This window comes from Choloepus didactylus, chromosome Y (assembly GCF_015220235.1).
Source record: "Choloepus didactylus isolate mChoDid1 chromosome Y, mChoDid1.pri, whole genome shotgun sequence".
NCBI lineage: Eukaryota > Metazoa > Chordata > Mammalia > Pilosa > Megalonychidae > Choloepus > Choloepus didactylus.
Window position 1 is genome coordinate 44,461,582 of NC_051335.1, and position 144,179 is coordinate 44,605,760.

The 144,179-nt window shown below is 38.8% G+C and overlaps 2 protein-coding genes across 2 annotated transcripts; one reads left to right on the forward strand and one right to left on the reverse strand.

Moving 5' to 3' along the window:
* Nucleotides 1-55,597: 55,597 nt before the first annotated feature.
* Nucleotides 55,598-72,002, forward strand: LOC119524184 (26S proteasome non-ATPase regulatory subunit 10-like). The gene is made up of 5 exons (XM_037822821.1): nt 55,598-55,760; nt 58,046-58,144; nt 69,242-69,388; nt 69,480-69,646; nt 71,849-72,002. Exons 1-5 carry the CDS (start codon nt 55,647-55,649, stop codon nt 72,000-72,002), a joined length of 681 nt encoding a protein of 226 aa, XP_037678749.1. The 5' UTR covers nt 55,598-55,646.
* A 14,086-nt stretch (nt 72,003-86,088) lies between these two features.
* Nucleotides 86,089-111,499, reverse strand: VSIG1 (V-set and immunoglobulin domain containing 1). Its single transcript, XM_037822764.1, is given in 9 exon segments — nt 86,089-86,686; nt 86,689-86,754; nt 86,757-86,827; nt 89,688-89,829; nt 92,762-92,881; nt 93,254-93,437; nt 107,636-107,743; nt 110,771-110,934; nt 111,451-111,499. Coding segments are annotated over 9 exon segments (1,092 nt in total). The 3' UTR covers nt 86,089-86,498.
* Between the last annotated feature and the right edge of the window lie 32,680 nt (nt 111,500-144,179).

Below are 144,179 nucleotides of genomic sequence, written 5' to 3' on the forward strand. Positions count from 1 at the left end.
GATTTAAGTAGCCTTACTGCTCAATACATTTTAATTATTAAAGTTACAGTCTCTGCAGTATTGCAACCCTCAAGAAGTTACAAATGAGACAGCCACTTCATTCCCCAGTGAAAACTCATCACTGCTGAATCTGCTGGGGAGTCTGTGCTGTCTTTGTCTCTTGGCTGCTGGCCTCAGTCCCTGGCCCATGCCCAGGAAATACCAGGCTAAAAATGATCAACCAGGTCAGGCCATCCCCAGGAGGTGGTGGACCCAGGCAGAGTACATCACACTGTGTACCTCCCTACCCTACCCTCTACCCCTCACAGGAGGAAGAAATAAGGTGAAAATGACATCAAGTGAAGAAAAAGTAGCTTGAGAAGAATGCGGAAGAGAGGGAACCTCTCTGGTACTGCCCTGGTGGGGTAAGCAAGGGTGGAATTGGCTGAATGTACATTATGTATGCATATAAGCCTCATGTCTATTTTTAGTACTTGACCAAAAAAACATTTCTCTATTGCCAACCCTGTCTCGGTGAGTCACTGACCAGCTATCAGGTCGAATTAGGACAGCCCCTTAAAGCCTGTGATAGCTGCCCTGCTTCATTTAGAATGGCTCTGACAAAAACAGTAGTCAAAGAATTTTAGTCTTGCTCTTCACCTCCTTGTTAGGACTTGCTAGCTCAGCAAGAAGGTAATTACAGTCTCTATTCTTCCTTATTCTCCTCTTAGGAGGTAAACTCCCAGAATTCAGTGTGCTGGGGCACAGCCAGCCCCGAGTCGAAGCTGCACGTATGAATTAAATGAAAACCAGAATAGAATATGGGATTAACAGAATCAAAGAGCAGCAACATGGAGAGATTATATACAAGAGAGCCTGGGATAAAAGAGGAATAGGTCCTACACAAGGAGAGCTAGAGACGCAAAGAAGCAATCTGGGAAGTGGCTGAGGCACAGAAGAGAAATGTCATTTCCAACACAATCTGTTCTGACTAGCAGCAATCTTTTTTTTCCTTCATTTTTATTTATGTGGCTGAACCCATTGCTCTCATGTTCCCATTAGCAGTATGGGGTGGTCTGCTGTTTGATGTGCTTTTAGTAAGGTGTTTCCAACATCTAGACCCAGCCTCACTCTCTCTGCATTGAGCAAAGCTCTTTCCATGGGTACTCGGATTGTTAAACCAAAGAACAAAAAGAAGGGGGAAGGGGGGGTGGGCAAGCTGAAAAAACGATGAATGGAGAGAGAGGTACAAGACTGGGATGTCAATAGCAATCTTTTTTCTATTTTACATAAACTATCATTTGTCTTTCCTTAATTTGAAACACAGTGGCTGAGAGATTTCAAATGGAGTCAAGAGGTCACTCTGGAGGGCATTCTCATGCACTATATAGATATCCCTTTTTTAGGTTTTAGTGTATTGGAATAGCTACAAGGAAACACCTGAAACTGTCAAACTGCAACCCAGTAGCCTTGATTCTTGAGAACGATTGCATAACTACGTAGCTTACATGGTGTAACAGTGTGATTGTGAAAACCTTGTGGCTCACACTCCCTTTATGCAGTGTATGGATGGGGACAAAAACTAAATGAAAAATAGGGTGGGATGGGGGGGTGGAATGATTTGGGTGTTCTTTTTCACTTTTATTTTTTATTCTTATTTTTATTCTTTTTTGTATAAGGAAAATGTTCAAAAATTGATTGGAGTGATGAAAGCACAACTATATGATGGCATTGTGAACAGCTGATTGTACTCCATGGATGATTGTATGGTATACGAATATATCTCAATAAAACTGAATTAAAAAATTTTTTAAACAGACATCAGCCTAATATGAGCTCCCTGCCCTTTTGCAGCCTGTTCAAAGAGCTATAAATACTGCAGTTTGGTGAACTAAGAATTAGCTCCTACAAGTTCTGATGGACAACAGGCTTCACCCTGTTCCATTTTACTTTAATAATAATTATCACATTGTGCAGTTGTCTTTTAAATGAGATAGGAGGAAAAAAGAGTTACAAACAAACATACATGTATAGTGTATTTTATATTTATGTATGTAGTTACTTTTACCTGCGCTTGTTATTTTTTCATGTGAATTTGAGGTACTGTCTAGTGTTCTTTCATTTCAGCCTGAAGGATTCCCTTTAGTATCTTTTGTAGGACAGGTCTAGTAGCAACGAATTCTCTCAGTTTTTGATTATTTCAGAATGTCTTAATTTCTCCATTTGTGAAGAGTAGTTTTGCTGAATATAGAACTTTTGGTTGGCAGTCTTTTTGTTTCAGCACTTGAAATATACCATCTCATTGTCTTCTGATCTCCATGGCTTCTGATGAAAATAAGCTGATAATCTTATTGAGGATCCCATGCATGTGATAAGTTGCTTCTCTCTTGCTGCTTTCAAGATTCTCTCTTTGTTTTGGCTTTCGACAGTTCAATTATGATGTATCTAAGTGTGGATCTCCTTGGATTTATCCTACCTGGAGTTCACTGAGCTTCCTGGATGTGTAGATGAATGTTTTCCACCATATCTGGGAAATTTCCTGCCATTACTTCTTCAAATATTCTTTCTGCCCATTCTGTCTCTACTCTTCTTCTGGGACTCCCATTATGTGTATGTTGGTACACTTGATGGTGTTCCATCAAGTTTTATCAAGTTCTCCAAGGCTCGGCTCATTTTCCTTCATTTTTTTTTTCTGTTCCTCAGACTAGATTATTTCAATTGGCCTATCTTCAAGTTCAATAATTCTTTGTTGTCCACTCAAATCTGCTGTTGAGCCCCTCTATGAGTTTTTCATTTCCGGTATTGTTCTTTTCACCTCTAGAATTTCTATTTGATTCTTTTTTATGATTTTTTTCTCTTTATTGACATTCTCTATTTGGTGAGACATTATTCTCATACTTTCCTGTAGTTCTTTAGAAATGGTTTCCTTTAGGTCTTTGAATATATTAAAGATTTAAAGTTTTTGTCTAGTATGTACAATGTCTAAGCTACATCATGAAATGTTTCTCTTAATTCCTCTTTTACCTGTGTATGGGCCATACCTTCCTGTTTCTTTGCATGTCTATATTTTTTATTAAAAACTACCCATTTTAAATAATATAATGTGAAAACTCTAGAAATTGGGTTCTTCATTCTCCCCAGGGTTGTTGTTCCTATTTGTTGTAGTTGTTATTGTTTGTTTGCTTAGTGAATTTTCTGTTTGCATAGTGAACTAATTATGTAAAGTCTGTCTTCTTTGTTGTGTGTAGCAACTGAAATCTCTGCTTGTTTGGCTTAGTTGTCAGCTAATAATTGGACAAAGATTTTCCTAAATGCCTGGAATGAAAATGTCTCCCAGTCTTTGTAAAGGGGCTTTGTGTGTATGTCAGAGAAAGCCTTCAACACTCAGCCAGGCACTTGAAAACACTGCCTTAGCTTGCAGTTTCTGCTTGTACAGAGCACAAAGTCAGCCAGAAGTAAGAGCTCAGCTCCTTCCTAAGCATGCTGTATGCATCCTTCTAAATTCTCAGGAATATGCCCAAGCTTTTCAAAGCCCCTATAGACATCTCTTTCCCCGGCTTTTCCTTTTACAATTTTTGGTCAGCAAATTATTAGCCCCAATGGTTATCTACCATCTCAGACAGTGATAAAGTTAATCAATTGTGTCTGACTATTTTCGATAAAAGCCCCTGAAGAAAGGCTTTTTGCACTCAGGAGAGTTCTGAAACAGGTCAGATAAATACAGCCTTGCAAGTAGGATCTTCTGGTGAACCACTAGACAGCTGAGAGCACAACAATTCTCTGGGAATGAGGTGTGAAGGAGCTCCAAGCCTGTTCTGCCTCCTCCAGTGGCTTCCAGGCTGCTGGTTTTCACTCTGATTACAGGCCATTTATTTCCAAAGCTGCTGAGGAGCTGGAGAACAAGAGATGGGAATATGGCAAGATAAAATGTCCCAAAGTTCACTGCTTGTATGGGGATTCAGCTATTTTTCTTGAATGAATGTTTCCTAGATTGCTGCAAGTCTTTGCTTAATTTCTAGTTCTGAAAAAATTTATTCTGACAATTTTTGCCAGTTTTCCTCATTGCTTTTATGGAGTAGAGAATTTTTAGACATTATTACTCAGCCATTTTTGCTGATGCTTTACTTTAATAATATGCTTTGCAGTGACTAACTACATCTCTACACGTTATTACGTAAAAATTCAAGTTAATGAAAAAAATAGCTTTTTAAAAATAAACATTCTGATAGGGATGAACAAAGACACTTATACATCAAGGCTCCTAGATTCAGTGGGACTTGTACTCAAGAAAGAAATGCCACAAACTGTAAAGTTAAAGCAAAAGAATCTTAGGTCATCAGATTCTATAAACATGCCAGAAGACTTCCAGCTCCAAAATGACCTTCTCAGCAATATATATATATATATTTAACCTACTGCACAGATGCAGCTTGAGAAACATAAGAAAACATCAACCATGTTATAGGTATGGTAAAGGCTGAATATTCATTCATATATTCATTCCATAAGCTTTTTTTTAATTTTAAAATTTTTTATTTATTGATACTGTTCACATACCATACAATTATCCAAAGATCCAAAGTGTACAATCAAACAATCATTTGCCCCTGGTCCCACCACACAGCTGTGCATCCATCACCACAATCAATTCTTTTTCAAATTTTGGAACATTTTCATTACTCCAGAAAAGACATACAGAGAAAAAAAGGAAACTCAAAACCTCCCATACCCCTAACTACCCCCCTCCATTGTTGACTCATAGTATTGGTATAGTACATTTGTTACTGTTGATGAAAAAACGTTAAAATACTACTAACTGTAATTAGTTTGCAATAGGTACATTCTTTCCCTATATGCCCCTCTATTATTTTTTTTTAAATTTCAGAATAGTATTTAATTTTCAGATATTTATAATCATCTTATTTGATATCACAAAATAGTGGCCGTATTATAAATTTTACAGATGAGGATACTGTTGCACTATTCTCAACATACCTAGGTTGCAGAATAAATCCGAATACAGATCAATACATCCCCTTCTTCCTCCTTTGTACATTTGCAAACATGCCTACATATAACCCTTGCTATTCAAATTACTTTTTTTTAATCTTCATTTTATTGAGATATATTCATATACCACGCAGTCACACAAAACAAATCGTACTTTCGATTGTTCACAGTACCATTACATAGTTGTACATTCATCACCCAAATCAATCCCTGACACCTTCATTAGCACACACACAAGAATAACAAGAATAATAATTAGAGTGAAAAAGAGCAAATGAAGTAAAAAAGAACACTGGGTACCTTTGTCTGTTTGTTTCCTTCCCCTATTTTTCTACTCATCCATCCATAAACTAGACAAAGTGGAGTGTGGTCCTTATGGCTTTCCCAATCCCATTCTCACCCCTCATAAGCTACATTTTTATAGAACTGTCTTCGAGATTCATGGGTTCTGGGTTGTAGTTTGATAGTTTCAGGTATCCACCACCAGCTACCCCAATTCTTTAGAACCTAAAAAGGGTTGTCTAAAGTGTGTGTAAGAGTGCCCACCAGAGTGACCTCTCGGCTCCTTTTGGATTCTCTCTGCCACTGAAGCTTATTTCATTTCCTTTCACATCCCCCTTTTGGTCAAGAAGATGTTCTCCGTCCCACGATGCCAGGTCTACATTCCTCCCCGGGAGTCATATTCCACGTTGCCAGGGATATTCACTCCCCTGGGTGTCTGATCCCACGTAGGGGGGAGGGCAGTGATTTCACCTTTCAAGTTGGCTTAGCTAGAGAGACAAGGCCACATCTGAGCAACAAAGAGGCATTCGGGAGGAGGCTCTTAGGCACAACCATAGGGAGGCCAAGCCTCTCCTTTGCAGCAACCGTCTTCCCAAGGGTAAAACCTGTGGTAGAGGGCTCAACCCATCAAACCACCAGTCCCCTATGTCTGTGGTCATGTTAGCAACCATGGAGGTGGGGTAGGCGAATACCCCTGCATTCTCCACAGGCTCCTCAAGGGGGCACTGCATCTTTTTTTTCCTTGTTTTTTTTTTTTTTTAACTTTCCCTTCTTTTTTAAATCAACTGTATGAAAAAAAAAAAGTTAAGAAGAAAACAAACATACAATAAAAGAACATTTCAAAGAGACCATAACAAGGGAGTAAGAAAAAGACAACTAACCTAAGATAACTGCTTAACTTCCAACATGTTCCTACTTTACCCCAAGAAAGTTACCTAATATAGCAACATTTCTGTGAACTTGCTCCTACTATATCCATCAGAAATTAACAGACCATAGTCATTTCTGGGCATCCCCAGAACGTTAAATAGCTTATCTGTTCTTCTTGGATTATTGTTCCCCCTTCCCTAATTGCTCTCTATTGCTAGTTCCCCTACATTCTACATTATAAGCCATTTGTTTTACATTTTTCAAAGTTCACATTAGTGGTAGCATATAATATTTCTCTTTTTGTTATTTCGCTTAGCATTATGTCTTCAAGGTTCATCCATGTTGTCATATGTTTCACAAGATCGTTCCTTCTTACTGCCGCGTAGTATTCCATCGTGTGTAGATACCAAATTTTATTTATCCACTCATCTGCTGAAGGACATTTGGGTGGTTTCCATCTTGTGGCAATTGTGAATAATGCTGCTATGAACATTGGCGTGCTGATATCTGTTCGTGTCACTGCTTTCCGATCTTCCGGGTATATACCGAGAAGTGCAATCGCTGGATCGAATGGTAACTCTATATCTAGTTTTCTAAGGAACTGCCAGACTGACTTCCAGAGTGGCTGAACCATTATACAGTCCCACCAACAATGAATAAGAGTTCCAATTTCTCCACATCCCCTCCAGCATTTGTAGTTTCCTGTTTGTTTAATGGCAGCCATTCTAATCGGTGTTAGATGGTATCTCATTGTGGTCTTAATTTGCATCTCTCTAATAGCTAGTGAAGCTGAACATTTTTTCATGTGTTTCTTGGCCATTTGTATATCCTCTTCAGAGAACTGTCTTTGCATATCTTTTGCCCATTTTATAATTGGGCCGACTGTACTATTGTCATTGAGTTGTAGGATTTCTTTATATATGCAAGATATCAGTCTTTTGTCAGATACATGGTTTCCAAAAATTTTTTCCCATTGAGTTGGCTGCCTCTTTACCTTTTTGAGAAATTCCTTTGAGGTGCAGAAACTTCTAAGCTTGAGGAGTTCCCATTTATCTATTTTCTCTTTTGTTGCTTGTGCTTTGGGTGTAAAGTCTAGGAAGTGGCCGCCTAATACAAGGTCTTGAAGATGTTTTCCTACATTATCTTCTAGGAGTTTTATGGTACTTTCTTTTATATTGAGATCTTTGGTCCATTGTGAGTTAATTTTTGTGTAGGGGGTGAGGTAGGGGTCCTCTTTCATTCTTTTGGATATGGATATCCAACTCTCCCAGCCCCATTTGTTGAAAAGACCATTATGACTCAGTTCAGTGACTTTGGGGGCCTTATCAAAGATCAGTCGGCCATAGATCTGAGGGTCTATCTCCGAATTCTCAATTCGATTCCATTGATCTATATGTCTGTCTTTGTGCCAGTACCATGCTGTTTTGGCAACTGTGGCTTTATAATAAGCTTCAAAGTCAGGGAGTGTAAGTCCTCCCACTTCGTTTTTCTTTTTTAGAGTGTCTTTAGCAATTCGAGGCATCTTCCCTTTCCAAATAAATTTGATAACTAGCTTTTCCAAGTCTGCAAAGTAGGTTGTTGGAATTTTGATTGGAAATGCATTGAATCTGTAGATGAGTTTGGGTAGAATTGACATCTTAATGACATTTAGTCTTCCTATCCATGAACATGGAATATTTTTCCATCTTTTAAGGTCCCCTTCTATTTCTTTTAGTAGAGTTATGTAGTTTTCTTTGTATAGGTCTTTTACATCTTTGGTTAAGTTTATTCCTAGGTACTTGATTTTTTTAGTTGCTATTGAAAATGGTATCTTTTTCTTGAGTGTCACTTCTGTTTGTTCATTTCTAGCATATAGAAACATTACTGACTTATGTGCATTAACCTTGTATCCCGCTACTTTGCTAAATTTGTTTATTAGCTCTAGTAGCTGTATCGTCGATTTCTCAGGGTTTTCTAGATATAAGATCATATCATCTGCAAACAATGACAGTTTTACTTCTTCTTTTCCAATTTGGATGCCTTTTATTTCTTTGTCTTGCCAGATTGCCCTGGCTAGCACTTCGAGCACAATGTTGAATAACAGTGGTGATAGCGGGCATCCTTGTCTTGTTCCTGATCTTAGAGGGAAGGCTTTCAGTCTCTCTCCATTGAGTACTATGCTGGCTGTGGGTTTTTCATATATACTCTTTATCATGTTGAGGAAGTTTCCTTCAACTCCTACCTTTGAAGTGTTTTTATCAAAAAGGGATGTTGGATTTTGTCAAATGCTTTTTCAGCATCTATTGAGATGATCAATTGATTTTTCCCTTTTGACTTGTTAATGTGTTGTAATACATTGACTGATTTTCTTATGTTGAACCATCCTTGCATGCCTGGAATAAACCCAACTTGGTCATGGTGTATGATTTTTTTAATGTGTCTTTGGATTCGATTTGCAAGTATTTTGTTGAGGATTTTTGCATCTATATTCATTAGGGAGATTGGCCGGTAGTTTTCCTTTTTTGTAATATCTTTGCCTGGTTTTGGTATTAGATTGATGTTAGCTTCATAAAATGAGTTAGGTAGTGTTCCATTTTCTTCAATGTTTTGAAAGAGTTTGAGTAAGATTGGTGTCAGTTCTTTCTGGAAAGTTTGGTAGAATTCCCCTGTGAAGCCATCTGGCCCTGGGCATTTATTTGTGGGAAGATTTTTGATGACTGATTGGATCTCTTTGCTTGTGATAGGTTGGTTGAGGTCTTCTATTTCTTCTCTGCTCAGTCTAGGTTGTTCATATGTTTCCAGGAAATTGTCCATTTCCTCTACATTATCCAGTTTGTTGCCATACAGTTGTTCATAGTATCCTCTTATAATTTTTTTAATTTCTTCAGGATCTGCAGTTATGTCACCTTTTTCATTCATTATTTTGTTTATATGGGTCTTCTCTTGTTTTGATTTTGTCAGTCTAGCTAGGGGCTTGTCAATCTTGTTGATCTTCTCAAAGAATCAACTTTTGGTGATATTTATCCTCTCTATTGTTTTTTTGTTCTCTATGTCATTTATTTCTGCTTTAATCCTTGTTATTTCTTTTCTTCTACTTGGTTTAGGATTGGTTTGCTGTTCATTTTCTAGCTTCTTCAGTTGATCTATTAGTTCTTTGATTTTGGCTCTTTCTTCCTTTTTAATATATGCGTTTAGTGCTATAAATTTCCCCCTTAGCACTGCTTTTGCTGCATCCCATAGGTTTTGGTATGTTGTGTTCTCATTTTCATTCGTCTCTATATATTTAGCAATTTCTCTTGCTATTTCTTCTTTAACCCACTGATTGTTTAGGAGTGTGTTGTTTAACCTCCAGGTATTTGTGAATTTTCTAAGTCTCTGATGGTTATTGACTTCTAATTGTATTCCATTGTGGTCAGAGAATGTGCTTTGAATAATTTCAATCTTTTTAAATTTATTGAGGCTTGTTTTATGTCCCAGCATATGATCTATTCTGGAGAAAGTTCCATGAGCACTAGAAAAGTATGTGTATCCTGGTGATTTGGGATGTAATGTCCTGTAGATGTCTGTTAAATCTAATTCATTTATCAGATTGTTTAGGTTTTCAATTTCCTTATTGGTCTTCTGTCTGGTTGATCTATCCATAGGAGAGAGTGATGTGTTGAAGTCTCCCACAATTATTGTGGAAACATCAATTGCTTCCTTTAGTTTTGCGAGTGTTTCTCTCATGTATTTTGTGGCACCTTGGTTGGGTGCATAGACATTTACGATTGTTATTTCTTCTTGCTGAATTGCCCCTTTTATTAGTACGTAGTGGCCTTCTTTGTCTCTCAAAACATCCCTGCATTTGAAGTCTATTTTATCTGAGATTAATATTGCTACACCTGCTTTCTTTTGGCTGTGGCTTGCATGAAATATTTTTTTCCATCCTTTCACTTTCAGTTTCTTTGTGTCCCTGTGTCTAAGATGAGTCTCTTGTATGCAACATATTGATGGTTCATTTTTTTTTATCCATTCTGCGAATCTGTATCTTTTAATTGGGGAGTTTAATCCATTTACATTCAACGTTATAACCGTGAAGGCATTTCTTGAATCGGCCATCTTATCCTTTGGTTTATGTTTGTCATATTTTTCCCCTCTGTCTATTAATATCCTTTATTGTACCCATACCGAATCTCTTTAGTACTGAACCTTTCTCCAAGTCTCTCTGTCCTTTCTTTGTTTCTCTGTCTGTAGGGCTCCCTTGAGTATCTCCAGTAGGGCAGGTCTCTTGTTAGCAAATTCTCTCAGCATTTGTTTGTCTGTGAAAAATTTAAGCTCTCCCTCAAATTTGAAGGAGAGCTTTGCTGGATAAAGTATTCTTGGCTGGAAATTTTTCTCACTCAGAATTTTAAATATATCGTGCCACTGCCTTCTTGCCTCCATGGTGGCTGCTGAGTTGTCGCTACTTAGTCTTATGCTGTTTCCTTTGTATGTGGTGAATTGCTTTTCTCTTGCTGCTTTCAGAACTTGCTCCTTCTCTTCTGTGTTTGACAGTGTGATCAGTATATGTCTTGGAGTGGGTTTATTTGGATTTATTCTATTTGGAGTTCGCTGAGCATTTATGATTTGTGTATTTATGTTGTTTAGAAGATTTGGGAAGTTTTCCCCAACAATTTCTTTGAATACTCTTCCTAGACCTTTACCCTTTTCTTCCCCTTCTGCGACACCAATGAGTCTTATGTTTGGACGTTTCATGTTATCTATCATATCCCTGAGGTCCATTTCGATTTTTTCAATTTTTTTCCCCATTCTTTCTTTTATGCTTTCATTTTCCATTCTGTCATCTTCGAGGTCACTGATTCGTTGTTCAACTTCCTCTAGTCTTGTACTATGAGTGTCCAGAATCTTTTTAATTTGGTCAACAGTTTCTTTAATTTCCATAAGATCACCCATTTTTTTATTTAGTCTTGCAATGTCTTCTTTATGCTCTTCTAGGGTCTTCTTGATTTCCTTTATCTCCCGTACTATGGTCTCATTGTTAATCTTTAGTTCTTTGAGTAGCTGCTCTAGGTGCTGTGTCTCTTCTGGTCTTTTGATTTGGGTGCTTGGGCTTGGGTTATCCATATAGTCTGGTTTTTTCATATGCTTTATAATTTTCTGTTGTTTTTGGCCTCGTGGCATTTGCTGAACTTGATAGGGTTCTTTTAGGATTTGTAGACCAATTGAAGTCCTTATCTCTAATTTATCAGATCTACAGCTTCGTGGAGTACACTTTCTCTAACTAACCAGCAGGTGGCGTCCACAAGCCACCTGTTCTCCACAAGCCAGTTCTCCCCTGCTTAGCCTTTTTGGTGAGTGGGGGAGTGAGTCTTGTGGGGTCCAATTGGTGTACCAAGCTTGCGTGTGTAGTTGGTGTTGGTGCCCTGTATATGGGGCGTGTTTCTGGGCAGTCAGGGAGGGGGGGTGGCTCTAACAATCAAATCTCCCTGGTGATCCTAGAGTTTTAAAGCTGCTGCAATAGTCTAATCCTTCAGTTCAGTCCTGCCACAGTTTGTCTCTGCCACTGACCCACAAGTCCTTGGTATTGGCGTATGGCTCCTGAGACTTGCAAGTGGGCCCCTCTTCCAGGCCGTGCACCCCGGTCCTCTGTTGAGGGATGACTGTGCTATGTCACGCGTGAGTGCCGTCCCCCCAGGGCAGTTCTGGGCTGCTGGGCTGTGTAGGGAGGCTCCCAGTCTGCTGAAATGATGGCTGAATGGGGCTTTGTTAATTCACAGTGCTCCACCTTCCCAACTCTGGGACAATCAGCTGAGGTTGCAGGGAAGGCTAATGACCATGCCCAGTTTTGTGGTGTGTGCCTGTTATTTGAAGCACTTCCGTCACACTGGGTTGTTTGGGCCAGTTCTGGGCTATGGGGCTGGCGATGGGCAGGAGTGTTTTCTGTCCACCAGGATGATGGCTGTGAGCGGACTCCCCCCTTTTCTTGGGAAGTTGTGGTGTTTAGTGAATTTTCTCAGCCACTGGATTATTGCGTTTTGTCTCAGAGCTCTCCTAGTTCTGGTCTTGACTTGACCTGCGCAAATAGCAAGTCTTTGAAGCTTTCTGTATTGGGCTTCTTAGAGTAATTGTTTTAGAAAAAGAAAAAAGGATTAAAAACAAAACAAAACAAAACAAAACAAAAAAACAAAAAACAAAAAACAAACAAAAAAAACAAAAAAAAAACGGACCCTCCTGAGAGATCTAATGGGTTATTGAAATGCTAAGAGACAAAGCAACCAGGGCCATTAAGGAAAGGTCCACAGGGCAGAGAGATCAGCTTTTCTTCGTGATTTGCATATGCGCCTCAGGGCCCTTCCCCTTTCTATGTTCACCAGAACTCCAAACATCCTCCGCTTTTATTTTGGAGTTTTTCGTGTTGTTTTTTTTCTATGCCTGTCTCCTCTCTGCTGGGCTGGCTGCTCTCAGATTCTCTGGTGTCTGGTCTCAGTCTATAGATTTCGCTGATCTCAGCAGTTCCACGTTTTCATGAGTGTTGTATGAAGTATGCCCAAAGTCAGATTGCTCTGTGGTGTCCAGTCCACGCAGTTCCTGGCTTTCTACCTACTTTCCTGGAGGAGTAAGTAAAACATACTGCTCACCAGTCTGCCATCTTGCCCCACCTCCTCAAATTACTTTTATCTGAACCAAGGAACTAAATACATTGAGATAATTTTGTATTATTTATAGGAATTCTCACTGTAAACTATACAAGCTTAGGGATTGGAAAGTAAGTCGATTTTTTTTTTTGCCAAACCCTCTATCTGATCTCAGAAGCTAAAATGGTTCAGAATTTTCCATTCGCTATGCAATAATAGCAAATCTTGGGTCCACAATTAGTGTTCTTTTGTTTCAGTGTATGAAATAGAAGTTAATAATTGCCACTTAAATTTAGTGGTTCAATGAGTACAATAGATGTCTCTCCATATATAAATAGACATTTTTCACCAACACTGCTCCCTATATGCCTTTGCTCTATATATCCCATGCCTATCTCCAAACAATGGCATCTAATGTATACCAACCAATAAAATATAATTGAGAATACACATTTTTCAATGGTCTCAAAAAGTATGAGTATTCCTTTGGATTTTCAAAAGAAGTCTATATTTTCAGACTTAAATTTAATAGTTTTTAATTATTCTTAGTCTAATTCCTGTTTTATCTATTAGGAAAGTAAGAGTCATCTTACAAGTTAAGTGAGATGACCACATTTACAATCAGCAAGTCAGAAAATTGAGGCAAGTATCTTCATCTTCTGACTTCTAGTGTTTCAGAAAGAATGCCATACCATAAACCTCAGTTATCCATTTGAAATAGAGTGAAAGAAATGGTAGCATGGAATAGGTGTGATAACAAGTATGTTTTCTCCTTCATAATGTCACCATTGTGCAATATCTGTTTATTCCTCTCTGAAATACAGAATTAAAAATAATTTAATATAGGGTTGTGTCTTAAGATGACTATGATGACAATAAAGCCAAACTTATATTTGGTGGTCACTATACGGCTTAAAAAAATGCAACTTCATCTAATATTATGGAACCTTTCTCCATCTCTCTCTCTCCTTTCTTTGTTTCTCTGTTGATAGGGCTCCCTTTAGTATCTCAAGTAGGGCAGGCCTTTTATTAGCAAAATCTCTCAGCATTTGTTTGTCTGTTAAAAATTTAAGCTCTCCCTCAAATTTGAAGGAGAGCTTTGCTGGATAAAGAATTCTTGGTTGGCAATTTTTCTCTCCAAGAATTTTAAATATGTCATGCCACTGCCTTCTCACTTCCATGGTGGCTGCAGAGTAGTCACTACTTAGTGGTATGTTTTTTCCTGTGTATGTGGTGAATTGCTTTTCTCTTGCTGCTTTCAGAATTTGCCCCTTCTCTTCAATATTTGACAATCTCATCAGAATATGTCTTGGAGTGGGTTTATTTGGATTTATTCTATTTGGAGCTCACTGGGCATTTATGATTTGTGTATTTATGTTGTGTGGAAGGTTTGGGAAATTTTCCCCAACAATTTCTTTGAATACTTTTTCTAGACCTTTACCCATCTCTTCCCCTTCTGGGACACCAATGAGTCTTAAATTTGGACATTTTATTTTATCTATCATATCCTTGAGATCCATTTCAATTTTTTCGATTTTTCCCCCATTCTTTTGTTCTTTCATTTTCCATTCTGTGGTTCTCGAGGTTGCTGAGTCATTGTTCAGCTTCCTCTAGTCTTGTATTATGAGTATCCAGAATCTTTTTAATTTGGTCAACAGTTTATTTTATTTCCATAAGATCATCTGTTTTTTTATTCACTCTTGCAATTTCTTCTGTATGCTCTTCTAGGGTCTTAATATCCTGTGCCATGCTCTTCTTCATGTCCTTTATAGCCTGTGACATGCTCTCGTTGTCTGCCTTTAGTTCTTTGATTAATTGCTCCAAGTACTGCATCTCCTCTGATCTTCTGATTTGGGTGTTTGGGTCTGGGTTATCCATATCATCTATTTTTTTCATATGCTTTAAAATTTTCTGTTGTTTCTGGCCTCTTGGCATTTGCTTAACTTGATAGGGTTCTTCTAGGATATGTAGGCTTATTAGAACAATTATCTCTAATTTGTCAGATCTACAGCTTGGTGGAGTACACTCTCTTTAAATAACCAGCAGGTGGCATCCATGAGCCACCTATTCCCCTCAAGTCAGTTCTCCCCAACTTTGTCTTTGTGGTGTGTGGGGGTCTGATTCTTGTGGGGTCCAATTGGTGCACCCAGTTTCAGTGTGTTGTTGGTGCTGTCTGCCCTGAATGTGGGGCGTGTGTCTGAGCGGTTAGGAAGGGAGGGCAGCTTTAATAATCAAACCTCCCAGGTGTTCATGGAGATTTATGGCTGTTCCAAGAATCTAAACCTTCATTTCAGTCTTGCCACAGATTGTCTCTGCTGCTGACCCACAAGTTCTTGGTATTGGCATATGGTCCCTGGGATTTCCGAGTGAGTACCTCTTCCAAGCCGTGCCCTTTTAGGGCATCTGCTGAGGGAACACTGTGCTACATCACAAGTGTACACCGACCCTTAAGGGAAGTTCTGGGCCACAGGGCTGTGTAGGGGCATTCCCAGCCTGCTGAAAAGATGGCTGAATGAGGTGTGTTAATTTCCCCCGCTCTGCCTTCCTAGCTCCAGGACAATTAGCTGAGGGTGCATGAAAGGCTATTGTCCATGCCAGATATTGTAGCAACACTTCCCGTCACACTGGGTTTTTTTGGCGCAGCTCTGGGCTGTGGCTCCGGCGCTAGGCAGGAGCATTTCCAGCCTGCCGGGAAGATGGCTGCAAGGGGTGTAGTTTTTTTACCCTTTTGGCTAAACTCTGCCTTCCTAGCTCTGAGACAATTAGCAGCAGGTGTGCGAAAGGCTATTGTCCATGCCAGATACTGAGGCATACCCACAGGTTGTGGAGATGCCGTTCCTGCCACGCTTCCCTGTGTGGTTCTTGCTGCCATATCCACAGCCGCTTTTGGGTTTTCAAAAAAGAACTAGTTCAACTCCAAACGCCAACCCCCAGTTTCCCCACACCACAGTGCAGCCGTGGGGCTTTCAGCCAGCTTACTCACTCGTTTCAGAATGCAGACTTCTGGTTTCAGCAAGTGCACGTTCCCTGTGGATTTAGCAGACCTTGTCCAGCTGGTGCATCTCTGGAACTGGTGTTCTGGGTCACTTTCTGGCTTTTATCTAGTATTTTTCACGGAGGTGTTTTTTTGCCCTGTATCTCCTAACTGCCATCTTCCGTAGGTCTAGATCCACAGCTTTTACTTACAGATTTTATGCTGTGATCTCAGGCATTCCTCCCAGTTCAGGGTGGTGTATGATGAGTGGACAGCACGTTTGTTCCCCCGCAGTTATTCTGGCTTATTTACTAGTTGTTTCTGGTTTTTTTAGTTGTTTTAGGGGGACTACTTGGCTTCTACTCCTCTCTATGCCACCATCTTAGATCTCTCATTCCATAAGCTTTAAAGAGTACTTTGTATGTGCTAAGTACAGAGGATAAAGCAGCAATGAGATACAGCCTCCAGCCTCAAAAACATTTTATACTGGTGGGCAAGAAAGGCCTGGAAACAAATGATTGATTCCAATTTTCCAATGCAGGTGGGGGGTGGGAGGAGCAATAGGCCTTCCACAACCTAGAAGAGGTGGCATCAGAGCTTAGCCTTAGTGGAAATAAGACATGCAGTGAGGGGGAAGGGAAGAAAATCCTAGTTGAAGGAACATTAAAAGGACCTGGCAAGCAACTGAGTGTGAAGTGGGGGTGGGAGGAGTGAGACAGGGCAAAAACTAACTTGGAATTTTCAAGTTTGGTTGATGAAATGGTGGCAGAAAAATAGGAGTGGTTGGGACAGGTGGGAGGGTAGGGAAATAATAAGCTTGGTCAAGTTGGACTGATGTATTTGGTTGTTGGAGTAAGAAAAAACAGCAAAGGGGAAGTCAACCTGAAAAGGGATTTTGAAGAGGGGCATGGTAGGTGGTAGGCTGATTAGCAGAACCTAGGAAGGCGGGGGGAAATCCAGAAGACCAAAGCTCTAGTACAACCTAATATGTGCCTTCAACCTCTTCTTCCTGGGTCCAGTTACTGTCCTGTTCTTCCCCAGCCTATGACCACCTATGCACATTTGTTTATATGTTCATTAGTTTTCCTTCCAGTGCCCTGCTAATATGACAACCAAAAACTTAGAAAATAGAAAACCGGACAATTCTTAGCATTTCAAATGGATTTTCACGGTCAAAAATGCAAATTTTCTTGAATTTGAGGAAGTCATACCCAAGTCATTCTAGGTTGTCAAATAATGCAAAAGACACAAATGATTTCTCTTCAACCAGTAGAAACTCTGATACCTTAAGACAATGGTGTGATTTTTAGATTTATATCAGAGAATTTTGACCAAAGGGTTATCAGTCAGCTAGAGTGGAATTTATCAAATTCTCTTTAACTGACTAATGTTAGTAGTGGTGGAGCACAGGAGACTGCATCTGACAAATTTCAGGGCAAGTCAGCAAATTCCAGATGGCAAGGAACAATTGTTAAGTGATAAGAACCTTTGGTTTTTGGCTAGGAAAATAGAGTAGGCCATAGATCATTTGGTCCAACAAATTTACAATAATTCTTAGAGAATTCAGTCAACTCATCCTATTGACATATGGAGATAAGAATCAAAGTTAGTGCAAAATTGAGCTCTTTCACTTTTTCCATTAAATTGCTGCTTTTGAAAAGCTTATTGCATTTTAAGTGTATTTTCTCTTGTTACACAAGAGAACAAAGTGTTGTCTGATGACTGAAATGCATTTGGAAATGTGTGGGGAAATGGGATTCCACAGTCATCAAAAATCTCCCAAGAAAAAAAGTCCAGGAACAGATAACTTCACAGGGGAATTCTACCAATCATTCCAAGAAGAATTAATATCAATTTTGCTCAAACTCCTCCAAAAAATCGAAGAGGAGGGAACTCTACCTAACTCATTCTATGAAGCCAACATTACCCTAAAACCAAAGCCAGATGAAAATTCTAGCATAAAATTAGAGACCAAGTTGTCTAATGAATAGAGGTGCAAAAATCCTCAACAAAACACTTTCAAATTGAATACAACAGCACATTAAAAGAATTATACACCATGATCCAGTGAGTTTTATCCCAGGTATGCAAGGGTAACAAGGCAAGGATGGTCACTGTCACCACTATTATTCAACATTGTGCTAGAAATTCTAGCTAGAGCAATTAGGGAAGAAAAAGAAGTAAAAGGCATCCTAATTGCAAAGGAAGAAGTAAAACTTGCACTATTTTCAGATGATATGATCCTATATACAGAAAGTCCTGAAATATCTGCAACAAAGCTACAAGACCTTAGAAAGAAGTTCAGCAAAGTGGTGGGATACAAGATCAGCATGCAAAAATCAGTAGAGTTTCTATGCACTAGTAATAAGCAACCCGAGGAGGAAATAAAGGAAAAAAATTCCATTTATAATAGCAACTAAAAAATCAAATATCTGGGAGTGGTGAGGTGGGGCAAGATGGTGGCATAGAGAGGTGTGGAATTTAGTTAGTCCTATAGAGCAACTAGTAAATAGCTAGGAACAACTAGCATATAGTCTGGAACAACTGTTGGGGGACATCTGTGACTGGACACACATTGTACACCAGCCTAGAATGGGTGGAACGGCTGAGATCACAGCATAAACTGTTAAGTAAATCTCCCCAAACTGTGGAGCCGGTGTCCCTCCCCCATTGGCACAGCAGGCTGAGCTGAAACACTTCCCTCTGGAAAAAGGAAGCTGGTTACCTGGGCAAGGACAAGTAATTCAACTAAGCTCCAACTGCGGTTTTAATTAACAAATTTGGATTACTGAATACAAGCTACAAGCACAGATAAACACCAAGAAAACAGGAAAGGAGTTTGAGGATCCTCCCAGCAGAGAGGAGGCAGGGCTAATGGGAAAAATACATAAATAAATAACAGCAGAGGCCTTTGGAGATGGTTGAGTTCAGAATACTTGAAAATGGCTGTGTCCCAAGTAAAGGGACACAGAAAACTCCCAGGGGTGTAAATCTCCCTGGCGATTCAAGATATGACTCCCAGGGATGAATCTGGACCCGGCATCGTGGGATTGAGAACATCTTCTTGACCAAAAGGGGGATGCAAAATGAAAAGACATAAAGCTTCAGTGGCTGAGAGATTTCAAATGGAGTCGAGAGGTCACTCTGGTGGACATTCTTATGCACTATATAGATAACACTTTCTAGGTTTTAATGTATTGGAATAGCTAGAAGTAAATACCTGAAACTATGAAACTCCAACCCAGTAGCCTTGACTCTTGAAGATGATTGTATAACAATGTAGATTACAAGGGGTGACAGTGTGATTGTGAAAACCTTGTGCATCGCACTCCCTTTATCCAGTGTATGGATGGATGAGTAGATAAATGGGGACAAAAACTAAATGAAAAATAGGGTGGGTTGGGGAGGATGATTTGGGTGTTCTTTTGTATTTTTATTTTTTATTCTTATTCTTATTCTTTCTGGTATAAGGAAAATGTTCAAAAACAGATTGGGGTGATGAATGCACAACTATATGATGGTACCATGAACAGTTGATTGTACACCATGGATGAGTGTATGGTATGTGAATATATCTCAACAAAAGTGCATTAAAAAAAATATGAGGCAGAGAGAAACAAACTTTAGCTGAGGGAGCTCATCACCACTAGACCTGTCCTACAAGCAATACTAAGGGAGTTCTCCCAACTAAAAGGAAAGGACACTAGGCAGTGGATCAAAGTGGCATAAAGAAATAAAGACTTTCAGTAAAGGTAACTATTTTAGTAATCATGAATGCCAATACTATTGTACTGTATTTTTTTAGTGTGTAATTCCACTTCGTCTTGGAAGTGCTAAGTGCAAATGCATAAAAAAGTAACAGCAAATCTTTGGTTTTGCATATACAATGTACAAAGATATAATTTGTAAGAAGTACAAAAAGTGGGTGATGGAGGGGTATTGGAACAGTATATGTGCATGTTATATAAGTTAAGTTGGTATCAAATAAAAAATAATTGTTATATTAAAAAAAAGACAATGACAATTAAAAGCTATACATGATCCTGGATGGGATATAGCAAGGGAGGAGAAAAGGCTCAAAGGAACATAATTGGGACATATAAAAAACTGAATATAGACTGTAAGCTTTATATCAAAGTTAAAGTTCTTGGACTTCATAACAGCATTTTAAGTAGTTACAAAAGCAAATATCCTTCATTACGCTGAGTGAAATAAGCCAGACACAAAAGGACAAATATTGTATGATCTCACTGATATGAACTAATTATAATAAGCAAACTCATAAAGTTAGAAACTAGAACATAGGCTACCAGGAGACAGAATGCAGGTAGAAAATGGGGGCGCTGATGCTTAATTTGTGCAGAATTTTAATTAGGTTGATTGTAAATGTTTGGAAATGGATAGTGGTAATGGTAGCACATAATTGTGAGTGTAATTAACAGCACTGAGTTATGCATGTGAATGTGGTTGAAAGGGGAAATTTCGGGTCATGGATGTTACTAGAAGACAAGTTAGAAAATGAAACATGGGACTGTATAACTCAGTAAACAATATTGTGAACAATGACTGTGGTTAATAGTACAAATATAAGAATATTATTTCATGAATTATAACAAATGTACGTCAATATTGCAAGATGTTAATAATAAGAGTGGTATATAGGGAAAATAAACTAATGCAAACTATGGATTATAGCTAACAGTAATATCTTAAAATTCTTTCATCAATTGTAATCACAAAGGTACCACATCAGTGCAAAGTGCCAACAATGGTGGGGGGGTGGTATATGGGAATGTTGTATTTCTTACATGACTTTTTTGTAAACCTACAACTTCTATAATTAAAAAAAAACAATAATTAAGAAAACATTATGCTAAGTGAAAGAAACCAGACACAAAATACTACATATTGTATGATTCCATTTGTATACAATGTAAATATAAATAAATCTATAGAGACAGATTTAGTGGTTATGTAGGGCTGCGGAAGGATAGAGGGATTGAAAGGGGACTGCTAAGGGGTATGGGGTTTTTCTTTTTGGAGTAATGAAAATGTTCTAAAATAGACTGTGGTGATGAATGCAGAACTCTGTGATTATACTAAAAGCCACTGATTGTACACTTTGAATAGATCATATGGTATGTGAATATATCTCAGTAAAACTACTTTAAAAAAGTGAATATGCTTTAGGAAATGTGCATGGCAGTATTAAGTGTTCAAGGAACATGATGTATACAACACCCAAGTGTTCAGAAAATGGACTGATATATAGATAGATAGAATGATACAGCAAATGTGGCAAAATGTTAAAATTCATGACTCTGGGTATATGGAAGTATAGGGATATGCCGGATTTCTCTGTATGGGCTTTGTTTTATTTTTGTAACTGTCCTGTAAGTTTGAAACTATTTCAAAATAAAAAGTTAGAAAAAATGAGTAGTATGTCAACTGTTTTTCTCCAACATTACATTTTTTTTTTTTTTTTTGGCATAAGGAGGAAAAGGAAGAGAAAACGGAATCACCGCACCACTACCATCCTTCTTGGAAAAAGCCCTAGGCTAGGAACCTCAAAATTTAGTTCTAGTCTCATGCTCTTACTAACTAGCTAGGTAACCTTGGAAAAACTACTGTATTTCTCTGGGCCTCAGATTCTCCAACTATAAAACAAATAGTGTGTAACAGATCGTAACACATCAGTCAGTAGTGAAATCTCTATAGTGGGTTGCAATCAGTATCAAAAAAATGAAATTGAATAGAACAGAAAATATAGAACTTAAACATAATAAGTTTAAGTACTGTATCCTGTAAATTGCTTGTGTGTGTGTAAAGTGGATACAATATAAAATTTCTCACCTTGTTATGATAAGAAATGTTACAAAGCTGCTGGTGTAAGTCTACACTATTCAGCACAGTACACACTAGCCAAATGCAGTGACAAATCAATTAAAATTCAATATAATAAAAAATCCTTTTCTTCAGTTGTACTAGACACATTTCAAGTACTCAATAGCCACATGTGGCTTGTGGCTGCCAAACTGGACAGCACAGATATAGATCACTTCCATCATCACAGGAAGTTCTATTGGACAGCACCAGGCTAGTTGATTTCTAAGGGCCTTTCTATGGTTCTGTAAGAGGTGAGGGTAAGATGGGTCGTTAGGAAGAGTATTACAAGCTCTAGGAAGAGAAGATGGGTCCATCTGTCTTTATCTTAAGAGAGTCTGTCTCTCTGAAATTTCTAAATAAATGAACAAAGTATTTATTATGTTTAGTACTTGGTTCTATGAGGCATACAGAGGAAACATCTTCATAAACATTCACTATATATTAAATGAACAAGCTAAGGCATCATAAAATCTTAATCTTGTTAAAGAGATAAGCCTTATATAAATGAAAGAACTAATAAAAGGTTATGAACAGTTAAGTGTTGATAATAAGTAAGTGTTATCAAAATTCAGAAAAGGGGGACATCAACAAGCATTAATGTCATCAGGTAATATTTTAAAGAGGAAGTAGAATTTGAACTGGTCCATAAATTATCAGTAGGATTTGGATAAACAGAGATAATAGGGGAGAATATTCCAGATGAGGGGAACACCATAAGTACATATGGTGGATAGGTACAGAGATTGAATATTGAAAAATGAGATTAGAGAAGTGGCATAAGAATATATTTTGGAGGACATAAAGCAAGCCTGTAGAGTACGTTTTGGTAAATTCATTGATAATTTTCAGAGAGCTTTCACATGATTCCTTAGACAGCCCCTTGAGATACGCAGGGCAGGTATCATTACTCCCTTTTGAGTTGAGGGAACTGAGTCACAGAGAGACGACACGACTTGCCTGGAGTCATATAGCTAATAAGCAGTAGAATCAGAATTCAAACTTAGTTATTCTGACACTCCATCCAGTGTTCTCCCCACTATACTTTGCAGATATGATAAAAGTTGGATTCAAGGCACTGGAGATAGGGAGACGAATGAGAAACTTACTGCAATAATCCAGGCATGTAGTATTGAAGGCCTGGCCTAAAGTAGTAAGAAATTGGATGCTCTGGCTATATAACATATCATAAAACAAACTGACCATGCAGTACCCACTGTTTATGGGGTACTGTTTATAGAGTAAAAGTAGATAGTCCAAAGTTAGAACACCATAATCTTTTTTTAATTGGAAGTGATATAAACTACTTGAAAGAAATAAATAGTAACAATGTAATTCATATACTGTTTGGATTTTTCCAGACAGCTGAAGGGAATGTTTTGGACATGGTTTCTAAGAAAACAAGACTTCGTATATCTATGCATTTTTATGAGCCATGTCTGTCTTGACAGTGTTTCTTTCCCCTGTCAATTCTAATTTTCATTTGTCAGAACTAATTGGTCATACGACCTGTTACCTCATGTAAATTTCCAGTGAGAAAAGACTGGTGCAAAAAGGTCAAGGAGCTAAAGGCCTTGGACTTTTTCCACACTACTTAATAAAGGTAATTATCAGCTTTGAAATTAACTGGTTACTACCAATTTTTTTTTTAATCATCATTTTATTGAGATATATTCACATACCACGCAGTCATACAAAACAAACTGTACTTTCGATTGTTTACAGTACCATTACATAGTTGTACATTCATCACCTAAATCAATCCCTGACACCTTCATTAGCACACACACAAAAATAACAAGAATAATAATTAGAGTGAAAAAGAGTAATTGAAGTAAAAAAGAACACTGGGTACCTTTGTCTGTTTGTTTGCTTCCCCTACTTTTCTACACATCCATCCATAAACTAGACAAAGTGGAGTTTGGTCCTTATGGCATTCCCAATCCCACTGTCACCCCTCATAAGCTACATTTTTATACAACTGTCTTCGAGATTCATGGGTTCTGGGTTGTAGTTTAATAGTTTCAGGTATCCACCACCAGCTACCCCAATTCTTTAGAACCTAAAAAAAGGCTGTCTACAGTGTGCGTAAGAGTGCCCACCAGAGTGATCTCTCGGCTCGTTTTGGAATCTCTCTGCCACTGAAGCTTATTTCATTTCCTTTCACATCCCCCTTTTGGTCAAGAAGATGTTCTCCATCCCATGATGCCGGGTCTACATTCCTCCCCGGGAGTCATATTCCACGTTGCCAGGGAGATTCACTTCCCTGGGTGTCTGATCCCACGTAGGGGGGAGGGCAGTGATTTCACCTTTCAAGTTGGCTTAGCCAGAGAGAGAGGGCCACATCTGAGCAACAAAGAGGCATTCAGGAGGAGACTCTTAGGCACAAATACAGGGAGGCCTAGCCTCTCCTTTGCAGCAACCGTCTTCCCAAGGGTAAAACTTATGGTAGAGGGCTCAACCCATCAAACCACCAGTCCCCTATGTCTGTGGTCATGTTAGCAACCATGGAGGTGGGGTAGGCAAATACCCCTGCATTCTCCACAGGCTCCTCAAGGGGGCACTACATCTTTTTTTTTTTTTTTCCTTGTTTGTCTTTTTTCTTTTTTTTTTCTTTTTTTTTTTTTTAACTTTCCCTTCTTTTTTAAATCAACTGTATGAAAAAAAAAGTTAAAAAGAAAACAAACATACAATAAAAGAACATTTCAAAGAGACCATAACAAGGGAGTAAGAAAAAGACAACTAACCTAAGATAACTGCTTAACTTCCAACATGTTCCTACTTTACCCCAAGAAAGTTACATAATATAGCAACATTTCAGTGAACTTGTTCCTACTACATCCATCAGAAATTAACAGACCATAGTCATTTCTGGGCATCCCCAGAACGTTAAATAGCTTATCTGTTCTTCTTGGATTATTGTTCCCCCTTCCTTAATTGCTCTCTACTGCTAGTTCCCCTACATTCTACATTATAAACCATTTGTTTTACATTTTTCAAAGTTCACATTAGTGGTAGCATATAATATTTCTCTTTTTGTGCCTGGCTTATTTCGCTCAGCATTATGTCTTCAAGGTTCATCCATGTTGTCATATGTTTCACGAGATCGTTCCTTCTTACTGCCGTGTAGTATTCCATCGTGTGTATATACCACATTTTATTTATCCACTCATCTATTGAAGGACATTTGGGTTGTTTCCATCTCTTGGCAATTGTGAATAATGCTGCTATGAACATTGGCGTGCAGATATCTGTTCGTGTCACTGCTTTCCGATCTTCCGGGTATATACCGAGAAGTGCAATCGCTGGATCGAATGGTAGCTCTATATCTAGTTTTCTAAGGAACTGCCAGACTGACTTCCAGAGTGGCTGAACCATTATACAGTCCCACCAACAATGAATAAGAGTTCCAATTTCTCCACATCCCCTCCAGCATTTGTAGTTTCCTGTTTGTTAATGGCAGCCATTCTAACCGGTGTTAGATGGTATCTCATTGTGGTCTTAATTTGCATCTCTCTAATAGCTAGTGAAGCTGAACATTTTTTTCATGTGTTTCTTGGCCATTTGTATTTCCTCTTCAGAGAACTGTCTTTTCATATCTTTTGCCCATTTTATAATTGGGCTGTCTGTACTATTGTCATTGAGTTGTAGGATTTCTTTGTATATGCAAGATATCAGTCTTTTGTCAGATACATGGTTTCCAAAAATTTTTTCCCATTGAGTTGGCTGCCTCTTTACCTTTTTGAGAAATTCCTTTGAGGTGCAGAAACTTCTAAGCTTGAGGAGTTCCCATTTATCTATTTTCTCTTTTGTTGCTTGTGCTTTGGGTGTAAAGTCTAGGAAGTGGCCTCCTAATACAAGGTCTTGAAGATGTTTTCCTACATTATCTTCTAGGAGTTTTATGGTACTTTCTTTTATATTGAGATCTTTGGTCCATTTTGAGTTAATTTTTGTGTAGGGGGTGAGGTAGGGGTCCTCTTTCATTCTTTTGGATATGGATATCCAACTCTCCCAGCCCCATTTGTTGAAAAGACCATTATGGCTCAGTTCGGTGACTTTGGGGGCCTTATCAAAGATCAGTCGGCCATAGATCTGAGGGTCTATCTCTGAATTCTCAATTCGATTCCATTGATCTATATGTCTATCTTTGTGCCAGTACCATGCTGTTTTGGCAACTGTGGCTTTATAATAAGCTTCAAAGTCAGGGAGTGTAAGTCCTCCCACTTCGTTTTTTCTTTTTTAGAGTGTCTTTAGCAATTCGAGGCATCTTCCCTTTCCAAATAAATTTGATAACTAGCTTTTCCAAGTCTGCAAAGTAGGTTGTTGGAATTTTGATTGGGATTGCATTGAATCTGTAGATGAGTTTGGGTAGAATTGACATCTTGATGACATTTAGCCTTCCTATCCATGAACATGGAATATTTTTCCATCTTTTAAGGTCCCCTTCTATTTCTTTTAATAGAGTTATGTAGTTTTCTTTGTATAGGTCTTTTACATCTTTGGTTAAGTTTATTCCTAGGTACTTGATTTTTTTAGTTGCTATTGAAAATGGTATCTTTTTCTTGAGTGTCTCTTCAGTTTGTTCATTTCTACCATATAGAAACATTACTGACTTATGTGCATTAATCTTGTATCCCGCTGCTTTGCTGAATTTGTTTATTAGCTCTAGTAGTTGTATCGTCGATTTCTCAGGGTTTTCTAGATATAAGATCATATCATCTGCAAACAATGACAGTTTTACTTCTTCTTTTCCAATTTGGATGCCTTTTATTTCTTTGTCTTGCCGGATTGCCCTGGCTAGCACTTCCAGCACAATGTTGAATAACAGTGGTGACAGCGGGCATCCTTGTCTTGTTCCTGATCTTAGAGGGAAGGCTTTCAGTCTCTCACCATTGAGTACTATGCTGGCTGTGGGTTTTTCATATATGCTCTTTATCATGTTGAGGAAGTTTCCTTCAATTCCTACCTTTTGAAGTGTTTTTATCAAAAAGGGATGTTGGATTTTGTCAAATGCTTTTTCAGCATCTATTGAGATGATCAATTGATTTTTCCCTTTCGAGTTTTTAATGTGTTGTAATACATTGATTGTTTTTTCTTATGTTGAACCATCCTTGCATGCCTGGAATGAACCCCACTTGGTCATGGTGTATGATTTTTTTAATGTGTCTTTGGATTCGATTTGCAAGTATTTTGTTGAGGATTTTTGCATCTATTTCATTAGGGAGATTGGCCGGTAGTTTTCCTTTTTTGTAGCATCTTTGCCTGGTTTTGGTATTAGATTGATGTTAGCTTCATAAAATGAGTTAGGTAGTGTTCCATTTTCTTCAATGTTTTGAAAGAGTTTGAGTAAGATTGGTGTCAGTTCTTTCTGGAAAGTTTGGTAGAATTCCCCTGTGAAGCCATCTGGCCCTGGGCATTTATTTGTGGGAAGATTTTTGATGACTGATTGGATCTCTTTGCTTGTGATGGGTTGGTTGAGGTCTTCTATTTCTTCTCTGGTCAGTCTAGGTTGTTCATATGTTTCCAGGAAATTGTCCATTTCTTCTACATTATCCAGTTTGTTGCCATACAGTTGTTCATAATATCCTCTTATAATTTTTTAAATTTCTTCAGGATCTGCAGTTATGTCACCTTTTTCATTCATTATTTTGTTTATATGGGTCTTCTCTCTTTTTGATTTTGTCAGTCTAGCTAGGGGCTTGTCAATCTTGTTGATCTTCTCAAAGAACCAACTTTTGGTGATATTTATCCTCTCTATTGTTTTCTTGTTCTCTATGTCATTTATTTCTGCTTTAATCCTTGTTATTTCTTTTCTTGTACTTGGTTTAGGATTGGTTTGCTGTTCATTTTCTAGCTTCTTCAGTTGATCCATTAGTTCTTTGATTTTGGCTCTTTCTTCCTTTTTAATATATGCGTTTAGTGCTATAAATTTCCCCCTTAGCACTGCTTTTGCTGCATCCCATAGGTTTTGGTATGTTGTGTTCTCATTTTCATTCGTCTCTAAATATTTAGCAATTTCTCTTGCTATTTCTTCTTTAACCCACTGATTGTTTAGGAGTGTGTTGTTTAACCTCCAGGTATTTGTGAATTTTCTAAGTCTCTGATGGTTATTGACTTCTAATTGTATTCCATTGTGGTCAGAGAATGTGCTTTGAATAATTTCAATCTTTTTAAATTTATTGAGGCTTGTTTTATGTCCCAGCATATGATCTATTCTGGAGAAAGTTCCGTGAGCACTAGAAAAGTATGTGTATCCTGGTGATTTGGGATGTAATGTCCTGTATATGTCTGTTAAATCTAATTCATTTATCAGATTGTTTAGGTTTTCAATTTCCTTATTGGTCTTCTGTCTGGTTGATCTATCTATAGGAGAGAGTGATGTGTTGAAGTCTCCCACAATTATTGTGGAAACATCAATTGCTTCCTTTAGTTTTGCCAATGTTTCTCTCATGTATTTTGTGGCACCTTGATTGGGTGCATAGACATTTACGATTGTTATTTCTTCTTGCTGAATTGCCCCTTTTATTAGTACGTAGTGGCCTTCTTTGTCTCTCAAAACATCCCTGCATTTGAAGTCTATTTTATCTGAGATTAATATTGCTACACCTGCTTTCTTTTGGCTGTAGCTTGCATGAAATATTTTTTTCCATCCTTTCACTTTCAGTTTCTTTGTGTCCCTGTGTCTAAGATGAGTCTCTTGTATGCAACATATTGATGGTTCATTTTTTTTTGATCCATTCTGCGAATCTATATCTTTTAATTGGGGAGTTTAGTCCATTTACATTCAACGTTAAAACCGTGAAGGCATTTCTTGAATCGGCCATCTTATCCTTTGGATTATGTTTGCCATATTTTTCCCTCTCTCTATTAATATCCTTTATTGTACCCATACCGAATCTCTTTAGTACTGAACCTTTCTCCAGGTCTCTCTGTCCTGTCTTTGTTTCTCTGTCTGTAGGGCTCCCTTTAGTATCTCCAGTAGGGCAGGTCTCTTGTTAGCAAATTCTCTCAACATTTCTTTGTCTGTGAAAAATTTAAGCTCTCCCTCAAATTTGAAGGAGAGCTTTGCTGGATAAAGTATTCTTGGCTGGAAATTCCTCTCACTCAGAATTTTAAATATATCGTGCCACTGCCTTCTCGCCTCCATGGTGGCTGCTGAGTAGTCACTACTTAGTCTTATGCTGTTTCCTTTGTATGTGGTGAATTGCTTTTCTCTTGCTGCTTCCAGAACTCGCTCCTTCTCTTCTATGTTTGACAGTGTGATCAGTATATGTCTTGGAGTGGGTTTTTTTGGATTTATTCTATTTGGAGTTCGCTGAGCATTTATGATTTGTGTATTTATGTTGTTTAGAAGATTTGGGAAGTTTTCCCCAACAATTTCTTTGAATACTCTTCCTAGACCTTTACCCTTTTCTTCCCCTTCTGGGACACCAATGAGTCTTATATTCGGACGTTTCATATTATCTATCATATCCCTGAGGTCCATTTCGAGTTTTTCAATTTTTTTCCCCATTCTTTCTTTTATGCTTTCATTTTCCATTCTGTCATCTTCCAGGTCACTGATTCGTTGTTCAACTTCCTCTAGTCTTGTACTATGAGTGTCCAGAATCTTTTTAATTTGGTCAACAGTTTCTTTAATTTCCATAAGATCATCCATTTTTTTATTTAGTCTTGCAATGTCTTCTTTATGCTCTTCTAGGGTCTTCTTGATTTCCTTCATATCCCGTACTAGGGTCTCATTGTTCATCTTTAGTTCTTTGAGTAGCTGCTCTAGGTGTGTCTCTTCTGGTCTTTTGATTTGGGTGCTTGGGCTTGGGTTATCCATATCGTCTGGTTTTTTCATATGCTTTATAATTTTCTGTTGTTTTTGGCCTCGTGGCATTTGCTGACCTTGATAGGGTTCTTTTAGGGTTTGTAGACCAGTTGAAGTCCTTATCTCTAATTTATCAGATCTACAGCTTCGTGGAGTACACTTTCTCTAACTAACCAGCAGGTGGCGTCCACGAGCCACCTGTTCTCCACAAGCCAGTTCTCCCCTGCTTAGCCTTTTTGGTGAGTGGGGGAGTGAGTCTTGTGGGGTCCAATTGGTGTACCAAGCTTGCGTGTGTAGTTGGTGTTGCCTGCCCTGTATGTGGGGCGTGTTTCTGGGCAGTCGGGGAGGGGGGGTGGCCCTAACAATCAAATCTCCCTGATGATCCTAGAGTTTTAACGCTGCTGCAATAGTCTAATCCTTCAGTTCAGTCCTGCCACAGTTTGTCTCTGCCACTGACCCACAAGTCTTTGGTATTGGCGTATGGCTCCTGAGACTTGCAAGTGGGCCCCTCTTCCAGGCTGTGCACCCCGGGTCCTCTGTTGAGGGATGACTGTGCTATGTCACAGGTGAGTGCCGTCCCCCCAGGGCAGTTCTGGGCTGCTGGGCTGTGTTGGGAGGCTCCCAGTCTGCTCAAATGATGGCTGAATGGGGCTCTGTTAATTCACACTGCTCCCCCTTCCCAGCTCTGGGACATTCAGCTGAGGTTGCAGGGAAGGCTAATGTCCATGCCCAGTTTTGTGGTGTGTGCCTGTTATTTGAAGCACTTCCGTCACACTGGGTTGTCTGGGGCAGCTCTGGGCTATGGGGCTGGCGATGGGCAGGAGTGTTTCCTGTCCACCAGGATGGTGGCTGTGAGCGGACACCCCCCTTTTCTTGGGAAGTTGTGTTGTTTAGTGAATTTTCTCAGCCACTGGATTATTGCCTTTTGTCTCAGAGCTCTCTTAGTTCTGCTCTTGACTTGACGTGCCCAAATTTCAATTCTTTGAAGCTTTCTGTATTGAACTTCTTAGAGTAATTGTTTTAGAAAAAGCAAAAAGGATTTAAAAAGAAAAAAAAAAAAAAACGGCCCTCCTCAGAGATCTAATGGGTTATTGAAATGCTAATAGACAAAGCAACCAGGGCCATTAAGGAAAGGTGCACAGGGCAGAGAGATCAGCCTTGCTTCGGGATTTGCATATGCGCCTCAAGGCCTGATCTCCGCCCTTCCCCTTTCTGTGTTCACCAGAACTCCAAAAATCCTCTGCTTTTATTTTGGAGTTTTTCGTGTTGTTTTTTTTCTATGCCTGTCTCCTCTCTGCTGGGCTGGCTGCTCTCAGAGTCTCTGGTGTCTGGTCTCAGTCTGTCTATGGTTGGAGTTTGAATCAGTAGAATGAGTTTCCGATAAGAGCAGCCACTGCAATTCTCCCTTCTCCTTCCCGGAGCTGACAGCCCCTCCTCCCCCGGGACTGAGCCTGGCAGGGAGGGGCGCGGGTCCCCTGGCCGCAAAAACTTACAGATTTCGCTGATCTCAGCAGTTCCACGTTTTCATAAGTGTTGTATGAAGTATGCCCAAAGACAGATTGCTCTGTGGTGTCCAGTCCAAGCAGTTCCTGGCTTTTTACCTGCTTTCCTGGAGGAGTAACTAAAACATACAGCTCACCAGTCTGCCATCTTGCCCCGCCTCCTCGTTGATTCTTTGGGAGAGAGTGATACCTCTAAGTATCAGGGCTTATCTCACTACCAATTTTAATAAGAAACTAAGATACGCTATTGCCAGACTAATCTTAAAAGACCTCTCTTCCCTTGTCACTAAACTGTTCAAAAACTTCCATGGGCTTCCAACCAATAGGGATTAAATGCAAACGCATCAGCCTGGCATTTAAGGCCTTCTTCAATACGCCTAATTCCTACATTTCTAATTGTTTTCCTCTGCTCATTACTATCTTCATGAGCTCTATTCTTTTCAGCCAAAATAAACCTGGTGATACACTGGAGGCTCTTATCTTTGCTTATTCATGTTCAATTTGCCCTTAAGCCCCAGTTCAAGTGCTCAAGTTCTCTATGAACACTTCTTCAGTCTTCCAACCTTGCTCCTTCTAAAACTCTATAGTTCTTTATTTATATCCCTTTTAAGGCACAAAGCATTTTATACTTTAGATTATAGCTATTTGTGGACATGTCATCTCTCTGCTATTGGACAGAATTCCTTGAAGTCTGTCTGTGTGGCATTCATCTCTGCATCCCCTAGACCTCCAATCACAGAGCCTTGGAATAAGTCGCCCTTTATGGCCCATCAAATGTTTATTAAATGAATGAGTGCACAGAAAAAAGTCTAAAGGTCTTTAGAAATTCCTGGCAGAGAAGAAACTTGTTTGTACCCAAACACTGAGGCTCAAAGAGTGTGGAATAGTGATACAGCCTAGGGACTGGCAACGGTTGAGGGTGGAGAGGTGGGTGGGACCAGGAGATGCTGGCCTTGGAAGCTTTGGTAAGGATCCTGGACTTAACCCCAGCTTGGGCATGGAGCCCCTCAAGTGTTTCAAATACATCCCAGAACTAAGTCTAGGTGTTCCACAATTTATAGAACACAAACAGTGTATCAAATAATTGTCCATAAAGCAAATGCTAGTTTTTTCTGACTTTCATAATCAAGTTAAATTTTGTTAAAAAAAAAAAAAACTTCGAAGACCTGAAACAACCTTCTTTGTTCAAAAGGAGTTAAAATTGAGCTGCTGCCTTGCAGAATGCTAAGTATTATAATGTAACAGAAGCACTGAGTCCTTTCCAGGAATGTACTTGTTTCATTTGAAGCACTTTCCCAGTTTTTGCCTCTGCTTACAGTCATCTCACCCTCTTCCCAAACCACAGGAATTTTCCCCATTCCCTTTCAACATTGCACTTCATTAGTAAGTCTTGCCAGCAGACATATGATGTTTAAAAATTCTTTACCTTCTAAGTAATGTAAAATTATACTGTCAGAGTTAAGTTTCTGGATTAGATAATATTAGACGTGTACATTTACTTGCAAAGCAAAAGATATATTCCAACTTGATCCTAAGGCAAATTTCTGTAAAGTGAACTTGACTTTCCAATCTCATTTTTATGATCATTTGAGCCACACTGCCCCATCCAAAAAAGTTACAGCTTGCAATAAAATGATTCTTCATCCCTGAAATGCACCCTATTTACCAGGCACCAGAAAAATAAAGATCTACCCACAAGCAGGAAAGGCCCAGCCTAATAACACAGCAAACTATACTCTCTAATGTCTGACAGGCAGGGAATCTTGACTTGCTAAACAAAACACAGACCCATTTTCATCTCCAAGAATGGCTCTTCATAAAGGGATTTTCTTAAAAAATGCTCGGCTGTCAGTTCTTTAATACTTTTCTAAGTTAAAAAAAGTCATTTCGATTGTATAAAAATGCAGCTTATGAGGGGTGACAATGGGATTGGGAAAGCCATAAGGACCACACTCCCCTTTGTCTAGTTTATGGATGGATGAGTAGAAAAACGGGAGAAGGAAAACAAACAAACAAAGAAACAAGCAAAGGCACCCAGTGTTCTTTTTTACTTTATTTGCTCTTTTTCACTTTAATTATTATTCTTGTTATTTGTGTGTGTGTGGTAATGAAGGTGTCAGGGATTGATTTTCGTGATGAATGCACAACTATGTAATGGTACTGTGAACAATTGAATGTACGATTTGTTTTGTATGACTGCATGGTATGTGAATATATCTCAATAAAATGAATATTTAAAAAAAGTCATTTTACTGCAACTACCTCTACGAGTTCCACTCCTATGTATATATACCCAAGAAAAATGAGTGCTTATGTCCACCAAAAGATATATGCAAAAACAGTTGCATGTTTCAAAAAAAAGCCAAAACCTAGAAACAACTCAAATGTCCATCAACAGGGATGTATCATATGTGGGAATGCCACACAGCAATGAAAAAGAAAAAACCACTGCTATACACAAAACATGGAGGAATTTCACAAATAATTAGGTCAAACAAAAGAAACCAGACACAAAATTGTACATATAGTATGATTCTATTTATATGAATTTTTAAATTATGCAGAACTAATCTATGATGGTAAAGGCCAGAATACTTATTACACTAGGGAGAGGGTATTAACTGGGAAGAGGCAAGAGGGAACCTTCTGGGGTTCCATATGTTGATCTGAGTGGAAATTATACATAGGCAAAATTGCATTCAGTTATATACTTAAGATTTATGTACTTCACTGTCCGTAAGGTACAGCTCAATTTAAAAAAGAAAAAGAAAACAGAAACTCTGTATACTGAACTTGTATACAGATCAAAATTACACTAACAAAATTTTCTGCTGTTATCAGGAGTAGAGACATAGTTCTCAATTCATCCTACCCCCTTGTACCCAAACATCTCAAGTGCAAATATAGATAGTTTGGGGCTTCAAATATTATCTGCAACTCTAATTTATTAGATTCTTCAATTCATATAGATTCTTCAAAATGCTATCTAAAATTTACAGACTCACTTGGATTACAAATTCACGAATTTATTAATTGTTCTTTTCTACTACAGCAAATCTGCTGGTCTTCATCAGAGAAATACATTGAATTTGTTCCCCAAATTTTATTGAAAGAAAGCATAGTAGACTGAATAGAACACTGGCCTATGAATTAGAAGAACTAGGTTCTATTTCTGCTGTCTTTTATGAGTCAAGCCACCTAGAGGATGAAGATTCCCTCTCTTCGTCTATAAAATGGAGATTATACCTACCCCAAAGGGCTGTTGTGAGGATCAAATGAGGGAATGGATGTGAAAGTGTTTTGTAAATTTAAAAGAGGCATTATTATCCCCAAAGCTAAGTGGTTAATGAGAGCTTGTGCCTGGGTGTGGCCAACAGAAAAAAATGTACTTTAATTTCAAAGTCTTGGACTTCAATTTCACGTATCTTATATTTCACCAAGGAGTTAGGATCAGTACACATACTCAAATTCTAACATCTCTGAGAAGTTGAAACAATTTCCATTAAAATAAGCACTGAAAATAGATGTGTAAAGGGAAGTACTGTTAATGACTTCTTTACGTGCTTTTCCCAATTATGACTTTTAGATGCATCTCTAGCCACATAATATCCATTACATTCAGTTCACACTTACAGAACTTTGAACTGTTTCTGCAACACCCATGCAACATACCTAGTGCCATAGTTCCCCTTTCCATTCTCTACTTTCTGCCATCCATCATGAGCCCCATTGCAAACTTTTAAAAATATTCCTCACTCTGAACCCTTGTTAGGGTCTGTACTGGTTTGGATGTATTTTGTCCCCCAAAACGCCATTATCTTTAATGCAGTCTTGTGTGGGCAGGAAACTTATTGGTGTTGATCAGGTTGGAGACTTTTGATTGGATGTTTCCATGGAGTTGTGATCACTCAATTGAGGGCAAGATCTTTCATTGGATAATTTCCACAGAGGTGTGGCCCCACCATTCAGCATGGGCCTTGATTAGCTTACTGGAGCACTATATAAGCTCAGACAAAAGGAGCGAGCTTGCTACAGCCAAGAGGGACACTGAAGAATGCACAGGAGCTAAGAGAGGAATTGCAGTTTACAGAGACATTTTGGAGATGGCCTTTGAAAGCAGACTTGCTCTGGAGAAGCTAAGACAGGACAAATGCCCCAAGAGCAACTGAGAGTGACATTTTGGAGAGAAGCTGAAGCCTAGAAAGGAACATCCTGGGAGAAAGCCATTTTGAAACCAGAACTCTAGAGCAGATGCCAGCCATGTGCCTTCCCAGCTAACAGAGGTATTCCGGACACCATTGGCCATCCTCCAGTGAAGGTACCTGATTGCTGATGTGTTACCTTGGACACTTTATGGCCTTACGTAACTGTGTAACCAAATAAACCCCCTTTATAAAAGCCAATCCATTTCTGGTGTTTTGCAAGAAGGCAGCATTAGCAAACTAGAACAGGGCCCTAATGGAAGGTACCTTATCTTTTGTTACCTTTTGAAGTTTTGTTCTCAGATGAGAGGAAGTGATACAGACCAAAATGCTTCCTGTCACTAACTATTCCTCCCAGTTAGGAAACTCCAGAAGGAAACCCCCAATTAGAGAGCAATGTAGTGTGAGAGAAGCCTGAAAGAAGGAAAAAATAGGGTGGTCTGGTTTCAAAGACCATAATAGTTCCTGTTCCTGGAGATTTAGTTTCATAGTCCGGCTCTCCAAACTAGAGCAAGCTTGCAGATAAATAAGCAAAACAGACTAGAGAAAGTAAATGCTGAACCTCTCAGATCCTTAGGAAGCATTTCCTTTAGATATCAAGTCCCAATCAAAAGCTGTTGTTGAGCCTCCCTAACATCTATAACTGAGCTGGCAGATGGTGGTCAATTTTATAAAAGTAGATTGACAACAGCAAGAAGGGCTAACTGACAAGAAGAGAGACAGAAAATCATAAAAACCTAACATGGATTCATACATACATGCATACACAAACACATGCATATACACACAGATTAAATGGTCTACGCAGGGGCAAACATCTGAACACATTATCAATAGGCCTTAAAATATCACTGTATTACGGCATAATACAACAACTGACAGTCATAATTATAACCCTTAATAAAAAGATTAAATTATGTTCCACATACTCTGTTTAAGAAGTTGGGAGGGCACTCAGGAATTCCACTGAGGATGGTTAAAATGTTAAAAACTCATGGTGCTTTAATTTGGCAAATCATGAGCCATTTGGAAAACCGGGTTATTAAAATGCCTTTTTCCAAGTAGACAGGAAAGTTTTTGAACAGGCAAGATGAGTGTTGAGTTGTGCAGTAAAGACAACTATTGGAGGAAACCAGGAAAAGGAGATAAGCATGGGTTAGCATAGGCAGAGAAGGCTCCAGGAATAAGACAGGTCTCAGAGCTGGGTTTAACTTGAAGTGTCTCTCCATCAAAACCTCGATGCTGCCTTTCTTGATTGTCATCCTTATGCAGTTCTGCCAGGACCTGAAGTTCAGAGTCATAAAAGAGGCTAATTTTTAGGGAAATTTCATGTGACTGGATAAAAAGAAAGGTGGGATACAGATTCTGGTCCCATTCTATTGTATCATGAAGAAACCAGCTAAGGCTTCAATGCCTGAATAAGCAGATTCTCTGGCATGGGAAACAATTGTGCCAAGCAGCAAAGAATTTGTGGGCCCTGTGAATGATACCACCTTTACAGCCTATACCCTGAAATTACCAGAAAAACAAGTTTCGGGCAACGAATTTTTACTTGAGTCAACTTTTATTTAATATACAGAACTATAACAATTGGGGTGGAGGGCCAGTGATTTCACCTTTTTTAAACTAGATTTTTACTGGGAGAAAGGCTATAACTAACACATCATCCATGTTTTTTTATAAGTAACCATGTGTACAACTTCTGGTTCCAAGAAAATATGGGGTAGATGCACTTTTCTCTACTACTTCAACTGAAGTACGGCTAGAAAACACTGGACATGATATATATAAGACAAACATAAGACTCGGAAGAGTAAAGAGAAGAAGGCAGATTGGCTAGGGGCCTCAGGACCCAAGTAATGACATGGCAGTGAGTTCCCTGGGTTTTATTTCTGTATAATTCTGTATAATACATCCTGAACTGGTGATGGAGAAGTAAGCAGCCAAGAAATGCCAATGAGTGCAGTCTAAGAGAGCCCCCCAAAAGCTGGCTATCTCCAATCAGACAGGAAAGACACCTAGCATGACCAAAAAGTTTTAGACAGTAACTCCTGTACTCCAAACACCACAGAAAAACTGTGGCCTCACCCCCAACCTCATCAGCAAAGGCCTAGTAGGACTCTAGACTTCTACCTTCATTGGGTCACCATCCCCCGCTCCCCACCCCACCACTGAGGTGGTTTCAGAAAAGCTGAGTGGGGATCCAAGACTTTCATCACTGCCAAGCAATAATGAAGGCTCCAGTACTCAATGACAGTGTAGGCCATGAGAAGTAATGAGGTGTCCTTGTCCCTCCAAGCCAGGGTGGTGGTATCAGGCCAGGGAGCCTGAAATTCCACCTCAGTCCAGTAATAATGAGGCACCCCTTCCCCCAGAGCAGCATCAGAGGAAGCCTGCTAAAACAGAAGATTGAAATAAGATCCAGAGTCTCATAACATAATAGCAAAAACGTCCAAGATACAATAGAAAATCAGCAATCATGCAAAGAACTAGTAACATCTCAACTTGAATGAGAAGAAACAATCAACAAACACCAACATCGAGATGACACAGAGATTGGCACTATCTGACAAGGATTTTAAAGTGGCTATCATAAAAATGCTTCAATGAACAATTTCAAACATTCTTGAAATAAATTTTAAAAATACAAAGTTCTGGGAAAGAAATAGAAGATACGAAGGAGAAACAAATGGAAGCTTTAGAATTTAAAAATATAAGAGACAAAATGAAAAACCCACTAGTTGGGCTCAATGGCAAAATGAAGACAGTGAACCTGATGACAGAACAATAGAAACTACCTAATCCTGAACAACAAAGAGAAAATAAACTGGAAAAAAGTAAAAAGAGCTTTAGGGACAGTGGGAGTATAACAATAGATTAAATCTTAGTGTCATCCGAGTCCCAGAAAAAGAGGAGAAACATTGTAGGGCTGAAAAAAGGATTTCAAAAAATAATGACTGAAAATTTCCCACATTTAGCAAAAGACATAACCCTACAAAATCAAGAATCTGAGCAAACCCCAAACAGGATAAAGCCAAAGAAGTCCATACCCAGACAGATCATGGTCAATCCGTTTCTTGAAAACTAAAGAAAAATTTTAAAAATCTTGAAAGTAGTGAGAGAGAAATGATAACTTACCTATAGGGGAAAAACAATTTGAATGAGAGTAGATTTTTCATCAGAAACCATGGAGGCCATGGAGGCCAAAAGGAAGTGGCACAACGTTTTTCAAAAGTGCTGAGAGAAAATACCTGTCAACCCAGAATTCTGTATCTAGCAAAAATATCCTTCAGGAATCCAAGGGGAAACCAAGACATCCTCAGATGAAGAAAACCTAAGAGAATTTTAGCTAGCAGATATACCCTAAAGGAATAGCTAAAGGAAGTTCTTGGAAAAGAAAGACAAAAGAAGGAATCTTTGAACACTAGGAAAGAAGAAAGAACAACAGGAAGAGTAAAAATATAGGTAAATACAATATGCTTTCCTTCTTTTCTTGAGTTTTCTAAATTATGTTTGATGGTTGAAGTAAAAATCATAACATCATCTGAGAGGTTTCTAAAAATATGTAGAAGAAATTATAATATAATTAAGAAAATGATATTATTAACAGGGAGGTTAAAGAAACTTAAAAGGAGGTAAGGTTTGCATACTTCAATTGAACTGGTGATTTGCAACACAGGAAACTCTGATAAGTTATTTATGCATAATATAATACCTAGAGCAACCACTAAAATATGTATAAAAAGAGATGCACTCAAAAACACTACAGATAAGTCAAAATGCAATTTTTTAAAAAGTATAAGCTAATTGTGCCTAAGAGTCTCCCCCTGAGTACCTCTTTGTTGCTCAGATGTGGCCCTCTTTCTCTCTAGCTAAGCCAAGTCTGTGGGTGAACTCACTGCATTCCCCTCTACGTGTGATCTGACTCCCAGGGGCGTAAATCTCCCTGGAAACGTGGGATATGACTCCCAGGGATGAATCTGGACCCAACATTGTGGGATTGAGAACATCTTCTTGACCAAAAGGGGGATGCAAAATGAAACGAAAAAAAGTTTCAGTGGCTGAGAGATTCCAAATGGAGCCAAGAGGCCACTCTGGTGGGCATTCTTAAGCACTATATAGGTAACCCTTTTTAGGGTTTAATGTATTGGAATAGCTAGAAGCAAATACCTGAAACTATCGAACTCCAACCCAGTAGCCGTGACTCTTAAAGATGATTGCACAGCAATGTAGCTTACAAGGGGTGACAGTGTGATTGTGAGAGCCTTGTGGATCACACTCCCTTTATCCAGTGTATGGATGGATGAGTAGATACATGGGGACAAAAACAATGAAGAATAGGGTGGTGGGGGATGATTTGGCTGTTCTTTTTTACTTTTATTTTTTTATTCTTATTTTCACTTTTTCTGGTACAAGGAAAATGTTCAAAAAATAGATTGGGGTGATGAATGCAAAACTATATGATGGTACTGTGAACAGCTGATTGTACACCACAGATGACTGTATGATATGTGAATATATCTCAATAAAACTGAATTTAAAAAAAAAGCATAAGCAATGCACAGGAAGTCAAGTAAACGAAAAAAAAGGGAAACAAAGAACAGAAGCAACAAACAGAAAACAAAAAGTAAATGCAGACTTAAGCTCTAATACATTAATAATTACATTAACTGTAAATGGTCTAAATATATCAAAATAAAATATAGACATTAGCAGAGTACATAAAAACATGACCCAACTATATACTGTCAACAAGAAATTCACTTCAAATATAACAATATAGGTAGATTGAAAGTATAAGGATAGAAAGAGATATACCATGTGTGGTGGTTTGGAGCTGTTACATACCCCAGAAAAGGCCATGTTCTTTTAATCTATTCCTGTGGGTGCAGACCTATCGTAGGTGGGACCTTTTGGTTAGTTTATTTCAACTGAGGTGTGACCCAGCCCATTCAAGGTGGGACTTAATCCTGTTACTGGAGTCCTTTATGAGAGGTCAAAAGACAGAAAAAGCCCAGAGAGAGCTTAGACAGAAGCCCAGAGAAGCTGAGAGCCACCACTTAGGTAAAGTACATCTGCAAAAAATAAAAACTCAGTTGCCAAGGGTCTTCAGGACAATTGTTCAGACCTTATCTCGTAAGTGAAAGGAATGGAGAAATTTAGCCCTGGAAAACCCAGAACCTATTCCTGTGACTGTCATGTCATTAAGTGACATGCATGCACCTTGTGTTCCTCAAGTTGTGTTTCACTATACCATATACTCATTTCCGGCTGTAACATGGTAAGAATATTTGAATTGGGAAAATATTTACTGATAATTAGAAAGGAGCAGGTAGAGGGTAAATTACCTCTTGCTGCACTGTCCAAAACGGTAATCACTAGCCACATAAAGCTATTTAAATTTAAAATAATTAAAATTAAATTAAAAATTCAGTTCCCCAGTCATACTAGGCACATTTCAAGTGCTCAATAGCTACATGTGGCTAGTAGCTACCATACTAGACAGTGAAGATACAGAACATTTCCATCATCACAAAAAGTCCTATTGGACAGCACTGCTCTAGAGCATGAAAAATACATTTCCCATTATCATAGGTAGAGTTATAGCTCAAAATATTCTAACAGGAATTCGTATTGTATTATCTGGGGTTTTCATTTACACCTAATTCCACCTTCAGCAATATTTAGCAGTATGTTGCACTGGTTCAATGATGGGGCTTTAGGAGTAGACTAGCCCTGGATTTCAATTTTAGCTCCCAAATTTACTAAATTGTGCAACCTTAGGAATGTTATTTCATTTCTTTGTTCTTTTTTTCTCATTTTTTAAAAAAAGCAGGTGGGGGAATAACCTATTTCATAGGGTGTGGTAAGGATTCAATGAGATAAACTCATGTAAAGCCCCTAGCCCAACATCTGACACATGCTATATATAAATGCTAGTTATTGTTAGCATTATTCTTTTTAGTTTAGGAGATTAACTTGGCTTGTTGCAGGACCTAGAATCTAGGTGACAAGTAGAAAAGGCAACAGGAAACAGGCAGTCATATGAGCAGCAATGCAGTCAGACTCTAACAAGGCCCTCCTTTTGACTCTCCATGGACATAAACAGCAGCCACCTAGCTCCTCCACTACTTGGGGACAGCAATAAAGGAGGAGAGACTCTCCCCCTACTCCACCCCATGCCAAGATCTATTTGTTTTGCAGCTTTTAAAAAATCAAGGGGTACCTTACCCTGGCTTTAAGGGACTGAGAATTGAAAGTTAACCACCATGTCATATCAAATAAAATAAAAGAGGCAATAGCATAACACACTGTATAAAAGATTATCCAAACAAATTCAGTCAGTAGGAAAAGCAATTGCAGTTGTTTTTTCCAGTTGTTTCTAGCAATCAGATCATATTCCTTGATGTATTATTATGGAGAGAATTATTATATCCAATCCTTTGTGAACACCACACAACAGGCCAATTGTACCGCTGTTATCAACTAGATAAATATTTATTGAACACCTACTACATACAGGGCACTTTGGTTCTACACCAGGGGTCAGCAAACTACAGATGGTCAGCCCCTCCAAAATCCTGTTTTTGTAGAGTAAATGAGGTTAAGAATGGTTTTTACATTTTTAAATGGTTGGAAGAAGTGCCATCAACCATTATTATCAAACACTGAATGGTTTTGAAAACCAGCTTTTGCTGCAGACTTGACAATATTTCCTGATTCAACCTAAAAGTACAAGGCAAAAGAGTGCTTATATATGAAACCTATACTGTGGTAAAGTCATTTCTACCACCAACACTGTTTGAATCACAAGTAATGTCAAGATGGTTTATATACTTCCCATGCTGTCACAGTTCAAAAGAACAAAATCACAATGAGAGTCCACTTTACACCCACTAGAATAGCTATAATAAAAAAGATAGACATTAACAAGTGTTAGTATAAATGTGGAGAAATTTGAACCCTTTATACATTGATAATGGGAAGGCAAAATTTTGCAGCCACTGTGGAAAACCATATGTTACTTCTTCAAAAAGTTAAACATAGAATTACTATTTGACCCAGCAATTCGAATCTTAGATATGTACCCAAAATAAAGGAAAACACATGTCCACACAAACACTTGTGCTAAAATGCTCATAGCAATATTATTCATAATAGCCAAAAAGTGGAACCAACCCAAATGCTTTTCAATTGATGAGTAGATAAACAAACTGCAGTGTATATATATAGTGGGATATTATTTGACAGTAAAAAGCAATGAAGTACTGCTACATGCTACAACATGGATGGATCTTAAAAGAATTATGCAAAGTGAAAGAAGTCAGTCACAAAAGACCAAATAGTCCATGATTCCATATATTCGAACTGTTCAGAACAGACAAATCTATAGATTAGTAGTTGCCAGTGATTGGCGGTAGGGAAAGAATGGGTAGTGACTGCTAATGGGTACAAGATTTCTTGTTGGAGTGATGAAAATATTCTAAAATTAGATGGTCACACAACTCTATAAATATACTAATAATCATTAAATTGCACACCCAAAAAAAAGGGCAAAACTACCCGCACAGAAATCAGTTCAGTAGTTGACAAGAGATGGGAATGTGAGGAGGAAAGTGACCATAAACAGGACAGGGAACTTTTGGGAGTGCTGGAAATATTCTGTATCTTGATTGTGGCGATGGTTACACAACAGAACATATTTATCCCAGAGTATTGAACTCTACACCTTAAAAGGGTGAGATTTACTGTGTGGAAATTGTAACACAATGTATCTGACTTAAGGAAAGGAAAAACAAGAAGCACCATCTCTAGTCCCACAAAATCTGCAGTGTATATATTTCCCAAGTACAAATTATAGTTCCAGCAGTGTTTCTGGACCTTGAGGCAAGTGCAAAGGAAATTTACATCTTTCAACATCCATTTAACTGAAACTGAGGAGCTTTCACCTAACCTTCAATTGGAAGTCATTAATCTGCAATGTAATGACATGCTAAAAGGCAAATATTAAGAGAAGACTCTAAAAGAATTCCATTATAAGCAATGAAAATGTTCAGTTAAAGTCACATTTGAGTATCTTTGATATTATATAAGAACTTCTCCCCCCTCCCCCAAATAAACCCAATCTAATTAGGGGAAAAAAAAAAAAACAGACAAATCCAAATTCAGGAATTTTCTACAACATTTCTGACCAGTACTTCTCAAAACTACCGAGCTCATTAATAACAAGGAAAGTTGAGAAACTGTCACAGAACAGAAGAAGCTAAAGAGATGTAACAACTAAATGTATGTGGTATCTTGAATGGGACACCACCAAGAGATAAACTAGTGAAACTGGAATAAAATGTGGAGTTACAGTAATGTATCAAGGTTGGTTCATTAGTTGTGACAAACATGGCATTGTAATGTAAGATATTAACAATAGGGGATTCAATAAATGGGGCTAGGACAATTTGATATCTACATGCAAAAAGATGAACTTAGACCTTAATCTCACACCACACAGAAAAATTAAATCACAATAGATCACAGACTTAAATGTAAGAACTAAAGCAATAAAACTTTTAGAAAAAAACATAGAAGAAAAGCATTGAAACGTTGGGAAGGCCAAGATTCCTTGGGTACAACACCAAAAGCATGGTCTATAAAAGAAAAAAAAAGATAAACTGGACCTCATCAAAATTCAAAACTTTTGCACTTCAAATGACACTATAAAGAAAACAAAAAGCCAAGAAACATACTGGGAGAAAATATTTGCTTATCATATATCTGACAAGGCACTTGTACCAGGAATACATGAACAATTCTTACAAGACAACAATAAAAAGACAAATAATCCCATTAGAAAATGGACAAAAGATGTGAACAGACACTTCATTGAAGAAGATACATGAATGGCTAATAAGCACATGAAAAGATGCTTATCATCATTAGGTTTTAAGGAAATGCAAATTAAAACCACAATGAGATATCATTTCAAAACCACTTAGAATGGCTATAGTAAAAAAAATAATAATAAAAGACAGGCAGCAAAGGAGAGGCTAGGCCTCCCTATGGTTGTACCTAAGAGCCTCCTCCCGAATGCCTCTTTGTTGCTCAGATGTGGCCCTGCCTCTCTAGCTAAGCCAACTTGAAAGGTGAAATCACTGCCCTCCCCCCTACGTGGGATCAGACACCCAGGGGAGTGAATCTCCCTGGCAACGTGGAATATGACTCCCGGGGAGGAATGTAGACCTCGCATCATGGGACGGAGAACATCTTCTTGACCAAAAGGGGGATGTGAAAGGAAATGAAATAAGCTTCAGTGGCAGAGAGAATCCAAAAGGAGCCGAGAGGTCACTCTGGTGGGCACTCTTACGCACACTTTAGACAACCCTTTTTAGGTTATAAGAATTGGGGTAGCTGGTGGTGGATACCTGAAACTATCAAACTACAACCCAGAACCCATGAATCTCGAAGACAGTTCTATAAAAATGTAGCTTAATGAGGGGTGACAAGGGGATTGGGAAAGCCATAAGGACCACACTCCACTTTGTATAGTTTATGGATGGATGAGTAGAAAAACAGGGGAAGGAAACAAACAGACAAAGGTACCCAGTGTTCTTTTTTACTTCAATTGCTCTTTTTCACTCTAATTATTATTCTTGTTATTCTTGTGTGTGTGTATAAAATGGTGCAGCTGCTTTGGGAAACAGTTTGGCAGTTTCTTAAAAAAGTAAAGATAATTTTGCTATATGAGTCAGTAATCCACATTTAGGTATCTAACCAAGAGAAATGAAAACTTACGTCCATACAAAGACTTGCACATGAAGGTTATTAGCAACACTATTCATAATAGCCCCAAATTGGAAACAACCCAAGATGTTTATTAATTCGAGAAGAGACAAAATGTGTTACATCCTTACACTGGAATACTATTTGGCAAACAAAAAGTATCAAAGTACCAATACATGCCACAGTGGGGATAAAACTCAAAAACATCATGCTGGAGGCGGGGCAAGATGGCAGACTGGTGAGCTGTATGTTTTAGTTACTCCTCCAGGAAAGTAGGTAGAAAGCCAGGAACTGCGTGGACTGGACACCACAGAGCAATCTGACTTTGGGCATACTTCATACAACACTCATGAAAACGTGGAACTGCTGAGATCAGCGAAATCTGTAAGTTTTTGCGGCCAGGGGAACCGCGCCCCTCCCTGCCAGGCTCAGTCCCAGGGGAGGAGGGGCTGTCAGCTCCGGGAAGGAGAAGGGAGAACTGCAGTGGCTGCCTTTATCGGAAACTCATTCTACTGATTCAAACTCCAACCACAGATAGACTGAGACCAGACACCAGAGAATCTGAGAGCAGCCAGCCCAGCAGAGAGGAGACAGGAATAGAAAAAAAACAACACGAAAAACTCCAAAATAAAAGCGGAGGATTTTTGGAGTTCTGGTGAACATAGAAAGGGGAAGGGCCCTGAGGTGCATATGCAAATCACGAAGAAAAGCTGATCTCTCTGCCCTGTGGACCTTTCCTTAATGGCCCTGGTTGCTTTGTCTCTTAGCATTTCAATAACCCATTAGATCTCTGAGGAGGGCCCGTTTTTTTTTTTTTTTAATTCCTTTTTTCTTTTTCTAAAACAATTACTCTAAGAAGCCCAATACAGAAAGCTTCAAAGAATTGCTATTTGGGCAGGTCAAGTCAAGAGCAGAACTAGGAGAGCTCTGAGACAAAACGCAATAATCCAGTGGCTGAGAAAATTCACTAAACACCACAACTTCCCAAGAAAAGCGGGGTGTCCGCTCACAGCCATCATCCTGGTGGACAGGAAACACTCCTGCCCATCGCCAGCCCCATAGCCCAGAATTGCCCCAGACAACCCAGTGTGACGGAAGTGCTTCAAATAACAGGCACACACCACAAAACTGGGCGTGGACATTAGCCTTCCCTGCAACCTCAGCTGATTGTCCCAGAGATGGGAAGGTAGAGCAGTGTGAATTAACAAAGCCCCATTCAGCCATCATTTCAGCAGACTGGGAGCCTCCCTACACAGCCCGGGGTGCACGGCCTGGAAGAGGGGCCCACTTGCAAGTCTCAGGAGCCATACGCCAATACCAAGGACTTTTGGGTCAGTGGCAGAGACAAACTGTGGCAGGACTGAACTGAAGGATTAGACTATTGTAGCAGCTTTAAAACTCTAGGATCACCAGGGAGATTTGATTGTTAGAGCCACCCCCCCTCCCTGACTGCCCAGAAACACGCCCCATACACAGGGCAGGCAACACCAACTACACACGCAAGCTTGGTACACCAATTGGACCCCACAAGACTCACTCCCCCACTCACCAAAAAGATTAAGCAGGGGAGAACTGGCTTGTGGAGAACAGGTGGTTCGTGGACGCCACCTGCTGGTTAGTTAGAGAAAGTGTACTCCACGAAGCTGTAGATCTGATAAATTAGAGATAAGGACTTCAATTGGTCTACAAATCCTAAAAGAACCCTATCAAGTTCAGCAAATGCCAAGAGGCCAAAAACCACAGAAAATTATAAAGCATATGAAAAAACCAGACGATATGGATTACCCAAGCCCAAGCACGCAAATCAAAAGACCAGAAGAGACACAGCACCTAGAGCAGCTACTCAAAGAACTAAAGATGAACAATGAGACCATAGTACCGGAGATAAAGGAAATCAAGAAGACCCTAGAAGAGCATAAAGAAGACATTGCAAGACTAAATAAAAAAATGGATGATCTTATGGAAATTAAAGAAACTGTTGACCAAATTAAAAAGATTCTGGACACTCATAGTACAAGACTAGAGGAAGTTGAACAACGAATCAGTGACCTCGAAGATGACAGAATGGAAAATGAAAGCATAAAAGAAACAATGGGGAAAAAAATTGAAAAAATCGAAATGGACCCCAGGGATATGATAGATAATATGAAACGTCCAAATATAAGACTCATTGGTGTCCCAGAAGGGGAAGAAAAGGGTAAAGGTCTAGGAAGAGTATTCAAAGAAATTGTTGGGGAAAACTTCCCAAATCTTCTAAACAACATAAATACACAAATCATAAATGCTCGGCCAACTCCAAATAGAATAAATCCAAATAAACCCACTCGAAGACATATACTGATCACACTATCAAACACAGAAGAGAAGGAGCAAGTTCTGAAAGCAGCAAGAGAAAAGCAATTCACCACATACAAAGGAAACAGCATAAGACTAAGTACTGACTACTCAGCAGCCAGCATGGAGGCAAGAAGGCAGTGGCACGATATATTCAAAATTCTGAGTGAGAAAAATTTCCAGCCAAGAATACTTTATCCAGCAAAGCTATCCTTCAAATTCGAGGGAGAGCTTAAAATTTTCACAGACAAACAAAAGCTGAGAGAATTTTCTAACAAGAGACCTGCCCTACTGGAGATACTCAAGGGAGCCCTACAGACAGAGAAACAAAGAAAGGACAGAGAGACTTGGAGAAAGGTTCAGTACTAAAGAGATTCGGTATGGGTACAATAAAGGATATTAATAGACAGAGGGGAAAAATATGACAAACATAAACCAAAGGATAAGATGGCCGATTCAAGAAATGCCTTCACGGTTATAACGTTGAATGTAAATGGATTAAACTCCCCAATTAAAAGACATAGATTCGCAGAATGGATCAAAAAAAATGAACCATCAATATGTTGCATACAAGAGACTCATCTTAGACACAGGGACACAAAGAAACTGAAAGTGAAAGGATGGAAAAAAATATTTCATGCAAGCTACAGCCAAAAGAAAGCAGGTGTAGCAATATTAATCTCAGATAAAATAGACTTCAAATGCAGGGATATTTTGAGAGACAAAGAAGGCCACTACGTACTAATAAAAGGGGCAATTCAGCAAGAAGAAATAACAATCGTAAATGTCTATGCACCCAACCAAGGTGCCACAAAATACATGAGAGAAACACTGGCAAAAACTAAAGGAAGCAATTGATGTTTCCACAATAATTGTGGGAGACTTCAACACATCACTCTCTCCTACAGATAGATCAACCAGACAGAAGACCAATAAGGAAATTGAAAACCTAAACAATCTGATAAATGAATTAGATTTAACAGACATCTACAGGACATTACATCCCAAATCACCAGGATACACATACTTTTCTAGTGCTCATGGAACTTTCTCCAGAATAGATCATATGCTGGGACATAAAACAAGCCTCAATAAATTTAAAAAGATTGAAATTATTCAAAGCACATTCTCTGACCAAAATGGAATACAATTAGACGTCAATAACCATCAGAGACTTAGAAAATTCACAAATATCTGGAGGTTAAACAACACACTCCTAAACAATCAAGGGGTTAAAGAAGAAATAGCAAGAGAAATTGCTAAATATATAGACACGAATGAAAATGAGAACACAACATACCAAAACCTATGGGATGCAGCAAAAGCAGTGCTAAGGGGGAAATTTATAGCACTAAACGCATATATTAAAAAGGAAGAAAGAGCCAAAATCAAAGAACTAATGGATCAACTGAAGAAGCTAGAAAATGAACAGTAAACCAATCCTAAACCAAGTAGAAGAAAAGAAATAACAAGGATTAAAGCAGAAATAAATGACATAGAGAACAAAAAAACAATAGAGAGGATAAATATCACCAAAAGTTGGTTCTTTGAGAAGATCAACAAGATTGACAAGCCCCTAGCTAGACTGACAAAATCAAAAAGAGAGAAGACCCATATAAACAAAATGATGAATGAAAAAGGTGACATAACTGCAGATCCTGAAGAAATTAAAAAAATTATAAGAGGATACTATGAACAACTATATGGCAACAAACTGGATAATGTAGAGGAAATGGACAATTTCCTGGAAACATATGAACAACCTAGACTGAGCAGAGAAGAAATAGAAGACCTCAACCAACCCATCACAAGCAAAGAGATCCAATCAGTCATCAAAAATCTTCCCACAAATAAATGCCCAGGGCCAGATGGCTTCACAGGGGAATTCTACCAAACTTTCCAGAAAGAACTGACACCAATCTTACTCAAACTCTTTCAAAACACTGAAGAAAATGGAACACTACCTAACTCATTTTAGGAAGCTAACATCAATCTAATACCAAAACCAGGCAAAGATGCTACAAAAAAGGAAAACTACCGGCCAATCTCCCTAATGAATATAGATGCAAAAATCCTCAACAAAATACTTGCAAATCGAATCCAAAGACACATTAAAAAAATCATACACCATGACCAAGTGGGGTTTATTCCAGGCATGCAAGGATGGTTCAACATAAGAAAATCAATCAATGTATTACAACACATTAACAAGTCAAAAGGGAAAAATCAATTGATCATCTCAATAGATGCTGAAAAAGCATTTGACAAAATCCAACATCCCTTTTTGATAAAAACACTTCAAAAGGTAGGAATTGAAGGAAACTTCCTCAACATGATAAAGAGCATATATGAAAAACCCACAGCCAGCATAGTACTCAATGGAGAGAGACTGAAAGCCTTCCCTCTAAGATCAGGAACAAGACAAGGATGCCCGCTATCACCACTGTTATTCAACATTGTGCTGGAAGTGCTAGCCAGGGCAATCCGGCAAGACAAAGAAATAAAAGGCATCCAAATTGGAAAAGAAGAAGTAAAACTGTCATTGTTTGCAGATGATATGATCTTATATCTAGAAAACCCTGAGAAATCGACGATACAGCTACTAGAGCTAATAAACAAATTTAGCAAAGTAGCAGGATAGAAGGTTAATGTACATAAGTCAGTAATGTTTCTATATGCTAGAAATGAACAAACTGAAGAGACACTCAAGAAAAAGATACCATTTTCAATAGCAACTAAAAAAATCAATTACCTAGGAATAAACTTAACCAAAGATGTAAAAGACCTATACAAAGAAAACTACATAACTCTACTAAAAGAAATAGAAGGGGACCTTAAAAGATGGAAAAATATTCAATGTTCATGGATAGGAAGACTAAATGTCATTAAGATGTCAATTCTACCCAAACTCATCTACAGATTCAATGCAATCCCAATCAAAATTCCAACAACCTACTTTGCAGACTTGGAAAAGCTAGTTATCAAATTTATTTGGAAAGGGAAGATGCCTCGAATTGCTAAAGGCACTGTAAAAAAGAAAAACGAAGCGGGAGGACTTACACTCCCTGACTCTGAAGCTTATTATAAAGCCACAGTTACCAAAACAGCATGGTACTGGCACAAAGATAGACATATAGATCAATGGAAAAGATTTGAGAATTCGGAGATAGACCCTCAGATCAATGGCCGACTGATCTTTGATAAGGCCCCCAAAGTCACTGAACTGAGTCATAATGGTCTTTTCAACAAATGGGGCTGGGAGAGTAGGATATCCATATCTAAAAGAATGAAAGAGGACCCCTACCTCACCCCCTACACAAAAATTAACTCACAATGGACCAAAGATCTCAATATAAAAGGAAGTACCATAAAACTCCTAGAAGATAATGTAGGAAAACATCTTCAAGACCTTGTATTAAGAGGCCACTTCCTAGACTTTACACCCAAAGCACAAGCAACAAAAGAGAAAATAGATAAATGGGAACTCCTCAAGCTTAGAAGTTTCTGCACCTCAAAGGAATTTCTCAAAAAGGTAAAGAGGCAGCCAACTCAATGGGAAAAAATTTTTGGAAACCATGTATCTGACAAAAGACTGATATCTTGCATCTATAAAGAAATCCTACAACTCAATGACAGTAGTACAGTTGGCCCAATTATAAAATGGGCAAAAGATATGAAAAGACAGTTCTCTGAAGGGGAAATACAAATGGCCAAGAAACACATGAAAAAATGTTCAGCTTCACTAGCTATTGGAGAGATGCAAATTAAGACCACAATGAGATACCATCTAACACCGGTTAGAATGGCTGCCATTAAACAAACAGGAAATTACAAATGCTGGAGGGGATGTGGAGAAATTGGAACTCTTATTCACTGTTGGTGCGGCTGTATAATGGTTCAGCCACTCTGGAAGTCAGTCTGGCAGTTCCTTAGAAAACTAGATACAGAGTTACCATTCAACCCAGCGATTGCACTTCTCGGTATATACCCGGAAGATTGGAAAGCAGTGACACGAACAGATATCTGCACGCCAATGTTCATAGCAGCATTATTCACAATTGCCAAAAGATGGAAACAACCCAAATGTCCTTCAACAGATGAGTGGATAAATAAAATGTGGTATATACACACGATGGAATACTACGCGGCAGTAATTAGGAACGATCTCGTCAAACATATGACAACATGGATGAACCTTGAAGACATAATGCTAAGCGAAATAAGCCAGGCACAAAAAGAGAAATATTATATGCTACCACTAATGTGAACTTTGAAAAATATAAAATAAATGGCTTATAATGTAGAATATAGGGGAACTAGCAATAGAGAGCAATTAAGGAAGGGGTAACAATAATCTAAGAAGAACAGATAAGCTATTTAACGTTCTGGGGATGCCCAGAAATGACTATGGTCTGTTAATTTCTGATGCATATAGTAGGAGCAAGGTTACAGAAATGTTGCTATATTAGGTAACTTTCTTGGGGTAAAGTAGGAACATGTTGGAAGTTAAGCAGTTATCTTAGGTTAGTTGCCTTTTTCTTACTCCCTTGTTATGGTCTCTTTAAAATGTTCTTTTATTGTATGTTTGTTTTCTTTTTAACTTTTTTTTCATACAATTGATTTAAAAAAGAAGGGAAAGTTAAAAAAAAAAACAAGGAAAAAAAATGATGCAGTGCCCCCTTGAGGAGCCTGTGGAGAATGCAGGGGTATTCGCCTACCCCACCTCCATGGCTGCTAACATGACCACAGACATAGGGGACTGGTGGTTTGATGGGTTGAGCCCTCTACCATAGGTTTTACCCTTGGGAAGACGGTTGCTGCAAAGGAGAGGCTAGGCCTCCCTATGGTTGTGCCTAAGGGCCTCCTCCCGAATGCCTCTTTGTTGCTCAGATGTGGCCCTGTCTCTCTAGCTAAGCCAACTTGAAAGGTGAAATCACTGCCCTCCCCCCTACGTGGGATCAGACACCGAGGGGAGTGAATCTCCCTGGCAACGTGGAATATGACTTCCGGGGAGGAATGTAGACCCGGCATCGTGGGACGGAGAACATCTTCTTGACCAAAAGGTGGATGTGAAATGAAATGAAATAAGCTTCATTGGCAGAGAGAATCCAAAAGGAGCCGAGAGGTCACTCTGGTGGGCACTCTTACGCACACTTTAGACAACCCTTTTTAGGTTCTAAAGAATTGGGGTAGCTGGTGGTGGATACCTGAAACTATCAAACTACAACCCAGAACCCATGAATCTCGAAGACAGTTGTATAAAAATGTAGCTTATGAGGGGTGACAAGGGGATTGGGAAAGCCATAAGGACCACACTCCACTTTGTCTAGTTTATGGATGGATGAGTAGAAAAATAGGGGAAGGAAACAAACAGACAAAGGTACCCAGTGTTCTTTTTTACTTCAATTGCTGTTTTTCACTCTAATTATTATTCTTGTTATTCTTGTGTGTGTGCTAATGAAGGTGTCAGGGATTGATTTGGGTGATGAATGTACAACTATGTAATGGTACTGTGAACAATCGAAAGTACGATTTGTTTTGTATGACTGCGTGGTATATGAATATATCTCAATGAAATGAAGATTAAAAAAAAAAAAAAGACATAATGCTGAGCAAAATAAGCCAGGCACAAAAAGAGACATATTGTATGTTACCACTAATGTGAATTCTGTGGAAAATGTACAATGTTTTATACTGTAGAATGTAGGGGACCTAGAGATACCAATTAGTGGAGGGGGAATGATAATCTAATAAGAACAGATAAACTATGGAGGGTAATCTCAATGTTATGGGAATGCTCAGGAATGATTATGGTTTGTAAACTTTCTTGGATATAGTAAGATCATGTTGGAAGCAATAGAGTTATTTTAGGTTTTTTTTTCTCTTATTCCTTTGTTTTCTTAGGGGTTGTTAATTTTCTTGGGGTATGGTAGGAACATGTTGGAAGCAATGTAGTTATTTTAGATTATTTGTTTTTCTTACTCCTCTGTTTGGACATGGTTTATTAATTTTCTTGGGGTATGGTAGGAACATATTGGAAGCAAAGTAATTATTTTAGGTTATTTGTTTTCCTTAATCCATTGCTTTGTTTGAAATGTTGTGGGGTTTTTTTTGGTTGTTGTTTGCCTGTTTGTTTTTAATTTTTTGATAAACAAAGTTAAAAAATTGAAAAAAAATCAGTAGAAAAATGGGAGTAAAAACTAAATGACAAATAGGGTGGGATGGGGGGATGGTTTGGGTATTCTCTTTTCACTTTTATTTTTTATTCTTATTCTGATTCTTTCTGATGTAAGGAAAATGTTCAGAAATAGATTGTGGTGATGAACGCATAACTATATGATCATACTGTGAACAGTTGATTGTATACCATGGATGACTGTAAGGTTTGTGAATATATTTCAATAAAACTGAATTTAAAAAAAAAAAAACAAAAAACATCATGCTAAGTGAAAGAAGCCAGACACAAAAGACCATATACTGTATGATTTCATTTATATGAAATGTCCAGAATAGGCAAATTTAGAGACAGAATGTAGATTAGTGGTTGCCTGGAGTTGGGAGTGGGAATGGGGATTTAACTGCAAATGGGCATGAGGGGTCTTATTGGGGGATGAATTTGTTCCAAAACTGATTTATGGTGATGACTGCACCACTTGGAAAAGTTACTAAATGTATACTTGAAATGGGTGACTTATTTTACATTTTTTTTATTGTGGTAATATATATATAACATAAAATTTGCCATTTTACCACTTTAAGTGTACAATTCAATGGCATTGATTACATTCACAATGTTGTGTATCCATCAATACTATTCCAAAATTTTCCATTATTTAAAACAGAAACTCTACCTGAAATGGGTGAATTTTAAGATATATAAAATATACCTCAATAAAGCTGTTAAAAAATGGAAAAAAAAAAGATAGTAAAGGAAAGTGGGTGAGGGGTATATAGGAATTCTGTTCTATCTTTGCAACATTTCTATAAAACAATTCTAAAATTAAATATTAAAAAGGTATGTTCATGGGTGGATATCATTATTTGGCAGTACTCATCCATGTGAAAAGGCATTTTCAAAGATGAAATACATAAAATCTCATTACAGATCAGCATTAAAAGATGAACATTTGAAAACGATTTTGATGACAGGGAACACTAACTTGAAGCCTCAATTAAGCAAACTGTTAACCCCTCAAAACAGAATTCCATTCTTCTCATTAGTAGTCCTCAATTGCACTCAATTGTTATTATTATATTTTGAATTTCATCTGTAAAAATTTGTTTGCTATTCTGTTATCTAAGTACCTAATAACATCCTCAATTTCACCTTTTGGTCCACAAAACCTAAAAACAGTATTTACTATTTGGTTCTTTTCAGGAAAAAGTTTGCCAACCCCATTCTATACCATAACAGGAAAAACATAAACATAATTAGTTTCTTTCTCGAGTATAATCTTATCTTTACCAAATTTTTGCCTAATGCCCTTCTGGATATGCCCTATAAAGGGTAAGCCTTGTATCTTCTGTTATGGCACTATTTGGAATTTCCATAAATAGAAACACAATTAGTTTAAAAGTTCTAGAAAAGCCTTGATGTCATAGTTATTATCATGATATTAAAGTGACAACACCATACCATGATATCCATAAGATGACCCTCATCAAGTAGTGATGTCACCATGCCATGGACTCACAGAGGTCTCTTAGATATCAGGTAGCTCCCATGGCATGACACCCTTCCGTTGGCATCACCCTAGCACCTCACCTCACTCTGGTGTCATATGCTATCACTGCTATGACAGAATCCTGCCCTGATGCCACTCTGCCGAGATGCCAGAGGAATCACCCCCTACTCTTTTCTACTCCCTTGGCAGCGGCAGAGAGGGGTAGGGTAGCCACAGACACCGGTACGTGCTCAGGAGGTAGTACCCAGCTCCAACCGTTGTCCCTTCCGCCTCGAACTGCAGGTCAGGGCCCCGGGGAAGCAGGACCTTTAGGCTCCCATAGCTCTCTTGGCCTGACTCTTCACCCGTTCCGTATGGCTGACTCAATGGCCCAACAGCGACCACCCACCCCGGCTCTGTCACACGGTTCTATACCAAGCAGCTCACCATACCTGACTCCATTCTCCAGCTGTCATCCTGGGCCAATTCCACTGGCAACTTGACTACGGCGGCCGCAGGGGACCCTGAAACTTGTAGTTCCTTGCTGCTAGAGGCTGAGTTGGCGGGGAGGCCAAAGCACCTCCCCCTTCCCGGAACTGCCCTCAAACTGCAACTCCCAGAGGCGCCCGGCGAGAGGCAAAGAAGCGAGGGCAAGGGACCGAACGGTGACTGGCGGAGCTCTACCGGCTCTTTTAGACTGGCAGTCGGAGCCAGCAACGTGAGGCGGTCGTTGGTCAGGCTCCACGCAGATCCTAAGGAGAGCGAAATGGAGGGGTGTGTATCTAACCTGATGGTCTGCAATCTGGCCTACACTGGAAAGCTGGAGGAGTTGAAGGAGAAGATCCTGGCCGATAAATCCTTGGCTACCCAAACTGACCAGGTAAAGCAGCGGTAAAGCCCCTTCCCAAACGGCTGCGTCTGCGAAGCCCTACGTAGCTTCCGAGGCCCGGCCCCCGCTGAGGCTTGTTGCGTCAGGTTAGATCCGCGCCCCCGCCCATCCTTCTTCCGGTTAACCTCGGGACTCGCTATCGCGCTGCCGGAGCTGACCCCGCAGCCCTAGATTGTTTTTTTGTTTGTTTGTTTCGTTTTGTTTTGTTTGCTCAGTACTTAACTCGCTAAATTTTGGACCTTGCTAGTAAGTGTAGCGCATTTCGCAGACATACCCCATCTTTGACATATCCGTGAGGAGGAGAGCTTCCTGTATGGGTTTCTTTTTGTACCTTCACTAGCGACTTTACTCAATGAAATACGTGCAACTGAACGCCTCTTCTGTGCCAGGCTAGCTTGCTTGGAGCTGGGGTTGCAGTCCAGTGGAACAGACAGACATTAATAAAATAATCACAAAAACCTGTGTATGTACGAATGCAAATTGTGCGAAGTATTGGGGAGAGAAGTGTACGTGGTGATTTCAGAACATACAATGGAGGACCTGATTTAGCTCCCTTAGAAGATCAGAATGTTGGGGTAATTGGAAAAGGCTTTGCAAAGGAGGGAAGGTTGGTTAGTCCTTGAAGGCGAAAGATTTCCATGTGGGAAGAATGGACATTCTAAGCAGAGGCAGAAAACAATGAATGAACGTTTGGAAAGAATTTCTTTCTGCCTTCCTGCTTTCACCCTGAATTTCTAGAAAGATTCCCGGTGCCCTCAGTAAGCCAACAGATATTTACAGATTGCCTCCTGTTTGACAGACACTGTGTTAAGCCCTGGAGAGACAATATCACATACCTACAAATCTCCATTTTGTGTCTTTGGGAATTGAATGAGAAATCAGGAGACTTTGTTTTCTTTTTTTGGAACTTTCCTTTATCACTCAACCTGAAAATGGCCTTACTTTTACATAGTTTACCTTCATTATGGTCTAGTAATATTTAATAGTTATTTAATATTAAGCTTTAATAACAGTTCATTGAAATTTAGCCATTCTTCATCAAGTCAATGGCACAAAAAGGGAGGGAGCGATTCAAGTTCAATAGACTTAAGAAACATAAACAAATGCATATATGGCCCATATTTGGATTCTGTTTGGAAAAAAAGACTGGGGGGCAATTGGGGAAATCTCTTTATAGATTGGGTATTAGATATTGTAAAGGAATTAGTATCAATAGGTGTCATGACGGTGTCCTAGTTATGAAAGAAAAGTATCCTTTTTTTTTAAGGATGCATACCGAAGTATTCAGGGGTGAAAATACATGATATTTAAGATTTGCTTTTAAAAACTTCAAGTAAAAAAAGTAGATGAAGCAAATAATGGCAAAATATTAATTATGAAGTCTAGGTGATAGGCATATGGGTTTCTGTTATATTTCCTCTATTTTTATGTGATTGAACTTTTTTGGTAATGAAGTTTAAAATACCATTTTGTTTACATGGGATTGACTAAGAAATATAAATTACTGCAAATAGGGATTCTCTTTGAGAAACATGACCAACTCTCTTTGTTTATTATTTTAAAGGGGGGGGGCTCTAATTCTGTTTGTGGTGTGTTTTTTAAAATGGTTATACAGATAATCTCAAGTTGTCTTATGAATATTTCTTCCCCATAAGATTCATATGTTCTTTCTAGAGCATCTGACTCAGACTTGGTATGGCAGTAGAAATTTCAGCATCAGACAGACAAGAATTTGTGGCCCAACTCCCCCATTTACTACCTGTGCAACCTTAGACAAGTTGCTTACTTTGATGAGTCTTGGTTTCCTCATCTGTGAAATGGGGATATTAGCCACTGAATTGGATCATAAGGGTTAAATGAGGCAATGCATGTGCATGACATGTTGAGTTCCCTTCCTCTTTTCTTTTGATAATAATGATAGTAAAATACTTTAGTTTTTTGGGTCACCACCAGCATATCTGTCATTTAAAAGTACATAAATAATGTAATAGAAAACAACCAAAGCGCTGTTTCTTGCTATACTGTTTTCCTTGCTGTATTCTGCCGAGAATTACTAACATTCTTCATTATATTCCCTCCATGTTACTAAAATTTGGGTCTCTCTTATTACTAGTAAGTAATATGGTTCAAGGTTTCCTACCTGAGGAAACAGTGCTCTCCATTTCCTGTTTCCAGACAATAGATTGCTGTCCCCGCTATTAATTTTTTCTGATTTTTCCCTTAGTTCTATTTCTCTTCAAGAAGGTTGATCTTATGCTTCTCTGTTTTCTGTGTAGGACAGCAGAACTGCATTGCATTGGGCATGCTCAGCAGGACATACAGAAATTGTTGAATTCTTGCTGGAGCTTGGAGTGCCAGTGAATGATAAAGATGATGTGAGTACTAGGCAGAGTTGATAAACTCTCAGTTATCTTTAGACTCCAGACTGGTGTTTACTGAAGTCTGCATATTTGTTTAGCTCATAAATAAAATGTAACCTTTATGAGTAGGAAGTTACAACGTGGCTTCGATGACTAGCAGTCACATTATTTTAGTATGTTAATTTTGCCATTCAACTCTGTGATTTAAGGCAAACAATGTAACGCGCTTAGCCTTATTTTCCCTGCCTAGGATATAGAATTGAATTTATAATAAATCTTAAGGCCTATTATAGTGAACCCTGAGAGACTATAAACCCTTTTTTATTATGTTGGTGTTTTTTAAAGTGAATATTGCCTGAATAATGAGCTCCTAAATAACCTTTTGTGTTATATATAGAAGATTTATTATAATGGTATTGGCCATATTAGCATTAGACCTGTGAAGAATAAGGATGGAACATTTTTTTGTAGACAAAAATTCCTTGTACAAGTGATGTTTATAATAGCAAAGAAATGAAAACAATTTAATGGAATTTAATGTGATAAAATAACCAATCAAGTTAGGTTTTCAAAGAATGGCATAGAAAATGCTTACAATATAATGATACATGGAAATTTGGAAACTGCCGCTCACAGAACTTTGTATTATACGATCCCAGTTTTCATTTTTAAAAATATATGTGGGAGGCGGGGCAAGATGGCAGACTGGTGAGCTGTATGTTTTAGTTACTCCTCCAGGAAAGTACGTAGAAAGCCAGGAACTGCATGGACTGGACACCACAGAGCAATCTGACTTTGGGCATACTTCATACAACACTCATGAAAACGTGGAACTGCTGAGATCAGCGAAATCTGTAAGTTTTTGCGGCCAGGGGACCCGCGCCCCTCCCTGCCAGGCTCAGTCCCGTGGGAGGAGGGGCTGTGAGCTCCGGGAAGGAGAAGGGAGAACTGCAGTGGGAGCCCTTATCGGAATCTCATTATACTGATCCAAACTCCAACCATAGATAGACTGAGACCAGACACCAGAGAATCTGAGAGCAGCCAGCCCAGCAGAGAGGAGACAGGCATAGAGAAAAAAAAAACAACACGAAAAACTCCAAAATAAAAGCGGAGGATTTTTGGAGTTCTGGTGAACATAGAAAGGGGAAGGGCCCTGAGGCACATATGCAAATCCTGAAGAAAAGCTGATCTCTCTGCCCTGTGGACCTTTCCTTAATGGCCCTGGTTGCTTTGTCTCTTAGCATTTCAATAACCCATTAGATCTCTGAGGAGGGCCCTTTTGTGTTTTTTTTTTTAATCCTTTTTTCTTTTTCTAAAACAACTACTCTAAGAAACCCAATACAGAAAGCTTCAAAGACTTGCAATTTGGGCAGGTCAAGTCAAGAGCAGAACTAGGAGAGCTCTGAGACAAAACGCAATAATCCAGTGGCTGAGAAAATTCACTAAACACCACAAATTCCCAAGAAAAGGGGGGTGTCCGCTCACAGCCATCATCCTGGTTGACAGGAAACACTCCTGCCCATCGCCAGCCCCATAGCCGAGATCTGCCCCAGACAACCCAGTGTGACGGAAGTCCTTCAAATAACAGACACACACCACAAAACTGGGCGTGGACATTAGCCTTCCCTGCAACCTCAGCTGATTGTCCCAGAGTTGGGAAGGTAGAGCAGTGTGAATTAACAAAGCCCCATTCAGCCATCATTTCAGCAGACTGGGAGACTCCCTACACAACCCAGCAGCCCAGAACTGCCCTGGGAGGACGGCACTCACCTGTGACATAGCACAGTCATCCCTCAACAGAGGACCTGGGGTGCACGGCCTGGAAGAGGGGCTCACTTGCAAGTCTCCGGAGCCATACGCCAATACCAAGGACTTGTGGGTCAGTGGCAGAGACAAACTGTGGCAGGACTGAACTCAAGGATTAGACTACTGCAGCACCTTTAACACTCTAGGATCACCAGAGAGATTTGATTGTTAGAGCCACCCCACCCTCCCTGACTGCCCAGAAACACGCCCCATATACAGGGCAGGCAACACCAACTACACACGCAAGCTTGGTACACCAATTGGACCCCACAAGACTCACTTCCCCACTCACCAAAAAGGCTAAGCAGGGGAGAACTGGCTTCTGGAGAACAGGTGGATCATGGACACCACCTGGTGGTTAGTTAGAGAAAGTGTACTCCACGAAGCTGTAGATCTGATAAATTAGAGATAAGGACTTCAATTGGTTTACAAATCCTACAGGAACGCTATTAAGTTCAGCAAATGCCACGAGGCCAAAAACAACAGAAAATTATACAGCATATGAAAAAACCAGACGATATGGATAACCCAAGCCCAAGCACCCAAATCAAAAGATCAGAAGAGACACAGCACCTAGAGCAGCTACTCAAAGAACTAAAGATGAACAATGAGACCATAGTACGGGAGACAAAGGAGATCAAGAAGACCCTAGAAGAGCATAAAGAAGACATTGCAAGACTAAATAAAAAAATGGATGATCTTATGGAAATTAAAGAAACTGTTGACCAAATTAAAAAGATTCTGGACACTCATAGTACAAGACTAGAGGAAGCTGAACAACGAATCAGTGACCTCGAAGATGACAGAATGGAAAATGAAAGCATAAAAGAAAGAATGGGGAAAAAAATTGAAAAAATCGAAATGGACCCCAGGGATATGATAGATAATATGAAACGTCCAAATATAAGACTCATTGGTGTCCCAGAAGGGGAAGAAAAGGGTAAAGGTCTAGGAAGAGTATTCAAAGAAATTGTTGGGGAAAACTTCCCAAATCTTCTAAACAACATAAATACACAAATCATAAATGCTCAGTGAACCCCAAATAGAACAAATCCAAATAAACCCACTCCAAGACATATACTGATCACACTGTCAAACACAGAAGAGAAGGAGCAAGTTCTGAAAGCAGCAAGAGAAAAGCAATTCACCACATACAAAGGAAACAGCATAAGACTAAGTAGTGACTACTCAGCAGCCACCATGGAGGCAAGAAGGCAGTGGCACGATATATTTAAAATTCTGAGTGAGAAAAATTTCCAGCCAAGAATACTTTATCCAGCAAAGCTCTCCTTCAAATTTGAGGGAGAGCTTAAATTTTTCACAGACAAACAAATGCTGAGAGAATTTGCTAACAAGAGACCTGCTCTACTGGAGATACTCAAGGGAGCCCTACAGACAGAGAAACAAAGAAAGGACAGAGAGACTTGGAGAAAGGTTCAGTACTAAAGAGATTCGGTATGGGTACAATAAAGGATATTAATAGACAGAGGGGAAAAATATGACAAACATAAACCAAAGGATAAGATGGCCGATTCAAGAAATGCCTTCACGGTTATAACGTTGAATGTAAATGGATTAAACTCCCCAATTAAAAGATATAGATTCGCAGAATGGATCAAAAAAAATGAACCATCAATATGTTGCATACAAGAGACTCATCTTAGACACAGGGACACAAAGAAACTGAAAGTGAAAGGATGGAAAAAAATATTTCATGCAAGCTACAGCCAAAAGAAAGCAGGTGTAGCAATATTAATCTCAGATAAAATAGACTTCAAATGCAGGGATGTTTTGAGAGACAAAGAAGGCCACTACATACTAATAAAAGGGGCAATTCAGCAAGAAGAAATAACAATCGTAAATGTCTATGCACCCAATCAAGGTGCCACAAAATACATGAAAGAAACACTGGAAAAACTAAAGGAAGCAATTGATGTTTCCACAATAATTGCGGGAGACTTCAACATATCACTCTCTCCTATAGATAGATCAACCAGACAGAAGACCAATAAGGAAATTGAAAACCTAAACAATCTGATAAATGAATTAGATTTAACAGACATATACAGGACATTACATCCCAAATCACCAGGATACACATACTTTTCTAGTGCTCATGGAACTTTCTCCAGAGTAGATCATAGCCTGGGACATAAAACAAGCCTCAATAAATTTAAAAAGATTGAAATTATTCAAAGCACATTCTCTGACCACAATGGAATACAATTAGATGTCAATAACCATCAGAGACTTAGAAAATTCACAAATACCTGGAGGTTAAACAACACACTCCTAAACAATCAGTGGGTTAAAGAAGAAATAGCAAGAGAAATTGCTAAATATATAGAAACGAATGAAAATGAGAACACAACATACCAAAACCTATGGGATGCAGCAAAAGCAGTGCTAAGGGGGAAATTTATAGCACTAAATGCATATATTAAAAAGGAAGAAAGAGCCAAAATCAAAGAACTAATGGATCAACTGAAGAAGCTAGAAAATGAACAGCAAACCAATCCTAAACCAAGTAGAAGAAAAGAAATAACAAGGATTAAAGCAGAAATAAATGACATAGAGAACAAAAAAACAATAGAGAGGATAAATATCACCAAAAGTTGGTTCTTTGAGAAGATCAACAAGATTGACAAGCCCCTAGCTAGACTGACAAAATCAAAAAGAGAGAAGACCCATATAAACAAAATGATGAATGAAAAAGGTGACATAACTGCAGATCCTGAAGAAATTAAAAAAATTATAAGAGGATATTATGAACAACTGTATGGCAACAAACTGGAGAATGTAGAGGAAATGGACAATTTCCTGGAAACATATGAGCAACCTAGACTGAGCAGAGAAGAAATAGAAGACCTCAACCAACCCATCACAAGCAAAGAGATCCAATCAGTCATCAAAAATCTTCCCACAAATAAATGCCCAGGGCCAGATGGCTTCACAGGGGAATTCTACCAAACTTTCCAGAAAGAACTGACACCAATCTTACTCAAACTCTTTCGAAACATTGAAGAAAATGGAACATTACCTAACTCATTTTATGAAGCTAACATCAATCTAATATCAAAACCAGGCAAAGATGCTACAAAAAAGGAAAACTACCGGCCAATCTCCCTAATGAATATAGATGCAAAAATCCTCAACAAAATACTTGCAAATCGAATCCAATGACACATTAAAAAAATCATACACCATGACCAAGTGGGGTTTATTCCAGGCATGCAAGGATGGTTCAACATAAGAAAATCAATCAATGTATTACAACACATTAACAAGTCAAAAGGGAAAAATCAATTGATCATCTCAATAGATGCTGAAAAAGCATTTGACAAAATCCAACATCCCTTTTTGATAAAAACACTTCAAAAGTTAGGAATTGAAGGAAACTTCCTCAACATGATAAAGACATATATGAAAAACCCACAGCCAGCATAGTACTCAATGGAGAGAGACTGAAAGCCTTCCCTCTAAGATCAGGAACAAGACAAGGATGCCCTCTATCACCACTGTTATTCAACATTGTGCTGGAAGTGCTAGCCAGGGCAATCCGGCAAGACAAAGAAATAAAAGGCATCCAAATTGGAAAAGAGGAGGTAAAACTGTCATTGTTTGCAGATGATATGATCTTATATCTAGAAAACCCTGAGAAATCGACGATACAGCTACTAGAGCTAATAAACAAATTTAGCAAAATAGCGGGATACAAGGTTAATGCACATAAGTCAGTAATGTTTCTATATGCTAGAAATGAACAAACTGAAGAGACACTCAAGAAAAAGATACCATTTTCAATAGCAACTAAAAAAATCAAGTACCTAGGAATACACTTAACCAAAGATGTAAAAGACCTATACAAAGAAAACTACATAACTCTACTAAAAGAAATAGAAGGGGACCTTAAAAGATGGAAAAATATTCAATGTTCATGGATAGGAAGACTAAATGTCATTAAGATGTCAATTCTACCCAAACTCATCTACAGATTCAATGCAATCCCAATCAAAATTCCAACAACCTACTTTGCAGACTTGGAAAAGCTAGTTATCAAATTTATTTGGAAAGGGAAGATGCCTCAAATTGCTAAAGACACTCTAAAAAAAAAAACAAAGTGGGAGGACTTACACTCCCTGACTTTGAAGCTTATTATAAAGCCACAGTTGCCAAAACAGCATGGTACTGGCACAAAGATAGACATATAGATCAATGGAATTGAATTGAGAATTCGGAGATAGACCATCAGATCTATGGCCGACTGATCTTTGATAAGGCCCCCAAACTCACTGAACTGAGTCATAATGGTCTTTTCAACAAATGGGGCTGGGAGAGTTGGATATCCATATCCAAAAGAATGAAAGAGGACCCCTTCCTCACCCCCTACACAAAAATTAACTCACAATGGACCAAAGATCTCAATATAAAAGAAAGTACCATAAAACTCCTAGAAGATAATGTAGGAAAACATCTTCAAGACCTTGTATTAGGCGGCCACTTCCTAGACTTTACACCCAAAGCACAAGCAACAAAAGAGAAAATAGATAAATGGGAACTCCTCAAGCTTAGAAGTTTCTGCACCTCAAAGGAAATTCTCAAAAAGGTAAAGAGGCAGCCAACTCAATGGGAAAAAATTTTTGGAAACCATGTATCTGACAAAAGAGTGACATCTGGCATATATAAAGAAATCCTACAACTCCATGACAATAGTACAGCTGGCCCAATTATAAAATGGGCAAAAGATATGAAAAGACAGTTCTCTGAAGAGGAAATACAAATGGCCAAGAAACACATGAAAAAATGTTCAGCTTCACTAGCTATTAGAGAGATGCAAATTAAGACCACAATGAGATACCATCTAACACCGGTTAGAATGGCTGCCATTAAACAAACAGGAAACTACAAATGCTGGAGGGGATGTGGAGAAATTGGAACTCTTATTCACTGTTGGTGGGACTGTATAATGGTTCAGCCACTCTGGAAGTCAGTCTGGCAGTTCCTTAGAAAACTAGATATAGAGTTACCATTCGACCCAGCGATTGCACTTCTCGGTATATACCCGGAAGATCGGAAAGCAGTGACACGAAGAGATATCTGCACGCCAATGTTCATAGCAGCATTATTCACAATTGCCAAAAGATGGAAACAACCCAAATGTTCTTCAACAGATGAGTGGATAAATAAAATGGTATATACACATGATGGAATACTACGCGGCAGTAAGAAGGAACTATCTCGTCAAACATATGACAACATGGATGAATCTTGAAGACATAATGCTAAGCGAAATAAGCCAGGCACAAAAAGAGAAATATTATATGCTACCACTAATTTGAACTTTGAAAAATATAAAACAAATGGCTTAGAATGTAGAATGTAGGGGAACTAGCAATAGAGAGCAATTAAGGAAGGGGGAACAATAATCCAAGAAGAACAGATAAGCTATTTAACGTTCTGGGGATGCCCAGGAATGAGTATGGTCTGTTAATTTCTGATGGATATAGTAGGAGCAAGTTCAGAGAAATGTTGCTATATTAGGTAACTTTCTTGGGGTAAAGTAGGAACATGTTGGAAGTTAAGCAGTTATCTTAGGTTAGTTGTCTTTTTCTGACTCCCTTGTTATGGTCTCTTTAAAATGTTCTTTTATTGTATGTTTGTTTTCTTTTTAACTTTTTTTTCATACAGTTGATCCAACATCCGTTTTTGATAAAAACACTTCAAAACGTAGGAATTGAAGGAAACTTCCTCAACATGATAAAGAGCATATATGAAAAACCCACAGCCAGCATAGTACTCAATGGTGAGAGACTGAAAGCCTTCCTTCTAAGATCAGGAACAAGACAAGGATGCCCGCTGTCACCACTGTTATTCAACATTGTGCTGGAAGTGCTAGCCAGGGCAATCCGGCAAGACAAAGAAATAAAAGGTATCCAAATTGGAAAAGAAGAAGTAAAAATGGCATTGTTTGCAGATGATATGATCTTATATCTAGAAAACCCTGAGAAATCGACGATACAGCTACTAGAGCTAATAAACAAATTTAGCAAAGTAGCGGGATACAAGGTTAATGCACATAAGTCAGTAATGTTTCTATATGCTAGAAATGAACAAATTGAAGAGACACTCAAGAAAAAGATACCATTTTCAATAGCAACTAAAAAAATCAAGTACCTAGGAATATACTTAACCAAAGATGTAAAAGACCTATACAAAGAAAACTACATAACTCTACTAAAAGAAATAGAACGGGACCTTAAAAGATGGAAAAATATTCCATGTTCATGGATAGGAAGACTAAATGTCATTAAGTTGTCAATTCTACCCAAACTCATCTACAGATTCAATGCAATCCCAATCAAAATTCCAACAACCTACTTTGCAGACTTGGAAAAGCTAGTTATCAAATTTATTAGGAAAGGGAAGATGCCTCGAATTGCTAAAGGCACTGTAAAAAAGAAAAACGAAGCGGGAGGACTTACACTCCCTGACTTTGAAGCTTATTATTAAGCCACAGTTGCCAAAACAGCATGGTACTGGCACAAAGATAGACATATAGATCAATGGAATCGAATTGAGAATTCATAGATAGACCCTCAGATCTATGGCTGACTGATCTTTGATAAGGCCCCCAAAGTCACTGAACTGAGTCATAATGGTCTTTTCAACAAATGGGGCTGGGAGAGTTGGATATCCATATCCAAAAGAATGAAAGAGGACCCCTACCTCACCCCCTACACAAAAATTAACTCACAATGGACCAAAGATCTCAATATAAAAGAAAGTACCATAAAACTCCTAGAAGATAATGTAGGAAAACATCTTCAAGACCTTGTATTAGGCGGCCACTTCCTAGACTTTACACCCAAAGCACAAGCAACAAAAGAGAAAATAGATAAATGGGAACTCCTCAAGCTTAGAAGTTTCTGCACCTCAAAGGAATTTCTCAAAAAGGTAAAGAGGCAGCCAACTCAATGGGAAAAAATTTTTGGAAACCATGTATCTGACAAAAGACTGATATCTTGCATATATAAAGAAATCCTACAACTCAATGACAATAGTACAGCTGGCCCAATTATAAAATGGGCAAAAGATATGAAAAGACAGTTCTCTGAAGAGGAAATACAAATGGCCAAGAAACACATGAAAAAATGTTCAGCTTCACTAGCTATTAGAGAGATGCAAATTAAGACCACAATGAGATACCATCTAACACCGGTTAGAATGGCTGCCATTAAATAAACAGGAAACTACAAATGCTGGAGGGGATGTGGAGAAATTGGAACTCTTATTCATTGTTGGTGGGACTGTATAATGGTTCAGCCACTCTGGAAGTCAGTCTGGCAGTTCCTTAGAAAACTAGATATAGCGTTACCATTCGATCCAGCGATTGCACTTCTCGGTATATACCCGGAAGATCGGAAAGCAGTGACACGAACAGATATCTGCACGCCAATGTTCATAGCAGCATTATTCACAATTGCCAAGAGATGGAAACAACCCAAATGTCCTTCAACAGATGAGTGGATAAATAAAATGTGGTATATACACACGATGGAATACTACGCGGCAGTAAGAAGGAACGATCTGGTGAAACATATGACAACATGGATGAACCTTGAAGACATAATGCTGAGCGAAATAAGCCAGGCACAAAAAGAGAAATATTATATGCTACCACTAATGTGAACTTTGAAAAATGTAAAACAAATGGTTTATAATGTAGAATGTAGGGGAAGTAGTAATAAAGAGCAATTAAGGAAGGGGGAACAATAATCCAAGAAGAACAAATAAGCTATTTAACGTTCTGGGGATGCCCAGGAATGACTATGGTCTGTTAATTTCTGATGGATATAGTAGGAACAAGTTCACAGAAATGTTGCTATATTATGTAGCTTTCTTGGGGTAAAATAGGAACATGTTGGAAGTTAAGCAGTTATCTTAGGTCAGTTGTCTTTTTCTTACTCCCTTGTTATGGTCTCTTTGAAATGTTCTTTTATTGTATGTTTGTTTTCTTTTTAACTTTTTTTTTCATACAGTTGATGTAAAAAAGAAGGGAAAGTTAAAAAAAAAAAAGAAAGAAAAGAAAAACAAGGAAAAAAAAAGATGTAGTGCCCTCTTGAGGAGCCTGTGGAGAATGCAGGGGTATTCGCCTACCCCACCTCCATGGTTGCTAACATGACCACAGACATAGGGGACTGGTGGTTTGATGGGTTGAGCCCTCTACCACAGGTTTTACCCTTTGGAAGACGGTTGCTGCAAAGGAGAGGCTCGGCCTCCCTATGGTTGTGCCTAAGAGCCTCCTGCCAAATGCCTCTTTGTTGCTCAGATGTGGCCCTGTCTCTCTAGCTAAGCCAACTTGAAAGGTGAAATCACTGCCCTCCCCCCTACGTGGGATCAGACACCCAGGGGAGTGAATCTCCCTGGCAACGTGGAATATGACTCCCGGGGAGGCATGTAGACCTGGCATCGTGGGACAGAGAACATCTTGACCAAAAGGGGGATGTGAAAGGAAATGAAATAAGCTTCAGTGGCAGAGAGATTCCAAAAGGAGCCGAGAGGTCACTCTGGTGGCCACTCTTAAGCACACTTTAGACAACCCTTTTTAGGTTCTAAAGAATTGGGATAGCTGGTGGTGGATACCTGAAACTATCAAACTACAACCCAGAACCCATGAATCTCGAAGACAGTTGTATAAAAATGTAGCTTATGAGGGGTGACAATGGGATTGGGAAAGCCATAAGGACCACACTCCACTTTGTCTAGTTTATGGATGGATAAGTAGAAAAATAGGGGAAGGAAACAAACAGACAAAGGTACCCAGTGTTCTTTTTTACTTCAATTGCTCTTTTTCACTCTAATTATTATTCTTGTTATTTTTGTGTGTGTGCTAATGAAGGTGTCAGGGATTGATTTGGGTGATGAATGTATCACTATGTAATGGTACTGTAAACAATCGAAAGTACGATTTGTTTTGTATGACTGCGTGGTATGTGAATACATCTCAATAAAATGAAGATTAAAAAAGAAAAAGAAAAAAAATATATGTGGAAGAATCCATATCAGAATTGGAATTATATTCATCATATCTGTTCTATAGGATTTTGAGTGATTTTTCTTTTCTTTTTCTATATTCTGGTTCCTCAGTTTTCTACAGTGGTTACTGAGGAAAAAAATGTTGTTTCTTTTAAACCACTCACACAAAGCTCTTTGTAAACACTACCTATAATATTAGCATTAATTCCTGTGCACTCCACCCTCTGGCTTTTGTTGCCTGGTTTTTTGTACTACCCTCCCGTTTTATAGGCATGCTGGACTCCTCTTCATATTGCTGCTTCTGCTGGCCAGGATGAGATTGTAAAAGACCTTCTGGGAAAAGGTGCTCAAGTGAATGCTGTCAATCAAAATGGCTGTACTCCTCTGCATTATGCGGCTTCCAAAAACAGGCACGAGGTATGGTTGCATTCTTATGGTACTTTTTTGGGTTCTAAAATATGTACACAGACAAAAAGATAAATGCGTTTTCTTCTTTCTTTCTTTCCAGATCGCTGTTATGTTACTAGAAGGTGGGGCTAATCCAGATGCTAAGGACCATTTTGAGGCTACCGCAATGCACCGGGCAGCAGCCAAGGGTAACTTGAAGATGATTCATATCCTTCTTTGCTACAAAGCATCCACAAACATCCAAGATACTGAGGGTAACACTCCTCTGTAAGTGACAAGTAGCAGTCATTTGTATTCTACTTGACATTAGCCCTCTTTCAATGATCCTTACAGATCGTTTTTTTAATTCTGCTTATAAATGTAGTCAGTGTTTACAGCAAAAAAATTTGTGACATACACAAAAGTAAAAATTGCCTGTCATCTTGCCATCCAGAATTAACCACTGAGAACATTTTTCTGCATTTTCTCCCAATATGCAAATGTGTGTGTTTTACATATTTTTTTAAACAAGATTGAAGTCATACCGTGTATATAGTTTGTTGTGTGTGTGTGTGTGTGTGTGTGTGTGTGTGTGTGTGTGTGTGTGTGTATTTTATATAGTGTATCTTTTCACCTAATAGTATATTGTGAGCATTTTCCAATGGTGTTAAATATTTTTAAGACATTTTTAATGGCCACTCTATGGATGTGCCATAATTTAATTATTCTTCTGTTACTGTGAATTTAAGTTGTTTTGAATTTTCCACTCTTGTAAATAAAGCTACGTTGGCCAACTTTGTACAAAAATCTTCGGCCATATTGCTAATTATTTCCTTAGTATAGACTCCTAGAAGTAGAATTGTTGGGTTGACAAAATACATACATTTTAAGACTACTGGTATCTATTGCCAGATTACTTCCAGAGGAGTTGTATCATTGTCCACTCCCAACAGCAGTTTGAAAATACCTATTACCACTCACCAACACTGAAATTATCCTTTTGTTATATGAAAAATGATATTCATAGTTGTAATTTGCATTTTTAAAATTACAGGTGAAGTGCCTATGGCTAACAATTACATCTCTTCTCTAAATTGTGACTTTTTGTGTTCCTTTCTCTGTTTTCCTTTTGGGGAGTTAATTAGTGTTTACTGATGTTTAAGTGCTCTTGACTTGACATACTAATGTTAATCTTCTGTCACATAAGTTGAAAATACTTTCCCAGTTTGCCTTTTCATTTTGTACATGATTTTAAAAATAACACGAATCTTCAATTTCTATTTAGTCAAGCCTGTTAATTTTCCTTCATAATTAGGAAGTCCTCCCCCACCCTAAAATTAGTTATAAACATTCATCTATATTTTAGTGTAGGATTTTTAAACATTCTGTTGGTTTGGGTGGAGGATGATATTTTTTGCATTTAACTCTTAAATCTATCTGGAATTGATTTATGTATATTTCTTCCATAGTTCTTGGCAACTTTTCTTCGTTAAAGGTGACAATTTTTTTGAACCAGAAATTGTTTAGTCAAAAGTGAGGTTCAGCCTTTTCCAATTTGACCTTAAACAAACTTTTAAAAAATATTTTCTTAATTTTTAGTGTTAAAAATCTTTTCTGTAGTTCTGAGTGACTCTGTTTAGAAAGACCTGTATATTCTAGCACTTTTCTCCATCACAACTAGAAAAGCAAGATGGCCTACAGGAAATATGGGAGTCAGGCAGTATAGTGTCCTGGAAAGAGCCTAAGATTTAGGAATATCTAGATGCTGATTACCCTATCCAAACTGACACTTCCCATCTCTGTGAACTTAATAAAGGTACTTAACCTTTCCGAGTCATAATTTCCTCATCATTATATGAGCATAATAATTGCTTCCTCACTAGATTGTTGTGAGGTTTAAATAAAATAACACAAAAAGTGCCTAATACTCTGCCTGGCAAACTGCTAAGTGCCCAACAAAGGTTAGTTGCCTTCCTTGTTCAGTTACTGCTCAGCCGTGTTGTCATAAGCAAGAACTTTTAACCTCTGTTGCAATTTCAACTGTAAAATGGTGATATACCCTGCTCACTTACAAGGGGGAATATAATGACCAAATGAGATAAAATCTTTTAAACTTTTCCAAAATTTAAAGCACACAAATATAAAGCTATTAACAGATTATGAACTGGGGCTTTTCTAAATTCTAACCCTGAATTATTATATATCTTTGGAGTAAACTACTTCAAATCTCCATAAATAAGGAATTTACTCCTTCTTTAGGCTGGCACATAGATTCCTCTTCTGTTGTAGTAGGACCAGAATTATGATATATGATCTGGTATTATAAGGCATTCCACTGATTTTTAACTTATAGTCTTCCCCATGCAAATTTATTTTCCTTTCCTGTTTAAATAACTTTCCAATATTTCCACTACCTAATAATCAGTTTAGACTATCTAGCAGGAAATATAATCTGTAGTTATTAATGATCTTTGTGATCCCCAATTTCAGACACTTAGCCTGTGATGAGGAGAGAGTGGAAGAAGCAAAACTTCTGGTGTCCAAAGGAGCAAGTATTTACATTGAGAATAAAGAAGAAAAGACACCCTTGCAAGTGGCCAAAAGTGGCCTGGATTTAATACTCAAGAGAATGGTGGAAGGTTAAGCAGCTTCGATTTATTCTTTATTTGTGTTATGGTTGCCCTCAATGTCCTGGAAACTAATGTACTTTGTGCACAAGACTTCATCTATGTATGATGAAGTTTTTCTCACCTGTAAAGTCTTGTAACATGTTGAATATGGTTCCTGCTAAGGTACTTGTTCTAAGCTTACAACTTGCTGTCCAAGCATTGAATAACTGTTGAGAGTGTTCTTGTTGTTGTATATTATTCTATATTGAATTTTAGCTAATTTTGGGTAAGTGAGTCTGTGGTCATTGTGCATCTTTGGCATCCTCCCGTGCACCCTCTCCCCCTCTGAGGCAAAACAGCCCCAGTAGCACCAGGCCACTTGTTTTGCCAAATGTTTCTAGGTGGATTCTAGAATGTTCCTCCATACAGTTGAAACTTACCCTTGTTTTCCAAGCTGATTTGGAGGCCTGTGCCAAAATTTTTGTTTTTGTTTTTCTCAGTCATAAGGTGTAATTCATTTTTGTTACAGGAGGAATCCTTAATGGTTTTTAGTGGACCAAACTTTAAGTTGGAGGGCATTGACAAACACTAAAATAAATTAAATAAAATAATGAAAAATAATAGCCATGTATCTATGTATCTTTTTAATGAGCTGTTTCATTCTAAAATAAAACATATTTTTAAAAGGCAGTTTTTAAAGTACCTATTTAAGTCATCCTATATTGAAACGAATGTCAAGCTTGTTAAAATGATATGTAACAAAAACATATTTTGATTTGTATTTCAGAAATTAAAAATGTTGAGAGAATCTTCCAATTTTTCTCTCAAAAGTACTTAGTAAAGACATTTCTCAGTTTGGGGTAGTTCTAAAGTCAATAAGATTAGTGAAGCGTGAGCTGCAGCTAAAGTCATTAAAATAGTAATCTTCTGAACTGCTAATTAAGTCTGGAGCAAAAGGAAATTAATGAGTGTATACTTGAACTCAATTTAAGGTAACATCTTAAATGACCACTAGTAATAAAATATAATGAACTCCAAGTGACTCTTCAAATTATTTGTTCAATTTGAATTTTATGCTACAGATATTGCTTGAAATAAGTGATCCAAGTGAGCCCACAAGTTTGCATCGATTTTGGCCAAAGACTTAATGACAGTAGCAAAAGTGAATTTTGTAAGCATGTACTGTGGTGTTGATATATAACCTTTTTTTACATAAAATATTTTGAGTGCTTATCTTTACAAATATTAATCAGGGAAGCACCTTAAGGAACTAAACTTTGTTGAATGCTGGTGATAAAGTTGATGGCAGGGGGAATCATTTCCATTTTTTTTTTTAGCATGGTCAAAAAATAAAGTTGTGCCTTATAGGGCCTGTTAGAACTGAAGACATTTTTTCTTCATAAATATTGAGTTTATTGTCTGAGATAATAGGATTTGTGAATGTAAAAGAAAGTTCTTCCTATTTCTTCAATAAGCAGTACAGATGGAACCAAGCCTCAGGTAATTTGTGGGTTATTGACATTTTAAATCAAGTGGCTTGTTAACATTAAATCACTGATTTGAATAGACAAGGGACACTAATGTCTTCAGATATTGATCAAAATTGTTATCTTTTCCGCATAGGAAGCCTGATAGAAATAAAGCTGATTCAAGATCAGCCAGTTTTAGTTACTCCCAAAGTGAGCTCACAAGACAGATGGCAATTATAGATCTTAGCTTAGAATAAAAGATGGAAGAAATAAGTAAATGGCAACAGTAGGCAAAAAATTGCATTCTTAAGTATCTATTATAGAGAATCTGTAATTTCACTGAGGTTCTATGAGATTCAAGGTAAATCTGAATTTTACTACATAATCTCTGACTTAACAAAATTTGTCTGTTATGATCCCAATGTTTTGATTTCCTGTTTTCTCAACTACAACTACAATGATTCATTATATGTCTGCTGCTTTCTGTTTCTATAATTCTGTACTCTGTCAAGCCCCCAAATCAATCTTTCAGGAAGCTTGGTACAGTTAGGGTGGTTATTACTTTAGGAGTCTATGGCTCCAACTTTACAGTTCCATGGACTGCCTAAAATTGAATGCAGAAATTTGGGTGTGTGTTTTTCTGAGAAGAGGGTTCAGTAGCTTTCATCATATTCTCCAAGGGATCTGTGATTCCTAAAGATATTAAGAATCCCTGGTCAAGAGAAAAAAGAACGCCAGATCAGTTGTCAGGAGACATGAGTTCTACATCAGTATAGTTTACAAGCTTTTATATCCACTTTCACCATACCCTTTAAAAAAGGCAGACATTATCTCCATTTTACAGATGAGAATATACCCAGAGCTAGTTAGAGAAATAGCCAATACTAAAATCTAGCTTTCCTGGATCCTAATCCATTTTCTTTTTGCCACTAATCAAAAACAGTGGACCAAATGGAAGGTACTCTGGCATTTTGATAATGATCCATTAGTTAATAACACTCACCCTGGTGCTTTCGTCTTTAAATTGTTTTATCTGGTTTTGTTTTTGGTTTTGGTTTTGGTTTTGGTTTTGGTTTTGGTTTTGGTTTTTGGAAACCTTCATTACTGTCTCTGAATTTCTTGTTTTGTTTTTAAACCAAAGCTTTAAAGACAAGTGAGATTATTGAGTCTTTATTGATTGGTTTGAACATTTTATGATGCTCTCTAACGGGCTTTTCTGCATGTAGACATAGTAAAACAACCTTTTATTACTAAAACTTGGGTTTGTTTCATTGCAGTTAGTAGTTTTGATGCATTTGACAGGGCATTGCAGTGAGAATTAGGAAATGTGGGGTCTAGTTTTGATTTTGTGTAATTTCAGGCAGATTATTTTCTCTCTCTTCACTCAGAAATTCTTTGGGGGCTGGGTAGGAATATATAAGAATGCCCCAATTTTTTAAAAATACATTTACCCCTTCCCATCTCCCATCAAGTATATAATTCTACATCATCTACCTCCACCTTCTTCACTGTCATGACTGAGCCACTGTGTTTTATAACTTCCATGTTACGGCTTGGATTGTGTCCCCCAAAAGTACATATTCAAGTACTAACCCCTAGTCCTGTGAGTGTGACATTATTTGGAAATGGGGTCATTACAGATGGAATTAGACACATTAAAGTGAGGTCATCATGGATTACAGTGGCCTCCTAATCCAATATGACTGGTATTGTTATAAGGGGAGAATTACATATAGACAGAGGGGCAGGATGCCATGTGATGGCAGAGAACACCACGTGAAGAGACACAAGAGAGAAGATGGCCATGTGAGGATGATGGCAGATATATCAACAATCCAAGGAACCCCTGGGACTACCAGAAGCCAGCAGAGAGGCATGGAATAGACTCTACCCCTCAGACTTCAGAGGGAGCATGGCCTGCTGACACCTTGATTCCAGACTTCAAGCCACCAGAAATGAAACAATAAATTGCTATTGTTTCAAGCTGCCCAGTTTGTTATGGCAGCCCTAGGAAACTAGGACACCTTGGATGTGCTGGGGTTGAAAATGGTTGAACACCATTGATCTCAGAGTTTTTTTCTAGCTCCAAAATTCTTACTGAAAGTTCATCAAAGCTGACTTACACATAGGCCAGTGTAAGAGCTGCAATTACTAACTTCTCAGCATACAATAGTGGAAGAAAAGTCCACCTGGTACTCTGAAGGACATAGATCAATATACATGAGGTGAAGAATCACTGTTTTAGTCCCTTTTCATCATAAGATCACTATAATTTGGAGGCCTTGCCCAGTGCAGTAGAAATTCCAGCCTTCCTCCCCATGCAGTCAACACAGTATTGTTGCTAATGTGAAACAATTTGTCATAGTTAGCAAAGCTGTGTGCTCCTTGATGACAAGGGTAACTGGTTTTGCTCACCATTGTATCACTATCACTAGCAACAGTGCCTGGTTCATAGTAACCACTCAAATGTCCAATGGGTGACAAATAATCAAGTGAATTTGGGGAGATGTATGGCCAAAAAGCTGTTCTGCTGACTTTAGCATATTCTAGTTGCTAAATGCATAAACAAAGAGGTAAAGGAAATTCCTGGGCATCTTTCTGGGTGAAGTGAATGCTTAAGAAACACAAAGCCGGCTTGGAATTTAGCTGCACTACCTAATGAAATTTTAACTACCTGGGGCAAAATAAATCAGGTGGTACCTGTTTCCTAGGCTGCTCCAGCAAGTACCATTAAATGGTTTGGCTTAAACAATGGGAATTTATTCACTCATGGTTAGAGTCTGGGGAAAATGTCCAAATCAATGCATCATCAAGTGATGCTTTCTTCCCTGAGACTGGTGGTCCTTGGCTCCTCTGCCACATGGCAAGGCACATAGCATCTGCTGATCTCTCCCTTTTCTTCTGGGTGTTGTTGCTTTCAGATTCTTGCTTCCATGGCTTTCTCTCTCTGTGTTCATTCTGTTTATAAAGGACTCCAGTAAGGATACGACCCATCTTGAATGAGGTGGGTCACAGCTTAACTGAAGTAGCCTCATCACAAGGTCCTTATAATGGGTTTACATCCACAGGAATAGATTAAAGAACACATATTTCTTGGGTACATACAGCTTCAAACCACAACAGTACCCTCTCTGAATGAGAAGGTGCAGTAATTTGGTTGAAGCTTAACTAATAGAATATTTGGGTAATGGCCTGTTCCATTATTTTCTGATCCACTGATGAGTAAGAAGAAAAAAAAACCACTTTATTTTGTTCCCTTACTGGAAAAAATCTTTAACAGATGAGCCCATGTTCCTGCCCAAGTAAGATTTAGTAAAAAAAAAAAAAAAAATTACAGTGTCTCAAGATTGATCTCAAACACAAATACAGTGTCTTATGACTACTGTATAATACAGTGTATTATGTACTAATATAAGATTGAGACTGGAATGAAGTAGGTGGAGCAAATGTTCACCTACATGATTTCAATTTAAGAGGGGTTGAGTAACACAGTCGCAAGATGGCAAACTGGTGAGCTGTAAGTTTTAGTTACTCCTCCAGGAAAGTAGGTAAAAAGCCAGGAACTGCGTGGACTGGACACCACAGAGCAATCTGACTTTGGGCATACTTCATACAACACTCATGAAAATGTCGAACTGCTGAGATCAGCGAAATCTGTAAGATTTTGCGGCCAGGGGACCCGCGCCCCTCCCTGCCAGGCTCAGTCCCGTGGGAGGAGGGGTTGCCAGCTCTGGGAAGGAGAATGGAGAACTGCAGTGGTAGCCCTTCTCAGAAACTCATTCTACTGATTCATCCTCTAACCATAGATAGACTGAGACCAGACACCAGAGAATCTGAGAGCTGCCAGCCCAGCAGAGAGGAGACAGGCATAGAAAAAAAAAATAACGCGAAAAACTCCAAAATAAAAGCACAGGATTTTTGGAGTTCTGGTGAACACAGAAAGGGGAAGGGCGGAGCTCAGGCCTTGAGGCGCATATGCAAATCCCGAAGAAAAGCTGATCTCTCTGCCCTGTGGACCTTTCCTTAATGGCCCTGGCTGCTTTGTCTTTTAGCATTTCAAAACCCATTAGATCTCTGAGGAAGGCCCTTTTTTTTTTTTAATCCTTTTTTCTTTTTCTAAAACAATTACTCTAAGAAGCCCAATACAGAAAGCTTCAAAGAATTGCAATTTGGGCACGTCAAGTCAAGAGCAGCTCTGAGACAAAAGGCAATAATCCAGTGGCTGAGAAAATTCACTAAACACCACAACTTCCCAAGAAAAGGGGGGTGTCCGCTCACAGACACCATCCTGGTGGACAGGAAACACTCCTGCCCATCGCCAGCCCCATAGCCCAGAGCTGCCCCAGACAACCAAGTGTGACGGAAGTGCTTCAAATAACAGGCACACACCACAAAACTGGGCGTGGACAATAGCCTTCCCTGCAACCTCAGCTGATTGTCCCAGAGCTGGGAAGGTGGAGCAGTGTGAATTAACAAACCCCATTCAGCCATCATTTGAGCAGACTGGGAGCCTCCCTACACAGCCCAGCAGCCCAGAACTGCCCTGGGGGGATGGCACTCACCTGTGACATAGCACAGTCATCCCTCAACAGAGGACCCGGGGTGCACAGCCCGGAAGAGGGGCCCACTTGCAAGTCTCAGGAGCCATACGCCAATACCAAAGACTTGTGGGTCAGTGGCAGAGACAAACTGTGGCAGGACTGAACTGAAGGATTAGACTATTGCAGCAGCTTTAAAACTCTAGGATCATCAGGGAGATTGGATTGTTAGGGCCACCCCCCCTCCCCGACTGCCCAGAAACACGCCCCACATACAGGGCAGGCAACACCAACTACACACGCAAGCTTGGTACACCAATTGAGCCCCACAAGACTCACTCCCCCACTCACCAAAAAGGCTAAGCAGGGGAGAACTGGCTTGTGGAGAACAGGTGGCTCGTGGATGCCACCTGCTGGTTAGTTAGAGAAAGTACTCCACGAAGCTGTAGATCTGATAAATTAGAGATAAGGACTTCAATAGGTCTACAAACCCTAAAAGAACCCTATCAAGTTCAGCAAATGCCACGAGGCCAAAAACAACAGAAAATTATAAAGCATATGAAAAAACCAGACGATATGGATAACCCAAGCCCAAGCACCCAAATCAAAAGACCAGAAGAGACACAGCACCTAGAGCAGCTACTCAAAGAACTAAAGATGAACAATGAGACCATAGTACGGGATATGAAGGAAATCAAGAAGACTCTAGAAGAGCATAAAGAAGACATTGCAAGACTAAATAAAAAAATGGATGATCTTATGGAAATTAAAGAAACTGTTGACCAAATTAAAAAGATTCTGGACACTCATAGTACAAGACTAGAGGAAGCTGAACAACGAATCAGTGACCTCGAAGATGACAGAATGGAAAATGAAAGCATAAAAGAAAGAATGGGGAAAAAAATTGAAAAAATCAAAATGGACCGCAGGGATATGATAGATAATATGAAACGTCCAAATATAAGACTCATTGGTGTCCCAGAAGGGGAAGAAAAGGGTAAAGGTCTAGGAAGAGTATTCAAAGAAATTGTTGGGGAAAACTTCCCAAATCTTCTAAACAACATAAATACACAAATCATAAATGCTCAGCGAACTCCAAATAGAATAAATCCAAATAAACCCACTCCAAGACATATACTGATCACACTGTCAAACACAGAAGAGAAGGAGCAAGTTTTGAAAGCAGCAAGAGAAAAGCAATTCACCACATACAAAGGAAACAGCATAAGACTAAGTAGTGACTACTCAGCAGCCACCATGGAGGCGAGAAAGCAGTGGCACGATATATTTAAAATTCTGAGTGAGAAAAATTTCCAGCCAAGAATACTTTATCCAGCAAAGCTCTCCTTCAAATTTGAGGGAGAGCTTAAATTTTTCACAGACAAACAAATGCTGAGAGAATTTGCTAACAAGAGACCTGCCCTACTGGAGATACTCAAGGGAGCCCTACAGACAGAGAAACAAAGACAGGACAGAGAGACTTGGAGAAAAGGTTCAGTACTAAAGAGATTCGGTATGGGTACAATAAAGGATATTAATAGAGAGAGGGGAAAAATATGGCAAACATAAACCAAAGGATAAGATGGCCGATTCAAGAAATGCCTTCACGGTTTTAACGTTGAATGTAAATGGATTAAACTCCCCAATTAAAAGATATAGATTCGCAGAATGGATCAAAAAAAAATGAACCATCAATATGTTGCATACAAGAGACTCATCTTAGACACAGGGACACAAAGAAACTGAAAGTGAAAGGATGGAAAAAAAACTTTCATGCAAGCTACAGCCAAAAGAAAGCAGGTGTAGCAATATTAATCTCAGATAAAATAGACTTCAAATGCAGGGATGTTTTGAGAGACAAAGAAGGCCACTACATACTAAAAAGGGGCAATTCAGCAAGAAGAAATAACAATCGTAAATGTCTATGCACCCAATCAAGGTGCCACAAAATACATGAGAGAAACACTGGAAAAACTAAAGGAAGCAATTGATGTTTCCACAATAATTGTGGGAGACTTCAACACATCACTCTCTCCTATAGATATATCAACCAGACAGAAGACCAATAAGGAAATTGAAAACCTAAACAATCTGATAAATGAATTAGATTTAACAGACATATACAGGACATTACATCCCAAATCACCAGGATACACATACTTTTCTAGTGCTCATGGAACTTTCTCCAGAATAGATCATATGCTGGGACATAAAACAAGCCTCAATAAATTTAAAAAGATTGAAATTATTCAAAACACATTCTCTGACCACAATGGAATACAATTAGAAGTCAATAACCATCAGAGACTTAGAAAATTCACAAATACCTGGAGGTTAAACAACACACTCCTAAACAATCAGTGGGTTAAAGAAGAAATAGCAAGAGAAATTGCTAAATATATAGAGACGAATGAAAATGAGAACACAACATACCAAAACCTATGGGATGCAGCAAAAGCAGTGCTAAGGGGGAAATTTAAAGCACTAAACGCATATATTAAAAAGGAAGAAAGAGCCAAAATCAAAGAACTAATGGATCAACTGAAGAAGCTAGAAAATGAACAGCAAACCAATCCTAAACCAAGTACAAGAATAGAAATAACAAGGATTAAAGCAGAAATAAATGACATAGAGAACAAAAAAACAATAGAGAGGATAAATATCACCAAAAGTTGGTTCTTTGAGATCAACAAGATTGACAAGCCCCTAGCTAGACTGACAAAATCAAAAAGAGAGAAGACCCATATAAACAAAATAATGAATGAAAAAGGTGACATAACTGCAGATCCTGAAGAAATTAACAAAATTATAAGAGGATATTATGAACAACTGTATGGCAACAAACTGGAGAATGTAGAAGAAATGGACAATTTCCTGGAAACATATGAACAACCTAGACTGACCAGAGAAGAAATAGAAGACCTTAACCAACCCATCACAAGCAAAGAGATCCAATCAGTCATCAAAAATCTTCCCACAAATAAATGCCCAGGGCCAGATGGCTTCACAGGGGAATTCTACCAAACTTTCCAGAAAGAACTGACACCAATCTTACTCAAACTCTTTCAAAACACTGAAGAAAATGGAACACTACCTAACTCATTTTATGAAGCTAACATCAATCTAATACCAAAACCAGGCAAAGATGCTACAAAAAAGGAAAACTACCGGCCAATCTCCCTAATGAATATAGATGCAAAAATCCTCAACAAAATACTTGCAAATCAAATCCAAAGACACATTAAAAAAATCATACACCATGACCAAGTGGGGTTCATTCCAGGCATGCAAGGATAGTTCAACATAAGAAAAACAATCAATGTATTACAGCACATTAAAAACTCGAAAGGGAAAAATCAATTGATCATCTCAATAGATGCTGAAAAAGCATTTGACAAAATCCAACATCCCTTTTTGATAAAAACACTTCAAAAGGTAGGAATTGAAGGAAACTTCCTCAACATGATAAAGAGCATATATGAAAAACCCACAGCCAGCATAGTACTCAATGGTGAGAGACTGAAAGCCTTCCCTCTAAGATCAGGAACAAGACAAGGATGCCCGCTGTCACCACTGTTATTCAACATTGTACTGGAAGTGCTAGCCAGCGCAATCCGGCAAGACAAAGAAATAAAAGGCATCCAAATTGGAAAAGAAGAAGTAAAACTGTCATTGTTTGCAGACGATATGATCTTATATCTAGAAAACCCTGAGAAATCGACGATACAGCTACTAGAGCTAATAAACAAATTTAGCAAAATAGCGGGATACAAGGTTAATGCACATAAGTCAGTAATGTTTCTATATGCTAGAAATGAACAAACTGAAGAGACACTCAAGAAAAAGATACCATTTTCAATAGCAACTAAAAAAATCAAGTACCTAGGAATAAACTTAACCAAAGATGTAAAATACCTATACAAAGAAAACTACATAACTCTACTAAAAGAAATAGAAGGGGACTTAAAAGATGGAAAAATATTCCATGTTCATGGATAGGAAGGCTAAATGGCATTAAGATGTCAATTCTACCCAAACTCATCTACAGATTCAATGCAATCCCAATCAAAATTCCAACAACCTACTTTGCAGACTTGCAAAAGCTAGTTATCAAATTTATTTGGAAAGGGAAGATGCCTCGAATTGCTAAAGACACTCTAAAAAAGAAAAACAAAGTGGGAGGACTTACACTCCCTGACTTTGAAGCTTATTATAAAGCCACAGTTGCCAAAACAGCATGGTACTGGCACAAAGATAGACAGATAGATCAATGGAATCGAATTGAGAATTCGGAGATAGACCCTCAGATCTATGGCTGACTGATCTTTGATAAGGCCCCCAAAGTCACTGAACTGAGACATAATGGTCTTTTCAACAAATGGGGCTGGGAGAGTTGGATATCCATATCCAAAAGAATGAAAGAGGACCCCTACCTCACCCCCTACACAAAAATTAACTCAAAATGGACCAAAGATCTCAATATAAAAGAAAGTACCATAAAATAAAACTCCTAGAAGATAATGTAGGAAAACATCTTCAAGACCTTGTATTAGGCAGCCACTTCCTAGACTTTACACCCAAAGCACAAGCAACAAAAGAGAAAATAGATAAATGGGAACTCCTCAAGCTTAGAAGTTTCTGCACCTCAAAGGAATTTCTCAAAAAGGTAAAGAGGCAGCCAACTCAATGGGAAAAAATTTTTGGAAACCACGTATCTGACAAAAGACTGATATCTTGCATATACAAAGAAATCCTACAACTCAATGACAATAGTACAGACAGCCCAATTATAAAATGGGCAAAAGATATGAAAAGACAGTTCTCTGAAGAGGAAATACAAATGGCCAAGAAACACATGAAAAAATGTTCAGCTTCACTAGCTATTAGAGAGATGCAAATTAAGACCACAATGAGATACCATCTAACACCGGTTAGAATGGCTGCCATTAAACAAACAGGAAACTACAAATGCTGGAGGGGATGTGGAGAAATTGGAACTCTTATTCATTGTTGGTGGGACTGTATAATGGTTCAGCCACTCTGGAAGTCAGTCTGGCAGTTCCTTAGAAAACTAGATATAGAGCTACCATTCGATCCAGCGATTGCACTTCTCGGGATATACCCGGAAGATCGGAAAGCAGTGACACGAACAGATATCTGCACGCCAATGTTCATAGCAGCATTATTCACAATTGCCAAGAGATGGAAACAACCCAAATGTCCTTCAACAGATGAGTGGATAAATAAAATGTTGGTATATACACACGATGGAATACTACGCGGCAGTAAGAAGGAACGATCTGGTGAAACATATGACAACATGGATGAACCTTGAAGACATAATGCTGAGCGAAATAAGCCAGGCACAAAAAGAGAAATATTATATGCTACCACTAATGTGAACTTTGAAAAATGTAAAACAAATGGTTTATAATGTAGAATGTAGGGGAACTAGCAGTAGAGAGCAATTAAGGAAGGGGGAACAATAATCCAAGAAGAACAGATAAGCTATTTAACGTTCTGGGGATGCCCAGAAATGACTATGGTCTGTTAATTTCTGATGGATGTAGTAGGAACAAGTTCACTGAAATGTTGCTATATTATGTAACTTTCTTGGGGTAAAGTAGGAACATGTTGGAAGTTAAGCAGTTATCTTAGGTTAGTTGTCTTTTTCTTACTCCCTTGTTATGGTCTCTTTGAAATGTTCTTTTATTGTATGTTTGTTTTCTTTTTAACTTTTTTTTCATATAGTTGATTTAAAAAAGAAGGGAAAGTTAAAAAAAAAAAACACGAAAAAAAAAAAAAAAGATGTAGTGCCCCCTTGAGGTGCCTGTAAAAAAAAAAAAAGGGGGGGTTGAGAAGGTTCCTTTTTCCAGAAATATCTCCCCTCTGGATTGTTTCAGATGTTTGCTGCCCAAGAACAAGTCACGGAATGGATTCCTTTTGAAACGGTGGCAAGGGTAGAGCTAGATCCTCAGTAGTGAATTCTTCATGGGGGATGCAGACCTAACTATGCCACCAAGTTAGCAGCAGCATGAGAACCCTGGGTGTTTGGAAAATAAGATTCCACCAGGTCAGGAAGGGCAGTAAAATGAGCTAATTCAAAGATACTGCTTCAGATTAACCTCACCTGCTTCCCAATCTTGCCCAGCTAGGGTTTCTGCAAGAGGAACATGTACTCTATTTTTAGATCCATACCTTTCCATCTATTGTCAGAATCATTTTGTTGATTTCAGCTCAGCTTTTGTACTTTAAAGATCATTTTGAATCTTGATTCATACAACAGTAGCCATTCCCCCCAGAGGCAAGCCACCTCAAATTGATTAAGTGTGCTTTCTGTCTAAGTCACTGGCTCTTAATCTTGGATTCAGGGGGTCTGTAATTCACCTAACTGAATGTGACACTTTCTGTATGCAAACATTTTTCTATGGAGATGGGTTCAGAGTTTTCAGCAGATTCTTAAGGGGGTCTATGACTCCAAATAAGGTTAAAAACCACTGATCCAATTATTCATCAGTATTTTGAACAGAACAGTGCTTAAAAATACATAGTTCTGTAAGACTTCAATAGTGCCTCCTCCACCCTGGTCAGCACTGATCCAGCAGAAATTTGGGTGAATTTGTTGACTGTTAGATGTTAGTCTCATTTTTTTTGTGTGTGAGATTTGCCTCTGTCATAAAAGTGGAAGGGAAAAATGCATCCCAGCTACTTGGGCATTTTGGTAATTCAGATTTTTACACTACTGGCATTTAGTTTTTAATTTCTAAATCTAAACTCATTCTTAAGACCTTCATCATTTTGTTTCCTGGATTTTCCAGGATCCCACCAGACACCATATATCATAGTATCATGTTTAGTCTGAATTTTAGATGCTTCAAAAAACACCAGAAATTGGCTGAAAATAGAAGCATCAAAGAAAATACCCAAGTAAAAGCTTGCTATCTCCTCTCCATGGCTTTAGAAAAGAGTAATGATTATTTCAATTTCAATCCACCTTAAAATCTACAGACCTCAACCAGAGTATTTTTTAAAGCTTCCCAATTAATCTATATATAAAAGGGGGCTCAATTTAAGAAAATCCTTTATATGAAAATCTGGATGAGATTGAGATTCATTACTTCATTTAAAAAGGAGTCACCTTTGAAGAAACCAGGCACAAGAAAGTATGTACTGATGCAAGAAAAGGCAATGTTAACCTCTACTAATGGAAAGCACATCAGTGGTTGCCTGAGTCCAGGGATGACTGAACAAAAGGGAGCATGAGGGAATGTTTTGAGATTATGGAAATGTTCTGTATCTTGATTGTTGTTGTGGTTTCATAAGTGTATACATCTGCCAAAGGTCATCAAATTGTATATTTGATCTGTGTGCAGTTTGCTGTACATAAATTGTGCCTCAGTAAAGCTGAATGTCAAAGGATTCACCTTAGAAGTCATTAAAATAAGAATTTACTAGGTATTATTTATTGAGCCTTAAAATAGGATTTAAAATATGATTGATTATTAGCAAATTTCTTCCAGGTAGGGTGTGGGAGAAATATGATCAATGAAAAATCTTTTTAATGGATGAAGTAGAGGTGATAATGCATTTTAGGTAATATTTAGTGTTTATACAAGAATGATATCTCTATTAATATGGAGTTTACCAACAGTAATACAGATTATTTAAATAATTAGTTGGGTAATCTAAAATAAAGTGTTCATTTAGAACAGTTTCCTGGTCTGGCCCTTCCAAATCAGATAGCATCAGACATAGTGCTATCATAATCGTTCATTCAAAGCTGAGTTATACATCACCTATGATATCAACATACTGTATTCCCTAAAGGAAAATTTTATTTGGAATCATTTGCCTATACATTATTTTACATTTTAATATTGGATTATTTTTAAAATTTGCTATGCTCAGATATTGGATAGCAGGGTGGCTACTTGGGAAATCTAATATGATAAATGAAGCATTAATTTTATGACCTGGTTTTAAATGCTATTCACAAATTAATATGTACCCTTTACATAGTCTCCTCTGGAGTTTTTGAAGAAACTTTCTTCCAATCTATGAGATAATGCTGGTGAATTCTTTTCTTAGTAGTCAATATGAAAATGAATAGGGAAGCTCTGACAACTAGTCCTAGAAACAATACTGAATCTAATTAATGCCATCTTGTCGTGTGCACATGTGGAACATCACGAGAGAACAGCTAAAAATAGACAAGATTTTCTGAAATATGACACAAGTGCTGTTTTTGCAAAACTCTTAGCTGAGTTAGAAATAGCTTGTTTACTTGGGATTGGTTATTTTTACGTCAATAAAATTGTAAGTATGTTACACTATTAATGTCGCAGGAACCTTTGAATTTACTTAGTTGTTATCTTGACCCACTTACTTAGAATTCAGAGTTGGAGCCTTCTAAGGGCTGGTTAAAAAGGAGGGAGGTGATGGGGTGGTTGGTTATGTCAACTGAATTCCAAATGGAACTTGGTGGTTTCCTTCATGATGACTGCTATTATTTTAGACCACTGGCTTATGGCTTGGTCACCCCCTTCTCCTCATCACAGAGAGGCTCAATTACAATCCCAGGCTTCGGCTCTGATGCCGGCTCCAGCTCTGGCTCCAGCTCTGGCTCTGGCTCCAGCTCAATCTCAGGCTCGGGCACGGGCACTGGCTCAGGCCCTGGAGCAGGCTCCGGGGTAGGCTCCGGGGCAGGCTCTGGGGGTCTGGCTCATGGTCTGGCTCCAGGACACTAGCACGGTTAGTCTCAAGGTTGGAAGGTGGCAGAAGGCTTCAATCTGGACAGCTTCTTCAGGTGGCATTGTTTCGTTTTCTGTACTTTGGTTGGCCTTTGTCATTGGTCTGCAGGAAGAAGGCCCAGGGAAGAGCAGGTTATGAAAACACTGACTTTGAAGGTTCTTCATGTGGAGGCACAGGCTCCGTAACTACAGTGACCACAGTTCCCAGACTGTTCAGGACATCTGTGATTTTGAATAGTGTGACCACATGTCTCCATTTTGGGCTCAGACAGGTTTAGGTCTCATCAATATAACGAGAGTTCAAAAGGGACAGACATACCAGTGTTTAAAAGGTGGGAAAACTGAGGCCAGGATGAAAGGGTCTAGGGATCTAATAAGGTCTTTGAGAGCTAAATACATGACTCTGGTGCATCTCTGTATCTCTCATTCCACCTAGCACAATACTTGGCACATGGTAGGCACCCAATAAACAGTTGTGGAAGCAAGGAAAGGAGGGAGGAATGAATACATGAACAAGTGTGATAAACACTAAAGAAGAAATAGCATTGTGGTAAGAGCTTGGGCTGCAGGCAGTACCACATGCTGACTTCTGTGGTCCCTAGGATTTTTGCCTTCATGGGAGCCTTCTTCCATAAAAAATACTAGAAATTACATCTTATGACTATATCAGTATAAAGACAAGTATATTAATACTATATAGGAAAACAGTTTCTTTGACCTAAAAGTTCATTCTTTTCTTTTGACTTTACAAGAAATTAAAACATTTTCGTGATCCCCTAAAAATATTGCAGGTCCTAGGGACTGCTTCCTCTGCCTAATGGATAAGTCGGTTCTGGCTGTGGGTCAGACAATGTGCATTTTGATTCCCACTTTGTTACTTACTATCCTATGTGACTTTTGGCAAATTGCATCACCTCTTAAGCTTCAGTTTTCTCTTCTGTAGCATGGACATAGAAAGCCTGATTCTAGGGTTGTTATGGGGATTTTAAGAAACAGCACATGCATAGCTCCTAGCATGGTGCCTGTGCACAATAAATGATGGCGGTTATTACCATCATTAATTTAACAACCATCTCAGTTTAAGTTTACAAGTGTTTACTGAGCACCACCGTGTACCAAGTATATATTGCAGCTAAGAAAACAGGGAAGATTAAGACTAGCCTTCAGGAACAACGTAAGTCTTAAGAGTTGTGAGATGCCAGAATTTGTCCCCAAAGGAGTTGAAAGATTTTTTTTTCAGAAAATAGAACACTGTCTTTCCAGAATGGATTAAGTACTGTTTTAAAGAAAACTAATAAAACGATTTCTTATGCATTCAGGATCAAATTGCATATGGTGAAATAAAAATGCGACAGCAATCTTAGGTGCCAGGATCATGTAGAGTGGGTTCGCCCAGGGCCTTTTCTTCTGTCCATGCAGCTGGGAGCTGCTATTCTTACTGCTACAGCTCTTGGAAAGATGGCTGCCATTGAATGTTCACAACGTAACCAAAGGTGGACTAAGAAGCAACCAAAATGTTATGACTTGAAGCGTGTCCCAGAGGTCACCCTACTCTTACATCTCACCCTCACTGGCCTGCTTCCCACCCTTTAAAGACTGCTGGTGCTGTCTTTTTTTTTCTTGGAAGACAGCCTATTAGGATTTTTATTGTTGTTTTATTGACTTAAGAAAGCACAGAACCCCATGGCCTCCACCAATCTCATCCGTTTCCAAAGAGGAAGAACTCTATATGGATTGGATTGGTTCAAAGACATCCTATTGAGCCCAAGAGGTGGAGCTTTCACACTGCTAGGGAAAAGGGCTCAAGATCAGTACTCTTCCCAATCTGAAGAGTCTCTAACTCTACAATGTCCCTTGTGGCAGTAATTAACCCAATGTTTTTACACTGATAATCTACTTTGAGGAAGTGCAAGTGACTTTGAGGAACATAATGAGAAATCACCCCATTTGTCAGTTTAAAAAAAAAAAAAAAAAGGAGACTCAGATGAACCCAAGATCCACAGATAGCCAATAAGGGCCAGAGATAATTGTAGAAACCAGTCAAAAAGACATGCAATACTATGCAAACCCAGCCCCTCCACAATTCCCAAGCACTGGGGGGAGGGAGGGCAGGTATAATAGTGATTAAATATATGACCACTGGAAATAGAGCTGAGTTTGGGTCATACTGAGTGAATTTTAACTCTCTATGCCTCAGTTTCCTCATCTCTAATGATATCCACTTCGTAGGATTAAATGAAATAATACACATAAAGTGCACAGAGTAAAGCACTCAATGAATGTTAGCTCTTATAACTTACATTAATGTCTTAATTGACCTCTTGGAAACTGGCTTCTACTTTGGGAAGCAAAGGATAGAGCTCTGAGTGGATGGGACAACATATGACAGGAGAAAAGAAAAAGTTGTTCTAGGGGCTAAGGACATCCCAAGCCTGGAGCTAGGTGCCATGTAGTAGACAGACATCTGGAAGCTGAGGGCACTGAATGCCTATCATAAAGACAAAGGCCTTCCCCTCTGCATTCTTGTCCAGGGCTCATTCTGCAGGATTTGCCATATTGTTCTACCTGGTTCTGAGGTGCTCAACAAGTAAGGCCTTCCCTAATAGCTGTCCTCTTCTCTCCTCCAATCCCAAATCAAATATCTGCTCTGCAACTTATTCACTGAGTGACCTTGTGCAAGTCACTTAACCTCTCTGAGAAATGAGACTGAAAACAGTACCTTACTTAGCTCACAGGATTGTTGTGAGGGGTAAATGAGTTGATATACATAAAGTGCTAAGAACAGGGTCTGGCACATGCTGCTCAGTAAATGGTAGCCATCCTTATTCTTTTTATAAAATCAGTGAGAGTGAGTAGAAAGATACCTCTGATATGCTAAAAGAAGGGCATAGGGAGGGCTGACTGAAAGAGATATGCCCGAGAAAAGTTTGTATACAAGTGAAAATGACAAAGTAAGGTCTTACACGAGTTCGGTGGTGGTTCTAGAATTTCTCTTCCTTTCCTTTGCCTTTGCCTTGCTCCTTGTGAAGCACACAGCAGAGATGATAATGGCAGCACCTGCTAGGGTACCCACCAAGGCCCCAATAATGATTCCAACTTCTGGATCTGGGAGACACATGCAGTTGATTAATAAAGTGGAACATCATGTCTACCTCATATATGTGCATGTGGAACTACTGGAGCGTATCTGGAGCATTCCTATAGTGGGGAAGTGACCTGTAGTGGCTGGGAGAATAGGAATCCCTAGAACTCTGCCAGTTTAACTCATAGTGGGAGAAGAAAGATGATGGGCTTGACTATGTAGCTTAACCATTGGCATTTACACACCTAAAGAAAAAATACACCATGGGGGTGGGGGTGGGGGAGCCTGGATCTTTTTCAAAATGGAGTTTCGAGAAGTGAGTCTTTAGTTTACATTTGCTGGTCAGGGAGAGAGATACCAAGGAGTGGGCAAGCTGGTCACCAGGGAGATGACCTCTGTTACAGGCAGGAGCATTTCACCAGGCTTTCTCAGAGCATATGTGAAAAAGGTCCTTAAGAACTTTCTTCTCTCCTACAGATTCTATGCTCATGAAGTAGCCTCGTGCATTCTGGCCACTGGAAAGGGTAGACCCATTTTGATAAAACAGGCATCTGTTTATTACATCAGTCTATGGAAAAACTTAATGAGTGTGAGACGATCCAGCTGAGCACCAGACATTCAAGCACTGAGGCAATGTCCCTGAGAGACCATGTCTGGGATACAAGTGGACCCATCTCCATCTGCCTCCCCTCAAATAGGGGTAGCCATCTTATATTTTGAGTTGTCTGATAATTCTTTAATTTTTTTATTAAAGGAATAACATGAATAAGTTTAAACATCAAATTGTACTACTAGGCTTATCACAAAACCAGCAGTCCCCCATCCAACTCCTCCCCATCTCTGAGTCCCATTCGCTAGAGGAGACTGCTTTTAACTCTTTTGGCTGTATTTCCAGAAACTGCCTCCATATTTCTATCTACTATGCTTGTTCTGACCTTTTTTCAATTTTAGACATTTCCTATTGACCTCCTACTCTGGAACTTGAAGATTTAGCTCTCTTATGTCACCTGCTCCCATCCACACTGTGCCCCTTCCACCCCCAATTCTCCGAATATAGTTAGAGCATAAGTTTAGTTAAATCAAAGTTTACAGTATTATGAATAAGTAAATATTGTTTACAGCTGAAAGACATAGCATACTATGATTCTCTCTTATGTGACTTGTTCCCCTGACCCAAGGTTAATAATTGCCTCATTTGGGGATATGTTTAGTTTTCTTTTAATTGTATTATCATTAATCCCAAAAATTTCCAGCAAAACTGTTAAACCTCTTTCAATACAAACATATAAAATAATCTATCAGATTTTTTCCCTGAACACATTACTTTTGGAGTCTTCCATCCTCCTCCCCTAATCTGGACTGGTTATCCTCCTAAGCCTGCTTCTCTGTCATCCTTCGAATTCCCTTCACCATCATGAGAATCCCCACTTTAGAGCTTTGCAAGTTCCTTCAACATCCAGTTCACACAGAACCTCATCAATGAAGCTGCCTCTGGCTCTGCAAGCATAATGAATTGTTCGCTCTTGGGTGTCCCAAAGACCCTTGCAGACATCTATTATAGCTTTTAGCACATTTTAGCATAATTGTTTGTTCATATGTCTGTTCCTCTAGCTAAACTATGAAATCCTTGAAAGTAGGACAAATATCTTATTAATCTCTGTATACCCCCATCACCTAGGACAGTCTCTGGCATTTACTGATATTCAATAAATGTTTAAGGAATTGGGGAAGGAAGCCAAATACTGGACATAATTGGAAAGAGGATTAGAAAGCAAAACTCAAGTACAAATCCTAGGTGTCTCTATATCAGGAATATGATATGTATCTTTGGGAAGGTGAAAAGGGATTGGGGAAGATCTAGAGAAAGGCAAAAGAGATAATCAAGGGATTGTGGGTGGAATGGGACTACAGAAAAGGACAGACCAAAAAGATGAGTTTGATTCACTTTGACATGAAAATTGCTGAAAGGGATATGAGAAGGAAAGGAGCAACCTCTGGAATTGGAAAATGTTTAAATTAGGAGAAATAAAAGGAAGAAAGCTCAGCTTCATAAGAAGAGCAATAATCCAGCAGAACTTGCCACCTCTGGATGTGGTAAATATTAAAACCACAGATTCAGGGTAAGTCAGAAAAATGAATAGATGCCAAGATCCTAGGTGTTATTAAGTGATCCTTGAAAGGTTTGGTGGGACATTCCTTGTGAGGGCTTGCCCCAGGCTGGCCAATTTGACAATTGTAGGGCCCTTAAGTCTTATGCTTAGAGAGTAACTAACCCTCTGAACAGGAAGATTGAGGTTTAGAGTCATCCTGGCTCTGCCAGTTACCAATTAGATGGTCCTGGACAAATGGCTTACCTCCCTAAGCTTCTGTTTCCTTTTCAGTAAAATGAGGCTAGCAATTATTCTACTTCCTAGATAGGGTGGTTGTGGGGATTGAATGAGATAATACTCATACAGCACTTGGCAGAGTGTCTGACACATAGTTTGTGCTCCACGTATGTTAGCTGTGATTGTGGGTATGGGTGTTTTCATTACTATTATTATTAGAGGCAGAGCTTGTCAAATTCGTTATGAACTGGAAATCTGTGAGCTACATGTTTGACATCAATAGCTACAGTTTCACCTGGAGTCTCCAAGAGCATCACAAAGAGGAATCCAGCCTGGTACTACCAATGAAGCTGTTGTTTTATTTATTGAATCATAATACCTACCTTCTAGAGACTGAAATGAATCAATTTTTTGTAAAGAATTTAGGACAGTGTGTGGCACATAGTAAGTATTATAAAAGCATTTGATGTTACTAGAATGATCATTCACCGTATCAACTTATAAATAAAGCACAGAAATCCCCAGAGAGGCAGGAAGGACTAACAAAGGATCCTAATTAATTTATTTGGCTAACAGACTCAGAACACTTGACTTAAGGAGAGATATTAAAATCGTATGATAAACTTACTTGAAGATGTTAGATCAATTTCACAGGAACCATTACCAAGGCTGTTGATAGCAGTGCACAGGTAATAACCTTTTTCAAAATTGGTTAGATTTCCAATAATCAAAATCCCGGTGGCTGGGTCTGTCAAAATCATGAAATAGACTTTTGAAATCTATGATCTATGCCCACCCACTTCCCCACAATGGCCTCCCATTCTTAAGATCCAACTAGCTCCTCAGGACTATGTAGCCCAAATGTAGCCCATCTGGGGCCACGCATATTCCCTCTGCATCTTCCACCTCTGAACCAAAAATGGGCTGCCTTCTAAAACTTGGAAGTGGGGGTGGTAGGGACCAGACCACAATTATCTTGCTGGGAAACAGACATTCTTTTTACACCAACCCAAGAAAAATAGAAGATTTAGATCTAAAGATGAGCAGCCAGCCACAGTCATGCTGCCAATCACAGATCCCCTACCAAACCTTTTAAGGGGCTGGTCAAGGTTATACTTACCAAAGCTTTCTTTCACTGGGACGATGTTTCTTCCCTTGAGTTTATACCAGTAGTACACAAGAGCAGGTGTTCCGATGGCAGAGAGGCAAGAAAGAGCAACAGGGTGGACAGTTTCTGGTATTCCTTGAATGCTACAAAAGGGCTTGGAAGGTTTGACTGCAAGGCAATGACAAAGAGTGAAAACCTACAGGATGAATGGCAGGCTGTGACAACCGCAGTCACTTCCTCACTTTCATTTTGCAGAACATGTGTGTTTATTTTAAAACATCTACAAAACCTTATTCCAACAGTTTTCTGGTTGCACCACCAGATGGGAGTAGAGCACTTCGGGTTGCAGGGACCTCCTAGTCAACGATGTCATTAAGATTCAAATAGCTTCTCCTCCGTCTGCCTCTTTCCTGAATTCATAACCATGAATTTCCACATTGCATCTTAAAATATGCCTCTATTAAGGCAGCCAAATGTAAGCAAACACTAAGCGACTATGAATATGTTTATACTTTTGAAATATAATTTTAAAGAACACAATCCTTAAATGCATTGAGATGACCCATTACTTGTTTTTCTACAAAACTCTTTTATTCATGCTTATTATTACTTTTCTTTATGAGTCATTTTTTTTAATTCAGTTTTATTGAAATATATTCACAAACCATACAGTCATCCATGGTATACAATCAACTGTTCACAGTATGATCATATAGTTATGCGTTCACCACCACAATCTATTTCTGAACATTTTCCTTACATCAGAAAGAATCAGAATAAGAATAAAAAATAAAACTGAAAAGAGAATACCCAAACCATCCCCCCATCCCACCCTATTTGTCATTTAGTTTTTACTCCATTTTTCTACTGATTTTTTTTTCAATTTTTTAACTTTGTTTATCAAAAAATTAAAAACAAACAGGCAAACAACAACCAAAAAAAAACCCACAACATTTCAAACAAAGCAATGGATTAAGGAAAACAAATAACCTAAAATAACTACTTTGCTTCCAATATGTTCCTACCATACCCCAAGAAAATTAATAAACCATGTCCAAACAGAGGAGTAAGAAAAACAAATAATCTAAAATAACTACATTGCTTCCAACATGTTCCTACCATACCCCAAGAAAATTAACAACCCCTAAGAAAACAAAGGAATAAGAGAAAAAAAAACCTAAAATAACTCTATTGCTTCCAACATGATCTTATTATCCAAAAAGTTTAAAAACCATAATCATTCCTGAGCATTCCCAAAACATTGAGATTACCCTCCATAGTTTATCTGTTCTTATTAGATTATCATTCCCCCTCCACTAATTGGTATCTCTAGGTCCCCTACATTCTACAGTATAAAACACTGAACATTTTTCACAGAATTCACATTAGTGGTAACATACAATATCTCTCTTTTTGTGCCTGGCTTATTTTGCTCAGCATTATGTCTTTTTTTTTTTTTAATCTTCATTTTATTGAGATATATTCATATACCACGCAGCCATACAAAACAAATCGTACTTTCGATTGTTCACAGTACCATTACATAGTTGTACATTCATCACCCAAATCAATCCCTGACACCTTCATTAGCGCACACACAAGAATAACAAGAATAATAATTACAGTGAAAAAGAGCAATTGAAGTAAAAAAGAACACTGGGTACCTTTGTCTGTTTGTTTCCTTCCCCTATTTTTCTACTCATCCATCCATAAACTAGAAAAAGTAGAGTGTGGTCCTTATGGCTTTCCCAATCCCCTTGTCACCACTCATAAGCTACATTTTTATACAACTGTCTTCGAGATTCATGGGTTCTGGGTTGTAGTTTGATAGTTTCAGGTATCCACCACCAGCTACCCCAATTCTTTAGAACCTAAAAAGGGTTGTCTAAAGTGTGCGTAAGAGTGCCCACCAGAGTGACCTCTCGGCTCCTTTTGGATTCTCTCTGCCACTGAAGCTTATTTCATTTCCTTTCACATCCCCCTTTTGGTCAAGAAGATGTTCTCCGTCCCACGATGCCAGGTCTACATTCCTCCCCGGGAGTCATATTCCACGTTGCCAGGGAGATTCACTCCCCTGGGTGTCTGATCCCACGTAGAGGGGAGGGCAGTGATTTAACCTTTCAAGTTGGCTTAGCTAGAGAGACAGGGCCACATCTGAGCAACAAAGAGGCATACAGGAGGAGGCTCTTAGGCACAACCATAGGGAGGCCTAGCCTCTCTTTTGCAGCAACCGTCTTCCCAAGGGTAAAACCTGTGGTAGAGGGCTCAACCCATCAAACCACCAGTCCCCTATGTCTGTGGTCATGTTAGCAACCATGGAGGTGGGGTAGGCGAATACCCCTGCATTCTCCACAGGCTCCTCAAGGGGGCACTGCATCTTTTTTTTTTCCTTGTTTTTTGTTTTTATTTTTTTCACTTTCCCTTCTTTTTTAAATCAAGTGTATGAAAAAAAAGTTAAAAACAAAACAAATATACAATAAAAGAACATTTCAAAGAGACCATAACAAGGGAGTAAGAAAAAGACAACTAACCTAAGATAACTGCTTAACTTCCAACATGTTCCTACTTTACCCCAAGAAAGTTACATAATATAGCAACATTTCTCTGAACTTGCGCCTACTATATCCATCAGAAATTAACAGACCATAGTCATTCCTGGGCATCCCCAGAAAGTTAAATAGCTTATCTGTTCTTCTTGGATTATTGTTCCCCCTTCCTTAATTGCTCTCTATTGCTAGTTCCCCTACATTCTACATTATAAACCATTTGTTTTACATTTTTCAAAGTTCACATTAGTGGTAGCATATAATATTTCTCTTTTTGTGCCTGGCTTATTTCGCTTAGCATTATGTCTTCAAGGTTCATCCATGTTGTCATATGTTTCACGAGATCGTTCCTTCTTACTGCCGCGTAGTATTCCATCGTGTGTATATACCACATTTTATTTATCCACTCATCTGTTGAAGGACATTTGGGTTGTTTCCATCTTTTGGCAATTGTGAATAATGCTGCTATGAACATTGGTGTGCAGATATCTGTTCGTGTCACTGCTTTCCGATCTTCCGGGTATATACTGAGAAGTGCAATCGCTGGGTCGAATGGTAACTCTATATCTAGTTTTCTAAGGAACTGCCAGACTGACTTCCAGAGTGGCTGAACCATTATACAGTCCCACCAACAGTCAATAAGAGTTCCAATTTCTCCGCATCCCCTCCAGCATTTGTAGTTTCCTGTTTGTTTAATGGCAGCCATTCTAACCGGTGTTAGATGGTATCTCATTGTGGTCTTAATTTGCATCTCTCTAATAGCTGGTGAAGCTGAACATTTTTTCATGTGTTTCTTGGCCATTTGTATTTCCTCTTCAGAGAACTGTCTTTTCATATCTTTTGCCCATTTTATAATTGTGCTGACTGTACTATTGTCATTGAGTTGTAGGATTTCTTTATATATGCAAGATATCAATCTTTTGTCAGATACATGGTTTCCAAAAATTTTTTCCCATTGAGTTGGCTGCCTCTTTACCTTTTTGAGAAATTCCTTTGAGGTGCAGAAACTTTTAAGCTTGAGGAGTTCCCATTTATCTATTTTCTCTTTTGTTGCTTGTGCTTTGGGTGTAAAGTCTAGGAAGTGGCCGCCTAATACAAGGTCTCGAAGATGTTTTCCTACATTATCTTCTAGGAGTTTTATGGTACTTTCTTTTATATTGAGATATTTGGTCCATTTTGAGTTAATTTTTGTGTAGGGGGTGAGGTAGGGGTCCTCTTTCATTCTTTTGGATATGGATATCCAACTCTCCCAGCCCCATTTGTTGAAAAGACCATTATGACTCAGTTCAGTGACTTTGGGGGCCTTATCAAAGATCAGTCAGCCATAGATCTGAGGGTCTATCTCCGAATTCTCAATTCGATTCCATTGATCTATATGTCTATCTTTGTGCCAGTACCATGCTGTTTTGGCAACTGTGGCTTTATAATAAGCTTCAAAGTCAGGGAGTGTAAGTCCTCCCACTTTGTTTTTCTTTTTTAGAGTGTCTTTAGCAATTCGAGGCATCTTCCCTTTCCAAATAAATTTGATAACTAGCTTTTCCAAGTCTGCAAAGTAGGTTGTTGGAATTTTGATTGGGATTGCATTGAATCTGTAGATGAGTTTGGGTAGAATTGACATCTTAATGACATTTAGTCTTCCTATCCATGAACATGGAATATTTTTCCATCTTTTAAGATCCCCTTCTATTTCTTTTAGTAGAGTTATGTAGTTTTCTTTGTATAGGTCTTTTACATCTTTGGTTAAGTTTATTCCTAGGTACTTGATTTTTTTAGTTGCTATTGAAAATGGTATCTTTTTCTTGAGTGTCTCTTCAGTTTGTTCATTTCTAGCATATAGAAACATTACTGACTTATGTGCATTAACCTTGTATCCCGCTACTTTGCTAAATTTGTTTATTAGCTCTAGTAGCTGTATCGTCGATTTCTCAGGGTTTTCTAGATATAAGATCATATCATCTGCAAACAATGACAGTTTTACTTCTTCTTTTCCAATTTGGATGCCTTTTATTTCTTTGTCTTGCCGGATTGCCCTGGCTAGCACTTCCAGCACAATGTTGAATAACAGTGGTGATAGCGGGCATCCTTGTCTTCTTCCTGATCTTAGAGGGAAGGCTTTCAGTCTCTCACCATTGAGTACTATGCTGGCTGTGGGTTTTTCATATATGCTCTTTACCATGTTGAGGAATTTTCCTTCAATTCCTACCTTTTGAAGTGTTTTTATCAAAACGGATGTTGGATTTTGTCAAATGCTTTTTCAGCATCTATTGAGATGATCAATTGATTTTTCCCTTTTGACTTGTTAATGTGTTGTAATACATTGATTGATTTTCTTATCTTGAACCATCCTTGCATGCCTGGAATAAACCCCACTTGGTCATGGTGTATGATTTTTTTAATGCGTCTTTGGATTCGATTTGCAAGTATTTTGTTGAGGATTTTTGCATCTATATTCATTAGGGAGATTAGCCGGTAGTTTTCCTTTTTTGTAACATCTTTGCCTGGTTTTGGTATTAGATTGATGTTAGCTTCCTAAAATGAGTTAGGTAGTGTTCCATTTTCTTCAATGTTTTGAAAGAGTTTGAGTAAGATTGGTGTCAGTTCTTTCTGGAAAGTTTGGTAGAATTCCCCTGTGAAGCCATCTGGCCCTGGGCATTTATTTGTGGGAAGATTTTTGATGACTGATTGGATCTCTTTGCTTGTGATGGGTTGGTTGAGGTCTTCTATTTCTTCTCTGCTCAGTCTAGGTTGTTCATATGTTTCCAGGAAGTTGTCCATTTCCTCTACATTATCCAGTTTGTTGCCATACAGTTGTTCATACTATCCTCTTACAATTTTTTTAATTTCTTCAGGATCTGCAGTACTGTCACCTTTTTCATTCATTATTTTGTTTATATGGGTCTTCTTTCTTTTTGATTTTGTCAGTCTAGCTAGTGGCTTGTCAATCTTGTTGATCTTCTCAAAGAACCAACTTTTGGTGATATTTATCCTCTCTATTGTTTTTTTGTTCTCTATGTCATTTATTTCTGCTTTAATCCTTGTTATTTTTCTTGTACTTGGTTTAGGATTGGTTTGCTGTTCATTTTCTAGCTTCTTCAGTTGATCCATTAGTTCTTTGATTTTGGCTCTCTCTTCCTTTTTAATATATGCGTTTACTGCTATAAATTCCCCCCTTAGCACTGCTTTTGCTGCATCCCATAGGTTTTGGTATGTTGTGTTCTCATTTTCATTCGTCTCTATATATTTAGCAATTTCTCTTGCTATTTCTTCTTTAACCCACTGATTCTTTAGGAGTGTGTTGTTTAACCTCCAGGTATTTGTGAATTTTCTAAGTCTCTGATGGTTATTGACTTCTAATTGTATTCCATTGTGGTCAGAGAATGTGCTTTGAATAATTTCAATCTTTTTAAATTTTTTGATGCTTGTTTTATGTCCCAGCATATGATCTATTCTGGAGAAAGTTCCATGAGCACTAGAAAAGTATGTGTATCCTGGTGATTTGGGATGTAATGTCCTGTATATGTCTGTTAAATCTAATTCATTTATCAGATTGTTTAGGTTTTCAATTTCCTTATTGGTCTTCTGTCTGGTTGATCTGTCTATAGGAGAGAGTGATGTGTTGAAGTCTCCCACAACTATTGTGGAAACATCAATTGCTTCCTTTAGTTTTTCCAGTGTTTCTCTCATGTATTTTGTGGCACCTTGGTTGGGTGCATAGACATTTACGATTGTTATTTCTTCTTGCTGAATTGCCCCTTTTATTAGTACGTAGTGGCCTTCTTTGTCTCTCAAAACATCCCTGCATTTGAAGTCTATTTTATCTGAGATTAATATTGCTACACCTGCTTTCTTTTGGCTGTAGCTTGCATGAAATATTTTTTCCATCCTTTCACTTTCAGTTTCTTTGTGTCCCTGTGTCTAAGATGAGTCTCTTGTATGCAACATATTGATGGTTCATTTTTTTTGATCCATTCTGCGAAAGTATATCTTTTAATTGGGGAGTTTAATCCATTTACATTCAACGTTATAACCATGAAGGCATTTCTTGAATCAGCCATCTTATCCTTTGGTTTATGTTTGTCATATTTTTCCCCTCTGTCTATTAATATCCTTTATTGTACCCATACCAAATCTCTTTAGTACTGAACCTTTCTCCAAGTCTCTCTGTCCTTTCTTTGTTTCTCTGTCTGTAGGGCTCCCTTGAGTATCTCCAGTAGGGCAGGTCTCTTGTTAGCAAATTCTCTCAGCATTTGTTTGTCTGTGAAAAATTTAAGCTCTCCCTCAAATTTGAAGGAGAGCTTTGCTGGATAAAGTATTCTTGGCTGGAAATTTTTCTCACTCAGAATTTTAAATATATCGTGCCACTGCCTTCTTGCCTCCATGGTGGCTGCTGAGTAGTCACTACTTAGTCTTATGCTGTTTCCTTTGTATGTGGTGAATTGCTTTTCTCTTGCTGCTTTCAGAACTTGCTCCTTCTCTTCTGTGTTTGATAGTGTGATCAGTATATGTCTCGGAGTGGGTCTATTTGGATTTATTCTATTTGGAGTTCGCTGAGCATTTATGATTTGTGTATTTATGTTGTTTAGAAGATTTGGGAAGTTTTCCCCAACAATTTCTTTGAATACTCTTCCTAGACCTTTACCCTTTTCTTCCCCTTCTGGGACACCAATGAGTCTTATATTTGGACGTTTCATATTATCTATCATATTCCTGAGGTCTATTTCGATTTTTTCAATTTTTTTCCCCATTCTTTCTTTTATGCTTTCATTTTCCATTCTGTCATCTTCGAGGTCACTGATTCGTTGTTCAACTTCCTCTAGTCTTGTACTATGAGTGTCCAGAATCTCTTTAATTTGGTCAACAGTTTCTTTAATTTCCATAAGATCATCCACTTTTTTATTTAGTCTTGCAATGTCTTCTTTATGCTCTTCTAGGGTCTTCTTGATTTCCTTTATCTCCCGTACTGTGGTCTCATTGTTCATCTTTAGTTCTTTGAGTAGCTGCTCTAGGTGCTGTGTTTCTTCTGGTCTTTTGATTTGGGTGCTTGGGCTTGGGTTATCCATATCATCTGGTTTTTTCATATGCTTTATAATTTTCTGTTGTTTTTGGCCTAGTGGCATTTGCTGAAATTGATAGGGTTCTTTTAGGATTTGTAGACCAATTGAAGTCCTTATCTCTTAATTTATCAGATCTACAGCTTCGTGGAGTACACTTTCTCTAACTAACCAGCAGGTGGCGTCCACGAGCCACCTGTTCTCCACAAGCCAGTTATCCCCTGCTTAGCCTTTTTGGTGAGTGGGGGAGTGAGTCTTGTGGGGTCCAATTGGTGTACCAAGCTTGCGTGTGTAGTTGGTGTTGCCTGCCCTGTATATGGGGCGTGTTTCTGGGCAGCCAGGGAGGGGGGGTGGCTCTAACAATCAAATCTCCCTGGTGATCCTAGAGTTTTAAAGCTGCTGCAATAGTCTAATCCTTCAGTTCATTCCTGCCACAGTTTGTCTCTGCCACTGACCCAAAAGTCCTTGGTATTGGCGTATGGCTCCTGAGACTTGCAAGTGGGCCCCTCTTCCAGGCCGTGCACCCCGGGTCCTCTGTTGAGGGATGACTGTGCTATGTCACAGGTGAGTGCCGTCCCCCCAGGGCAGTTCTGGGCTGCAGGGCTGTGTAGAGAGGCTCCCAGTCTGCTGAAATGATGGCTGAATGGGCCTTTGTTAATTCACACTGCTCTACCTTCCCAACTCTGGGACAATCAGCTGAGGTTGCAGGGAAGGCTAATGTCCACGCCCAGTTTTGTGGTGTGTGCCTGTTATTTGAAGCACTTCCGTCACACTGGGTTGTCTGGGGCAGTTCTGGGCTATGGGGCTGGCGATGGGCAGGAGTGTTTCCTGTCCACCAGGATGATGGCTGTGAGCGGACACCCCCCTTTTCTTGGGAAGTTGTGGTGTTTAGTGAATTTTCTCAGCCACTGGATTATTGCGTTTTGTCTCAGAGCTCTCCTAGTTCTGCTCTTGACTTGACCTGCCCAAATATCAAGTCTTTGAAGCTTTCTGTATTGGGCTTCTTAGAGTAATTGTTTTAGAAAAAGAAAAAAGGATTAAAAAAAAAAAAAAAAACGGTCCCTCCTCAGAGATCTAATGGGTTATTGAAATGCTAAGAGACAAAGCAACCAGGGCCATTAAGGAAAGGTCCACAGGGCAGAGAGATCAGCTTTTCTTTGGGATTTGCATATGCGCCTCAGGGCCTGAGCTCGGGCCTGAGCTCTGCCCTTCCCCTTTCTATGTTCACCAGAACTCCAAAAATCCTCCGCTTCTATTTTGGAGTTTTTCGTGTTGTTTTTTTTCTATGCCTGTCTCCTCTCTGCTGGGCTGGCTGCTCTCCCAATCTCTGTTGTCTGGTCTCAGTCTATCTATGGTTGGTGTTTGGATCAGTAGAATGAGTTTCCGATAAGGGCTGCCACTGCAGTTCTCCCTTCTCCTTCCCGGAGCTGACAGCCCCTCCTCCTCCGGGACTGAGCCTGGTAGGGAGGGGCGCGGGTCCTCTGGCCGCAAAAACTTACAGATTTCGCTGATCTCAGCAGTTCCACGTTTTCATGAGTGTTGTATGAAGTATGCCCAAAGTCAGATTGCTCTGTGGTGTCCAGTCCACGCCGTTCCTGGCTTTCTACCTACTTTCCTGGAGGAGTAACTAAAACATACAGCTCACCAGTCTGCCATCTTGCCCCGCCTCCCTCTACTTTCAAATAGAGGCTTTTCTGCTGTGCCTAGTGTGCAGAATCATTTAAAAACCCCACAATGGCTTACTGAATTTTCCTCCTTACCCCAAACAGAAGTCCCTGTACCCACGTGTGCCCAGTACACAGCAGTATGAGTCATTTTTTTACATTTATTGGTCTGTGGGTGACACAAAACAGCTGGAGGGTTTGAATTTGCCTCTTTCCCTCCTGTTGGAGATGCCCATTTGGGCATGTTACCAGACAGCTCTGAAATCCTTAGTCATAACAAGCATTTACTGAGTGCCTTCTGCATGCCCAGCACTGGACTAGACACCAGGAATTCAAAGGTAACTTTGACACAGTTGTGAAGTGGGGTGGAGAGAGTGGTGAGTCATAATCTTGGAGGGTCTGGTATTGCCTAATGAGGTTTGCTTTTATACTGAGAGCAGGGGAGACCACGGTAGGATTTTAAGTAGGGGAATGGTGATGGTCATTTTAATGTTATAGATTGATCGCTCTGAAACTCTAGGGGTGCCTGAAACAAGGGAGAGGAGGAGACAGATTCAAGAGGTATTAAGGAGTTAGTGACCAAATGAATATGGAAGATGAGGAAGATGGGGTCAATGATGACTTCTGATTTGGGCAGCTGGGTACATGCTCTTGCCATCCTCTGAGATAAAGAATACAGGAGGAGGAGCAGGTTTTAGGGGAACAGAAGAGGAGCAGGAAGGGATGGTGACGAGGTCAGTTTGGGACAGAGTTGTAGCTGCTTATGAAGTGGGGAAGTCCTGTAGGAAGCTGGGAATGTGAATCTTCTCACTAATCTTGCTTTTCACAGCTTATTCTAACCTTAATCTTATATACAGACAATGATCTGAATTCTGTACTTTCCAACCCACCTTCCTTATCCTAATTTGGGTATAAAATCCTCCTAAGCATTAGGTTCTCTAACTTAAGCTACTTAAACCTTAAATGCCTCCTGACTGCTCAGCTCTCCCATTCTTACTTGTGATGCAATAATCAGAAGCACAGGTCTGGATCCACAGAGAATACTGGCTCTGCAACTTTACCCTAGATCTGTTTAGGCAAGTTACTTCAATTAACCTCAGTTGACTCGTCTGTAAAACTTGAGCAAGAGATTATATAAGCTCCAGTTGATCCAAAGATTAAATAAAATAATGTATACAATGTCTTGCACATGGAATTGCTGTTGGCCATGGGCAAAACTAATTTTTGCAGCTACATTTTATACCTGCTACTGAAGTTAATTTCACATTGATTTCTGTTCTATTCAGCCATTTCAGACTCTAACCTGTATACATGGGCAAGAGAATGAATGGATGTAGGTATAGCTTTTTTCATGGAAACATTTAAACAGGTTCCCCCATCTATTAAACAGGTATCGTTTAATTTAAAAAGTATATTCTCACTTACCTCTTCATTCTTTATTCCTTATCTTTTCTCAGATGGGAACAACTTACTGGATTTGCCTGCCCTAAATTAGGTTGCAATTATCACAAGATTTAGACACTTCCTTTTTCCCTGAAATTGTTTTAAGGTGGCAATTTTATAACTTTTACATTATAATAGAACAGCTTAAACAGAAAATAAAGTGGGGGTGTTTCATCACAAAGTGAGACACCAGGATTTGAATGAAATTATGACAAAAACCTGGAATGACTGACATGCATTTCCCGAGCCCAGACTCAAACTCAGAAAGGCATTATTTCCCTGAACACTTTTTAAATTTTATCCTTTTATTATTTTTTTAAAAACACTTAGGGAATCACTCTGAACATATGACAACATGGATGAACCTTGAAGACATAATGCTGAGCGAAATAAGCCAGGCACAAAAAGAGAAATATTATATACTACCACTAATGTGAACTTTGAAAAATGTAAAACACAAATGGTTTATAATGTAGAATGTAGGGGAACTAGCAATAGAGAGCAATTAAGTAAGGGGGAACAATAATCCAAGAAGAACAGATAAGCTATTTAACGTTCTGGGGATGCCCAGGAATGACTATGGTCTGTTAATTTCTGATGGATATAGTAGGAACAAGTTCACAGAAATGTTGCTATATTAGGTAACTTTCTTGGGGTAAAGTAGGAACATGTTGGAAGTAAAGCATTTATCTTAGGTTAGTTGTCTCTTACTCCCTTGTTGTGATCTCTTTGAAATGTTCTTTTATTGTATGTTTTTTTTTCATTTTTTTTTCATACAGTTGATTAAAAAAAAAAGTTGAAAAAAAATGTAGAGCCCCCTTGAGGAGCCTGTGGAGAATGCAGGGGTATTGGCCTACCCCACCTCGATGGTTGCTAACATGCCCACAGACATAGGGGACTGGTGGTTTCATGGGTTGAGCCCTCTACCATAGGATTTACCCTTGGGAAGATGGTGGCTGCAAAGGAGAGGCTAGGCCTCCCTATAATTGTGCCTAAGGGCCTCCTCCCGAATGCCTCTTTGTTGCTCAGATGTGGCCTCTCTCTTTAGCTTAGCCAACTTGAAAGGTGAAATCACTGCCCTCCCCACTACGTGGGATCAGACACCCAGGGGAGTGAATCTCCCTGGCAACTTGGAATATGCCTCCCAGGGAGGAATGTAGACCTGGCATCGTGGAATGGAGAACATCTTCTTGACCAAAAGGGGGATGTGAAAGGAAATGAAATAAGCTTCAGTGGCAGAGAGATTCCAAAAGGAGCCAAGAAGTCACTCTCGTGGGCACTCTTACGCACAATTTAGACAACCCTTTTTAGGTTCTGAAGAATTGGGGTAGCTGGTGGTGGATACCTGAAACTATCAAACTACAACCCAGAACCCATGAATCTCGAAGACAGTTGTATAAAAATGTAGCTTATGAGGGGTGACAAGGGGATTGGGAAAGCCATAAGGACCACACTCCACTTTGTCTAGTTTATGGATGGATGAGTAGAAAAATAGGGGAAGGAAACAAAGAAACAAACAGACAAAGGTACCCAGTGTTCTTTTTTACTTCAATTGCTGTTTTTCACTTTAATTATTATTCTTGTTATTTTTGTGCGTGTGCTAATGAAGGTGTCAGGGATTGATTTAGGTGATGAATGTACAACTATGTAATGGTACTGTAAACAATCGAAAGTACAATTTGTTTTGTATGACTGCGTGGTATGTGAATATATCTCAATAAAATGAATATTAAAAACAAACAAACAAACAAAAAAACCCTGGGATGGCCCACTCAAACATATCCACAGGCCAAATCTGGCCTAACGGCCTTGAGTTTGCAACCTTTGATTCACTCTCTTCTATTACAGAAAAGGACACTGAGGCCCCAATAAAGGAAGTGATTTTCCCAAGGTGAGACTTAGAGTCCAGACCTCCTGATTTCCACTATTCCCTGGTAACTTTTGTCCTTTGGGGCCATTCCATCCTCTACACAAGCCCACCCTTTCTCTTGCCAATTGCGGTTATTCATTGACATCATGTTGTGTCCACCACTTGATGCCTTCAATGTCTGCCAGCTGCAGCTGCAGGCCCCTCAGTTCTTTGCATAGCAGCCTTTCTCTTCATACTGTGCCAACTTCCTATTCACATGAGGTCGTGCAGCTGGGAGCCAGATTTGCTCTAAAAGGTCTTCTACTCAGCTTTGTAACACTACTCTCTAACTAGAAAGTTGGAGTATAAACAAGAAAGACTGAAAGAATTCAGTCTGCTTTCTGTTTGAGTCTGACTTGGCAAACTAAATGCCTTTAGCCTCCAGAGATGCTTTTCTGGGTCCCTTTGGGAATATGGAGGGCATGGAAATCCATAGAAAACCATCCATTCTTTCCCTTCCATCTTCTTGCTTTCCCATATACCACACAAAAATGGGCTAGCTATATGTGTGGGATGGGAAGGAGGTGCAGGCAATGGTCTCAAGTCCATACTTTTCTCTGGAATGAACTGGGGGGATGAGACTGTACATGGAAAGAATAGAGAAGCAAAAGTAAAGACTCTTCTGCTTCCAAACCACTCTATTACCAGCCTGCCATTGGCCTGAGATAATCCACCACTTGAATTGCTACTTTTGGGTGAAGGCGGGAAGGACCCTGCTTAAATGCATTTCTTTGGAAGTGAACAAAATAAGCCATCATTAGTCCTTAACACCTTAGTATGAGATTAATGTGTCAGATTTAGCAAGAGTAGACACCTGAGGAAATGGGAAACAGAATAAACTGAGATGGGAGTGGAATGGGAAGGGAAGATCTTGGAGTATTTCTCAATGGCTGTGATACTGGCATTTGGGGCAGACAATTCTTTATTGTGTGTGTCTGTCCTGTGCCTTGCAGGGCATTTACCATCTCTAACCACAACCAGGGTTGGAGAATCTGGGCAGCCAGAAAACATGAGGACACTAGGTACTAGGAAAGTTGTCCAAACTATGTGTGTGCTGGGGAGATGAGGATGGCAAAAGATTTCTTCCACTGTGGATATTCTAGAAGCAGTAAGTATTCCAAAAGACCCATGCTAAGTAGGACCAATGGCTGTTCTGTTCATGAGCAGGTGAGGTTTCTGTAGTTTTACCAGTGACAGGCTGGGTGGAAGAGGAGGCCATTGGTGTTACCATCCAAAACTTACATGTTAGCTTTCCTGTTTTCAGGTTAGAGTCTGACTATCTGAACTTGCCCATGTTTACTGGAATGAGGGCTTCTTGGACTGGAGGACCATGCTAATGAATATCCTGGCCCTCTTGACTATAAGACTTTGGGATATTTCTGCAGTCCCATTCACCAAAGGAACCCCTTGGCTGGGATAGTCAGTAAGAGATAACAACCTCCTCCTTTGGGTAGTGAGAAATAACCAGCTCTGGGAGTCAACCACTGTTTTAACACAATGATTTGGGGGAGGAAAAGAAGATGGGACTACAGCAAGAGCTGGCCACTGACCTTTTCAGGGCAACACTAAGGCTCTGAATCTTTTGTGAGAGGCTAAAAAGAGTTCCAGACAGGAGTATCAGAAGGTAAACTCACAACTGTCCCAGTTTTGCCAGGGGCTTGTCCTGATCTTGATGGTTATCAAACTCAGACCCTCCCAACCCACCCCCAAGGCTGGTGCTATTGCCGTAGAGACCCCAAACAATAGAAGGGGTCCAGTAATACACCAATAGTTATTCTTACCTGAGAGGTCCAGCTACATCTTCCCCAATCGTCTCTTGCGTGTGCCGTTTTTAGACACTGACTGACTGCCTTTTCCTCCATAGCCTCAGTATTGAGGCACGGGACATGCTGTGTTTGAGCAGAAATGGGTGGATATGAGAGCTTTATGCTCCATGGTATATTGCCACATCAACCCAGGAGTTTAATCAAATTACTCAGTCTGGCAACATCTTACTCCCATAAATCATAGAACTGTCTAATAGCACAGCAGTCTTTTTATATTATTCCCAGAATGTTCTACCAGCAGCCTCTAGATTAACATATAGCATGCCCTACAGAACTTTGAATGCATGGAAGTGCTCAAACAGGAAACAAATTTGAAATAGAGGTCAAATAGCATTTTAAAAATTGCCATCTCAAGGATGTCTCTGATCCCTTGATTGAGCAGGTTCTCTGTTCAGGGACTCCACATGGGATTAGGAGCTGGCAGAGAAGGGGAATGACACCTCACTTTAGCCACAGGTACCTGGCAGGCAGTGAAACTGGCAGGTGGTGAAGCCGGCAGAGGTGGGTAGATCATTCAGGGAAAGGAACAGGAAGCCAATCCTGGGTTGGGATGCCCCCCCACCAAGAGTCCTGCTCCAGCTGTTCATGTATGTTAAGTGTATCTGTTGGGCTGGATTCCCCAGTGCCCATGACCCAGTCCCTCTAGTACACCAGGATATGGCTGGGTTAGGGATTGGGCAAAATTACCATTTTGTGATTGGTGATGCTAATAATAATAACTCACATTTTTTAAATCCTTACTATATGGAAGGCTCTTAAGTGCTTCACAACTATCATCTCTTTTAATCTTCACAGTAAACCTATGAGGTAGGTAAATGTGCCCATTTTACAGATGGGAAAACTGAACCTCTGAAAGGTCAAGTGACATGTCTAAGTCACTGAGGGAGATCAGAGCAGGGACCAGAATTGACACCCATCAGGAGGTTTTCACCAGGGCTCCAAAACTACTCTTGCGATAAAGCAGAGGGAAACAAGCCTGAGGGGTATTGGGAGAAGAGGAAGGTGTTCCAGTTCTCTTGGAATAGAGACCTAAAGAGAGTTGTAATGGGAATCTGGCTGGAACAAGTTGAAGCAAGACACGAGAAGAGGAATTGGGGAACGGTTGCTTTGTAGGGGTTGGTATGTCCCCAGGCCTGGAGCTGGCCCTACTGTACCTTTTCTTCCACACAGTCAAAGAGCAGACATAGCACTCATCTCATGGACTTTGTGGAGCATCTGGAACACTTTAAGATTAAGAAGCAAGCTCTCACTGATCCAGTGGCTCAGTGTAGAGGACCTCCTTCAATGCGGACATCCCAACAGAGCAGATACCTCTAAATTATTTGCCCCACCTATACCTGGCATTTTGGAAAATGAGGCAAATGGCAAGTAAATAAGCAGCTCAATAAAAAGTGTTCATAGATTTTCTTTTAGAAGTGCTTCTAAGAGATGTCCTGAGCTCAAACCATGCTCAGTTCAATCACCTACACCTTCTTAATCTGCATCTTCAGGTCTAGAAGAGACTCATTGCTGGTCACAAGACCCTTCAGTACACCAACTCCCAGCTGCTCACCAATTGCACAGTTCAAACAAGAGGTGGTCTTGCTCATTACAGTGTTAGAGCAGGCACAAATAAGAATTGTGTTTTTGAACTCAGACTGCCTTAGCCTAGCCTCCAGACAGTTGAGGATATCTTGATATGAGTGCCAAGCATAAAAAATTTCAAAATATATTGACAAGACCTCTCTAAATTCACCTCTACTAGGAAAATGAGAGGGACTACAAGCTTACAGATAATGAATGTGTTGAAAAGACTAGTCAGGAAATTGAAATTAAAAAGGAATAAAGGTCATGTGATTATTGCCATCCACAATCTGAGAGCAACCTGCAAAAGAAAGGGCTGATTGCTTAGTTCACTCCAATAGGCAAGATCTTGGGCTAGGCTAGGACATTTTGGGTGATGGAAACAGGTAGAATTACTGCTGTTGTTGCTGCTGCTGCTGATACTGATAATGACAATGATGATGATAACAATGGTAATAATACAAGGGAGAGAACTTACAGATTTTTATATTTTTTCCAAGTGTTTCCACATGCATTATGTCAGTTGGTTCCCCATGAGAAATGTAAGGAAGTATGACTGTTCTACCATATTTTAAAGAGAGCCATGGAGTGATTTAGATGTTTGTCTAAGGTAACCAGTACTTAACAAAAAAAGTTTAACTTTGACTAGACGGTAGCATTGATGGAATCTCCTTCTTCACAATGTTATCTTTTGAGGACCTCTGACCAAAAGAGGACTCAGCCCCCCCACCCTGAGAGGACCAATGATGGCTGAAGCGACACTGGTCAATGCCCTCCTTCTCTACCTCTGTTCCTGAGTCTGCCTCACCCTACTCAACTCATTATGCCTCTATCTTTTTACTAATAAAAACCCTTCCTTTCCTTCAAGGCCTAACTCAACCACATCCAACTATTCCAGACCACACTGATTTGTCTTTTCTCTGAACTTCCTGGCTTGGGTCATGGACTCTTTTGAGAATCTGATGAAAGATGTAGACCTTTACCCTCAAAGGATGTGAGTAGGCATGCATGCACACATGCTCACACATGCATGCACACACACACTTTTGAGTATACAATTTTGGTTCTTGGGCTAATTTGAAGAAGGAATTACTCTCAACACCAAGTGACTGAAACCTTGGAAGCAGGCAGCTTGCAGATGGAATTGTTCTCCTCCTTTGACTTTTACCCACTCCCCTCTGGCAACCTCCCAACCCTATGCCTACCCACTCCATCCCCTATCACTAGCCTCATGCTACCCTTGATTACCCAAGGTTTGTCACTGTCATGGGCCTATTCCATCCATCTTGGGAGTCTCATTCTGTCAGGACTCAGTCTGGCACAAAGAGCTACCTCATGTGACAGTCAGATATCTGATAAGTTTGAATAGACCTGCAAGATTGACTAGGACATACATTTGAACCAGGGTCTTCTGGAAATAAACAGGGAGATATTTGGCGGGAAAGCCCTTTCATAACTACTGCTTATTTCACCTATAAGAATGGTCAGAACTACTAAAGGGTAACAGTTTCGAAAAAGAGTCCTTACGGTTATTGGCTCCAAATCCTTATTATGTAAGAAAGACCACTGGATGACAAGTTTGTTCAGAGAAGCCACAGTGGTGGTGTGCGTGCAGACGAGAGTGACATCAGATCCAAGAGTTACATTCACAAAATTATCTGGGATGGTCACTTGCACCACACTAACCTGACCTGAAAAGAGAATCATCAAAAAACACATTGGTACACACTTACATTCTGATGACACTTTTTCATTACAAAGCATTTTCAAAGACATCTCATTTGAGGAATCCAAGGGGAGGAGGAGAAGGTATGATGAACCATACAGGAAAGCTGAGCAAGCAACTGGGTGAGGATAGGGGAAGTCCTAACAATTACAATGTGAAGATGCTCAAGTCCCATGATCCTAAAAGTGTTGTTCAGGGACCCAAAAAGATTGAGTCTAGTGAACAACCATCTTCGTTTTTCCAGGACAGAGGGGGTTCATGGGACATGGGAATTTCAGTTTTAAAGCCTGGAAAGTCTCAGATAAATCATCCATTTCATTAGGATATTCAGTGCTAAAACCAGGAATGTCCTGGGCAAACTGGGAAGAGTTGGCCACCCTATCCCTGAGACCATTTTGGGAGGCTTCATAATAATACTAAGATGTAATTTTTCTTTTTCACTCTTATAAGTATACAGTGGAGTTTTCCAGTGGAGTTTTACCTATATGGCAGGTAATGATGTCATTGCTCTGGCAGCTAATGGAATGCATGCTTGTATACTTTTTTGTTTTAATTTCTAATTTGGTAAATGTAGACAGAAATAACCCACACAGAAGAAGTTCTCTGGGGTCCTTAATATTTTCAATTGAAAATTTTATTGAGATAATTGTAGATTGAGTTTTAAGAAATAAAACACAGAGAACCCATTTACATTTTACCCAGTTTCCTCCAAAGCTAGCATCACAATCAGGACATTACTATTCATACAATCCACTGATCTTCTTCAAATTTTCCATTTTACATGTACTCTTGTGCGTGTATGCATGTGTGTATTTAGTTCTATAATATTATGAAGTGTAGATTCATGTATTCCCCACCACAGCCAAGATACTGAACAGTTCTATCACTACAAAGATCCCTCATGTTGCCCTTTTATAATCACACCCACCTCCTTCTCACAATATATAGATAATGGGATTCAATTTGCTGGTGTCTTGTTGAAGATTCTTGGCATCCAAGTTCATGAACCCTATTGGTCTGTAATTTTCTATTTTTGTGTGTCTTTGTCTGCTTTTGGTATCAGGGTAGTACTGGCCTCATAAAACGAGTTGTAAGTGCTCCCTTTTCTTCTATTTTTGAGAAGAGATTGTGTAAAACTGTTGTTAATTTTTCTCTACATGTTTGGTAGAACCATCCACTAAAATCATCTGTGCCTGGAGGTTTCTTTTTCAGGAGTTTTAAAAATTACAACTTCAATTTCTTTAATAGCTTTGGTAGTTTGATGTTTTTGAGGAATTGGTTCATTTCTTCTAAGTTGCCAAACATATGAGTGTTAAGTTGTTCATGGTATTTCCCTGTTATCTTTTCAATGGCTGCAGTATCTGTAGTGATACTGCATATTTCATTTCTGATATTAGTGATTTGTCTCATATCTTTTTATTTTTGTCTTGCTAAAGTTTTGTCAATTTGATTGATTTTTTTTTTAAAAAAGAACCAGATTTTTTGTTTCATTGATTATTCCTTAAAGTTTTCCAATTTTCAATTCCACTGATTTTAGCTCTTATCGTTATGTCCTTTCTTCTGCTTATTTGGGGTTTATTTTGCCCTTCCTTTTCTAGTTCCTTGATGTAGGAACTTAGATTATTAACTTGAGACCTTTATTCATTTCTAATGTAAAAATTTAGTGCTATAAATTTCCCTCTCAGCACTGCTTTAGCCACATGTCACATTTTCAATATGTTATATTTTTGTTTTCATTCAGTTTGCCTTCTTCTTAGCATCTCTCCAAGTTTTCCCTTGGTTGTCTCTTGCATTATTTCCAGGGCTTATACTTGTGCTAGCAGGGAGAAGGAGAAGCAGGGAGAAATGGGTCTATGCCATCTTCTCCAGACCGGAACGTCTCAATTTCTAAAAGTGTAAAAGGATACAAAGACTGAAAAATTTGAGAACTGTGGGTGAGATAGGGTAAGATAATTAGTTGCCCATATTATCCAGAGGAATATCAAAGAGCCTCTACCCCAATGTATCTGAATTTCTCAGTACTATATAAGCATTTTTCAAAGAGTTGCAATGGATGACAGTACTTTGGCTAACACGATAGAGGTACTGGCTCACCTGGTTATTATCCCTAACTGGTTATTATTGATTACAAAGTCAGGTAGTTTAAAAGTTCTCCAGGACAGGATATAGGACTGATCTATTACGTTTTGGAAGAGAAGGTCATATTCAAGAGATGCACTTTATGGTGCAGGGAGATTGGAGTGAGAGCCCCAGCTCCCTGCAGGGTTACAGGTGGGGGTAGGGATGAGATTAGGATACAGAGATCATGATAGAATTATAGGACATAGTACAGAAAGACAAATTGCTGTTCCTCTTCCCCATTTTGCATAGTCAAATACTTCTTTTATTTCTTATTTTTCTTACTTAATGACATTGGTCAGGCAAAAAGCACTTACTGGATTGTCAGACATTTTGAAAAATTAAAAGAGAAAGCAAACCATTGTACTGACTACTCCTGGTTTCCTGTATTGAATAACTGTATTCTCTGTCACAGCCAAGACACTTGATTCAGCTGCTTCACTGCCAGAAACCAGATGTTTACATGGCAAATGATGCCTTGATGAATTGAGAAAAGTGCTTTAAAAGGCAGAGATTGGCAAAATGGATTTAAAAAAAACACCCTGTATCTATATATTGTTTTGAAGGTATGTTAGGTACAAAGACACAAAAAGGTTGAAAGCAAAATAATGGAAAAAAGATATCCCATGCAAATAATAATGAAAAGATAGCTAGCATGGCTACATTATTATCAGGCAAAATAGACTTTAAGCCAAAAAATGTTACAAAAGACAAAAGACTTTCTATATTGTCTTTTTATCAATTAACTGAATTGATAAAAGACTCAATTCATTAAGAAGATATAATAATTATAAATGTATATGTACATAACAATAGAACCCCAAACTGTATGAAGCAAAAATGGACAGAATTGAAGGGAGAAATTGACAGCTCTACAATAATAGTTAGAGACTTCAATACCCCACTGTCAATAATGGATGGAACATATAGACAGAAGATTAACAAAGAAACAAGAGGATTTGAAGAATACTATAAATCAATTAGACCTAACAGATATATACTGAATGCTTCACCCAACAAGAACAGGATACACATTCTTCTCAAGAGCACATGGAACAGTTTTCAGGATAGGATCATATCTTAAGTCACAGAACAAGTCTTACTAAGTTTTAAAAGACTGAAATCTTTTCTGATAACAATGGAATAAAATTTAAAATAGTAACAGAAGGAAAACTGGAGAATTCATAAATACGTGGAAATTAAGCAACACACTCTTAAATAACCAATGATTCAAAGAAAAAAAATCACAAGGTAGATTAGAAAATACATTGAAATGAAGAAAAACAAAAACAGAACATAAAGAAACGTATGGGAGGAGTAGAGGCAGGGCAAGATGGCAGACTGGTGAGCTGTATGTTTTAGTTACTCCTCCAGGAAAGTAGGTAGAAAGCCAGGAACTGCGTGGACTGGACACCACAGAGCAATCTGACTTTGGGCATACTTCATACAACACTCATGAAAATGTCGAACTGCTGAGATCAGCGAAATCTGTAAGTTTTTGCGGCCAGGGGACCCGCGCCCCTCCCTGCCAGGCTCAGTCCCGTGGGAGGAGGGGCTGTCAGCTCCGGGAAGTAGAAGGGAGAACTGCAGTGGCAGCCCTTATCGGAAACTCATTCTACTGATCCAAACTCCAACCATAGATAGACTGAGACCAGACACCAGAGAATCTGAGAGCAGCCAGCCCAGCAGAGAGGAGACAGGCATAGAAAAAAAACAACACGAAAAACTCCAAAATAACAGCGGAGGATTTTTGGAGTTCCAGTGAACATAGAAAGGGGAAGGGCCCTGAGGCACATATGCAAATCCCGAAGAAAACCTGATCTCTCTGCCCTGTGGAACTTTCCTTAATGGCCCTGGTTGCTTTGTCTCTTAGCATTTCAATAACCCATTAGATCTCTGAGGAGGGCCCATTTTTTTTGTTGTTGTTGTTGTTTCTTAATCCTTTTTTCTTTTTCTAAAACAATTACTCTAAGAAGTCCAATACAGAAAGCTTCAAAGACCTGCAATTTGGGCAGGTCAAGTCAAGAGCAGAACTAGGAGAGTTCTGAGACAAAATGCAATAATCCAGTGGCTGAGAAAATTCACTAAACACCACAACTTCCCAAGAAAAGGGGGGTGTCCGCTCACAGCCATCATTCTGGTGGACAGGAAACACTCTGCCCATCGCCAGCCCCATAGCCCAGAACTGCCCCAGACAACCCAGTGTGACGGAAGTGCTTCAAATAACAGGCACACACCACAAAACTGGGTGTGAACATTAGCCTTCCCAGCAACCTCAGCTGATTGTCCCAGAGTTGGGAAGGTGGAGCAGTGTGAATTAACAAAGCCCCATTCAGCCATCATTTCATCAGACTGGGAGCCTCCCTACACAGCCCAGCAGCCCAGAACTGCCCCGGGGGGACGGCACTCACCTGTGACATAGCACAGTCATCCCTCAACATAGGACCAGGGGTGCACGGCCTGGAAGAGGGGCCCACTTGCAAGTCTCAGGAGCCATACGCCAATACCAAGGACTTGTGGGTCAGTGGCAGAGACAAACTGTGGCAGGAATGAACTGAAGGATTAGACTATTGCAGCAGCTTTAAAACTCTAGGATCACCAGGGAGATTTGATTGTTAGAGCCACCCCCCCTCCCTGACTGCCCAGAAACACGCCCCATATACAGGGCAGGCAACACCAACTACACACGCAAGCTTGGTACACCAATTGGACCCCACAAGACTCACTCCCCCACTCACCAAAAAGGCTAAGCAGGGGAGAACTGGCTTGTGGAGAACAGGTGGCTCGTGGACGCCACCTGCTGGTTAGTTAGAGAAAGTATACTCCACGAAGCTGTAGATCTGATAAATTAGAGGTAAGGACTTCAATTGGTCTACAAATCCTAAAAGAACCCTATCAAGTTCAGCAAATGCCACGAGGCTAAAAACAACAGAAAATTATAAAGCATATGAAAAAACCAGACGATATGGATAACCCAAGCCCAAGCACCCAAATCAAAAGATCAGAAGAGACACAGCACCTAGAGCAGCTACTCAAAGAACTAAAGATGAACAATGAGACCATAGTAGGGGAGACAAAGGAAATCAAGAAGACCCTAGAAGAGCATAAAGAAGACATTGCAAGACTAAATAAAAAAGTGGATGATCTTATGGAAATTAAAGAAACTGTTGACCAAATTAAAAAGATTCTGGACACTCATAGTACAAGACTAGAGGAAGCTGAACAACGAATCAGTGACCTCGAAGATGACAGAATGGAAAATGAAAGCATAAAAGAAAGAATGGGGAAAAAAATTGAAAAAATCAAAATGGACCTCAGGGATATGATAGATAATATGAAACGTTCAAATATAAGACTCATTGGTGTCCCAGAAGGGGAAGAAAAGGGTAAAGGTCTAGGAAGAGTATTCAAAGAAATTGTTGGGGAAAACTTCCCAAATCTTCTAAACAACATAAATACACAAATCATAAATGCTCAGCGAACCCCAAATAGAATAAATCCAAATAAACCCACTCCGAGACATATACTGATCACACTGTCAAACACAGAAGAGAAGGAGCAAGTTCTGAAAGCAGCAAGAGAAAAGCAATTCACCACATACAAAGGAAACAGCATAAGACTAAGTAGTGACTACTCAGCAGCCACCATGGAGGCCAGAAGGCAGTGGCACGATATATTTAAAATTCTGAGTGAGAAAAATTTCCAGCCAAGAATACTTTATCCAGCAAAGCTCTCCTTCAAATTTGAGGGAGAGCTTAAATTTTTCACAGACAAACAAATTTTGCGAGAATTTGCTAACAAGAGACCTGCCCTACTGGAGATACTCAAGGGAGCCCTACAGACAGAGAAACAAAGACAGGACAGAGAGACTTGGGAGAAAGGTTCAGTACTAAAGTGATTCGGTATGGGTACAACAAAGGATATTAATAGACAGAGGGGAAAAATATGACAAACATAAACCAAAGGATAAGGTGGCTGATTCAAGAAATGCCTTCACGGTTATAACGTTGAATGTAAATGGATTAAACTCCCCAATTAAAAGATATAGATTCACAGAACGGATCAAAAAAAATGAACCATCAATATGTTGCATACAAGAGACTCATCTTAGACACAGGGACACAAAGAAACTGAAAGTGAAAGGATGGAAAAAAATATTTCATGCAAGCTACAGCCAAAAGAAAGCAGGTGTAGCAATACTAATCTCAGATAAAATAGACTTCAAATGCAGGGATGTTTTGAGAGACAAAGAAGGCCACTACATACTAATAAAAGGGGCAATTCAGCAAGAAGAAATAACAATCGTAAATATCTATGCACCCAATCAAGGTGCCACAAAATACATGAGAGAAACACTGGCAAAACTAAAGGAAGCAATTGATGTTTCCACAATAATTGTGGGAGACTTCAACACATCACTCTCTCCTATAGATAGGTCAACCAGACAGAAGACCAATAAGGAAACTGAAAACCTAAACAATCTGATAAATTAATTAGATTTAACAGACATATACAGGACATCACATCCCAAATCACCAGGATACACATACTTTTCTAGTGCTCATGGAACTTTCTCCAGAATAGATCATATGCTGGGACATAAAACAAGCCTCAATAAATTTAAAAAGATTGAAATTATTCAAAGCACATTCTCTGACCATAATGGAATACAATTAGAAGTCAATAACCATCAGAGACTGAGAAAATTCACAAATACCTGGAGGTTAAACAACACACTCCTAAACAATCAGTGGGTTAAAGAAGAAATAGCAAGAGAAATTGCTAAATATTTAGAGACGAATGAAAATGAGAACACAACATACCAAAACCTATGGGATGCAGCAAAAGCAGTGCTAAGGGGGAAATTTATAGCACTAAATGCATATATTAAAAAGGAAGAAAGAGCCAAAATCAAAGAACTAATGGATCAACTGAAGAAGCCAGAAAATGAACAGCAAACCAATACTAAACCAAGTACAAGAAAAGAAATAACAAGGATTAAAGCAGAAATAAATGACATAGAGAACCAAAAAACAATACAGAGGATAAATATCACCAAAAGTTGGTTCTTTGAGAAGATCAACAAGATTGACAAGCCCCTAGCTAGACTGACAAAATCAAAAAGAGAGAAGACACATATAAACAAAATAATGAATGAAAAAGGTGACAGAACTGCAGATCCTGAAGAAATTAAAAAAATTATAAGAGGATACTATGAACAACTTTATGGCAACAAAGTGGATAATGTAGAGGAAATGGACAATTTCCTGGAAACATATGAACAACCTAGACTGAGCAGAGAAGAAATAGAAGACCTCAACCAACCCATCACAAGCAAAGAGATCCAATCAGTCATCAAAAATCTTCCCACAAATAAATGCCCAGGGCCAGATGGCTTCACAGGGGAATTCTACCAAACTTTCCAGAAAGAACTGACACCAATCTTACTCAAACTCTTTCAAAACATTGAAGAAAATGGAACACTACCTAACTCATTTTAGGAAGCTAACATCAATCTAATACCAAAACCAGGCAAAGATGTTACAAAAAAGGAAAACTACCGGCCAATCTCCCTAATGAATATAGATGCAAAAATCCTCAACAAAATACTTGCAAATCGAATCCAAAGACACATTAAAAAAATCATACACCATGACCAAGTGGGGTTCATTCCAGGCATGCAAGGATGGTTCAACATAAGAAAATCAATCAATGTATTACAACACATTAACAAGTCAAAAGGGAAAATCAATTGATCATCTCAATAGATGCTGAAAAAGCATTTGACAAAATCCAACATCCCTTTTTGATAAAAATACTTCAAAAGGTAGGAATTGAAGGAAACTTCCTCAACATGATAAAGAGCATACATGAAAAACCCACAGCCAGCATAGTACTCAATGGTGAGAGACTGAAAGGCTTCTGTCTAAGATCAGGAACAAGACAAGGATGTCCGCTATCACCACTGTTATTCAACATTGTGCTGGAAGTGCTAGCCAGGGCAATCCGGCAAGACAAAGAAATAAAAGGCATCCAAATTGGAAAAGAAGAAGTAAAACTGTCATTGTTTGCAGATGATATGATCTTATATCTAGAAAACCCTGAGAAATCGACGATACAGCTACTGGAGCTAATAAACAAATTTAGCAAAGTAGCGGGATACAAGGTTAATGCACATAAGTCAGTAATGTTTCTATATGCTAGAAATGAACAAACTGAAGAGACACTCAAGAAAAAGATACCATTTTCAATAGCAACTAAAAAAATCAAGTACCTAGGAATACACTTAACCAAAGATGTAAAAGACCTATACAAAGAAAACTACATAACTCTACTAAAAGAAATAGAAGGGGACCTTAAAAGATGGAAAAATATTCCATGTTCATGGATAGGAAGACTAACTGTCATTAAGATGTCAATTCTACCCAAACTCATCTACAGATTCAATGCAATCCCAATCAAAATTCCAACAACCTACTTTGCAGACTTGGAAAAGCTAGTTATCAAATTTATCTGGAAAGGGAAGATGCCTCGAATTGCTAAAGACACTCTAAAAAACAAAAACGAAGTAGGAGGACTTACACTCCCTGACTTTGAAGCTTATTATAAAGCCACAGTTGCCAAAACAGCATGGTACTGGCACAAAGATAGACATATAGAGCAATGGAATTGAATTAAGAATTCGGAGATAGACCCTCAGATCTATGGCCGACTGATCTTTGATAAGGCCCCCAAAGTCACTGAACTGAGTCATAATGGTCTTTTCAACAAATGGGGCTGGGAGAGTTGGATATCCATATCCAAAAGAATGAAAGAGGACCCCTACCTCACCCCCTACACAAAAATTAACTCACAATGGACCAAAGATCTCAATATAAAAGAAAGTACCATAAAACTCCTAGAAGATAATGTAGGAAAACATCTTCAAGACCTTGTATTAGGCGGCCACTTCCTAGACTTTACACCCAAAGCACAAGCAACAAAAGAGAAAATAGATAAATGGGAACTCCTCAAGCTTAGAAGTTTCTGCACCTCAAAGGAATTTCTCAAAAAGGTAAAGAGGCAGCCAACTCAATGGGAAAAAATTTTTGGAAACCATGTATCTGACAAAAGACTGATATCTTGCATATATAAAGAAATCCTACAACTCAATGACAGTAGTACAGTCGGCCCAATTATAAAATGGGCAAAAGTTATGAAAAGACAGTTCTCTGAAGAAGAAATACAAATGGCCAAGAAACACATGAAAAAATGTTCAGGTTCACTGGCTATTAGAGAGATGCAAATTAAGACCACAATGAGATACCATCTAACACCGGTTAGAATGGCTGCCATGAAACAAACAGGAAACTAAAAATGCTGGAGGGGATGTGGAGAAATTGGAACTCTTATTCATTGTTGGTGGGACTGTATAATGGTTCAGCCACTCTGCAAGTCAGTCTGGCAGTTCCTTAGAAAACTAGATATAGAGTTACCATTCCATCCAGCGATTGCACTTCTCGGTATATACCTGGAAGATCGGAAAGCAGTGACACGAACAGATATCTGCACGCCAATGTTCATAGCAGCATTATTCACAATTGCCAAAAGATGGAAACAACCCAAATGTCCTTCAACAGATGAGTAGATAAATAAAATGTGGTATATACACACGATGGAATACTATGCAGCAGTAAGAAGGAACGATCTCGTGAAACATATGACAACATGGATGAACCTTGAAGACATAATGCTGAGCGAAATAAGCCAGGCACAAAAAAGAGAAATATTATATGCTACCACTAATGTGAACTTTGAAAAATGTAAAACAAATGGTTTATAATGTAGAATGTAGGGGAACTAGCAATAGAGAGCAATTAAGGAAGGGGGAACAATAATCCAAGAAGAACAGATAAGCTATTTAACGTTCTGGGGATGCCCAGGAATGACTATGGTCTCTTAATTTCTGATGGATACAGTAGGTGCAAGTTCACAGAAATGTTGCTATATTAGGTAATTTTCTTGGGGTAAAGTAAGAACATGTTGGAAGTTAAGCAGTTATCTTAGGTTAGTTGTCTTTTTCTTACTCCCTTGTTATGGTCTCTTTGAAATGTTCTTTTATTGTATGTTTGTTTTCTTTTTAACTTTTTTTTTTCATACAGTTGATTTAAAAAAGAAGGGAAAGTTAAAAAAATAAAAAAAGAAAAGAAAAACAAGGAAAAAAAAAAAGATGTAGTGCCCCCTTGAGGAGCCTGTGGAGAATGCAGGGGTATTCGCCTACTCCACCTCCATGGTTGCTAACATGACCACAGACATAGGGGACTGGTGGTTTGATGGATTGAGCCCTCTACCACAGGTTTTACCCTTGGGAAGATGGTTGCTGCAAAGGAGAGGCTAGGCCTCCCTATGGTTGTGCCTAAGAGCCTCCTCCCGAATGCCTCTTTGTTGCTCAGATGTGGCCCTGTCTCTCTAGCTAAGCCAACTTGAAAGGTGAAATCACTGCCCTCCCCCCTACGTGGGATCAGACACCCAGGGGAGTGAATCTCCCTGGCAACGTGGAATACGACTCCCGGGGAGGAATGTAGACCTGGCATCGTGGGACGGAGAACATCTTCTTGACCAAAAGGGGGATGTGAAAGGAAATGAAATAAGCTTCAGTGGCAGAGAGATTCCAAAAGGAGCCGAGAGGTCACTCTAGTGGGCACTCTTATGCACACTTTAGACAACCCTTTTTAGGTTCTAAAGAATTGGGGTAGCTGGTGGTGGATACCTGAAACTATCACACTACAACCCAGAACCCATGAATCTCGAAGACAGTTGTATAAAAATGTAGCTTATGAGGGGTGACAGTAGGATTGGGAAAGCCATAATGACCACACTCCACTTTGTCTAGTTTATGGATGGATGAGTAGAAAAATAGGGGAAGGAAACAAACAGAGAAAGGTACCCAGTGTTCTTTTTTACTTCAATTGCTCTTTTTCACTCTAATTATTATTCTTGTTATTTTTGTGTGTGTGCTAATGAAGGTGTCAGGGATTGATTTGGGTGATGAATGTACCACTATGTAATGGTACTGTAAACAATCGAAAGTACGATTTGTTTTGTATGACTGTGTGGTATGTGAATATATCTCAGTAAAATGAAGATTAAAAAAAAAAAGTAAATGCACATAGTAGAAGATACAGAAGTACACAAACAATAAATGAAAAATGTTAACTGTACAAGATAAACATTGTTAACATTTTGCCCTACAAAAAAAAAAAAAAAAGCACTGAGTAGCATTTCCCACTTTACTTAGATATTTTGGTTGTATTCCTGATGAAAGGTGTTACTCTCCTGATCTAAGCACCTATTTTAAAAATCACTGTTTCCCAAATTAGGTGTTGTGGACTAATAATGATAGCATTCGTGAACTGGTCACACCTTAGTGACAAAAGCATACACCACTAGCATTTAAAAAGGAAGAAAGGAATCCAGAATGTAGCAATTACATCTGCAAGTGAAACTCTTTAAAAAAAAAAAAAAGAAACATATGGGATGCAGCAAAAACACTGCTAAAAAGAACATTTATAGGTGTAAGTACCTATACTAAAAATAAGAAAGATCTCAAATCAACAACCCAACTGTACACCTGAATGAACTAGAAAAAGAAATGTGAAGAAAACCCAAAGTCAACAGAATAAAGGAAATAATAAAGATTGGAGTGGAGATACATGAAGTAGAGAATAAAAAAACAATTGAGATCAATAAAACCAAAAGCTGGTTCTTTGAAAATATCAGTAAAACTGACAGACCTTTAGCCAGCTGACAAGAAAAAAGAGAGAAGATGCAAAAAACTAAAATTATAAATGAATGTGGGGACATTAGTACCGATGTTACAGAAATTAAGAGGATTATAAATGAATACTATGAACAATTGTATGCCAACAAATTAGATAACTAAAATTACCTAAACCAACTCAAGAAGTAATGGAAAACGTGAATAGATCTGTAAGAACTAAGGAAATTGAATCAGTAGTCAAAAATCTCCCAACAAAGATGGCCTCATTGGTGAATTCCACCAAACATTTAAAGATTACCACCAATCCTTCTGGAACTCTTCCAAAAAACTGAATTGGAGCAAACACGTCCTAACTCGTTCTGTGAGGCCAGCACTCCCCTGACAACAAAGCCAGGCAAAGACATCACAAGAAAATAAAACTACAGGCCAGTATCTCTTCTTATTATAGAAGCAAAAATCCTCAACAAAATACTTGCAAACCGAATTCAGCATCATATTGAAAGCATAATACACCATGACCAAGTGGGATTTATCCCTGAATGCAAGGACGGTTCAGCATACAATAATCAATCAACGTAATACCTACATTAATAGAATGAAGGAAAAACCCACATGATGATCTCAATTGATACAAAAATATGTGACAAAATCTAACACCCTTTCATGATAAAAACACTCAACATACTGGGAATAGTAAGAAACTTTCTCAATATGATAAAGGGTATCTACAAAAACCTACAGCTAACATTACACTAAATGGTGAAAGACAAAGTTTTCCCCTGAATATTAGAAACAGGACAAGGATCTCCACTTTCACTACTTCTATTCAACATAGTACTGGAAGGTTTAGCCAGAGCAATTAGGAAAGACACAGAAATAAAAGGCATCCAAATTTGGAAAGGAAGAAGCAACATTTCTCTGCACACAGATGACATGACCTTATATGAAGAAAACCCTAAAGACTCATCGAAAAAAAAAACTGTTAGAGCCAATAAACAAATGCAGTAAGGTTGCAGGATACAAAATCAACACACAAAAATCAATTGTATTTCTATACATTACCAATGAACACTTCAAAAAGGAAATTAAGAAAACGATTTCATTTCCAGTGGCATCAAAAAGAACTAAATATGTAGGAATAAACGTAACCACAAAAGTGAAACACTTGTACACTGAAAATTACAAATCATTACTGAAAGAAATTAAAGAAGACCTAAATTAATGGAAAGACATCCTGTGTTCTTGGATTTGAAGACTTAGTATTATAAAGACGACAATACTACTGAAACCCTTAAATTCCGACAAAAGGGTGAATTTTCAGATATCACTCATCCCTAATATATTGTATCCCTAATATAATGACAATGCACTTCAGAGCTAAGAGCAATATATTTCCAGATGAACTTTTAAAAAATGTCACATAATTCAATTAGTGCATGTTACTCAAACCTCTGAGATCACCCCGTAGCCCAGTGCTGTCCAATGCAACTTTCTGTGATAATGGAAATACTCTGTCTCTGCACTGGCAATCCAGCACTTGAAATGTGGCTAGTGCAACTGAGGAACTAAAGTTTTAATTTAATTTATTTAAAAAAAATTTTTAATTAAAATAAATTTAATTTAATTTTAAAATTATTTAAAGTTCGATTGCCTTATGTAGCTAGTGGACAGTGCAAATGTAGACTTAAAATAAAGGTGCCTCTGTGTGTGTCAAGGAAAAAATGTTTTCTTCCTTTGAATGAACTCATCCTAAATTGAGACATTATTTAAATATTGAAAAAAGTAAAAAAAAAAAAAGTTTCTAAATTAACAGGACTGTGAATAAGTAGCAAAATAAAGGTAAGTACTTGATTTAAACAAAAACCAGGACTGCAATTTCCCTCAATGTCCTGGCTGAATTAAAACATAAAACTAACATTTGCAACATCAGTGTAAAAGGAAACTTCATTTCCAATTATCTTTGGTGGTTTGGAGATCCTTTACTTACCTACAAAGCAGTCTGGGATCAGAATTGGTTAATTGATTCACTAACCTCCTTTCACTAACAAATGAGATTAGTAATTGGTGCTATAAGGTTTGCTAGGGAAACGGAGTTCACAGGGAGCGCACAGGGATTATGAGCTAAAAAAGCATTCATTCTATGTGAACAAACTCTGGACAATGTCATCCTTTTTTGAATCTCTGGCAGTTTTCACTCCCTTCACCAAAATTGTCAGTAGAATTCATTGCATGCTTATGCCCCTCTAAGCTTAGATAACTTACAGCATTTACTGACTAATCTAATTTTGCAAAATCAGGTTAGTGAATAAATGCTCTAAGACTTCCACTGGATGAGTGGGAATTTTTGCAAAATTAGATTACTAAGTAGGTGCTATGGGGTTTCCTTGGAAAGGGGGTTCACTACAAAGGCATGGGAAGCTGCACAGATAAGCAACTTTGATGTGAACATGAATTTCCATCAGAGTTCCTCTCATGCTTAAGTTACCCTGAGAAACCTAAGATCCTCTTTGGCTCTTCTCACATGCTAAGTCCTGCTATTTCCATGGCATCTTCAATAACACCCTGTATAGACTCTTTCATCAAGTCCAAAGTCCTTAATCTGGATCTCCAGCCATCTAAGATCTGGTCCTCACCTTAACTAAACTTTACTCACATTAAATCATCCACCTGAAAAATGCTGTCAAGATCTATTGTTTCCAAGCTTTCAGTCACATGAAAAAGATGCAAGTTCAAGTAATGTTTTATGAATTTCAATTTACAAAAATGGTTAACCCCATTTTACCTTAGGCTCGTCAATATCCCACTGCTTCTCAGAGGACCATTTTGCTTCCACCAGGCCCGATTCCTTCTAGCAGCCTTTCCCTTCCATGCTCATTGATATGTTCAAGAGGGTTGGCTCTAAGATGGGCAGGGTGGAAGGTATGATTTAAGGGTATTGCCCAAACTCATCTGCACCAGAATCACTCATACAAACCAAAACATTCAGGAACACTTAAGTAAAATGCCTATACTGCTGCTATGTAGGACCTAACTGGGACATGTAGAATTCTGTTAAAAAAAAAAACTCTAAGATATCATCTAAATTCTCTGCTTAGAAAAATGAATTTTGATGTTGTCAACTCTTACTCAAAAGAGTGGGCCATTAACTAGCACATGAAGTATTCTTTTCGCATTTTACAGGGATTTATCATTTTCAAATGGCTTTTCCATTTTATCTTCTCAACTTCTCAACTAGGTCCAATAAAATAAATAAAGCAGGCATTATCTAGGTTTTATATAAGAAAACTGAGGCTCAGAAACATTGTGCCTTTCCCAAGGCCACATAGCTTGTGTGAGAAGATGTTCCTCCCATCACAACACACAGTGGCACAGTGTGACTGTAATGTAACAAACATGCTACTACCCCCAATATTCTTCTTTGGGAACTTTCAGATGTCTGTGGTATCTACTTTATTCCTTTTTTTTTACTTAAAAATTACAAAAGTAATACATTTTGATTGTAAAAACAGCTCCAAGAACAAAGAAGTATATATAGAAAATAATGAAAGAACCCATTCACTTGCACACATGTATAATCCCACCCACGCCATGCTCACAACAGGAGCTTAGCCTTTTTCTCAGACTTTTTTCTATGCACACACACACACACACACACACACACACACACGAGTTGTTTTCTTTTAAACATAAAGGACATCACAATATACATATTGTTCCATAACTTGCCTTTTTCCCCATAAAAAAGCATTTTGAATATCTTTTTGTCACTATGTAAAATTACATCTATGGGTCTACCTTATCCGCTTTAAAACTGCATGGTATTTCACAGTATGGATGTACCATAACTTATTTAACCATTCCCCTATTGGTGAATTCTTAGGTCATTTCCAGTTCTTTACTATTATAAACAAAGGAGCAATGAACATCCTTTTCACTATATCTCTGCCTAATTATGTGATTATTTCTGTAGATTAGATACCTAGAAATGGAATTGCTGGGTCCAAGGGTATGAACATTTTAACTTTTGATAGATTCAGCAAACTTGCCCATTAGAAATTCTTTACAGGTGTACACCTCCATTAAGGGTGTATGGGAATTCCCGTTTCTCCATAGCTTTGTCAACAATGAAAAGTACCAGTCTTTTATTTTTACTAGCATCATGGGTGAAACCTAGTATTTCACTGTTGTTTTAATTTATATTTCTGTAATGAGGTTTAGCCTCTTTTTATAAATGTAATGGCCTACTTTTCTTTCAGGTTGTCTGTCATTCAATATTGTAGAAATATATTAAATCTTGGGTTTATACAAATGATATAAGTATTTTCTTCCAATCCATCACTTTTCTGTTAAATTTTGTGTCTTTCACCAGAAAGCAGTTTACACTTTGTTGTAGTTAGATGTATCAATTTTTTTTCTTTGCAGGTTTTGAGTTTCATGTCTTCCTTAACAAAGCCATCCCCAAACCAAGATTACAGAACTATTATTCTACATTTTCTTCTAATGCCTCTATAATTTTGTCTCTTGCTATATCAGTTATGGGAACTCTATCCTTCCATTTGCTCAGGCCAAAAGCCTTGGGATCATCCTTGATTCCCCTCCTTTTCTCACATACCACATCTACCTCATTAGCAAATTCATTTGGTTCCACGTTCAAAATATATTCGGATTTCAACCACTTTCCCCCCACCTTCACTGCTACCATCCTAGTCTAAACCACCAGCAGCAATTGCCTGAATCATTGCAATAGCTTCCTAACTGACCTCCCTGCTTCCACCCTTGCCCTCTTACAGTCTATTCTCATTACAGCAGCCAGAGTGATGTAAGTCAGATCACATATCACTTTTGTTCAAATCCTCCAATACTTCCCAATTTCTCCCAGAGTAAAAGCCAAAATCTTTAAAACAGCTTAGAAGACCTTAAAAGATCTTTCTGTTTGTGGATGGATGAGTGGAAAGGTGGGGGAAGGAAACAAACAAACAAACAAGCAGACAAGGGCACCCAGTGTTCTTTTTTACTTTAATTGCTCTTTTCACTTTAATTATTATTCTGGTTTATTTTTGTGTGTGTGGTAATGAGGGTGTTGAGGATTGATTTTGGTGATGAATGTACAACTATGTAATGGTACTGTGAACAATCGAATGTATGATTTGTTTTGTATGACTGCATGGTATGTGAATATATCTCAATAAAATGAAGCTAAAAAAAAAAAGTGATACCTATATAGCACATTAGAATGCCCTCCAGAGTAACCTCTCGACTCCACTTGAAATCTCTCAACCACTGGAATCTCATTTTGTTCCATCTCTCTTCCCCCTTTTGGTCAAGAAGATCCTCCCAATCCCACAGTACTGGGTCCAGGCTCATCTCCAGGAGTCATTTCCCACATTGTCAGGGGGATTCACACCTCTGGGAGTCACGTCCCACGTAGGGGGAGAGGGTAGTGATTTCTCCTGCCAAGTGGGCTTAGTGAGAGAGGGGGCCACATCTGAGCCACAAAGAGGCTCTGGTGGGGACTCCTAGGCGCAATTATAAGTAGGCTTAGCCTCTCCTTTGCAGCAACTAGCCTCACAAGGAAGAGCCCTCAGATTAAGGGCTCGGCCCACTAAATTGGCAGTCCTCAATGTTTGCAGGAAAATCAGCAATAACCCAAGTGGAGAAGTCCAACATTTCCACATTTCTCTCCAGTTCTTCGGGGAAGGAGGCACAAATACATTTTTATTCTCTGCCCATATCACTCTGAGATGTATTGGGATTACATTCTTCTTTTAAATTTGGTGGCCAGTATTTAAAAAACTAAATTATTTCACATAAAAATCCAAAATTCCAGCTTTTCTTGAAATATCAGAATATCATACCTGACTAGGCCCACATGGCTGTACCACCTGCATTCAAGCAGGAGTTGTCCCCTTAAAACAGGGTTTTTGTTCTGCAATTTGTCAGAGTCCCTACCCAGCCTCCTTCACTGCTTATGTTATGGCTGATCCCCAACCTAGTATGGCCAGGAAGTGGCAAGACTTAGATTTGCGCCTTTGTCCCCAGAGCCCACACTCTTACAGAGGACAGGATTAATGCCTGAAACAAAGAAAGCATTTTGCAAACATTCTATTTGAGGAATGAACAAACTCATACCATTACCACTACTGGAAAGTCTTGCAGTCCCTGACTGGCCCATCTCTCAAGGCCCAACTCAGATGCAGCCACCTCTGTGAAGATTTCCTAGATTTCATGCTCCCTACTCCAACAAGTAAATATGACCTCTCCTGTGCCGATGGGATAGAAGTTATGAGGGCAACAAAACTGGGGTGCAAAGGAGTATTTGGGGAGATCACTGGGATGTTAGGAGTTGTGCTGTAGGTTGAAGGGAAAATCTGAAGTTTGAATATGGGAATCTGTGCATCTGATTGGAGAGTACATAATGGTGAGATGCTGACAGTCAACTGTTAAAGAATTAAAACAGACCCCAGTTTTCCATGCTTGGAACTTTGTCTTCTTTCCCTTTATTTTTCTTCTTGTTTTCCTTTCTTTTTTCTTTTCTTTTCTATCTCTCCATTCCAGGAATCTTAACTAGCATTAGACAGTTAAGAGACAACCCCACAGGATTACAAACATAGCTTTCAAAAGAACGGTTCTGACAGCAGCTAAAGAGATTGTACCAATAATTCCAAGAAAGTGCTGTGATAAACCAGAACCAATCTCCAATTACCAGGAGTTACAGATAAAGAAAAGTGCATCCTGAGACAAGACCACAGTCACATACCTCTCTTGTCCTCACCTTATAAAAACCCCAATCTTAATTTAGCTGGGGGAGTTACCTAATGATGAGGTGCTCCCCAATGAGCATCAACCCAATAAAGCCTGTAATCTCTATTTGAGTCACTTTAACTAGTTTTGCTCTTGACAGTTTGGTGCTGTAACTCAGATCCAGTCTGGACCAGAGCTCGATACTACTGAGATTTCAGAAAAGGACAGAGCAAGCTAAGGCTTCCACCCAAGGGTCAGGTATAAAATACCACCTTTTCATGCTGTTGTGATCCAGCCTTTTGTTGTAGCATGGAAGTTTCAGGTTTTGATTTTTTTTAAATTTTTTTTAACTTTTAAAAACAATTCATTTTTATTCAGATATAGTCACATACCATGCAGTCATACAAAGCGTACATTCAATTGTTCACAGTACCATTATATTATTGTGTGTTTATCACCAAAATTAATTTTTGAACATTTTCATTACCACACACACAAAAACAATAAGAACAACAATTAAAGTGAAAAAAGAGCAATTAAAGTAAAAAAAGAACACGGGGTGACTTGTTTTGTTTTGTTTTGTTTTTTTCCTTCCCCCATTTTTCTACTCATCCATCCATAAACTAGACAAAGGGGAGTGTGGTCCTTATGGCTTTCCCAATCACATTGTCAGCCCTCATATGCTACATTTTTATACAATTGTCTTCAAGATTCATGGGTTCTGGGTTGTAGTTTGATAGTTTCAGGTATTTACTGCTAGCTATTCCAATTCATTAGAACCTAAAAAGGGTTGTCTATATTGTGTGTAAGAGTGCCCACCACAGTGACCTCTCAGCTCCTTTTGGAATCTCTCTGCCACTGTAGATTATTTCATTTCCTTTCACATCCCCCTTTTGGTCAAGAAGATGTTCTCCGTCCCACGATGCCGGGTTTAGATTCCTCCCCAGGAGTCACATTCCATGCTGTCAGGCTTTGATTTTGAAAGGTTTAACCTACTATTCTGACTAAAGTTACAACCTCTATTTTCCTTTGGTCTTTTGCAGTTCTCTGGCCTTTTGGGGTTCTCTAGAAACAGAATTAGCTGATGGTTCTAAGGAAACACAAGGCCCTTCTCCCTTCTTCTACATCAGACCTCTTTTATTATGGGCTAAATGGAGTAGCTTCAAGGAAGACAATTTTGAACTACAGTGGTCTGTTTGGGGCTCTTGGGACATGTTAAGACTCATGTATTTGCATAGTGCCTTAGAACAAAAAAGGAAATAAGATACCTAACTTATAATGAGCAGCTTTCATAACAGGCACAAAGAAGCTGAGAAAAGAAATGATTCAGAAAAAATCCAATCTATTGAGCCCTCTCTTAATACAACTTCAGCCTTCTCTCTTCCCAAGACCTCCTCTCTGGTGTCTAACTCTGTTTCAGCCCCTTATAACCTCACTCCCTCCTGACCTCCCTCTCCTGTTAGACCTTCACCCCCTCAGGGCATTTGAATGTCTTGGATCTAGAAGAAAGTTTTTTTATTTAATTAGAGAAGTAGTGAGTTTACAAAGTAATCATGCATAAAATGCAGGATTCCTGTGTACCACCTCACCACCAACACCTTGCATTGGTGTGGAACATTTGTTACTATTGATGATAGCACTGTTTTTTTATAATTGTACTATTTTTTTTAACAGTAGTTATCTTTTCTACAGTTGAGGAAAGATTATTAAAATAGTTTTATCATCCATTATTTACATTAGGTGTATTTTTCCTCATATACCACCCTATTATTACCACCTTTTATTAGTATCTTCCATTTGTTACAATTCATGAAAGAACAGTCTTGTACTATTAACAGTAGTCCATCATCTACCATAGGTTTACTGTGTTGTACAATTCCTACATTTTATCTTTTACTTTTTATTTTAATATATATATCTTAAAGTTTCCTCTTTTAACCACATTCACCTTTATAGTTCAGTGCTGTTGATTAAGCTCAGGATAATGTGCTACCTCACCACCATCCTTTTCCAAACCTTTACCATCAGCCTAAGTAGAAAATCTGTACAAATTAAGCATCAACTTCCAATTCTCTAACTTCTATCTATCTCTTGGTAACCTATATTATAGATTCTAAATCTATGAGTTTGCTTATTACAATTAGCTCATAACAATGAAATCATACAATATTTGTCCTTTTGTGTCTGGCTGAAAGTTTTTTAAAGGCAATCTTTGAAGGCTTTCCTGCTTACACTGACTGATGCACAATCAAATCCTGTCAACAAAGGCATGGAGAATCTGTCTCTAATTTTAGAGACCAAATAGACACTACTTTTAAGGAATGCTCAAGGCTGGGCATTAACACTGACATGCCCACGGCAAGCTGCACATTTTTTGTTAATGGCCTTAAGCCTGAAATATCATATGCTGTTAATAAGCATAAATTAGGCTGGCAGACACACCCATCCACAAGTTAGGACACTTAGTCCAACATTTTGAAGATAGTACGATAAAGAGAAAACCATGCACCACAAACTTCTAACACCACAACTTAAACAGCTTGAGGAAAACAAAAAGGCCTCCACAAATACAGCACAGATAGACAAGGATACCTGAAGATATTGCAGAGAAAAAGACACTGGGTCCACAATTGTTCTGCTTTGGCAAGGAAATAAGATGCTAAACTAGGGACACCAGGTTTAGCAAATGAAAATACAGGATACCCAGTTAAATTTGAATTTCAGATAAACAATGAGTAATATTTTAGTATAAGTAAGTCTCGTGCAATATTTGGGACATATTGTACTAAAAATTATTTGTTGTTTATCTGAAATTAAAATTTAACTGGACTTCCTGTATTTTATTTGGCAACTCTGTGCAAGCTGCTCAGTCAGAAACAAAGTGTTTCCCCATCTCCGAGGAAGGCATCCTCCAGTATCCCCAATTGCGTTTGGATAAATAAGGAGAAATAACTCTATTTATTCACAAAAGGCCTCTGCCCTTGTTTTTAGTAAACACCAGAGCCACATGCTCCACCATTAATTCTTCCCAGTTTCCCACCACCCTTACTTGGAATAATAAAAAGATCTCAGCGGTGGGACTTACCAAGCACATCTCTCCCCCTTTCTACCTTTTTTGCCTGTCTCTTTGGGGCCCTTAGCTTCTCAACATGCCTTTCTCTTCGGTCCTTCCACTCTCACTAACTTATAAGGATGGGACAATTTAGCTCAATGGGGAACTACTATTAGGTGCACATGAGAAGAACTTTATTGACCTCCCAGAAACTGATGACTTAATACACCATCTTATGATGGTTTCCCCTAAACTACCATGCACTCTTGTGTTCCCAACTCACTTTTCCCTTAAAATTACCTTAGTTTTCTGATTTAATTTCATCAGTACCTAATATTCTCTGTGTTACCTCATCTACAGATGTGAGAAAAATAAAGAACATAGAATCCTTACAAGTCAATACTGACCCCACAATGCTTTTGTCTAAATTGCTTGGGTATCTCTTAAAACCTGAAGCACTGGAGGGACTATGACCCGTTGTGGCATATTTCAAAGTAAAGGCTTAACCAGTGCTCATACCAGTCCCTGTAACAACCTTATCCATCCTGTAAAAAAAAAAAAAAAAAAACAAATGGACATGGATACTTCTTTGTATAGTATTTAAGAGCTACAAATCATATCATATGCCCGTATTTCCCTGTGGTCCTCTATTCAAATACTATCCTGGTTTTATATATCCAAATTCAACAAATTTCACAGTAATAGATCTGTTTCAGCCTTCATTAGTGTTCTCTTATTTCTTGATTTCCCACACTCTTTCATTTTCACATGGGAAAAACAACAACACACCCGGACTTGATGTCAAAAGGCTTCACTTAAGTCCTCTCATAGTTCTCTCAGGTTGTTAATCATAATCTCCAAGACTTTCAATTTCCCTGTTCCTTACCTTGATTCAATATGCAGGTGACTTTCTCTTATGTTCACCTTATCTAACCTCTTCTCAAGAGGACTCCATCTCTTGGAAACTGGCTATAAAAGGACATAAAGTTTCTAAGGATACATTACAATTTCATCAGACCCAGTTTCACTTTGTAAGCCACGATATATCCTGGAGAAGGTAAATCTCCCTTAGCAGATAGAATGACAGCTATTTAAAATTTGCCTCACCCTATTACCAAAAGACTACTTGGAGGATTCTTAAGACCTATAGACTATTGCAGATACTGGAGTCCCAACTTTTTTGAATTGCTATGCCACTCTCTATGATATGACTAAAAATGACATCCCTGCGTCCCTGTCCTGGAATGTCACCACAGAGTTAGTCTTTGACCAACTCAACTCAAGGCTACTATCCAGAACCCTCTCACTCTGGGTCACTCCAAATTATACTAAGCCTTTGTTTTCTGTTTATACATGAAAAGGGTGGTCAAGCTCTTGGAGTTTCTCAGAAACATAATGAAAATCAGAGACACATTATTATTACCATCTTTCTCTCCACCCAGTACCTAAAACATATCCCTCTTGCCTAAGGACAGTGGCCGCAGCTACATTTAATCGTGGGCCAAATTTCCACCTAATGGTACCTCAGGCAGTTCAGACCTCTCTCCTCACCAAAAACATCCAACATTATTTTGTTTCCAAACTCACTTCCTATGAATCACTGCCTCTATCCTCAGCTCATATCACATCTGCAGGAGTTATACTCTTTTTTTAACATGAAACTATAATTCACATAATGTGCTGGTTTGAACGTATTCTGTCCCCCAAAACACCACTATCTTTGACGTAATCTTGAGTGGGCAGATGTATCAGTGTTGATTAGATTGTAATTCTTTGAGTGTTTCCGTGGAGATGTGCCCCACCCAACCATGGGTGATGACTCTGATTGGATAATTTCCATGGAGGTGTTACCCCAGCCATTCAGAGTGGGTCTAAATTAAATCACTGGAGCCATATAAATGAGCTAACAAACAGAAGGAACTCAGCGCAGCTGTAAGTGACATTTTGAAGAGGAGCTACAGCCAACAGGGACACTTTGAAGAACGCACTGGAACTGAGAGAGGAGCTTCATCTTACAGAGACATTTTGGAGACAGCCTTTGAAAGCAGACTTTTGCTCTGGAGAAGCTAGGAGAGGACAAACACCCCAAGAGCACCTAAGAGTGACATTTTTGAGGAACTGCAGCCTGGAGAGGAACATCCTGGGAGAAAGCCATTTTGAAACCAGAACTTTGAAGCAGACACCAGCCACGTGCCTTCCTAGCTAACAGAGGTTTTCAGATGCCATGGCCATCCTCCAGTGAAGGTACCCGATTCCTGATGCATTACCTTGGACATCTGATGCCTTTAAGACTAACTTTGTAACCAAATAAACCCTCTTTATAAAAGCCAGTCCATTTCTGGTATTTTGCATTCCAGCAGTATTTAGCAAACTAGAACACATACCATTCAATTCATCATTTTTAAGTGTACAATTCAGTAGTTTTTAGTATATTCACAAATTTGTGCAACCATCACCACTAATTCCAAAATATTTTCATTATCCCCTCCACCCTGCCAAAAAATCCCCTTAACCATTAGCAGTCACTCCCCATTCCCCCATTCCCCCAGCTACAGGCAACCATGAATCTACTTTCTGCCTCTATAGATTTGTATATTCCGGATATTTCACATAAAATGGAATTACACAATACATGGCCTTTTGTGTCTGTCTTCCTTCACTTAGCCTAATGTTTTCAGGATTGATCCATGTTGTAGCATGTTTCAGTGCATCACTCCTTTTTACGGCTGAAAATATTCCATGGTGTCACTTTTGTTTATCCATTCGTCAGCTGATGGACATTTGGGTTTCTTCCAGTTTTTTTTAGATAGCATAAATAATGTTGCTATGAACATCTGAGTACAAGTTTTGTGTGGACACGTTTTTCATGTTTTCTAAGCAGCTGTATTCATACACCATACAATCCAACCTAAGTGTACAATCAATGGCTCCTGTGAGAATCACAAAGTTATGCATTCACCCTACAGTCAATATGAGAACATTCTCATTTCTTCCAAGGAAAAAAATCCCAAACCCCTTATATCCCCCTATTATTGACATTTAGCTTTGGTATAGTGCCTTTTTTACAATTAATGAAATAACATTGCAATATTACTTTTAACTATAGACCTTATTTTACGTTCATTGTATTTTTCCCCATATAACACCCTATTATTAACACCTTGTAATTAGTGATGTATGTTTGTTGTAGTTCATGTAAGAACTCTCTTATATTTATACAATTAACCAACATCATTGTCCACTCTAGGTTTCAGTAAGTTATACATTTCCAGTTTTTATCCTCTAGCTTTACTTCTGGTGGCATACATGACTCTAGTCTTCTTCTTTCTACCATACTCACACTCTGCTTTGTTAATTATACTTATGGTATTGTGCTACCATCACAGAGTATTGTGCTATTCATTTTTGAACCTTTACAATGAATCTTATTGAACATTCTGTATTCCTTAATCATCAATTGCCCAATCTCTGCCTACTTTCTATCTCCTGATAACCTATGCTCTTGAATTTAATTCTCAGAGTTTGCTCACTATGGTTAGTTTGTATTAGTGAGACCATACAATTTTTGTCCTTTTGCTTCAGTCTTATTTTGCTCAACATAGTTGGGTCCCTGTTTTTAATACTTTTTGGTATATACTTACCAAGGGAACTGATGAGTCATATGATAACTCTACGTTTAACTTCTTGAGGAACCGAAAAACTGTTTACCACAGTAGTTGCACCATCTTACACTCCCACCAGCAATGCATAGGGCTTCCAATTTCTCCACGTTCTCTCCGATACTTGTTATTTTCAATTTTTTTAAAATAATAGCCATCATAGTGGGTGTGAAGTGGTATCTCATTGAGTTTTTGATTTGCATTTCCTTAATGACTAATGCTGTTGAGAATCTTTTCATGTGCTTATTGGCCATTTGTTTATCTTCTTTGGTGGTGTTATAAACTTAATCTAGCTACCTTATTCCCTCTTCCAGATAAGGAAAAACCTCATTATTGTTTAACTTTAACCTGAGGAGTTTTCCTGCCTCTTTCTGATTGCCTTGAAACTACTCTACAAAATGGAGATTTAGAATTATTTGTGGTCGGGTCATATGTTGAGACTGGAAAAAGTATATTTTCAAGCTGGATATGATGCTGCCACTTCCCAAGAGCTTATTGAATACAATCACCCTCCTGAAGTCAAGTCAGCACAACTAGCTGAATTTATAGGCTTGACTCTAACTTGCCAGCAAGAAATAAGAGGGGTAACATATACACAGAAAGCAGATGTGCCTTTGGTGTGGTTTATGATTTTTGGCATGCCATAGAAACAAGAGAGTTTCCTAACAGCTACTGGTACTTCAAAAGTAAGCAGTGTGAGCACATTACAGGTGTGCCAGTTTGAATGTATTATGTCCCCCAAAATGCCAGCATCTTTGATGCAATCTTGTGTGGGTAGATGTATTAGTGTTGATTAGATTGTAATTCTTTGAGTGTTTTCATGGAGATGCACCCCACCCAACTGTAGATGATAACTCTGATTAGATAATTTCCATGGACGTGTGCCCATTCAGCGTGATTAGTTTACTAGAGCACTATATAAGCTCAGACAGAAAGAGCGAGCTTGCTAGAGCCAAGAGCAACACTCTGAAGAACACACAGGAGCTGAGAGAGAAGCTGCAGCTTACGGAGCAACATTTTGGAGACGGCCTTTGAAAGCAGACTTTTGCTCCAGAGGAGCTAAGAGAGGACAAATGCCCCAAGAGCAACTAAGAGTGACATTTTTGAGGCTCCTAGAGAGGAACATCCTGGGAGAAAGCCATTTTGAAACTAGAACTCTGGAGCAGTCACCAGCCATGTGTCTTCCCAGCTAACAGAGGTTTTCCAGACACCATTGGCCATCCTCCAGAGAAGGTACCTGATTGTTGATGACTTACCTTGGACACTTTATGGACTTAAGACTGTAACTTTGTAACCAAATAAACACCATGTATAAAAGCCGATCCATTTCTGGTGTTTTGAGAAAAGGCAACATTAGCAAACTGGAACACCAGGTTTACTAGATGTCCTTCTCCTGCCCAAGCAGCAGTGGTGATAAAAGTTGAAGTTCATATTATAAATCCATGAGGCAAAAGAAAATGCCTAGGCTGACCAGTATCCCAAACAGGCTGTTTTCACCCAGGTTCAATTGGTTCAGCAAATTAAAGATGACCTAGTTATTACAGATCACTTCTATGAAACCTGGAGCAAACTGCAGCCACAAGCATCACGTTCTGAAAAAGGATATTGGGAGAAATCTGGGTGTTACCTCCAAACAGTTGGGTTTAGGAGATACCAAGAAAGCTGCTTGGTCTCTCCAGACACTCTGAAATGGAGCTTGAAGAAAAATGAGCATATTATGACTCACCAGAGTAATGAAAACTTAAAAACTATTTTGGGACAACATTAGTGAAGAAAGTTTCATCAGATACCAGAGGAGGTCTCCAGTGAATGTGCCACGTACCAGATTCATAACCCTGAAAAAACTGTATAGGTAGGACATGGAGAGGAACCACAGCCTCAGGCACCCCTTGAACATTTACAAGTATACTTTGTACAACTCCATCACAGGGATTTGAATATATACTTACTATTTCCTCCCTTCTCTCTGCAGGGCTAGGAGCTTTCCCTGGCTGAAAAGAAACAGATCTTATTTCCCTGGCTGAAAGGAAACAATTAAAAGTTTGTCTTTCTTAGTTGGGGAATCCCTATTTTGTTTCCTAGTGACACAGCTACTCATTTTACCAGGACCATAATTAAGGGAATTTGTAAGGTGCTGCCTGATAGCCTTATAAACTCAATCATTCAGGAAACACAGAAAGAGCTAATGGTATTTCAAATAACATTTACTTTTCCAAATGTTATAGGTGAGTATGTGCATTATAGAAATATAAAAAGCACAAGAAGGAAAGAACACAAAAATCTTCCACAATCACAAGCAGTTTACAGTTTGGTGTATTCTTCTAAGTCCTTGTGTGTGAACACACACAACTGAATATACATTTTTATGTGGTTGAAATCATAAAGTATGAATCTTTACCAATTCAAAGAATATCATAACGTTTATCAATTCAATGTCCCAAAGCTATGACTATTTTGATAATCAAGAAGACACTACACCAACTCAATCAGGAAAGAAATGTAACTCTGCCTTTCGAGGATATAAAAATTTCTTAAATGACAAAAATGGCAACAAGTCTCTGGATAAAGATGTTGGCAAAGTTACAGTTAAAATACTGCATTCCCTTAATGCTCAGTTTAAAATGAGACATAAAGCAATAGAGTACAATAAGTACAATGCTCCTAAGAAAAATTCATTATCAGATCTATACTATTAAAATATTAGCGGAGAAGTATGTTTCCACTGAATTATTTAACAATGTATGCATATAGTAAAGCCAAAAAAGATGTGCACATACATTAATGGTTAAAATAAAAACTTAAATATGAACAAATCTGATACATCTCTTCCCTTACACTTTCTTCTGTCCCTCTGCCACTAACCCAACGAACAAGTCCTTATGTACACTGTTGAGAGGTGACTTAACAATTCCATATTCAAGAGGCTTCTTTTCTATTAATTATAACAGAAAGATATTTACAAGTTCATTAATTCACTAGTTTTATTTTTTATCATACATTGTCACATCAAGCCATCTAAAAAGCTTAGACGTTACAAAATAATGAATTTTGTCCATGATAAACAAAGGCACTTTACTAAAAATACACATATAGAACTATAGTTGAAATCCAAACTGTCTTATAGATATGGAGATACTAGCAAAGAGCCCTTCTCTTCACCTTTCCTCATCTCTGTCCTTCACCACCCCAATAACTAAGTACAAAAATGCATCTAGCACCCAAGAGGTGAATTAACCAATAGTCACTCCCAGAAACCAGCACTTCCTAAAAACTGAAAAAGGGACGTTTATAAAGGGGTTATTTTACTATGTCTACATTTAACATACTTTGGACATTCAGGACTTTACATACAAAGCATATTAACTAAAATGCACCACAGAACAATGGTTAAATAGTTAGCACACATCTAACAGCTCAAAGGCAAAGAAACCTTCCCTCCGCACTTCTTCCCCAAGCTGCCACACCACCAAGTTAAGAGTCAGTACACTGTTTCAAGAAATCAAATTCAACAATTCCATTCCCAAAGGGCAATCATTCCTACGAATTAACAGAGAAGATATTTAAAGTGCTCTAGTTTACATTCTTTACTTTTTGCATATTTTGTGCACTGCTAAACATCTAGAAGGACCAGATGTTTCAAATAAGGACTTAAATTGTCCGCTAAGCACACAGTGGCACTGAATAAAGGGCATACATGAAACACAAGCTATAATCTTAAAGTGTTTTCTAAATAGGAACATTCTAGCCTGGAATCCTTCCCTGTCTTACCTCTATCAACCCAGTGGACATGTACAAGCATTTCTAATGTTTAGAGGCAATTTTAACAATTTCACTTCCACAAGTTGCTTTCAGAAAGACAGTCTTTATTATGAATTTTAACACACTAACTCTACTTTAGTCATACACTGGCAACTTCTTTAACATCTAGAAAGACCAGATGTTGTAAAATTAGGACTTATTTGTCAACTATATACACTAAATACACAGCAAAGCAAAAAGAATTGTACAGAACATATAGGACAATGGTTAATTTGCCTCATTATAAACACACTAGCATAGAACCCTTTATACTTTCTTCTCCTACCCTCACCCTCCATGTACAAATATAATGTGGTTTGCTCAAAGAGGTGATTTAGACATTCCATTCCCAAAGACAATATTTCATATGAATTTTAAGCAAAACTATATTACAAAATGTGTTATTTTACCACTGCTGCTTTTAACATACACCAAGCACTTCAGAACATTTAGAAAGAACAGATATTTCAAAAATGTATTTTAAAATGCAAATTATATATAAAATGTTGAGGAATAAAATGCACACACAGAACAATGTGCTATAACATGCAATGTCTTCTAAATATGACCAGTCTGGCAAGAGAATCCTCCTTCTCCATTTCCTGACAGCTTTCTGCTCCATCTCCTCTAGCCCACTGAACAAACGTGGATGTCTATCACTCTGGCTTCTAGAGATGTTCTAAAAATTCTACATCTGAAAGTCATTTCCAGAAGACATTTTTTTTCTAAGATTTTTTCTTTAAAGGAGTCTTTACATGGGTTGACAGAGAAAATGGTGGAGTAAAGAATTCTAAAAGTCCATAGCTCCATGAAAGCAAAAAAAAAAAAAAAAAAAAACTGGCAAAAACTGCCAGAATCAACTTTTTCAATACTCTGGACACTAACCAGAACAACCCAGGGAGTGTTTATTTAAGAAAAATGGAGAATCTTGCTAAGAGTGGCAAGTTTCATGGCATTTTAATTTACCTTAGCCCCACTCCATCCCCACTCTGCAGCTCAGCAATAGCCTTGAAAATAATAACCTACATTCCCAGTATTGGAACAAGAGGTATAACATAACCCCTTCACTAAGAAATATCTGTATTTGAACTGTCTTGAAGCTTCCTGGAAGACCTGCTCAAAAGGCTGGTTTTAATCTCACCTGATTTATAACTTGCTCAGTGCTACAGATGCTACCCAGGGTGGGGGCATTTGTTGAAAATATTTAGTCAAATCTGGCTGAAGCAATAGATAACAGCTGAAGCAAACAATAGACTTACCAAAATCTTGAAAGAAAAGGCCATTAATGAGAAGCTTTGGAGAATAAGGGTTTTGAAAATTTTCCATACATTCTTGTGAATCTAGAAGGCCATGGGCACATCCAGGGCTGTGCACATGCTCAGGAAAGACCTGAGAAGGCCCAATGCTCTCACTTTGGGCTGACCTGGAGGCTCTGCACAAGCAAGAGATAGAGATAAAGGTTAAGAGAGAGTTCTAAACTGCTTATCTGAGTGTTGAAAATATGCCCTAAAACACAAACACAACTCAACTGCAAAGACTGAGGGAATTTTTGTTTCCAAGTGTTTAAGGAAATCTCTGTCCAATCATTACCTGACCACTAAGTTAACATAAGAGAGACTACAGTGGCCACACACAACAAAGAATACAGACTTTACAAAATTACTGTAGAAAAATCCCTAAACAAACAAACAACAACCACATAAGCAGCAACAACAACAAATGCTGGGGAGGGAAAGATAATCTGATTTCTAGAGTTGCCACAATATTTAAGATATCCAATTTCAACAAAAAATTATGAGGCATGAAAAGAAAGAAAATGTGGCCCATACACAGAAAAAAAAAAATCAATAGAAACTTCCCCTGAGGAAGCTCAGACACTCGATTTACTAGACAAAGACTTTAAAACAACATTTTTACATATGCTCAAATTGCTAAAGGTAACCATGAACAATAACTAAAGGAAGCCAGTATAACAATGTCTCAGCATAGAGAGGATATCAATCAAAATAGGTATTATAAAAAGGAATCAAATAGAAACGCTAGAGCTGAAAAAGAACAATAATGGATGTGCCAGTTTGAATGTATTATGTCCCCCGAAACGCCATTATCTTTGATGTAATCTTGTGTGGGCAGACCTATCAGTGTTAATTAGATTGTAATTATTTGAGTGTTTCCATGGAGGTGTGCCCCACCCAACTGTGGGTGATGACTCTGGATAATTTCCATGGAGGTGTTGGCCCGCCCATTCAGGGTGAGTATGAATTAAATTACTGGAACACTATATAAGATCAGACATTAGGAGCAAGCCGCTACAGCCAAGAGGGACACTTTGAAGAAAGCACAGGAGCTGCAGATGAGAGGCAGTTTGAAGATGGCCGTTGAAAGCAGACTCTTGCTCGGGAGAAGCTAAGAGAGGACAAACACCCCAAGTGCAACTAAGAATGACATTTTTGAGGAACTGTAGCCTAGAGAGGATCATCCTGGGAGAAAGCCATTTTGAAACCAGAACTTCAAAGTAGACGCCAGCCATGTGCCTTCCTAGCTAACAAAGGTTTTCTGGACCCCATTGGCCATCCTCCAGTGAAGGTACCTGACTGCTGATGTGTTACCTTGGACACTTTATGGCCTTAAGACTGTGACTGCGTAACCAAATAAACCCCCTTTATAAAAGCCAATCCATTTCTGGTGTTTTGCGTTCCGGCAGCATTAGCAAACTACGACAATGGAAATGAAAAATTCATTAGAGGAACTCAGCAGATTTGAGCAGGCAGAAGAAAGAATCAGAAAACTTGAAGATAGGTTAATTGAAACTATCTAGTCTGAAGAAAAGCAGGAAAAAACAATGAAGAAAAACCAATATAACCTAAGAGACCTGTGGGGCACCATCAAACATACCAATATATGCATAATGGCATTCTCAAAAGGAGAGGAGAAAGGGGCAGAAAGAATAGCTTAATAAATAATGACAGAAAACGTCCCAAATTTGATGAAAAATATTATCAAGTAGGATAAACTACAAGAGACCCACACTGAGACACATCATAATAAAGCTGTAAAAAGCCAAAGACAAAGAGAATCTTGAAAGCAGAAAGACAGAAGCAACTCATAATGTACAAGGGATATGCAATAAATTTAAACAATTCATTTCTCATCAGAAATCATGGAGGACCAGAAAGCAATTGAATGACATAATCAAAGTGCTGAAAGAAAAATACTGTCAACCATGAATTCTATATCTGGGAAAACTATCCTTCAAAAATGAAGAAGAGGAAGATGGTAAAATAAGGAGAAGAAGAACCCATGCCTCCACCAAAAACACCTAGAGAACAGGCAGAAACTGTCCAAAGCTGTGGATCTGGGGCTTGAGAGACCAAGGAAGGACCACTGCAACATACAAGGTAGAGCTGGATGAAGAAATGGAGAAACTGCAATGGAGAAACTGTGGTGAGTGACTGAACTCCACCATGACTCCTGGCACCCATACTCCACCCTCAAGGCCAGCAGCTTTGGGTCAACCTGGTACTTGCCCAGCTGGCTGCTGCAGACCGGGGAAGACAGAGAGGACGTCCCCCAGGAAAAGAGGGGGAATCAGCACAGCACTGATCCAACTGTTGGCCAGCAAAGTTGACCCTCCTGGTCCCAGTCTTGAACCTTTCCATGCAGGAGCCCAGGGCACCTGCAGCTTCATTATTTCCACACACAGAAGAACTGCAATGAGTGCCTGATCTTGGCCATATCTCCCAGCACCCATCCTTCATCCCTGAGGCCGACAGCCCCAGATTGGCTTGGTTCTTACTCAGATGGCTGCTGTGGATTGCAGGGGACAGGGAAGCCCTTCCCACTGAGAAAAGAGAAGGATGTGGCACAGCTCTGATCCAACCGTAGGCCAGTGATGTTGACCCTCTAGGTCCTGCAGCTTTGATCACTTCCAGGCAGGAGCCCAGGGATGCCCACGGTGCTATTGTTTCCATATACAGAGAAACTGCAGTGAGTGGCAGAACTCAGCCATGGTTCCTGGTGCCCATCCCCTACCCTCAAGGCCAACAGCTTCTCATCAGCCTGGACCCTGCCTGGTTGGCTGC

Bases quoted from the DNA above. Each gene is read 5' to 3' on its own strand.
- LOC119524184 (XM_037822821.1), top strand. From the start codon at position 55,647: ATGGAGGGGTGTGTATCTAACCTGATGGTCTGCAATCTGGCCTACACT. The intron at 55,761-58,045 runs GTAAAGCAGCGG...TTTTCTGTGTAG, and splicing joins TGGCTACCCAAACTGACCAG to GACAGCAGAACTGCATTGCA. The intron at 69,389-69,479 runs GTATGGTTGCAT...CTTTCTTTCCAG, and splicing joins CTTCCAAAAACAGGCACGAG to ATCGCTGTTATGTTACTAGA.